Source organism: Pecten maximus, chromosome 12 (genome assembly GCF_902652985.1).
Source record: "Pecten maximus chromosome 12, xPecMax1.1, whole genome shotgun sequence".
NCBI classification, from domain to species: Eukaryota; Metazoa; Mollusca; class Bivalvia; order Pectinida; family Pectinidae; genus Pecten; species Pecten maximus.
The window spans coordinates 10,615,636-10,732,514 of record NC_047026.1 but is presented as its reverse complement, the minus strand read 5'-3'; the positions used below and the strand labels follow the sequence as shown (position 1 = coordinate 10,732,514).

The 116,879-nt window shown below is 36.3% G+C and overlaps 5 protein-coding genes and 1 long non-coding RNA gene across 6 annotated transcripts in view; 4 read left to right on the top strand and 2 right to left on the bottom strand.

The window, feature by feature from the left end:
- The first annotated feature begins 950 nt into the window (after positions 1–950).
- LOC117339101 (alpha-centractin) lies at positions 951–17,887 on the top strand. Its single transcript, XM_033900479.1, has 11 exons — positions 951–1,067; positions 2,775–2,839; positions 3,223–3,298; positions 4,468–4,593; positions 4,967–5,091; positions 5,593–5,809; positions 6,298–6,390; positions 8,393–8,567; positions 9,919–9,980; positions 11,032–11,072; positions 12,545–17,887. The coding sequence occupies exons 1-11, from the start codon at positions 1,017–1,019 to the stop codon at positions 12,645–12,647; spliced, it is 1,134 nt and encodes a 377-aa protein (XP_033756370.1). The 5' UTR covers positions 951–1,016; the 3' UTR covers positions 12,648–17,887.
- On the bottom strand, positions 17,134–23,596 carry LOC117339100 (mannosyl-oligosaccharide glucosidase-like). The gene is made up of 2 exons (XM_033900478.1): positions 22,929–23,596; positions 17,134–19,928 (listed from the first exon to the last, which is right to left on the bottom strand). The coding sequence occupies exons 1-2, from the start codon at positions 23,490–23,492 to the stop codon at positions 18,033–18,035; spliced, it is 2,460 nt and encodes an 819-aa protein (XP_033756369.1). The 5' UTR covers positions 23,493–23,596; the 3' UTR covers positions 17,134–18,032.
- A 6,415-nt stretch (positions 23,597–30,011) lies between these two features.
- On the top strand, positions 30,012–56,159 carry LOC117339098. The gene is made up of 22 exons (XM_033900477.1): positions 30,012–30,186; positions 31,586–31,683; positions 32,837–32,908; positions 35,069–35,120; positions 35,409–35,543; positions 36,411–36,445; positions 36,892–36,975; positions 37,350–37,400; positions 38,668–38,741; positions 39,087–39,114; positions 41,545–41,664; positions 42,586–42,631; positions 44,922–45,012; positions 46,151–46,201; positions 46,996–47,086; positions 47,602–47,706; positions 48,274–48,364; positions 49,115–49,220; positions 50,172–50,264; positions 51,762–51,864; positions 53,431–53,558; positions 54,982–56,159. The coding sequence occupies exons 1-22, from the start codon at positions 30,138–30,140 to the stop codon at positions 55,193–55,195; spliced, it is 1,917 nt and encodes a 638-aa protein (XP_033756368.1). The 5' UTR covers positions 30,012–30,137; the 3' UTR covers positions 55,196–56,159.
- A 2,410-nt stretch (positions 56,160–58,569) lies between these two features.
- LOC117339099 lies at positions 58,570–61,114 on the bottom strand. Its single transcript, XR_004535087.1, has 2 exons — positions 59,578–61,114; positions 58,570–59,540 (listed from the first exon to the last, which is right to left on the bottom strand). It is a non-coding gene; the product is annotated as an uncharacterized LOC117339099 (long non-coding RNA).
- A 4,026-nt stretch (positions 61,115–65,140) lies between these two features.
- LOC117339097 lies at positions 65,141–94,725 on the top strand. The gene is made up of 19 exons (XM_033900476.1): positions 65,141–65,324; positions 67,181–67,266; positions 68,632–68,748; positions 70,160–70,393; positions 70,870–70,990; positions 73,870–73,980; positions 74,758–74,884; positions 76,310–77,610; positions 79,354–79,589; positions 82,802–83,269; positions 84,182–84,362; positions 84,960–85,155; positions 85,669–85,802; positions 86,908–87,722; positions 89,300–89,496; positions 90,217–90,407; positions 91,395–91,517; positions 92,274–92,344; positions 92,544–94,725. The coding sequence occupies exons 1-19, from the start codon at positions 65,222–65,224 to the stop codon at positions 93,231–93,233; spliced, it is 5,502 nt and encodes a 1,833-aa protein (XP_033756367.1). The 5' UTR covers positions 65,141–65,221; the 3' UTR covers positions 93,234–94,725.
- A 14,815-nt stretch (positions 94,726–109,540) lies between these two features.
- The window catches only part of LOC117339096 (glucose-repressible alcohol dehydrogenase transcriptional effector-like), a gene marked incomplete in the record, with an annotated part of 10,489 nt that continues 3,150 nt past the window's right edge, over positions 109,541–116,879 (top strand). The window contains 4 exon segments of the mRNA XM_033900475.1: positions 109,541–109,802; positions 109,804–109,853; positions 111,152–111,290; positions 116,739–116,878. Of these exon segments, the coding sequence (XP_033756366.1) occupies positions 109,566–109,802; positions 109,804–109,853; positions 111,152–111,290; positions 116,739–116,878 (566 nt within the window).

Genomic DNA, 116,879 nt, shown 5'->3' with positions numbered 1-116,879 from the left:
AATGTGACTCTTGTTTCAATCCACCTCCATATTTGCTTAGGTAACGGATATGAAAATACCTGTATAAAACTTATTCGTTAGCATTGATTTTGATAAGAAGCTTTTGACCAATGACCTTAAGGACAGAGAAACAGTCGAGTTGTTAATTATATTTTCTTCTAAACATTACTCAACCTCCTTTTACTACACATAATTGATATAATAAAATAAAGTTTGTTTTTGTTTAACGTCCTATTAACAGCCAGGGTCATTTAAGGACGTGCCAGGGTTTTGGAGGTGGAGGAAAGCCGGAGTACCCGGAGTAAAACCATCGGCCTATGGTCATTACCTGGCATTACCTGGCAACTGCCCCAGAGGCTAGTCAGATAAAGTGTCGGGACACCTTAACCACTCGGCCACCGCGTCCCCTATAAAATATAGGCATCAAAGACTAAAAATGTACACAGAAGTCTTAATTTATGATAGAAAATGTGTTTATTACAGTATTTCGAATTTTCAGTTGTTTGGTATTAAAATGTGAAACAAATACATGTACTGTATATAAGAAAAATAACTAACACTTAATAGCTCATTAACTTATGAAGTAGTACAAGAGACAATTTTTGTCAAAATGAAGTGGGTTTTTCTTTTAATTTGTTCATTTATTGTTTTTAATGAAATTTTATTCCATCTTTTTTTTTATTTACAAAATTGGAATTTTCGCCATCAGAAATCATACTAATCAAGCACAAAAGATTTATTTTCTAATACTTCCCCTCGGCACCGTGGCATCAAGTCCTGGATCCGCCCCTGTATTTAAAATTAGTAAAAAATACTCTGAGAACAGAGACCTACTATAAAATGTATAACATATCTTATTTTATATCTGATTATTGATTTTTTTATTAAAAAAAAAAAAAAAAATACCGACCACGCAAGTTGAGTCCGGAAATTTCCATCCACCATTTTGTATCTTTATATTAGACACGCCTTAGACCAAGATCGATGGTTGTGTAGATGAATGACGGGGAGAATAAATGGAACCATATTCTGATGTGATAGCGAACCAGCCCGTTGTGATAGACAACGTAAGTTAGACTTGATTTTCTACAGTATTGTTTGCCTTCGAAATATCGCAATGGCTCACAGGCATCTGTCTGCTGATGCGGCTGAAAACGGAGGCCATTTTTTTTTATGTTGATAGCAAATGACTCATTTTATATGTGAATAACGATTATAATATTTCTCAGTTTTTGTATTTAAATAATAACCGATAACCCAATATTGAAGAGATGTACTCAATATGCATTTTGTCTTGTTTCCTTCGATGGGAAATCAAAATGTGTCTGTTAAACTGCTGCGATCGATCGTTACGGGGAGGTAACTCGTCTTATTCAGATCCCCTCCCAGTCCTGCTAGTTAGTTCTATAGAACATGAATTTATTCTTGAATATTACCAGGTCGGTTACCGCTAACAAATTTCTGTTAGTTTATGTTTTGCAATTTCACCAGAATCACATAAATCTGCAGTAGGTGTGGGTTGGTGTGGCATGTCCAGGTACGTAGGCCTAATTAACATGGCCAACTGATCATGATCATGAGTCCAGTACTCGGTACAGCATATAACGTTAGTGATAAAAACCGTTACTCAGTTGATCACGGAGCATGTATCGATGGCTCATCAGAAGGTAGAGCTATTCTTACAAGTTACAACCTTCAAATATCAAACAGTATCATTTGATCAGATTCAGAGTTTCAATCACATGAAGTACAAAAAAACAACTTGAAAAGGGTCAGGAGGATGGCCCCAGGAGGACACTGGCCATGGTAAGACCACTGATTTGAGAATATCTCCAGACCAATAAAAATCAATGTACATGGTTTTGCGTGAGCCCACCATTGGGAAACTTTTGGCCGACACAGACATGTTAAAAATAAAACCTTCACTACCACTGCACTTTAAGAGAATGTACAGGTTGGAACACCTTGCAATTATTGGGTGGGGGTCCTGAGCCGAGCCCCAGCTGAGGTCCCAAGCCCGAGCATTGGTTATTTTTCATTTTTCTCCTCTCTGGCTTAATTGATTACTACTGTCATTTTTTCTACCACAATTCTAGTTGTTGTTTTTCAACTAACCATGTCAGTAAAATTTTCTGAAAACATTAGAAATAAACGGTTTTCAGTTTTCATGGGGTGATTTTGTGTGGCCTGCACTCAAGCATGACTATTTACATTTTTTTGCTCATTATTCCAGATGCATGGTTTAATTTTGTAATATTTTACATTATACATTATACATACAACAAGTAAATTTAGCTGGTTACAAAAATATTAATTTAAGCATGAATTTCAGTTGATTCCATGTCAAATAGTGACTTAAGTAACCGCAGTGATGATGGCTGTAATTGCATTGATTACCTGAGGTTGGACTTGGCTCGGGATACACAAATTCACCCTCGTCCATACCTTTAGCCCGAGTTTTCTCTGGCCCTGTCACCATGTCTGGTGTAGGGCCCATGTACACCAGACTTGGTGACAGGGCCAAAGAAAACTTGGGCTACCATACCTTGAGCTATGCTTTGATGCACAATTTTGAATCAATGGTGATATAGCAATATATTGGTATTCAACCTCTTTGGTGAAAAGAAACGATTAAGTCATATTGAAATCAATTTTAGAATCTTTGCATTCTACTTATTAATTAATGTTCATGCCATATTCATACAAAATATCAAAAAATTCTTAAATGTTGCATTTTGGAAAATAACAGATAATGTTCTGTTGTTTTTCTACAGGGGTCTGGAGTAATTAAGGCAGGTTTTGCTGGAGACCAGGTGCCAAAATATCATTTTCCTAATTTGTAAGTATAACATACACAAGACCGATATAATTTAAGATATATATACGTCTGTAAAAGGAACGGGTTGGTGTGGCCTGTACAGGAGACCAGGTTCAATTCCTGTTTGGACACTCAGCAGGAATGTGTTTTTTCCCTGTTCTTTTACACATCTAATGATCAATTGTGTTAGATCTATCCATTGACGCAGAACAAAACCAGTAATTACTTGCTTTGAATATTTCAGCCATACCTCATTGCCAGCGAATGACTGGTCAGTGATTATGAGCTTGTAAATTGGTGATATGAAGATATGGATTCTAGTATGGGTTTATATTTGGTGAACACCTAATTTCTAACATAAATTTTTCTGGCAAAGCATTTGTATGAGCCTATTATTGTTGCAGTATTGGTCGCCCTAAACATGTACGTGTCATGGCAGGAGCTTTGGAAGGGGATGTCTTCCTGGGTCCTGATGCTGAGGTAATTTAATATGAAACATATAAATCTGACTTATTATGATAATAATTCTTTATTTGACAAGGGTAATAGGGTGTCTATAATATTATAGATTTATTGATCAGATAAGACTAGTGTCTTAAGGTTTATTAACTAATGAGACAAGTGTCTATAGGTTTATTGATAGATGTCTATAATAGGTTTATTTAGATATCTTCAATAGGTTTATTGACAGATGTCTTTAATAGGTTTTTGACAGATGTCTATAATAGGTTTATTGACAGATGAGACTAGTGTCTATAATAGGTTTATTGACAGATGTCTAGAATAGGTTTATTGACAGATTTCTATAATAGGTTTATTGACAGATGAGACTAGTGTCTATAATAGGTTTATTGACAGATTTCTATAATAGGTTTATTGACAGATGTCTATAATAGGTTTTTGACAGGTTTCTATAAAAGGTTTATTGACAGATGCCTATAATAGATTTATTGACAGATGTCTATAATAGGTTTTTGACAGGTTTCTATAAAAGGTTTATTGACAGATGCCTATAATAGATTTATTGACAGATGTCTATAATAGGTTTATTGACATGTCTTTAATAGGTTTGTTGACAGATTTCTATAAAAGGTTTATTGACAGATGTCTATAATAGGTTTATTGACAGATGTCTATAATAGGTTTATTGACATGTCTATAATAGGTTTTTGACAGATTTCTATAAAAGGTTTATTGACAGATGTCTTTAATAGGTTTTTGACCGATGCCTATAATAGGTTTGTTGACAGATTTCTATAATATGTTTGTTGACAGATGAGACTGGTGTCTATAGTAGATTTATTGACAGATGAGGCTGGTATCTATAGTATGTTTATTGACAGATGTCTATAATAGGTTTGTTGACAGATGATACTAGTGTCTATAATAGGTTTATTGACAGATGTCTTTAATAGATTTGTTGACAGATGTCTATAATAGGTTTGTTGACAGATGAGACTGGTGTATTTATAAGTTTATCGACAGATGAGGCTGGTATCTATAATATTATATGATATTAAGTTATTAACAAATGTCTGTAAGGAGCTGAACACAATGATTAATTCATTAAACATGAAGGTAATTCTTTAGCTTTGATAATAACGAACTAGTACATGCATGTTCACAAGATATATTATGTATGATGACAGGAACACCGTGGCTTGTTGACGATACGATATCCAATGGAGCATGGTAGTGTGAAAGATTGGAATGACATGGAAAGAATCTGGCAGTATATTTATTCTAAGGACCAACTACAGACATTTTCAGAAGAGGTAGGTCATCACAAATTTTTTTCTCAAATTTTTGCAAAGTGTAAATTGAATAGAGGAGAACAAAGGGCAAAACTAGGGACTAAGAGAAACCTATGAAGCCTATATGTGAAGTTTGAAAAATATCAGATGGTTGGCAATGTAAATCACCATATGTCTGTGCGCATGCTCCGTCCATAAACAAACATCGTTATTGGCTCACCTCCCGGAAGGTATATATATATATATTTTAACTTCTCTATGTTGCCATTATTGAATATGTAACTTGTATTTTGTCTTTAATTTGTAACATATTCTGAAATTATGCTAAGGATTTTGAGACAGACACATTGTATGATTATTCAGTATAACCTGGTTTTATTTGTGATTTTTACAGCATCCAGTGTTACTGACAGAAGCACCATTAAATCCAAGAAGAAATAGGGAAAAAGCAGCAGAAATTTTCTTTGAAACGTTTAATGTGCCAGCGTTGTTTATCTCCATGCAAGCTGTACTAAGTCTGTAAGTATACTTCTTAGGCCCGTCATTATAGAGGTTATTACCAACCATTGATCCAGTAGCTATCTAGAGTTTATATCTCATATTATATTTACAGTGGAACATTTGTTGCATATAAAAACAGTGACCTAACATCTGTCTTGGGTGTAAATATGACCTTTGACCTTACATCTGTCTTGATAGTAAATATGACATTTGACCTTTCATCTGTCTTGGTTGTAGATATGACCTTTGACCTTACATCTGTATTGGTTATAAATGTGTCATTTGACCTTATATCTGTCTTGGTTGAAGTAATAACCTTTGCCCTTACATGTAATTACTTGTAGACACAAACTTTGACTTTACATATGTCTTGGTTGTAGATATGAACTTTGACCTTACGGTATATCTTGGTTGTAGTTATAACCTTTGACCTTACATCTGACTTTGTTGTAGATGTGTCCTTTGACCTTACATCTGTCTTGGTTTAGGACATGAACTTTGACCTTACATATGTTGTAGGTATGCTACAGGTAGGACCACAGGTGTTGTATTGGATTCTGGTGATGGGGTCACTCATTCTGTACCCATCTATGAGGGTTTCGCAATGCCTCACAGTATTATGAGGTCAGACATTGCTGGCCGAGATGTGACACGTTACCTACGGCTTCTCTTGAGGAAGGAGGGTTACAACTTCCACACATCAGCTGAGCTAGAAATTGTTAAAACCATTAAAGAGGTGAGATTAATCTAACCCAATCTGATTAAAATCTGCTGTTACATAGCTACGTTTACTATTTACTACGCTTGAACATCTGAAGGTGCTCCGATCAGTCACATTCAGGTGAACTTTCGATTAGCCTATCACATTGCCACTGGCAAAATCTGTCAAGGGCTTCAATATTCCTCATGATGGTACACTCATTAATGATAAGATCCGAGAGTAATCGAACAGAGCTTAGCAATGCAAAACAATATGGCGGTGAAAACTATGCCCAAGAAATCGCAGTCAACCAGTTAAAAACAATTAACATATTTATTTGTACATATTTATAAATCATCTGTTTTGATATGTTTGAAAGTATTGAATTAAGAATGAGCTGTTTAGGTATTTTGCTTGTATTACATGATTGATTTACTGGTTCATTGTGTTCAAGAATGTATTCTGCAAATAAATATTGGACTATTTCAAGATGTTATTTTCATATGAATAATTTTCTGTTTCAGCGTGCTTGTTACTTATCTATTAATCCTTTAAAAGAAGAGTCAATGGAAGCAGAGAAGTCACAATATACATTACCAGATGGCAGTTCAATAGAGGTAGGTGGTTTCAAGGTGGTTTCACTCAGGTATTGTAATATATATAGGAATATGAATATATATCATATGTAAAGGAAAAATCATTGCTTAAACCACTCCAGACCTTTTTGTTAGCCCATCATCATCATCTTCAAATTGCCCTGTCTGTGGTCTGTCTGTCATCAGTCCTCGTTATAGCTATTTCTTGAAAAGGAGTGGAGGGGTATTTCTCAAACTTCTTGTGTAGGTTCCCTTCCCTTGGTCCTTAGGTGTGCCACGTCAATTTAGATTTTTTGTCAGAAAAATGAAATTGCTGACAGGCAGCCATCTTGCATTCATAGAATTAAAGTTTGTTATTGCAGTTTCAAGTACTGAATGGATTTTTCTCATACGTTGGGCGAATAGGTTCCCCAAGGTCCCTTGTTGTGTCAATTTGATTTAAGTTTTCAATCAGGAAGATAAAATGGCCAACAGGGGGGCCTTCTTGGATTTTAGAATTAAAGTTTATTATCGCTATTTCTCAATCCTAATTAAAATTAGTCTTGTAATTTCCATTCCTCTACCATACTCTACAATACAAGATCTAACAACACCCCAAGGAAGGTCATCTCAGCATGACCTTTGAACTTCAAATATAAGCCAATTAAAACTGATCATTAGTCAACCAATGACAAATAGTCTTATACAAGTCTTCGGTGGCATCTCCTTAGTATTTACGACTCAGTTCAGCGCTTGATTTGAAATGCGCAAAATTTCACACAAACATTATTTGTAGACTATCTTAATGGCCAAGGCAATAAAAATAAGTTGCTAATCCTCAGGACGGTACATTGAAAGAAAAACAGAAAACGATTATACATTGTCTTGTCGACATGAAGGATTGTGTTTCCAACTGGATTTCGAAAATCGTTACTGTACAGGTTATTCTCCCTTTTAAACTGATTTTTTTCACGACACTGTTGCCTTCACTGTCTATCTCTCCCATGATTAAGGAAAAAAACACAGGCAGATTTAACACATTTGTAAAACTATAGATTCGTTGAGGTATCAATAACTCTGGAGGGGACCATTTGCCCCATATTTTCCAAAATGGCCTACCAAAACTCACAAATTTCTTCAATTTTCTATGTTTTGGCTCATACGATTTCTGAAATCTTGTCAAAATAGCCCATGATTTTTGGGTCCAGGGTGAACCGTGAGGTATTCTCCGTGAGCCAGAGTGGGCGAGGCCATATTGTTTACCGTTGCTATCGACCATCGAAATACCTTGGAAATGTAACGTTATTATTTATACTTCCTAAGAATGAAATCACATTGATAATTTTATAGGCGACGGGCTGATTTGTTGGGCTCAAAGGTCATTCTGATTTGACCTCCTACGGGGTGTTGTTAGATCTTGTATTGTAGTGTATTGTAGAGGAGCGGAGATTACAAGTCTAATTTTAATAAGATTGCGCTATTTCTCGCAAAGTACTGGAGGTATATCAGATTATTAAAAGGAAAATAAGAAAGATTGAGAGAAGATCGGTCTGACATAGAACCAATAAAGATCTTTCAATGGTGGACGCCAAGATCTCTTTTGGATATCTTGCTAGGTCTCGGATCGCCTATTGCAATTGGCCAACATTGTCGGTGTCTTGGGCCTCTTGTTGAGTCCCGGTTTTGATGAGGCTTAGAGTACTAGAACTGTTAGTTATTGAGTTTTGTTTTGATTGAGTTTAGGGTACTGGGACTGTTATAATCCCCTACTGGTGAAACAGGAGGAACTAGGTTTCATTTCCGTCGGTCTTGCACATAACTCCAAAGATTGTCCGTGCTCTAGCGACTTCATTCCTTGAGGTTTGTCTATCAAACATCACACAATAATAAAAGACCATGATATCTTCGACATTTTTGAGTAACGGGTTTTTTGGTCAAGATCAAGGATCACTGTTAATATTTTTAGCGGGGATGTAAGGGACATGTATTGTGTTAGCAATAACCAGTATGCTTGTTGATAGTTTGATTGTGAATGTTTTAACAGGTAGGCCCAGCGCGGTTTAGGGCGCCTGAGCTTCTGTTTAGACCTGACCTGATTGGTGAAGAGTTTGAGGGAATACATGAAGTGCTGGAGTACTCTATACGCAAATCTGATATGGACCTAAGGCGCACACTTTTCTCCAACATAGTGTTGTCTGGAGGTTCAACACTGTTTAAAGGTACAGTATAACTTGTAACCAACCTACTGTTCAAATTATCACATGCATGTACAATGAAATGTTGAGGGAATAATTTAGGGCACAGTATTGTAAACAGATCCCCTAAGCAGAAATGAAGTTTCCACTTACTAAAAAACATTTGCGAGTTTTTCAACTGGTAACCTCTAATTAAACTTAGAAGTTCATGTTATCAACTAAAAGATAAAAGTAAAATGAGAACGATCTGATAATATCTGTCATCGTAAACAGATCAGAAGCAGTTACGAGTTACTTCCCCTAGGTCATAAGATTGCTTTACAATCACGAGTCCTCAATCAAGACGCATCTATAGGAATTTATGGCAGAAGACTTCATCGTCTAAGACAATGTGGAATCTCCCAATTTTAGCGACTCTGGCCCCCCTGGAGTCAGTGAGGCAGTGCCAAATAAGGGAAATTTGTATTAAATTTGCCAATAGTTTTCATGTTAAGCAATTGTTTTTAATGTGAGAAAGTAATTCCGCTTGGTCCCTAGTTATCCATGACAGATTTTGAGACATTGGATAACAAAACGGCCAATGGGTTGTCATTTTGACAGTAAACCTTTGTTATTGCCTTTTCTTGGAAAAATGATCCTGGATTGTTCTCATATCATTTGTAGCCTTCTCTTGTTTTCAGAAAGTTATTATTTAAAACTTTAAGCCCCCATCGTCAAATGGCAGGCTATTCAAATCACTCTTTAACTTTGGACGAGCCACCATAAACCATTCTTGTAATCACTATTTCTTGACAAGTACCAAAATTAAATTTTCTAAATATTCATATGTAGGTTTCCTTTTATCTCTAGTTGTGTCTTTTTGATTTTGAGTTTGATCCAAAGAACAAAATGGTCAACAGGCAGCCATGCATCTTTGATTATGACAAATGAAGGTTGTTATCGCTATTTCTTGAGAAATACCTAAGATTAATTCTAAAACTTCATATGTAGGTTCCCCTTGGTACCAAACTTTGACAGTTTGTAATTGCTTTTTGCCTTGGTCCCTTATTGTGCATACATAACTTTGAGAATGAGTGGAAATAAAACCAAATGGTTGATAGGTGGCCATATTGGATATTTTTGTCGGAAAGTTATCGATAGATCCTCATGAGATTCTGTGTAGGTTCCCATTGTTTTAAAATAATGATGAAGAGGAAAGATGAGAAAATGCGAGAAAAGATTAGACCAAATAAAGATCATTCCATAGCAGGTGCCAAGATTCCTCTAGGATTCTCAATTGCTTCAACAGATTAAAGTGTGTTTCATATTGGTGTGCATCTTTGAATGTCATTCGTCGTTCTCAGCCTTGTATTTGATATGTTGTTTTCTCTTCCAGGTTTCGGTGATCGGCTGCTTAGTGAGGTTAGGAAACTCTCTCCCAAGGATATAAAAATTAGGGTAAGTCAATCATCTGCAGTTAAAATTCTCTGGAATATTATTGTTGTAAATGTACATGATGAGCTGACTTCTCTAAGTGAAGGTGTTTATGTCACCTCGTCCAGGTGTTTATGTTCGGCCGTGCGTGACCACTATCGGCGTAGTCTACACCTGGTCAAGCTTGTACACAGACATATTTACGTACCTCACTCGCGTGATCGTAGACTACACCTGCCATGGTCGGCAATATAGATATTGAGTACCGGTATATATCATTGTATATTCGGTCATCTTGCACAACATTATCTTCAAAGCTGACTTGATATTGTGACAGCTGCTCACAAAGCAATATATGGTTTGTTGTCTGTTACTCTGATAACTTGAAGACTCCAGTTAACGAAAACCTTTTCTCATCTCACAGCTGAAAATCTTTTGACACAAACCTTTGTTAATATGGTAGACAATCACATGTATACATGGTAACTATCCGACATGATCCTTTGTGAATTCGGTAGATTATCACATGTAAACAATAAACATCTGACGTGAACCTTCCTTAATATTGTGATGGATATGATTATTAGAGGCAGTTTATTAGCTCACCGGTTACAAGCTAATGCTGTACCCCCGGCGTTCGCGTCGTAGTCTTACACCCTTCTAATTTGGTTTATGTATACATTCATTAGAAGTCTGGGAGTGATGTTATAGCAAAATCATGCAGGACAAATTGTGATTTTTTTTTTCGCATTTTACCATTTTGTGGACTTAATTTTATTGGCATCAAAAGCCGCTTAAAGATTTTAGGGGTTAGTTTTGGAAAGCTTATAAGTCCACACCTTTCTAATTTGGTTTTTCCATCCATTAGAGGTCTATGAGCGATGTTGTATGACGTACAATTTCAAAATGACATGCTTATACATACATAAAAAATGAATGCATAGTGTGATTGATGCCACCGGTGAGCTTTCGCAATCATTAATTGCACTTTTTTCATTTCTGATGGTTACAATAGTTAACATCACCCAATCACATGATTCTGATGGATGAAAAAAATGCTTTCTTTCTCTTTCAGATTTCTGCTCCCCAGGAAAGATTATATTCCACCTGGATAGGGTAAGTGTTTGTCTTGTCTGCCATGAATGTGAGGCTACAGTGTTTCTTTTCTAGCTGCAATGGTGGTAACATCATAAAACATTTCACATTAAAATTTTGTGTTTAGATCTGTGAATCAAAGTTTAAGTTCAAATTTAACTAAACTCGATATGTAGTAAGATCGCATAATGGACATCTCAACACCCTTGTGGAAGATTGTACAGATATGATTTTGATCATTAGGGATGCTAGGAAACTTGACTTCAAAGCTTATATGATTTATCAGTTTCTCAGAAACCTGGAATAAAGTTACATAGTAGTATGAACATCTGAACCCAACATACATATTGTGAATTTTATTGCTTTTTTATAACCTTTGGCCAAATGGCTGATGAGGTATTGTCTTCATCATAACATCTGTCTGTCCATAATTCTTTGTGAACACAACTTCTCCATTTCTTAATCGATTTTGGTGAAATTGGTAGAAAGAATACCGTTGGGGTAGATGTGTATCAAAATATTTTTTTGTTTTGATCATTTTTTTTTTTTATATATATTTTGAAATATTTACATCCAATAACACTAACCAGGGTGCAGTGTCTGTTATCTGGCATTCAAGGTCACATATTAGAAATCTTTAAATAACTTCTCAAATTTGAATTAAGTGGTAATCAGTTTAGCATCTGCATAAATGACCTAGATCAACTTCAAAGTTGGCAGCAGGTGAGCGATACAGGCCCATTGAGCCTCTTGTTTTATTAATTGTCAGATTTGCTATGTATATGTGATAACAGCTGTAAAATGTCACATGGTTTAAGTCATGAGTTTTCGTATACTATATTAAAACAAATGTTAAAAGTCCAGATATTTTATGTCGCCCCAGACAAAGTTTTAAGAAACTTATGTTAATTGCCTTTTGTCGCTTGTGCACTGCATGTCCATCAGTGATGTACATTTCAACCTTTTCCCCAAAATCCCTGAATCAATGTCAATTAATTAATGCAAATTTAGTTAGTATTATCAGTTTGGGGAGGCAATACGATGGTATGCACATATTGGCCCTTACTGACCCCAGGGGCTGATGGTGATGGCCCAAAATAGCCAGATATGTACTGAAATTTCTGCTATATCCTTGTTCATACTCAGAGTTGCTAGTTGCTACAGTCTGGAATTTGTATGCTAGATATTAGATAAGACCCTTTTATTGTTTTATGACACTTTGTATATGTATAATATTTGATTCGTGTTTAAAAACCAAAAATATTGTATTGTATTGACATCTCCGAACTCGGGGGACATTGAAGATTCAGGGGCCTCTTGGGTAATGTTATTGAAATTTGTTTCTAGTACTCTATAAGATATTCTTGCTTTGGAAGTTCAAATTGACATTATTCAATCTCTGATAGTCCTATGGATGTAGCATTAGGAATTTAAGCATGCATCTCTTTCTTTTGGAGCATGTTAATAAACCTGGACTTGTTTATACATTACAGTGGATCGATCCTAGCTTCCCTCGACACTTTCAAGAAGATGTGGGTGTCTAAACGCGAGTATAACGAAGAGGGAGTGAAGGCCATTCATAGAAAGACATTCTAGCCCAACCAAGCTACAGTGTTATTGTATGGCTTGTGACAAATTATGAACATGTACATACCAGGTGTATTTATATACAGAGCCAAGATCACATTGCTGGCTGGGAACATTGAGGAGCTTAAGTCTGGATGGATACCATAAGGGAAGGTCTAGAAGATTTTCAACATTTGAAATGAAAAATTATATATTAAACCTAATTTATGTTGGTTTATTTGTATTTCGCTGAAGAGGAATATGCTGATGAATTCTTAAATATCTACCAATTTCTGCAATTTATTTTCGCTTTTTATTTCGTAAAAAAAAAATCAGAATTCAAAAACAGCTTTTCCAAAAAATTCACAATCCTTGTTTCTTTTGTGAAAAAATTAATCATTGCAGTTTAAAGCTTGTAGTTTGTTGATAAATGTACCCGGTGCACCAGCATTATCTACACAGTTGGCTTTTAGTCGGAATGGTTCTGTTGATTGAGGGACTCATACAGCTGTGATAGGAGTTGGGAGACTGTACCTGGGGCCATTCTATGAAGAGTGTTTTTCCTGTGTTAACAAGACAATTCTGTCCCGGGGCACTGCGAACATCTCTACGGAAATCTCAAAACGTATATTTGGTTACGATGCTGCAATATCATTTCATGTATTACATGTTGTATCCAAAAAACTATTTCGATTAATCAACATGGATAACAAAATTTGAACACCTCAGTTACATGCATGAGGCGGCCAGACCTGTGAAGTAATACAAAGTGATTAAACAATAGATTCAAATAAGCTATTGTTCATGGGGAATTTACTGACCCATGTCCGAGAGAAGGAGTATAAAGTACACGATAAAAAATGTTGAGGTTACATTCAGTTCAGCATTTGCTGGGCATAAATCCTGTGTAGATACAAAAACAGGAAAATGTTCTAAGTTTAATTTCGCTACAAGCAACTGTGTTCCATCATTACCATCAACAAAACAATACTCCTTTCGCTTTTCATTTTGTTGATATGAAGTTGTTATGTGATGTCAGTGCTAATCATCTCAATGTGTGTACTACATCATTGTATAAATCAATTCTTACCTTCCATCCCTTATAAAAGGGTTTAGTTTGATCCAGATAAAAAATGGGTTATACCAACTCCATGTCTAGGGGTTGGTGCCCCGTTATATGGAAACTGAGATTCTGTTGAAGCATTAATTGATTTCGTTCCTTGACATCACTTGTTCATTTAAGATGTGTTCTCAGAGACAGTTGGTGTCAAATAGGTTTATTAACAATGATTGTATGTCAAGGTTGGGAAGAAAAACTTATTTAAGCGTGAGTCCAATTCTATTTAAATTAAATGATATATTTATTATGCATGAATGCTTTTGAAGATTTTATAACGTAGTAATCATGACACCATTGACCAAGGCTGGATTCGTACATTGTCAGAAATGTTTTTTTGTTCCTCATATTAAAACACTAAAACACTAGTAGTTTGTAGCATTCATATTTCGAGTAGAATAAGGTGGTTGTTTTTTTTTTTTTTTTTTTTTTATATTCTTAATTCTTGTCCAAGATCCGATACCAAAATATTAAAGGTCAAGGTCAAAGCCAAACGGATATGAAATGTAACAAACTACTCAACTTTCTAGTAGTCTATTAATCAGTTATTAATGATAAGGTGCTGTTCTCAGATTCATCTGCAGTTCAATTTTTTGGTCAAATGTAAAAGATGATTACAACTACATTTCACAAAAGGGCCAATATAAGAGGAAAAAAATCTGCTAGATTCAGATATTGTATCTACTAGTTTCCGTGGTTGGACATTTACTGTTGAAGTCATTCATAACACATGTTCATCCATTCTCTTTATCAAAACCAAATGTCCTATTAATATTGAAATAGTTTGATAATTTGCTTGGTCCATTCCCCATTAATGTTTTAATGATTTATATTATAGAATTGTTATGAAATCGAACAAACAAGGTAATGCGATTACCTCCTGTCACAAAATTGTTTCTCCGTGTACAGAGACATTTTTCGACTACCTTCCACCACTCACTCTCAGTGATTTCCACATACTAAAAATTAAATATACTTTCTCAAATCATGCAAATACAGTCTGCTGTAAAATTTACCAAGAAAAAACCCTAACTGCCTGTACATGTATTAGAATTTTTCCCATAGCTAATTGTCAGATCATAATTTTTCAATTTTATATATTAGCCTGTAAACTTTCAGTAACATTCGGGTAGTTTTCTCATTTAAGTAATTCAATTTTTTTAGCGCCATTACATGTAAAGGATGAGCACAATGTTTTATACTTTTAGTTTTTGACACGAGTTGCCTGCGTTTGTTCCGCTATAGAATCTGATAATTTTGTTAGTGTGCATGTTTTTTTAGGATATTTTTCTATTCTTAAAACTTTTCATTATATCATTGTATTCAACCTTACATGCTTACTCAAGTTTAAAACTGATTTTGGACAGTACAAGTTTCTGGATATGTTAGTTTTCTAGATATCTACTCTAAAAATATGTTTACCATTGAACTGTGTTTCCCATTTTTGAATTTAACAAAAAAGTTTTTATGAGTTTTGAGTACTTTTGAACTATCAGCAATCTAATTAAAATTAGACTTGTAATTTCCACTCCTCTACGGTACTCTACGATACACTGCAATGTAATTGTATTGAAGTGTATTGTAGAGCATTGTAGAGGAGCGGAAATTACAAGTCTACAAGAACTATCAGTATCCCTCATCAGATATTTGATTACTATTTGTGTTTTTTTTTTATGTTATGGAAAAACCTAGAGCAATTTCCTTAAACAGGCAGTGTGATAATGCATGTATGTAATGGATTTGAAATGTAAAATACTGTATTATAAAATCATGTATTCAAAATTTGATACAAAAAATTCAAGATTGGTGTATCGGCCCAATGTGCTGTCTATCCATTGTTCCGTGAATAACATATCCAGACATTGCCAGTAAACCTATCCTTGTGTTCAACTAGACTGAAAGTCTGTCATGTAGGGAATAGAAATCTATCTTCTGAAACTTTTAGATTATGATTACAGGCAAAGTTGGAACAGTGAATTATGTTATCAAGACTGTTTGTCAGAAATGATTGTTTGTGTTATAAGTGATGTGTGCAATATAAAATACCCTTGGTCAGCTAATGTGTGCTTTCAGTGCATTTTCCCCCCAATATCATCAGCCGAGTAAGCATTGCAAGCCAATATTATAGTATTTTAGGCATTGAAACACAACTTGAATGACCACCAAACTCTTAAGCAAAACTGTTTTTAGTTCACCATGCCCGAAAAGCTTATGCCATCGTGCAGGATGACGGTCTTCCAACTGTCCAGCATAAACTTTTCTCTTTTACCAACTTCTTTCTTATCACCAAGAGGTCCAGAGGCCTGATTTTAGGCTTGTTGTATGCTGGGCTCAAGACTATAAGGTTTGTTCAAATGAATGACCTGAGCTAGATTCAAGGTCAAGGGTCAAAAATGCTGGAGTATTGAAATTACTTCTTCTCGGTAACCGAGAAGCCCAGACACCTAATATTGGGCCTGTAGCATGCTGGGGTGAAGCACTTCCAGGTGTGAAGAACTGAATTAACTTGATCTACATTTAAGGTCATGGGCCTAATATTTCAAAATGAAGAGGCCCAGAGATCTGATGTTGGGCATGTATCTTGCTGGGGTGAAGGGCTACCAAGTTTGTTCAAATGAGGGTTCAGGATATGGACCTGGAAAATATGGGATGAAGCTGTTAAATTTTTAAAATGAATTTTCTAGGGATTCTCTCATTGAAATAAAGAGATAATCAGCTTAGCATCCACATCAATGGCATAAATCAACATTAAAGTTCCTTTAGTGGCATTCGAGTGATTCAGGCCTATTGGGCCTCTTGTTAAATATACATGTATCTAATAAAGTGTCCACAAAGTTGGTAAAGTCATGTATCAGTGTAGAGAGACTTGAATCACTACATTGCTGCTGCAGGCTTGTTTGTTTGCTGGATTTATAACCCTGTGAACAGCCAGGGTCATTTTAATGCGAGGTCTCCCTGTAGTACTTGGTGACTACCTCATTGAACAACATACAATAGGCCAGTTTAATATATGCCAATCGGAGCAAATAGAATAGGGTAGAGTTTCTTGCCCAAGGACACCACCACGAAAGCACAGACTCTACCATTTCTCAGCTTCCTGAGAAACACAAACCAACTCGGGAAGGGAGCGTCAAACCATGCACCTCAGCTTCACCTGAGGTCATGTTGCCAGCACTCTAAACAAATGGAATATCGCGGCCCCTGCTGCAGGTAGTTATAGACATAATTTGCAGTCCTTTTTGTCTGCAGATTGTCATTTCTGTGTACTGTGGAACCTTGTTAGTCTAGATCTGCAGACTGTCGTTTTGGTGGAATGCTAAACCTTGGTCAGTCTACAGACTTGTTACTGTGTACTATGGAACCTTGCTATCGGACAAATATAAACAAAAAACTGCAGAGTTAATTTGCACACTGTGCTGTAATTCGTTTACATCTTAACATAATAATATTAACTAGTATGACATGATTTTGATGCATCTTGGTCAACAATTCTACAAAGAATCAGTTCAAAATTGATATGTTGGCACTCACAAGGTAGGATTAATTTGATATGGACAAAGAGGCAATTCTGTGGCAATTACAAATTTAGCTTGCAGGGCATGGCACAGCATCCCTCCTTTGTCCTTTCTTTAATTTCCCCGAAAATTTCTACTAGTGCAGTGGACTTGACCAAATTGGGTGAAATATTGGAACCAATTTTATACAAAAGGTGGGACTGGTCCCCCAATGTAGAGTATTAAAAGTAGCTAGTCTAATCCATGACAGAAAAATATGGACGTTTCTGACCAGGCGAGCTAAAAACAAATCAACATCTATGATATTGGAAATGTGTGAGGATTGTCTTGTATACTAAGGTTCCACTGTGTATCTTTAGTTTCCTTCAATGTTTTTCTCTGACAATTTCCATTGTCATTAGATAATTTACATTATTGACATTTTTGCTTTCGTTTAGCTTCTGCTTATACTATTCTAAGTGCAGGAGATCTAGATAGGTGTTTAATGGTACGACTGGTGATGGGAAATTGTGTAGCTTACCCAACCCATTTCAGTGACATACAATGAGAGGCTTCAAAAATTTTTGTGTAAATGAAAATTACACTGATAAATATGTATGTTATGGTAACAAAAAAGGAAATAAAATATTTCAATTTGATGGAGACTTTCTTCAGTGTTTTTTATACAAAATGAAAAATATTTGACACAATGATTCATGGTTTAGAAAAAATGTTATACATGTATTCAATTAATTTTAACAATCACCTGAACATTATTGGCAACATGGATATGTATGGATTAGGTTAGTATTCCTCGGCCATGATGAGGACAACGAGAGCAGACCAGCCCGTAAACGGATGACTTCCTTTTCCAGAGCCAAACTTATCACTGTACTGTTCCCATACATAACCTGTTCGCCTGTATTCTTTAAAAATATTCTGTACAACATTTTGTCGTAAATTTTTGTATGTAGATTTTGCCAGTTCCTGGTATTTTCCAGGCGTAACAGAATAGTGGTGAAGAGCTCCCAGAGCTAAATAATTCATGTTTATCCAAATTGCACCTCTCCAATATGGTGGGTCATGTTCAGTGTTATATCGATTATATAAATATGCACTTTTAGACAATGACCTCAATCCATATTCAGTCCAGAGATATTCAGGTTTTTGTAATTTGGCCATAGTTTGAAACAACTTGACAGAATCTGTGTCAATTATTCTGAGTAGGAACGGAAAAAGACTAACGTAACCAAATGTATCAACGAATCTATACTCTGGTTCCTTTGACACAGCCCTGATCTTATCCAGTTGTGGTTTCGGTTGTCCAGGTTGTAAGTTTGCTGGGGGTTTAGGGCGCTGTAACTGGACTTTATCTGTGTGCAGACCATAGTCCGAGTATTGCTGCTTCTGGGAGGACCAGTGCAATTCATTCAGCAGTTTATTGTCGGTTAATAATTTGTGTGTTGCCTTATATTCCGCTGGATCCTCTCCAAGTGCCTCTGCAATGTCTGACATCAAACCAGATGCAAATGCCATCCAGCATCGCAGATCAACATGGCGTTCGTCTTCAGATGGATGAGATGCCCTGGGGTAGTCATCTAACCCAGAAGTCAGAGTTTTGGGATTCAGTTCCTTGTTTGTCTTTGAATCCCGTCCCCTCCATCGGTAGGTGAGAGGCAACTTTCCTGTCTGTGTTGAATTGTACCAGTTGTACCATTCTTTCAAACGCGGGTACACAAACTTCAAGAATGTTTGATCTTTGGGATTATTTGAAGATGATATCTGGTTGATTATTCTTTGAAGTGGCAAGAATAATGTTGGCGGGTTTGCATTTTCATTTCTCTGAACAACAAATTCCTGTGGCACCCTTGCTTGTGCTTCAACTCCCAGAATTTGCTCTCTTGGAATCCACCCCTCTGTGTTCATCAAATCTAGCCAATGGGAAATAATGTCCTTGGATATTTCAATGTCCCATCGGCTGATCAGTAGATTATGGAATCCTTCGTCCCACAGGAAACCACGTGGGAAGAATGATCTTGAAGGAACAGCACTGTACAAAGCTGCCGGCCAGTACTCTACAGGGTTCTCATTATAACGGGACTGGACGATGGAGGATCCATAGAAATAGCCAATACTACCAAGCATATTACTGAGAGCAGCTTTAGCAAAGTTACTTTCATCTTGGCTATAGCCTTTACCTTCCAGATTAAAAGTGGCAGAAAATTTGTCATCGAATGCTTGCGAGTACTTGGCCAATTCTTTTAAAAATATTTCATCAGATAATGTATCAGGTCTGTTAAGTACACTTCCCGATTCAAAGACAATTTCCATCTCAAAAGGCAGCTCAACTGTGACTTGTTGGACCATAAAATTAGGACCCCCGGGACTGTCACGTGGTACGAGACGTCCGCCGAGCACGAAGTAAGGCTGAGTACGTTGTTTGTCCCACGCATCTACCTTCATAGCGTTGGTTACCACATTTTTGAGCTGATCTAACCGTGATGTATATGTTATGAGATGGCTGTATTTAGTTTGTGTCTTTGTTTTGGTCTTTGGGAAATGTAATGTAAAGTCGCCAAGTTCCTCAGAATGACCCCTTATGCCACTGAGTCTGTTTCTCGACATCTGGGGTTCTAAACTGCCTTGACCATCCAGGGCCACATAGAACATGAGGGACAGGACCACTGGTTTCTTCTGTTCCTGTAACAAACAGAGACAATCTGGCATTTATCACAATTTCGAAATAGATCATAAATAATGAACATGGTAAAACTAAATGATTTTTAAGGTCTACGGTAAAGCCAGATACCAAAACGAAACAGATCAGACTGAAAAGAGTCAAACAGTGTATACAGTTATCTTTATGTGAAGTGAATTTAATACATTTGAATAATTTGTGCGATATAAACCGACCAAAATGTAATCAAAACAGAGTCCGAAAGAAATATATTAATAAATTAGAAGGAATTGAATACACTTTTAATATTTTGTGCAACTGAAACTATTGCAGTGTACATACTCAGTAGCAGTGTAGTTGTACTGATGCAACAGACTATGGTTAGTTGAATTAGAATCACTGCCTCCACTAGGGATCAAACCCAGGACCTCTCTAGATTTACGATCAAGCTAAAGAGAAGATATCTCTAGTCGAGCAGTATTTGCATGTGTTGCTAAGCTGAGGTTTGGAAAGGAATTTGGTTATTTATTATGACACCATTGAGTATTTATGACGTCATAGATACCATCTGATGACGTCATAGTTACTGATGACGTCATGGTAACTTTGACGTCATATTACAAGGCTAAATTTGATAGTTGTATAGTATTTTTTGCTTGATTACATGCACAGAGACTCAAAGTACCACATTCAACTCAAAACACAACTTTATTCAAGAGATATACAGAATTATGGGAGTTTTCATCTTTAAAATTACCTCCCCTTATAACTGGATTGGGAGAAAAAGTTGTCAAAATACACCTCTCAGGGAAATCAGCAATACTCGGTGACTATTAAAGATACACAGTAACCCGATATGTCATTTTGTTCGTCGGAACATATTCTAGACATTCATGGGGTTTTTAGTAAAATTAGAATTAACAAAAGTGATGTATAAGGTAGCACACCACAGTAAGACAGCCTGGCCATGGGCAATTTTTTTGTTAAGCAAATAACTCCTGTATTACGATATGTATAAAAAATGAAAAAATAAATGTACACTATAATTGGTATATCCAGTATGAAGTAGTACATACAGGCTTCACATTTATTAAAACAAAAATCAATAAATTGGTTCCGGATTTTAAATATCCGGATTTTCCGAACGTGTGTTTACACAGGAAATTTAGTTTTGCCTACAGCGCAAAATGGAAGCCCACAGAAAAGGTAAGATAGCGGAAAAACTTAATTTACAACATATGTCCAAACAAGATTAATTCTGTCTTTGGGATAGAGATATTTAATTTTAAATAGGTTTCAGAAAAAAAATTGTGTAGAGAATTGTGCCATTTTGGGTCAAATATCATAATATTTTGCAATTTTTGAGAATTTTTTAAGCTGTTACCATGGTATTCACAGCTCTAAAAATCACAGAAAATATCAGTTTACTTATCCTTCAGAGCTCTATTAAAATTGCAAATGTTGTACAGATTTCAAATATATATACTTTATTAGAGGTTATATGTAAGGTTAACTGGCAATGTTTACATATCTAAAGCATGTGCCATATTTTTCCGAATTTGGCATTTTTACTGTACACTGCTACCACAACCATTGGGATTGTAGGCCATGGTGGCCATTTTGGATTTCGTACAGAACATAAATCTGAGGTTTACATTACGAGTATCTCTATGAAATCTAGAAAATACAATATTTTAATTATCTGAATTTGTTAAACCTCCAGTCAGTTTAAATTGACAGATAATTCTAAAACACATTTTTTCTTTCAATAAAAACACTTGATATCTAGCTAGTGATAATTTACCTTTGAATCAGATTGTCGAAACATGTCGAATGACAAACATAAGATAAGATTTTTTTAACAAACTCCAATGAAAGCTTTGGATCACCCCAGAAACATATCCTGAGTGTGCAACTGATGAACCAATTAAGGGTTACGGTAATGGGTTATATGTGTGTGATCATTGCAGCACAACTGTGACACACAAACCATTTTTCTCACTCAGTGTTAAAATACACTGAGCAAGAGACAGCTAAATGTATCTTTAGGTCTTGACTATGTATTACATTTGATCAGTGCATGATGCTGATATTGCACTGTATGGAAAATTAATAATTCCTATATCGCCAGTGTCAGGTTGGGGAAAACCGCCAACTTGCGTAAAATACGCGAATTCACGTTTTATACTCCAGTTCTAGTATCAATTTGTTACTAAAAATATGCGAAATTGATTAAACAGTAACTTTTGAAACATGTTTCTTAATAGCGAATTCCATTTATGACAAGGTAAATAAAATTTCACTAGAATATGTTTACTGAGCATTGTCGAGTAACTAGAAACTTGATGTTACATTACCGGAAGTATTGCATCAATTTTTGGTACTTTCCAACGTGCAGATAATTTTTTTATTTTTGCATCTGTATGAGGTTTCCTGACTAAATAAATGTGATTTGGAGGGAAATTTTTCAAAAGTTAGCTTTAGAGTGATTTTGGCTATTTTTTGTTACAAAACTTAAATTTAGTTGGCATATAGTATGCAAGGTTGAGTATTATACACAAGTTGGTACTTTTCCCCAACCTGAGTGTGTTGTCAAAAAGACCATCTCATAATTATTGACAATCAATGAGTTACCTTTATTTGTTTAAACTTAATCCTTATACCAGAGGCAGCTCGCAAGGTGTGACGGTAAAGTAATTAGTTGAAAGGAACAGCCACCTGGTCATGGTGATAACCTTTATTAGGCGATATCTGGTATTGATTAACAATTTACTGTTTACCCGAGATCTTCGATGATGTTAACTCGGGGTAGTTCAAACTCACTCTTATTTTCTGAAGCATGCATATGTTTTTCCATAGTTTAAACAGTCGGTTCAACAATATTTCATTTACTTATGGTCAAACTGTCCGAAGTTTCATCGCATATACATGTACATATATAACTTAAATTAATTCTCTACTCAGCAGTAATTAGAAAACAATCTTTCATTTCTCAATTTCTCAAATTTAAATACACAACATACCAAATTTGTCGCAACAATCCTCGCAGTCCAATCTCCTCCATGTTGCCCACCAGCTCTTTTGACAAATTCTGTTCTCAAAACAAAACCATTATCTTCAATTTCTTGGATACCAAAGTTCCTGCCGTCGTGTTTAAGCCATCCATACTTTCTCAGCTGGTCGTCCTGATCACACCAATGTCGGATTGGAGGTGGCATCTTCTCCGTTAACTGCTGTAGCCACATAAGCCCAAATACCGGTGAACGGGGACTTCTTGATTTCATTCCAAAGTACAAGTTTGACCGGTACGTCCCCCAAAATCTTTCCGGATCGACTATTGGACTTGAACTGTTGTCTGCGTTAATTTTAGACACAGCTAAAGGTGTGTTAACAATGCCCTTGCAGTATTGCAAATAAGCGAAATATCCTACTCCGCATGTTACAGTAATTACCAACACAAGTCCAAAAACCATCCATGTTCCACCGGCTGCATCGGCTTTCTTTTTGTGATCTCCGTCGCCATTCTCTGCATCTTTGCCTTTATGTCTGTTGCCAGTACGTCTTCTGACGTCGTTGTTACCTGCCATCAGGAATCGTTGTAACTCATGGAGTCTCCGAATAATGCTTTGTTAGACTCCCTAACAGTCTTTCGCCGACGTGGTCAGCATGGACTCGGTGTCACTTTAAAGCAGCCGCTATGGTACACTTATGCATAGAAGTAAAACGCGTAAGTGATCATGACAACAAGTGTGTAATTTGATAGGCCTATATTTTGTTCGTTTACCTGTTTCCGGTTTCGAATTGGTACTTGTGGACAGGAGTGTGATTTCCCACTAAATATGAGAAGAAGAAGGGAAAAAAGGAGAAAAAAAAAGATTCATAGATTGTTTATTTATTGTTAAATTTTAATTCTAACAAAGGATTACTTATCTACGTCTTCTCTCAAATACATTTACACATTAACACAATAAAATATTTCTACAATAATAAATAAGTGTTAACATCATAATCTGTTGCTGATTTCAATAAATATTCTAAGCTGAATACAAAATAAGAAATGCTAAAATTTTGGATAAGGATATCCATGCAGTTTGTTTATAATATTAAGACGACAATATATATAAAGTAGTGAAAGACATTTTCACAAGGGTTATCATAATATTCTTACAAGGGTAACCACAAGTACATGCAGCACATAATGTACATGGTTTGTCCTAAAAATACATGGCGTCTAACACCTTATATAGAATATATTTTCATCTTACGATGACCGTCACCAAAATATAGGGGGGGGGGGGGGGGGGGGGGGGGGGGGGCTGTTGTAAATCTGACTTTGTCGAGGTTATGCCACACTGCATCTTTTAAGACATTAGATCCAACTGTGAAGAGTATAGAATTATTTCAGAGAAGCTTGAATAATTCTGTTGTTATTATTGTTTCGCAGAACATGGGGATTGTTTTCTCCAGTGACAGGCGGAAGTAGATGATTTAGAAAGACTGGATATAATTTGTAGTGCATCTTATACAGCAGTTGTGGTTTTCTATGTTTGCTACGGCAAACATGCAAGAGTTTCCAAGTCTCTTTCGTAATACAAATCACCAATACGGACATATATATGATCGATGGAAGGCCCGTAATAATACGCTTCTGTTTTCGCCTTCTCTTTCTTTTCCCATTCAAATTCGAGCACACCCACCCCACAATTCGCAACTGATAAATGATACATTTGTCTTATCAGCATTAAAAGTAACCAACCATGTTCTAGCCCATGGCTTTAATTTATCTTGATCACTATACTCAAAGCTTCATAAATTTCAAGACAAAAGGATGATGAATTTAAAAGTGATGTATCATCTACAAATAGACGAAAGGCAGATTCAAGGATAATTTAAAACAAAATTGGTCCAAGAATTGAGTCTTGAGGAACACCGGCCTCATTAGGCTAACAGTAGAATAAGAATTATTTAAGGGTTTAATGTGTCGGCCATCTTTGAAAAGTGCACTGATATCACGCAATATACCACAAAATAAATTTATACAATAATTTTATGTCGTAAATTCTCTTTAATTGTTGTTTTAGTATCATAAATAATATAATAGCCTCCTTCATTGTTAAACAAATTGAAAATCATTAAAAAAATAAATCTTTAATTCTACCTATAAATCGAGTCCATGACTGAGAGCTCCGGTGCAACTTTCCCAAAGTAAATAACACGATCATCAAGTGTTTATATCCAAGTATTAATTGTAACTGAGTGTTATAAAATCAGCAATGTCTTCATATTTCACATTTCAAGCTAAGAATACAATTCATCTGAAATACCACACGATTTTTATTCAACCAACAAACCCCTATTCCAAACTCTATCAAATGATTTGGAAATATCACCAAAAAAACCTACATACATGCATGTATCTATGTTTTTTCTCTTCGCGTGCAGAACATAATATTTATGATGATACATATCAATAACTTGATGAACTGTCAAATGACCATACATAGTTTTTGTAAAAAAAAAAAAAAAACCGAAAGAGAATTTTCTATGAGATAATCATAAAAGGGTTTACATATATATAACTCTTTCAAACGCTCACTTTGTCTAGTGAAATCACTTACATGAACAAGTCGATACAATTCGACCCCTTGTTGTGAATGGGCAAGTTAGGGGTTCCTTGCTGATTCCGTTCAGTTTTGACCCTGAATAAGTGGAAAACAAAATGGCCGCCAGGAGGTCATCTTGGATTTTGACAGCTGAAATTTGTTATCAGTATTTCTTAGAAATTCTTCTAAATTGTGGACGCCAAAATCCCTCTCTGATCTCTTGTCTTGATCAATCAGTCTATTGGGTATTGGTTTACCTTCAAAATAGAGCAAATTATTTTCTAAATTCTCCTAATTTTCTTCTGTTTATCTCTCCTACCATTCCCTTTTACAATACAGATTTGTTTATGCAATACAGATTTCTATATATATGGATATTTTTTTTTAAATATGTCTCAAGTACACGTTTTTGCTTTGTTTCAGTTAGGCTTACACGTCAGGTAAAAGTAGATTTCAATTCCGTGAGGAAAAGGGATATCTGAAAAGCTCTTTACACATGTCAGACAATAAATTAACCCATTCCGTTATAATAATTATACACAACGAAAACTTTTTTTTTCCAAATATGCATGTGCATTTTTCACGAGAAACAAATTGTATGAAACTTGTAGAAAAATAATCTGATGCTTTCTCAATTAAAATAAACGCCTTTATCATTTACTGTTAAACGTACAATCGTGAAAATTGGCGATAATACCTCATTTACATATTTAAATTGCTCATTTAAATATGATGTAAAATTTTGGCATGGTAACGTTTAATTTTTTTCTGGGGTTTGATCTAGCCCACCATCCTCCCTTTGATGCCATTCCTATAAAGGACTACTTACAACCGGAAACCAGGGTGAAGTCTGATTTACATATTTCTTACTGTTATCTTAAAATAAATTATAAAACATTACACAAAAGAATTGGATCGGAGTTGTATATGCGCACAATCTGATTAAAATACAGATCCTAATACTATCGTGTTGAGGCCTCAACACGATAGTATTAGGATCTACATTTTAATCAGATTGATATGCGCATAGAGTACAAAATTCACCATTGGAAATTTCCTAACTACTAGACATTTGGTAAAATGCATAAATGAATTAATATTTTCACGGAAATTATTTGCTTTCATACGTAAAATGAATGTTACTATACGTATGCTAAGGAATGTTATTGAATATAATGAAACATAGCTTTCTGAACGCAGATAGACACAGAAATTTAATTTTCAAATGTACAAATTGTGATATTACGTATATACCCGCTGTCTGATCTCCGATAGAATTAGTAAATTAACGTATTTTTAAATCATTAGGTTTGCACCACCAACGCTGTCACGAAACCTTTGCCTTATATATCAAGGCTGCTAAGCAGTGGTCAAATTAACGTCTCCAAGCGAGGCCAAATGTGATTTTCCTGGCTTGCTGGGTTGTAACATGAACACAGCTCCTTAGTATTTAAGCATTTGAACTCTGACCCCTATCTGAGTATGATGATAAACGTTATTATTCCAACTTTGAACACATGTCGTGCTATAATATAACCACGGGTATAGTTGAAAGCATCATTTATATCAAATTCAATTTTACTGAAACTTTTATAACTACAATTGTACTTGTATGCCTAAATATATAAATAAATTACCTACACATGCCGTCATGAGAACACCACTTAAATACAAGGTTGAGCTCAGGTTTTAGGCCTTAAATTTTTAACAGCCCTTCCCACAGGAAAGATACTGCTTTGTCCAATAGACCATGGTAATGGGGTGGGGATCCTGGACATTTTTTTTTTAATAAAGCACGGTTTAATGTACATTAACCTGTGAGATTACGATACGAATGCTGCCTGTAATTAACTGCAGCGTATGACGTCAGCTTGTTTATTCAAAATCGCTTCTTTTTTAACTTCAAGTCTTATTTTTCTGTATTTAACGCTATATGGACTTATCACAGACAGAAACTTTACCAGTGGCGCAACCTACCGCATTATATCCAGATTGAAAACAAAATTATGCGACTCTGCCAAACATGTGGGCGGATACATTTAAAAAATATTTATTCGTGAGTAAAACATGTTTGTTATTTAATGAATTACTAGCTGGTCTTTTAACCTATGTACGTTCGAAGTGTCAGGTTGATTGAAACGAGATAAATCTATAAGGGTTTGTCGAAAAATTGCCCTTTCTTTATAGTAGGCTGAATTAACAGTCTTAGTACAGTATCCCATTCTCTCCGCTAAACTCCACTCACCAATGTAAAAAAATACATAGATTATACGGCTATGATTTAAATGTTATTTTCGTCACATTTTGGATATTTACGGTGAAAATTGACAGACAAGCTCGTGTTGTCCTACAAGGTCTCTATATTTGACTTGATAAAGTGACGTTTATATAGACTTGTATTAACATAGGTTAGTATAGATAATACACTGTAAAACGATTTTGTTAGTTTAAGTATCAATAATAACAGAAAAGAATTGGTCTATGTGGCAATATCGACAATGAGATGTTGAAATTTTAATTTGTTTAGAGACCCCGTGGTTCATATGTTAAGTGACCCCATGTCAACATGAAAAGCAGATAATAAACATTCCTAATTCTGAAATTATACAGCCGCAACAAACACGACACATAATCTGCTATTTTTCATTTACAAAAGTCGACTTGTTCAACATAAGTTTGCCAGGGTAAATTGCTTTGTTATAGAGAAAAGGCGATTTGCAAAGTGAAATGTGCAAATTTGTTCCGACTGGCCAAACTGTAGTATTCAACCACATTCGTGGACGTAAAAGATCACTGAAATATCGCCGGGTCCGTGCGCTATATTAAAATAAATGAAGATAGCATATGGAGCACAAGAAACACCTTTCCTTAGCTGAGCCACTGTCTATCGCTTCAGAATAGAGACCTCCGTGTTCACAGTTTAGAGACCCCACCGGGCTCAATCGTACTGACCGGGCGCCGGTGAATTTTACACCCGGGCAACGATAATTTCTATAGAAAATAAACGCCGAAGACGGGATCAGAAGAACGGTTGAGGCATTTTTGCCTTTTTTAAATGTGATAATGCTTTCCTTCAAGGTAAATAACCAGACCACGGAACAATATGATAAATTGGCTATAACTTGCAAGGATAACGGACAGGAAAAACACTTATCATTTTTTTGCTAATTCGCCCACAGTGTAGGCGGGTATGACCAAATTATGCCCCAATCCACGAATTATGCAACATATACAGCAAAATCGTTGATCGAAATGACTGTAAATCTCACAGTTTATCGGAATTATATATTTTGACATTATCAAGTCCTATAATATAAGACTTCGAAGGTTCATATCGTGATGTTTACGTTTATTATCAGATATTTACATTTTTGTTATTTGTCGAACCTCGAGGACTAACTTCGAGGTTCGCCAAATAACAAAAATGTAAATATCTGATAATAAACGTAAAAAAATCACTTAATTATCATTAATCTGGATTTACATGTAAATTGTCCAGTGGTATCAACACGAACAACCACGGAACAACTGATACTCCGCCCCCGCTAGGACTCGAACTAGCGACTCTCTTGCTTTCCGAGCGGACATTCAGCTACTAAGCTAAAACGAAATCCTGCCTATTAAACCCTGAGCTAGTCATGTGACTTATATTATTCTCCTTCACACTAAGTATGCACATACCTTTTATATTCCCAACCAATTACAGGGAATGAGAAGTAAATACAAACACTTTCAAGAACAACTGAAATAATTCAGTTTAATTTTTTAATTCACGGTTGCTGTACAAACACAAGAGGTGGACAACACGATCCGTGTATTGTTTGCACGCAGGAAGGGCGTAAGAATTTTGCCTGCTGTCCCCATTGCATGATTGCAAGAGGCTGCTAAATTTGGGATATGATTTTTCCTCTTCTTTCTAAACAACTTTTTTTTTCTACCTATAATGTCCCCTTGATACTGCCAGACTTTTGGTTGAGTACGTGTTCAACCCAGTTATGAAGGCTTTGGGTTCTGTCACCTGGCCGAGTCTATATTGCTATAATCCTGCTAACTCTCAGCCTTATGCGAGAGAGCTAGGAGACTGGTTCGGCCATTGTCATGGTAATGTGTCCTGCTGGGTATGTGTCTTAGGTAGTGTGCTTCAGTGAGGTTGCACTATAAAGTCGGCATCAGTTCCGTCTATCACAGGGAGACAAAAACAAGTATCCCGCAGTCCCCCGGGATACGCGTGCAAACCATGCGAAGTCATCGTTTCAGGTTAAAATTAATACTAGATCTACAGTACTTTCAGTACTTTGATTTAAGGTATGCCTCACAAACACAAATAACAACGGATCTGCATACAATATTATTCCTTCTAAAGGACTTAAACTTCTTTTTTAGAACCCATCTGCAAGTAAAAAGGGATTGCTAGATCCTTATTTCATAAACGGAAAACTGTGTTTCAGTCGATGTTTTGATCTCGCATGATATCGAACAATAACGCTGTATATCACGTGATCCTTCACATGCTTGCAAGAAAAAATGGCGGCTAGTAGATATATATAGGACATAGTCAAGACTGTTCGTAAAGTCGTCAATCAAATCTTCATGATTTCGATAGATATACTATCGTGATTATATTCCAGTATGGCTTTATCAAGAGAAGAAGCGTATGATATATTAGAATTACCAGTTGGTAGGTGATTAAGATGAATATTATATATTTGACTTCAGTTTTGACGTGGAAATATGTGTCCGAGCACCCGGCGAAGTGTCATGAAGTTAAAATGTGGTCGATATTTCATTGCGGATTTTAAACATATATTTCGGTTCTCATCATTGGTATCTATCTACATGTGACTGAACAGTCGAACGAAAATATAATTGCCATATATGATCATTTGACGTTTGAAGTACAGCGGGTATCTGCAGTAGGCTAGTCTGTACTGAGGGGGGAAAGGGACACCAATACCCCCAAGTATAGCTCTCGGCCTGTGAGATGAATATTGATTTCGGACATTAAAACCAAGTAATCAATTGTTTATCAAAATACTAAATAGTGTGATTTTATTTGAATATGCGTTTTATGGATGATGTTTTATATTTTGTTACAACTTGACAACTGCAACTATGTAGGGAAACTTTCACCAAAATTATATATTTTACATTAACTAGTCTACAGTATAATATGTTACCTATGACAGTTAGAAGGTGGGTTTTTACTATCACCCATTGCTTTTGATATGGTGTAATTTTCAGTGATGCTCGAGCTCTCCAATGGTTAAACTTTGTTCAAGCTAACAATGCAGTATACATCATGTGCAACTACATCAACCAAATGTAGAGTACCGTGGATTCACCACAGAAGAAGCATGCAGGTTTTAACTTCATGCAGTCAATTCAATTAAAATTTTAAGATTTATTAATAGAGTAATATTAGATGTGAACATGTAACACACAAAGCCATGATTATGCACCTATTAAGATAAGTTACAGGTATTTCTTATTAATAATTATTTGGTCCTTTCTTTTGAAGTGTGTTTCCTTTTGGTGAAAATTTATAGCACATCATTTTTTCCAAATGCACTCTAATACTGTAGGTAGGCAGAGGGACTTGTAATTATAAGATGTTTACCCATTCCGCGCCCTATTGGATGTTGGGCGAAATGTTGTGCTACAAATTTGACAGCTGACTTTACTAACTTGGCTTATTTTGGGTAGCGAGCTGATTTCAGTGGTCAGAACACTGACACTCGGCTATTGTACTCTTTGCTTGACAAAGGAAACAGACATTTTCGAAGGCTGGCTAATCAAATTTCTGTTTGTGAACAAAAAAACTTGCTATATTAAGATTGTATGATAACTACAGTGTCATAGCTATAGGCAGGCTATTTCATGGTTCTTGAATTGATCTGAGTTCTATTTTGTTTTCATTTATCTCTAATTAATTTTTTAGGTACAACATTTGTATGCAGAATATTTACTGCTTTCTGAATTGTCAAGTTTTTCTTTTCATTCTTTGATGAAAAAAATTGAACTCCTCTGATGATGATCATGAATTTGACATCACATTATATGGTATTATTTCAACACAGGTGCAGATCAAGACTCTGTGAGAACCAGTTATAAGAGGTTGGCTTTAAAGTGGCATCCAGATAAACACAGCGGGAGCAGCTCCACTGAAGCCGTCAAAGTAGGTCATGTGACTTAGTAAAAAGACGACAAATTAATCAACAATGTACAGATGATGTCTGCATTATTTACGAACCATGTGTGGATGATGTCAGGATAATGATTATTGTTGTGTTGTGTGATCCCACTACTATACAAGGTTCAGAATTTATAAAAAAAGAAAACAGTAGTTGCGTCATTTTCAAGAAAATATAAAAAAAATCTGCTTTACATTAAGGCAGACAGAATAGAATATATCAAAACTAGAGCGGAGTACTTTCAGAAATTTTGTTATACTGTCTGTATGATAGCTATATATGGGTGCCGCTATGCTGTCTGTATGATAGCTATATGGGTACAACAATTCAAGTATCTTTCCTTACAATTTGGGTAATTTTGATTTTATTATTTACCAGAATGGAATTCACAGAGGTATTTATTAGAAGACCACTTTTAAAATAAAAAAACTTTTGTACATTAACTCATGAACCCCTGGAAAAATTTAGTGCATATTCACACCATAGGGATAGGACTGCAATGTTACATGATACGATATATATTGTGATATACTAGTCTTGTATAGCTTTGCCACAATCACTGAACAATTCAGGTGAGTGATGCAGGCCTCATGGGCCTCTTGTTTGGTCTTTCATGAACACTTCTCAAAATATTGAGAACATTCTAAATGCTTCATATAGCTAGGTCACAAAGACAATGCATAGTTGTTAGCAGTTTTATAGCTTTGCCACAATCACTGAACAATTCAGGTGAGTGATGCAGGCCTCATGGGCCTCTTGTTTGGTCTTTCATGAACACTTCTCAAAATATTGAGAACATTCTAAATGCTTCATATAGCTAGGTCACAAAGACAATGCATAGTTGTTAGCAGTTTTAAAGATTACAGAAAATTGTATGTGTCAAACAGAAGTTAATTAGTATAATTAATGAATTATGATATGAGACAGTTAGGGGTATATAATGAAAAATAGCCTGCTAGCACTGGGGCATGCACTAAACACCTCACTCTCTTAGCAGACAAGACCGACATACATCCACTAACCTAAAATGAAAACCCTATTAGCCTGATCAAGTAAAGTGACCTATATATACTCACTACTTTGACAAATGGAAATAAGCATGAAATGGTTCTAATAGCTAAATAATTATCTTTTCAGAATTTCAGAAGTATAAGTATAGCATACAAACGTTTATCAGCAGAGGATGAGGACCACATTCCCACTTCAATGGTAGGTAGCTGTATAGCTATAGACAAGATATTCTGTTGGCTTTTAGCATGTCTACAAATGTGGTGAGAAAAAAAAGCATTATGTTTCAACTAACAAAACGAAAATCTCTGTATTATTAGGTCATTTGATTTTGTCCTGTAGGGACATAATGACCTTGACCTTTATAGCCATCATTCTTTGTCAGTTGTTGTTCGCTGTGCACTATACGCTGTCCATCGGGTGAAAAGTTTTTACTTGTCATACATCTTCTGGGTCTTTCGTTTAAAGCATTCAAATGACTTCTAATTCCGTCCTCATAGTGGCTGTAAGAGGATGTTAAACCCCAGAAAAACAAACTTCTTCTCGCAAAACAAGAAATTAATCCTGTAATCATGATATTTGGTTGTTAGGTATTTGGTTGGTAGGTTTCTAAGATAAGCCTCAGAAAGTTTGAGAAAAGAAATGACCATGACCCATATTCAAGGTCACTGGGTCAAATTGGTTATATCATTCAAATAACTTCTTCTGAATAACTGAAAGGCCTAGAATCCAGTTATTTTGATTAGCTGAACAGCAGAGAATTATGAGAGAAGTTAATACTAGGTGAGTGATGCAGGCCCATTAGGCCTCTTGTTGAAACAGTGGATTTGGATCTCCATGGGTTGGAAGAGTGGTGCCCAAAATTGACTAATTGGAGATAAATCCTTTCAATTATATTTCTCCTGGTTAATGTTGGGACAGATTTTGATAAAAAAAAATCTGCGGATTATTGGATGAAGGAGACACAATGTTGTGTAAGTAGCTATAGTATAGAGGGTCCATCTCTCCTAAGTAGCTATATTATAGAGGGTCCATCTCTCATAAGTAGCTATAGTATAGAGGGTCCATCTCTCCAGGAGGTGGACAATGTTGTGTAAGTAGCTATAGTATAGAGGGTCCATCTCTCCTAAGTAGCTATAGTATAGAGGGTCCATCTCTCCAGGAGGTGGACAGTGTTGTGTAAGTAGCTATAGTATAGAGGGTCCATCTCTCCTAAGTAGCTATAGTATAGAGGGTCCATCTCTCCAGGAGGTGGACAATGTTGTGTAAGTAGCTATAGTATAGAGGGTCCATCTCTCCAGGAGGTGGACAATGTTGTGTAGGTAGCTATAGTATAGAGGGTCCATCTCTCCAGGAGGTGGACAATGTTGTGTAAGTAGCTATAGTATAGAGGGTCCATCTCTCCAGGAGGTGGACAATGTTGTGTAAGTAGCTATAGTATAGAGGGTCCATCTCTCCTTAGTAGCTATAGTGTAGAGGGTCCATCTCTCCTAAGTAGCTATAGTATAGAGGGTCCATCTCTCCTAAGTAGCTATAGTATAGAGGGTCCATCTCTCCTAAGTAGCTATAGTATAGAGGGTCCATCTCTCCTAAGTAGCTATAGTATAGAGGGTCCATCTCTCCTAAGTAGCTATAGTATAGAGGGTCCATCTCTCCAGGAGGTGGACAATGTTGTGTAAGTAGCTATAGTATAGAGGGTCCATCTCTCAAGGAGGTGGACAATGTTGTGTAAGTAGCTAGAGTATAGAGGGTCCATCTCTCCAGGAGGTGGAAATGCAAGTCTCAAAAGCAGAAAAGATGAATTTATTTTTGAGGTTTAATACACCTGTATGTTCCTCTAGTTTTATAATGTATAATTCAGAAGAAAGGAAAAGTAGCTAATTATTTGATTGTAGGGCACCAGGCTTAAGATCCCTGTGGACATCTGATGTAATCTTATAGATGATGTTATATTGTGTTCTCAAAGCATTAAGTGTAAATGAAAAAAGCAAATGAAGTTGACCATCAAAGTAGGATGTGGAGCAGGTTTTATCAAGCATAACCTGTGTTAAGTTGGATGTGATTGGAGTATGCTCTGCAGCACTAGCCATGGCCAGTCAGCTGTTATGTGTAATGATTCATTATCATACAATTAACACCAAGCTTTTGAAATCAAAACAAACTGTAATGAACTGTTATTAACCTGTACTTGAATAACTTGTTAAATTCACTGTCAGTGACACAACAAAGTCTTCAACAGGGTAAGATTAATCCAGCTATGAATTATTTAGTTCTTATTTCATCCATATGATATCAATAGAAATGAAATACTCAAACATATTGTCAATAACTGTGTGTTAATGTACTGTCTTTTTCTTTTAGGACCAGATGCTCTCTCTGTTTAAAGAAGTATTTTTCCCAAGATCTGTTGGTAGTAAGTAAAATTTATGATACCCCTGCAACAAGGGTGAGGGGGTTTAAATATATATACCAGAATCAGGTGTGTCCTCACTCAGATATACTTGTGGTCACAAATGTGGTGTGAGTTTACGATTCATTCCGTGCAGATATCTTCGTCGCCAATTTAATGTAAATTATTGCCCTTTGGTGTTATCTTGTTTGTTGACTTGTATCATATATATCGTGATATAGTTATGACTTGTCTTTTCTCGTATAATCCAGTGTGTATCTATAGTAAAAGTGTGTATTTTTTCTCCTACAGATTCCTATCATAATGGGTCTGGGTACGACACCTCAGACAGTGAAGATGATGAAGAGTATGATGATGACATACAATATTCAAATTTATTCCCAGATAAATTTAAGTTGAAACAAGAAATGAAAAAAGCCAAAACAGGTAGGATGCTTTACTTTGATATTGTCATCCCTTACAAAATGCTCTTATTGGGTATGTTAATTTAAAGCGTCATTTGAAATTTGAATCAAGCTAATATTCTGATTAGACGGGTCTTTTCCTCTTGGAGACTTCATTGATGATCCAATTTTTCTGATGTTTCATACACTGATAACTATCTTCTCTTGTCAGGGGCTTTTTCTTGGATTTTTTTGGGGGCTGTTAATGGGCCCTATTCCCAATTTGAATTATTTTATATTGAAGCCAAATTCCCCAAATTTGCGGTTTACTCCTGAAAAGCTCTTTCCAAATTCACCAATTTTCTTCTCAAAATAAGACCAAAAGGCCTCATTCCAAACTATGAGAAAAAGCCCTGCTTGTACAAGTTTGCATTTCATTCACCTGTGGTCAAAAATGTCATTGTTACTATAAATACATTTTTGACATCCTCACTCTACTGACTTCATTAATGATCCAATTATCCTAAAACTTCATATACTTACTGACAACCTTCATCTTCGTTTCAACCAATGGAGAAAAGTCAGTTATAGTTATAGTGGCATGGTTACTTTAGTGTAGGTTCTGAAAAGGTTAAAAATGTTATATTTTGTTAAAAGTTTAAAAATGTTATATATTGTTAAAAAGGTTAAAAATGTTATATTTTGTTAAAAAAGGTTAAAAATGTTATATTCTGTTAAAAAAGGTTAAGAATGTTATATATTGTTAAAAAGGTTAAAAATGTTATATTCTGTTAAAAAAAAAGGTTAAAAATGTTATATTCTGTTAAAAAAGGTTAAGAATGTTATATTTTGTATAAAAAAGGTTAAAAATGTTATATTCTGTTAAAAATGTTATATTTTGTTTTTGTAGCATATGAATGCAGTGACAAGCATCTAACAGTAGAGGTGAGTTTCATGATAAAGGGTGGAATCACAAACATCAAGTTGTTTAGGTGGTGTTATATAGGATGTCATTGTATAGTAAAATTAGGATAGTTACAAAACGGTCGTTATACACAGGGGATCATTATATACAGGTGGTCATTATATACAGGTGGTCATTATATATTTTGTCATTGAAAAGTAAAAATGCTTTTGACGGTAACAAACTCGTTATACACAGATGATCATTATATACATGTGGTCATTATATACAGGTGGTCATTATATATGTTGTCAACTTGTCATTGAAAAGTAAAAATGCTTGTGACAGTAAAAAATTGGTCGTTTTGCTATGAGAGATTGAAGTTACCTTACAAATTCAAATTTTCAGATATTAATGAAACTTATTAATAATGATAAAGTAGGCAGTAGGATTGATCACTTTATGACTGAATGTATTCTAATTTCAGGAAATTAATAAAAATGCAGAAGAATTAATTACTGAAGAAGAGAAAGAAAAGAAAAAAGCAGAAAAAAGAAAAGCAAAGAAGAAGGTATAGACTATTTGTTATTCAAAATGTCCAAAAGGATAAATTTGATTCTATGTAGGTGTTAAGAGATGTTCATATTGGTGCTTACTGAGATTAGGATATATGTAGGTGGTAAATACATTGAGTCTTGATTATTCATTTGTACGTCAATGTGCCATAGTAACTAGTTATGTGGCATCATTTGATGAACTAAATCGACTCATTACAATGGAAATTCAAAACAATTTTTTTTAAGAATGATATTAATTTTGGAAGTCAGCAAATGATGAGACATTACCCAACCTTCCTCTACTGTGTTCATCTACCAGTGAAAGTTTAACAAGTTGCTTGGTTACCATAGCTGATTCCTTATCATTTTTTTCTTTTTCGCTTTTCAGAGAAGAAGGGAGCGGAAACGTCAAGAGAAGGGAGATAATCTTGAGATAGAGGTATTGATATGTGTTATCTTAATCACTTGTCCAATGGGCAAGTGAGCTTATGCTGTGGTACAGCATCTCTCGTCGGTCTACTCCGATGTTTGAATAAGGTGGTTATCAGCTTAGTATCTGCATAAATGACTATCATATTCAAGATCACAGGGGTCAAATGTGTTGTTTAAATGATGATTTCTCAATAAACAGGAGACCGAGAGACCTGATTTTGGGCGTGTAGTATGCTGGAATGAAGAGCTACAAAATTGATTTAAACCTAGCATATTCTGAAAGGTCCTAGCATACTCTGAAAAGTGGTAAACAGCTTACTTAGTATCTACATTAACGACTTGCATCAACTTAAAAAAATGCATTAGAAGCTGGTGAGCATTTGAACAATACAGACCCATTAGGCCTCTTGTTGTATGTAAACAAAATAGGCAAGGATATAGTTTGGTCAGAAGCATTCTTGGAGTAAGGGGAAGAAATTGTCAATAATTTGATGGTCCCCTTGGAGGATAAGGTTGTGGTCAAATTTGCGAAGTATAAAGAAAGTTAAAATTTAAGACTGCCGAAATAAAGTGCATGGAGGTATCCAGAATGGAAGGGTCACTGGATCTTAGATTTTATGTGAAGTATTAGAGAAAATAAACAAGTGTGTGTGAAGTTCACTTACTGTTTCTGCTGTGATTGCAAATTCATTGCAACTTTAGGCTCATTTTTTGTCAATGTCAAAATGTAGACAAATATTTTGCACTGTTTGGCTAATAAAACGCAAACCTGTTATATATGACACAGTCAAGGTCGCAGAAATGTTTAACCGTATTTCATTCAAACTTCCTACAGTGGTCAAATATGAGAATACCTTGAATGAGTCTCTGTTACTATTTATGTAATAAATATATTTTATCTTTTTAACAGCTCTAGTGACATCATTTTTTAAACAGGTTATGATCACACTTCATATAATGGTCAAGCATGACAATGAAATAAAAAGAGTTCGCATCAAGGAGGAGGTGGGGATGGGGAAGTACGGGGAGATAAGAAAATCAAGGTCATTCAATGATGGGATGTCTTGTTATCACTATTTCTGGAGAAGTACAGGAAAACTATTTCTTTAACTAGATGTGTAGCTGTCCCTTGTTCCTTATTTGTTCCAGTTCCTTTTTCAAAGATGACATTTTGATATCATGATATGCAGTACTCACTAATTTGGCCAGTGTTCAGTGGCTTCTGATTGGTCAAGGTGAAGATTGTATCAGACATGCTTTTTTTTTTACTTCAGGAGGACAGGAAAATTAAACCGAGGACAAAAGATTCAGAAAATTCTGAGAAGAATAAGGGAAACAAAATGACAAGGTATGCGTTTAAATCATGTTAGAAGGTTAGTGAGTATGTACATATTAACCCTGACTGATCCTCAGGGGCTGGTCGCTGGAGTCCTTTGATAGTAGTTTGATAGTATGCACACATTGGACCGGAATGACTTCCTGCCACTGGGTTTATGAACAGGGCCAAAATACGTAAAATATACTTAATATGAACTCTGGGGTTGGGTAGAGGCTTTCAGAGTGTCACTGAAATATATTCAGGTGAGGGATACAGGCCTCTTGAGTCTCTTGTTATCAATGCAAGAAATGTATGAATAAATATGTATAAATTTGAAAGTTTAAGATATCAATTTCGTTTACTTCTTTCTTTCAGAGATTCATCGTCGTCTTCAGATGAAGCGGTGAGTCACCATTATTTTATGGTCTTGTTTTTCCTGTATTATTAACATTATTTATAGATGTACAACCTTCAAAACGTATCAGTTTAAAAGTACCACTGCTTTGAAAAATATAACAGTATTCAAGTTTTACGTCCCAAAAAAGAACATTTTTAGATACCTGTTTTTACAGCGCTGCGCGCTGAAGTGTGTACGGTCAAAGTGTAACACAAGTACGACAGGTATTGGTACTACATTACTGTGTATCGACAGTACTCCAACAAAGTCGATCGCGCTGAGTAAGCGTTGATTTGATTGGTCGAACTGAATGCACACACCTTTCTCAGCACTCGTGTGCACATGAGTAAACTTGCGAGAATGACGGGTTATGAAAATGTTCTTCAAGTGAAATATTCAGTGACAAGTTTATAAATGAAGGTCCATATATGAATTTATCCTGCAACTGCCACCGCATTGTCGGAATACACCCACTGTATATATATTTTTGCTGTATATACGGCAGTGACGGAAAACAGCTGTATTTTGGAATCTTAGCACATGCGTCAGTTCGACTGACCTACTTCAAAGTGAAACTACGTTTAAAAGACGAACATATTTCTGTGGTATTTGACACCGTTTCACATAAAAATGATTATTTTTGATGATTATTTTCATGACTGTTGGAGGATAAATAGAATACATAGTCAGTGTTTTAAAATATAAGCTGTATTGCTGGCTCGGGACAGAAAGACAAAAGTGGCGATTTCTTTACCCTCGCCAAAATACAGCTTATATTTTAAGACACTGACCATGTATTCTTTATGTATATACTATACATACATATATGGAACGTCATCACCATCGTGCCAAGCCCCTGTGCTCCGGAACCCAGTTTTGTCTGATGTTTGACCCTTCCAAATTACATGTAAACTGAATCGCTATCGTGACCCAGATAGTTTAGCTTGTACACGAGGTGTGAAAGGAAGTGCAAATGCTATCTACCCTATACAATGGACTTTCCCACTCTCAAATCAGTGTATTGGGAAAATATATCACCGAACTGAAGGGTCGACCTGGTCAGCTGGTGACAAAGTTCGAAGGGCTGGTTAGCTTGACGATCATCAATCAATACATGCGTAATTTTCAAAATACACTGACTGTGTTGGTTGTCGAAAGAACATCTGCATAATAAACATTTAAATGTATAAATATTAGATATATTGTAAATTTAGCTGGTTAAACCTTGCAAGTTGCAGTTATACACATGTAGTTGTGAGCTTATACATGTAAATCACCTTGGTTACATGTCTGACAAAAATCACCTTGGTTACATGTCTGACAAAAAAACAGGGAAACTATAGGTCTAGACGGTGTACACGACAGTACGCATATAACGTACTACTTAAAACATGTAAAATTCCAAGGGCCGTGTTTACACCAGAGGGAAAAGTGAAGATAAAAAAACGAGAAAAAACTGTTTATAATCTACATTCAGAAGGACTCTCATATTCAGCCATCAGTGATAAGACCGGTTTGTCTAATCAGGATGTTGCAAAATTATGAAGATTTTTTATGCGACTAAGTCTTTAGCGCCCATCGTCAAATGGAAACCACTGAAAAGTAAAAAGGTGACTCAAGATGTTATGGAATTCATCGAATTCAAAAAGAAATGTAAGCCAAGTATTTAAGATGCTCTGGATTTCCCTGCTTCGTTCATGTCTGGATTTTTCCGACAGTGTGGATATGTATAATCACGGAAGGTATCATATAAGTTGTTCATAACAACATGGCATATATATGTGTGTAACAACTAACAACCCATGTGTTCAACGAGTACCAGATCTTTATTAAATGCTTAAAACTTAACGTAAAAGTTGTCGTTGTTTTGCATAGTCATGTAATTATATATAATCGCACACGTGTGTATACACAGCCACGGTCCTGGTACAGTACATACTCCGTGTTCGCCCCGCCCCTTTCGGCACAGAACCAATCAGGAAGGTCGATACATTGTTTCAAGCTTATCGGTTGGCGATTCAATACAATCAACAATTGCTGTACTACTATTGAAAAAGTACCGTACACACTTCAGCGCGCAGCGCTGTAACTCCTTCATACCTTAATATCTATTTGAAGCTGATCTCTGCTGGACTAATTGTGTTTTCAGGTCATCTTACTGGAAGGTTATGATGTAAAATAAAAAACAAAAGAAAGCATATAAAAAAATTAGGATGTAAAACATTCAAACACATTCCAGATTGCTCACATTTTTTGCAAAATTTCATAGTTTTAGACGATATTTTGTTGAAATTTACTTTGTCCAGGTATGTTGACCACGACAATATTTCATCCAATTAGTTATCTTTCCTTGTAGCTGCATTATTCTCTTAGTGATGTGTTATTCTTGTCTGTGATTAATTTATAGTTAAGGTAAATAATTCACTTTATTTGTAGGGTTTTGATCCTCATTCAGCATTTTTTACCAAAGTTGTCAATAAGAAAAAGAAAACGGGGACAACACAAAGTTCTGAACACTCGTCGAAGAAAGACAAAAAGGGAGGAAGTGAAGATGATGTAAGAGCATACTGCATATATACCTTCTATTCTCTTGGGAGTCCTGTTTATCACATCTGATATGTCATGTGATAAATAAAATGGTGTACTATTGTTTTCAGCTCACTTGCCGAAGGGCATGTGATCTTACATGTGTGGCGTAGGTCTGGTATCAACTTTTCTCTGTAAAGAACTTCCCAATAACCAAGTGGCCAAGAGACCTGATATTGGCCTTTAGCATGCTTGAGTGAAGGGTTATCATGTTGGTTCAAAAGAATCACCTCGACCTGCATTCAAGGTGACAGGGGTGAAATAGGCTAAAATCTTTAAAGATGCAACAGCACAGATAAATACTGTAGTGATTTTTATCGATTTGATTGGTTTGCATTTTTCTACAATAACAAAAATGAAAAATGAATGGTAGCATCCATAGGTGGTGGGAATTCAAAATTGTACAAAAGGTGGGGCTGACCCCCAGGGGATAGAGTGGAGAGCTGAAAGCAGGCAATTTGGCTAAATTGTTATAAACAACCTGGAATTTAGTTTATTTTAACTCGAAGCGTCCCCTAATTCTTCAAATTACATTGGAATAGTTTTTTCTCCCTACCTCATATGTAGGTTCCCTGTGGTCCCTAGTTGTGCCCATTTGATTTTGAATCTATCCAGAAAACAAAATTGCTGCAAGGTAGCCATCTTTGATTTTTTAGCTCTCATGGGACGAAGTACCACCGAGCTTATGATACGGTGCAGTAGTGGGCATCTCTCATCCGTCAACTTTTAACTTCTTCTAGAAAATTTAGAGCAACTGAGAACCGATATTTGGTCAGGAGGTACATGAGGAAGAATACATTAAAGTTTTATCATGTTAACAACCTTCTTTATTTAGAGTTACAAAAACACTGGATTTCACAACCTAACAACTGTAATGTGTTAATGTTTCAGGCTGAGGATTTAGATCCTGTGGTGCTACGCAGTCGACAGTTAGCAAGTAAGTACCCTACATTAATGTGTTCACAGTTGGCAGTAAAAATACAGTAAAACCTGCTCTAACGACCCCCTGTATATAGCGATCGCCTGTCTATGACGACCGATTTTAAGATTCCCGTAACAATACAGTATAAGTGGAAATATTTGTGGCGTGAAAATTTTTCGCTTATTTCGCGATCATTAAATTGCCGCGAAAACATCCACGATGCAAACAGTATGGAAGCTGACTTAGCAAAAAATTTCAACTCACGAATATACCCACTTTTGCAATATATGTAACCATCAATAATCATGCTTTTTGTTCTGCCTGGTTTGCGTATAATTAAATGTTTACTAAAGTATGCAGGTAATACTAATAATGTACATGCTGTACTGACTTTAATTTTAGCTCACCATCATTAGATATTGGGCAGTTCGTCCATGGTCTATTCCTCCATCATCCTTCATCTGTCCATCTATTGGTCCCTAAACAATCCTTGTTATCGCTATTTCTTGAGAAGTAATGAAAGAATATTGGTTCCCCGTTATCTTTAGTCAAATCAATTTTGAATATGATCAGGTAAACAAAATAGCTGCTATGAAGCCATCTTGGATTTTAACAGATAAAGTTTGGTATCACTTTCCTGAAAAGTTCTTGGAAGGATATATCTCGAGCTTGATGTGTCCTTTCCCCTTCATCCCTAGTTTTGTCCATTCAATTTTAAGTCTGGCCTGAAAAACAAAATGGCCGACAGGTGGCCATCTTACATTTTGACGCTTGATGTTTGTTATCATTATTTCTTGATTACTATTGGAAAAGAACTTGGTCTGTAGTTGTGCCAATTTAAATTTTAGTCTTATTGGGAAAGCAAAATGGCTGATTAGCGACCATCTTAGATTTTGACTGTCAAGTTTGTTTATCGCTATTTCTTAAGAAGAAATGAAAGAATATTGCTTCTCCTTGTTCTTTAGTTGTGCTAATTCAATAGACAGTGCTCTCTATTAAAAATCAGACCATCAAAAGTATCTTCGTGTTAGACTCCTTGTTTTATGTTGTTGTTTTTTTCTGAAAGAATCTTTGTGTTGGGCTCTTTGTTTTATGCATACATTACCTGGATTTTTGCTGAGACCTCTTGTATACACTTGTATCCACGACAGGTTTTTCTGGATATCTATGTTACCTTCTGAGACGTCATGTCTCACCCCTCCTTAGGCCAAGGAAAAAAAATGTTGTGTTTCCCCTTTCGTCTCTCAAAAAATTAGGGTAGGTAGGTAGGGATTTTTTTTTTTTTTTATCTTTTTTTTTTAAATAAATAATCAAATGTTCATATTTGAATATTTATATATGCTGTATATATCATTTCAATATCATTATATTTCAGTGTTTGATCATTCTTCTACCTAACTTCATTTTGAAATGCAATGTATTGGGAGATGAAAATGATATTAAAAGTATATCAAACTTTATTTGCAGTGTTTGTTATCTCTTTTCAGATAATCTCAAATAGGAGCATCATATTAATAGTCAGAACAGTAAAACCATGTCATTATAAACGCAGTTTATTGAGAGTTTCCACTCTTCGATTTTTTTCCGTATGGACGATAACATGGAGGCTGTTCATGTTCGAGACATTCTAGACACACGGGCAGAACAGTTTTATATTGTTTCTTTAATTCTTGATCAACCTCCCTCCCCAATATAACACAATCACCTTTTACAATTTTTTCGTGATATCTATAAAATATATCTCCACATAGCGTTGTATGCGGCAGTGATGTCATAATTCGCTTTTCGTCCATGTGTTTACATTTTTTTATCGTCAGTGCCAAAACAGACGACGGCGTGCAAAAAGCCGCCATGTTTTTTGAACATCGAGGTCATCAATACGCTTTAAAACCAGTGCCCGTCATATACAAGCGTTTATAAGACTTGGGTGTGTATAATAATAAAACGGAAAACGGGCTAAATTTACGAAAATTTCCGGATTTTCAGTATTTCAAACAAAAAAAAATTAGGGTCGGTGGCCTAAAATTAGGGTCGGTCGGGAAAGGGGAAACACAACATTTTTTTTTCTAGGCCTTATTGATTTTCTGGAAAGTTAGATACCTTGTTAAAACTTGGAATGCATAAATATATATAAATAAATCATAAACATTAGCTCTGTTAGAAAACAGAGTTAGGTGTTTTTGTTCACAAAATCAAATCTCCAGGTAATATTGTGTACTGATAGTTGCCTGGTTGACATAGGGATATTATTAATATGTAACTATTAATATTGATATTGTTTACTGATGTTTAATGATGTTCATAGTTAAAGGTAATGAGATGGCCCAGCTAAGCCACTACAATGCAGCAATAGAACTCTTCTCCGAAGCCATCAAGTTAGACCCCAACGATTTCAGGTTTGTATACTGTCTTGAATTGACTTGAAAAATGTCTATGTTCAAAAATAAGTTTCAAACAATAGCAAACCCCTTTTCAGCTCCCCTGCCTGAAAAATAAGTAAGGTTATGCCATGGTGTGGCGTCTGTTGTCTGTCCGTCCAGTTGTCCTGAATCTATGTATACATTTACACACAGCCATCGTTAAATGTGAGTTTGTGTTTCATCTGTGAGGGTCAGAATTGAGGTCACTGTTACTATTGTATTTATCCTTAAACAAGCCTCCTCCTCGGTGTATAAACACTTGGAATTCTAATTCATGAGCAGTTTCTGAAGGAATTCTAATTCATGAGCAGTTTCTGAAGGATCTTTCTCAAGGTTCCCATTGGTCCCTAGTTGTGAACGATTAATTTTGAAAGTGACTGGAAAACAAAATGGCTGAGAGGCAGCCATTCTGAATTTTGACATTTGATGTTATTGCTACCAAGGTATTTCATGGAAAGTTTTTCGTGAACTTTTCTCAACTTTTGTATGTTGGTCCCTCTTGGTCTCTAGTTGTGCATATTGAATTTTGAACTGATCAAAAAAAAACAAAATGGGCAATTTGAGGATTTTGAGTTTTGAATTACGCCAGTTGAATTTGTTATCGCCTTTTTTTAGAAAGTTTCTCATGGAACTTTCCCCTAATTTTGTATGTTCTAAGCTCCCCTTGGTCTCTACTTGTGCATATTGAATTTTGAGCTGAACAGAATACTTGTACAAAAAATTTTATTGTCAGATTTTTATTCATATTTAAATGATGAAAATTGCAATATAAAATTTGATAATCAATGTTAGTTTATTTTGTAATGGTTGTCACTTCGGGAATTTTGTAATGGTTGTCACTTTCGGAATTATAAACAAATCATGACTAGGTCCAAATGTTTAGACGACTTAAAATAATGACTAGGTCCAAATATTTAGATGACTTAAAGTCATGACTAGGTCCAAATGTTTAGATGATTTAAAGTCATGACTTGGTCCAAATGTTTAGATGAATTAAAGTCATGACTTGGTCCAAATGTTTAGATGGTGTCATGGATGGATGTGTTTATTGCATTAATCTCAACTTAATGGTGAAGCAGGAACTAACCCTAGGCATATTTCTTTTTGTTAACAGATTTTTTGGAAACAGATCTTACTGTTATGACAGAATACAACAATATGATAGGTAAGTCTTGTTAGCTCATCTGGCCAAGCGACTGCTGTGGTGAAAAAATGACCATGACCGATATTTAAGGTCACTGTCAGAAGGTGTGAATCATGGCTTATTTGGATTGGCTTATTTAATTTATAGTCCACTATCATCAGATGGTGGCTCCTTCCTTCCTTCCTTCCTTCCTTCCTTCCTTCCTTCCTTCCTTCCTTCCTTCCTTCCTTCGGAATATATACCTTTGCCTAGATTTAACCTTCAGTTAAACTAAGGCAACGTGCATTGTACTTAATTCAAGGCCCACAACCCCATACCCATACTTAAGAGTTATTGCCATTAGTTAAAATTTCATTTATGAAGCATAACTTTTTTGAATCGATACCAATAAAACTTAAAGCTGGAATTGTCACATTTTGCCAAAAAAAAAAAAAAAAAATAAGTTTGACAATAAAAATCTGACATTGTTTGTTTTGTTGAGCAAAAAATGTATCCAAATCGAACAAATTGTTCATATCTTACTCTAATACAGGTAAATTTTGACCTAATCAGCTTACCCAGGTAAATTATACTCTTGTTTTACCTGCTTCTCCAAAACAGTGATTAGGAAGTACTGTAATAAAACAATATTGTGGGTGCAACCATCTATATCAAAATTCAAACCAGGCCAGCTGGTAGTTTACCATTCATCCAATACCTGATTTATAAGTCACACCTAGGAAATAACACACACATTTCTATAGTTTACCAGTGGGGCATTTGTGTGACACATTAAGTTTAATTTCTAAATGTTATCAATTACATATTTCTTCCAGAGCATTAAAGGATGCTGAAAAAGCAATATATCTATCCAAAGAGTGGCCAAAAGGTTATTTCAGAAAAGGAAGAGCTTTAGCTGGTCTCAGAGTAAGTATAAAGAGCCAAGCTAACTTACTGTCAGCCGACCTTCTGTATAGTCTTATCAGTTCTTCTGTCCATCCATCCTGGTCAGCTTTTAGCCCATCGTCATCGTACCTGGCATGTATTTCATCATCTGTCCGTCTGTAAACAAATCCTAGTTATCGCTTTCATTTAGGAATTACTGAAAGGATCATTCTTGCATTTCATATGTAGGTTCCCTTTAGTATCTCAAGTGGTACATGTCAACGGTCAAGACAAAGTCACTGTGGCTATAAATAGAAAATCAGATTATGGACAATATTTCGAGTTCAGTTGAGCTGATTGCTCTCTGACTTTATCCAGTGCTTTCTCAATAAAAGTTTGTTTCTGATAGCTTAATTTTCAGACTTGGATGCCAGGTCTGGTTTGGATAATAGATATATTTACTCTATTCATTTCTTAGAGATTGATGAAGACATACCAGACATTTCTGATCAGTTTGAGTGTTTGTGGGGCTGATGTTTTTATTGATTTATTTGTAGATGTTTTCTGAGGCAGAAGATGCTTTTACGCAGGTTTTGAAATTAGATAAAAATTGTGAAGATGCTGTGACGGAACTGCTGAGAGTACGGACACATCAAATAACTGTAAGTTTGAAGATGTTATTAACTGTTCTGTACCACTACACTGGAAGTTAAAATCTTAAAACAACAACTTCTCAATAACCCAGAGACCAGTTATTGGGTTAGTAATATGATTGAATGAGGAGCTACAAAATTGATTTAAATGAAAAACCTTGCCTACTCTTATATTTGAATGAAGTGGTAATCAGCTTAGCATCTGCATAAATGACCTAGATCAACTTCAAAGTTGCATTAGATGCAGGCGATGAGACAGGCCAATTTGGCCTCTTGTTTTTGCTATAGTAAAGAAAAATAGCGTAGAAAAATATGCCATCTCTTTTCATTTGGGATCAAGAGTTGATCAGTTTTGAGAATGATCAGTTTTAGTTATGGAAAATGATTTTACTTTAAATAGACCAATATTGATTTCTATTTATAAGACAACTAATTCATGTGACCTTTTACATTGATCACATAACTGTAGAAAGGTTAAAAAAGAATCAAGAATTCCAGAGTGTGCTATAGCCAATTTCATTTCAACCCAAAAAGTGTTAGTATCAAATGAAATAAAAACATGCCACTTTATATTAGGACATGGGTTTTTCTCGACAACAAGCAGAGGCTGCCATCAAACTACATGGGACTGTACAGTCAGCACTAGACAGCCTACTTGCTGGAGTTGGTGAGTAATTTGTGTCATCGTTTACCTGCAAAGTGAATTTGGTATATTGACCTGTACCTCCAAAAACTTTATTAAACAATATAATTTGTCTTCAGATAACAGGCTGTTAGAATTGTCATTCATCCATATGTCCTGAAACAATTCTTGTTTAATACTGATATTTGTTGAGACATAGAGAAAAAGGAAAATCTTTTCCAAATTTCATCTGAAGTTCCCCCTTGGCCCTAAGTGTACATGTTCAGATTTTAGACTGATTTGATTTAAAATAAAAATGGCTAACAGGCAGCCAGCCACAGTGTAAGGTTGTCATTGGTATTTCTTGAGAAGTAATAGAAGAAATTTCGCATCAATAGTAATTGGTGCCCCTTAGGGACTGGAGGGTCGGGAGTCCAATAAGGAAATGGAGGTTGGTCCTTTTAAATTAGGTAAATCCTTTAAATCGCTGCTAGCCATAAATGACTGAATTGATTTTAACCAAATTTGGTGTGAAGCATCCTTCAGTAATTTGATATACCACTGCCTCTTGACATATCATCAGATTCTTGAACTTATTTGATACATTCCACATCACATATCCACTCATGTAAGCTTCTTTAGGTTGTATATATGATATATGTTCAGTATGAATGTATTTTACTGTACGTTGCTAGATAGGAGGTATATTACTTCAAGAATAGTTGAGATTAATTTTAAACCTTCTTATTGTGCAGATATGTTGACTGAACTTGCCAATTTTTCTAACTTTTTCAGCGGAAAACGTTTTAGGAGTTGAAGTTTATGTATCGGATGATGATGAAGGTTTCACAATAACAAACAGTAGAACATCACAACCAAAAAAATCAGATGCCAAGATGGAGTAAGTGTTGACACAAAAACTCTTTATATGAAAACCAGCATCCATTATATACATCTCATTCTTAGCTCACCTGCTCCGAAGGACTGGTGAGTTTATATTCTGGGATGTTGTCTGTTTGTCTGTCCGTCTGTCATTGTCAACCCTTCTTTTAAATTGCTATCTGTCAAAGGAGGGAAACAAATTTTGCAGAAATGGTGACTTGCCTCCCTGGGGATAAAGGGGTGGGGCCTAATTCGGGAAATAGTCTTTTATTGTAAGTCTTTTATATTGCTACTTACCATGAACGAGAGACTAGATGTTTACATAACTTGGTCAGAACCATGAACGAGAGACTAGATGTTTACATAACTTGGTCAGAACCATGAACGAGGGACTAGATGTCTACATAACTTGGTCAGAAACATTCCTTGGGGAAGAGGGGACAAATTTTGCATAAATGATGACTTTTACCCACCTGGGACTGGAGGGATGGGTTCCAATAGGGGAAATAGAGGTAATTCCTTTAAATGGCTACTAGTCATGAAAGACTCAACAGATATAGACTGAATTAAGTTAGAAGCATCCTTCTGGGAAACAAATGATGACTATTGCCCCCCTCTACGGCAGGGAAGGGCCCAATTGGGTAATTAAAGTAAGTCCATTTAAATTGTTACTTGTCATAAAGGACCTAATGGATTTTGACTTAGTTTGGTCAAAAGTATCGTTGCTGAAGAGGAACCAATTTCGTATAAACTGGATCTAGCTACCCCGTCCCAATAAGGGAAATATTATAGCAAATTCTTTAAAATACTTCATTTGTTAGAACAATAAAGGATTTGGTCTGAAGCAAATATTGGAACTATGAAGGGGTAATGCGCTCCCTAACATGGAGCCAGTAACAATGATTTATCTTTGTTTGTACTAGCGATTTACTGTAAGAAATTTGTGACACATTACTTTCTTATGTTCCAGCCACAATAATCCTGATGGGCTTACAGCTCTCTGGGTTGGAAATGTCCTTCCTGACAAAGTTGATGACAAAAAACTTTTTAGAATTTTTTCAAGGTGAGTGGATGTCAGTGAATGTCAGTGACATGGACTTTAAAATTGCATTACTTAGTAGCAGGGGAGAAATACAGGTCAATTGTGCCTCTTGTTGGTTGTATTTGTTCTCTTTGGAGTTTCTATTGTGTGAAACAAGGTTAGCACGGGCCTTGAGAAAGTCTTGAATTTCACCTTGGGCCTTGTAAAGCTTTGAATTTCACCTTGGGCCTTGAAAAGCCTTAAAAATTGGTTTACAACCTTGAAAAAGCCTCGAATATTAAGGATTCATTAGGATAAGTGAAACCCTGGCCACTGATCATTTGGATTCAACTTTGTCCATGTCGCCTCCCAGGCCTACAGATGTTAATAATTACCATGTCAAGTTGTGTTTTGATCAAGTGGATAGTTATAAGTTGCCTTTTTGTTCTCTTGTTCCCTCTCAAGATGACTTAGATGACGGGTAAAATGGGCCATGAATATGTAAAGGCCTTGAATTTGGTTTGACAAAATTCGTATGAAAATCAAAATTTTTTTTTTACTATAGGTGGAAGTCATCTGATATATAGATTTTAAACAAATACTTCATGGTATTCTCTGTCCATCAAGAGATTACAGATGTCCGATACAGAATAAAAGATCATATTCCTTTGAGACATGCTCATTTTAATGACCAGTGATATTAAACATCAAATTTATAAGCCATGAGTATGTACAAGTGAGTGTGCTGTGGTTTTGTGCAACTTCTTCTCAATAACCAAAGTGCCCAAAGGCCTGACACTGGGGCGTTAGCATCCTCAGCTGAAGGCCTATCAAGTCAGTTCAAATTGATGATCATGACCTATATTCATTATTCAAGGTCACTTTTGTCAAATAGGCTTAAATCTTTCAACTACTTCTTAATAACCAAGATGCCTAAAGACCTAACATTTAGTCAGCAGTATGCTAGGGTGAATGGCTACCAAGTTTGTTGAAATGAAAGACGCTGACTCACTTTCAAGATCCCTGGGGTCAAATAGGCTATAATCTTTAAACAACTTCCCAATAACTTTATTGAAATATGTGGTAATCAGCTTGTCATCTGCATAAATCACCTAAAACATCTTCAAATTTGCATTTGAAGCAGGTGATTGATACAGGCCCATTGAGCCTCTTGTTTACATATTTTTTTTAAAACTTAGTAGGCACAAACATGCTATATATAGTGGCATTTTGATTCGAAAGTTATTGTCCTTACATGTTTATTTCTGTAGATCCTCAGTTTTCAGTCAATTTCTTTAAATCTTTGTATGCTTTGCTATGACATGAAAATGTACTTTCTCAGTGACATTTTGATCAGACAATTATTCTGACATTTCTGTATTAGTATTCACTTGATGCAATAACGCATTACTATTTGGCTTAGGATTGACATACATTGTATATTGTTCTCGACCTGCTGTACCAGTGTAGTGGCTGGACAGTTAAGTATTATATGGAGGTACATGTTATAGAGATTTAATGACTCTCTTTATGTTGAAGGTATGGAGCTGTGACTAGTGTGCGGTGTCTTCCAGAAAAATATTGTGCTTTCATAAATTATAAAACCAAGGAGGCAGCTGGCAAAGCCATGCAACATTTACAGGTAAATTTTCATGTCATTTGTACAGCATTTTCAGGTAAATTCCCAAGTCATTTATACAGCATTTACAGGTAAATTCCCAAGTCATACAATTTACAGGCGAATTAGTCAAATACACAAGCTATGACTATGACTGTACTTGTAAATGTTGTATCCATGACTATTTTACCTGTAAATTTATAGGTAAATTTATCATAGATACAACATTCAAATGTCAACAAGTAGTCATAGATAAGACATTTTTAGGTGAAGTTATAGTCATAGATACAACATTTATAGGTGAATTATAGTCATAGATACAACATTTATAGTCAAAGATACAACATTTATAGGTGAATTATAGTCATAGATACAACATTTATAGGTGAATTATAGTCATAGATACAACATTTAGAGTCAAAGATACAATATTTATAGGTGAAGTTATAGTCAAAGATACAACATTTATAGGTGAAGTTATAGTCAAAGATACAACATTTATAGGTGAAATTATAGTCATAGATACAACATTTATAGGTGAATTATAGTCATAGATACAATATTTAGAGTCAAAGATACAACATTTATAGGTGAAGTTATAGTCATAGATACAACATTTATAGTCAAAGATACAATATTTATAGGTGAAGTTATAGTCAAAGATACAACATTTATAGGTGAAGTTATAGTCAAAGATACAACATTTATAGGTGAATTATAGTCATAGATACAACATTTAGAGTCATAGATACAACATTTACAAGTAAAGCATACATAGTTGTCATAGGTAGGAAGTATCCGTAAATGAACCAATTTTGTATTAACACCGAGGACTAGGGCCTGATAGAGCAATTTTGTCTATTAAAAAAAGCAATCCTTACGTAGGGTTAAAAAAGCAATCCTTACGTAGGGTTAAAGTTTAATCAGTTTTATATTAATGTAAAAGGAATTTTGTCTAAAGCAATCCTTACGTAGGGTTAAAGTTTAATTAGTTTTGTATTAATGTAAAAGGGGTAGGGCCCAGTGAGTAGGAATTTGGTTTAAAGCATCTTTTTGGTAAAGCAATATCGGTTTTGTATAAAGGGCAGGTTTGACCAGAACTGAATCAGACTTGTACAGCCCTTGGTGCTCCTTAGAAAGGGTTATTTACAACATAAAGACATGTTACTACCATCTGTAAAATCTTAACTGTAGTCAGTCACTTGTGATGAAGTTATGAGGTTTTGCCAGAAGTGAAATTCACACTATCGTCTCACTTCATGTCTCAGAAACTTGGTGGTTGATAGTAGGCGCATGGTCCTAACTGATGCCATGTGGCTGACAGACGGGGCCGAAAAAGGATATATGGGCTGAAAATATTTCAGAACTAAGGTGGCTGTTCATGCCCATGGGCCACTTGTTTATAATACAGAAGGATCAAATATGTACATCACCTTAACATTCATATGAAGAGGTGATCAGTTTTGGAATGTTACACCGTACCATTACGGTATTCACATATAGGGTAGATAGGTAGAATAATGAAGTCATATGATCAGTGAAGTCCTGGGGCCTTTTGTCATTGTAATGTGCTTTTTTTTTCTGTTGCAGGGTGCAGAATGTGGAGGTCAGAATCTCCTTATCAAGTTTCCAGACAATCCTATTGTTAATGGAAGTGGAAACATCACACTTAGAAAAAACCACCAGAAGACGTCTGGACCTGCAACCATTACAATAGGGTAAGATTTCCAGTACTATCGTCTTATCAATTATATTGAATGGGACAATAAGAGAGTGGTGACTAGATTATTGGGACAATCTGATACGTGATGACTAGATTAATGGGACAATATGAGTAGTGCTGGCTAGATTATTGGGACAACCAGAGTGATGGCTAGACTAGTGGGACAACCTGATATAGTGAATGCTAGTTAAGTGGGACTTGTATGTCCATCACTAATGTTATGTTGTATGTCCATCACTAATGTTATGTTGTATGTCCATCACTAATGTTATGTTGTATGTTCATCACTAATACTATGTTGTATGTCCATCACTAATACTATGTTGTATGTCCATCACTAATGTTATGTTGTATGTCCATCACTAATGCTATGTTGTTTGTCCATCACTAATACTATGTTGTATGTCCATCACTAATGTTATGTTGTATGTCCATCACTAATACTATGTTGTATGTCCATTACTAATACTATGTTGTATGTCCATCACTAATACTATGTTGTATATGTTCATCACTAATGCTATGTTGTATGTCCATCACTAATGTTATGTTGTATGTCCATCACTAATACTATGTTGTATGTCCATCACTAATGTTATGTTGTATGTCCATCACTAATGTTATGTTGTATGTCCATCACTAATGCTATGTTGTATGTCCATCACTAATACTATGTTGTATGTCCATCACTAATACTATGTTGTATGTCCATCACTAATGCTATGTTGTATGTCCATCACTAATGTTATGTTGTATGTCCATCACTAATACTATGTTGTATGTCCATCACTAATGTTATGTTGTATGTCCATCACTAATGTTATGTTGTATGTCCATCACTAATGTTATGTTTATGTTCATCACTAATACTATGTTGTATATGTCCATCACCAATACTATGTTGTATGTCCATCACCAATGCTATGTTGTATGTCCATCACTAATGCTATGTTGTATGTCCATCACTAATGTTATATTGTATGTCCATCACTAATACTATGTTGTATGTCCATCACTAATGCTATGTTGTATGTCCATCACTAATGTTATGTTGTATGTCCATCACTAATGCTATGTTGTATGTCCATCACTAATGCTATGTTGTATGTCCATCACTAATGTTATGTTGTATGTCCATCACTAATACTATGTTGTATGTCCATCACTAATACTATGTTGTATGTCCATCACTAATTCTATGTTGTATGTCCATCACTAATGTTATGTTGTATGTCCATCACTAATACTATGTTGTATGTCCATCACTAATACTATGTTGTATGTCCATCACTAATTCTATGTTGTATGTCCATCACTAATTCTATGTTGTATGTCCATCACTAATTCTATGTTGTATGTCCATCACTAATTCTATGTTGTATGTCCATCACTAATTCTACGTTTTTTTTTTATTACAGGTCTTCCACACCATTGTCATCGTCTTCAAATAAAGTACAAGTGAGTGCCACTGTTGCCAAAGTTGCGGATAATTTACCAAAGCAGTCTGGACCAGTGAATGGTGACGAGTGTTATTTCTGGCGTACAACTGGTTGTGTTTATGGGGACAAATGTCGGAATAAACATGTAGCAGATCATCGTGGCTTGGACAAAAAACCGTGGCAAAAATCTTAACGCTATTCCTTCAGTAGATGTGTTTACATGCGCACAGACTGCTCTGTCAAAAATCTTACTGTGGACATTTGTATGCATATGCAAGGGTGTGGTTGTGTGTTTGATGAGGGAGTAACGACAGTTTTAATTTTCTGCAGTGTTAGCAGTGTCATAATGATACACTGAAAGTTCTGTTACACTCGTTTACACAAATTCTACGTATTACACACTTCTGCTCAGCATTTTTGATGAACTACAAATTTACTGTACTAAGATGAAATGTGATTTCCAGATGTTAATAGAAACTACGATTTGAGTTTGAGGTTTATTCCCCGAGTTAAAAGAAGAGATTCCGGTTCTGCTGGTCAGGGCCAAATTACGATTGCTTCTACTACGATTCAGGCATATCTTACTCTGATGTTTTACATTTGCTTTATTCATGTTTAGAAATGTTAGTGTGAATTCTGTTTCTTAACCAGTTCCATAATTAAAACCAAAATGAACGAAAGCCATTTTCAGGTCGCCTGAGCCGAAGACTCGTGGTGACCTAATGCCATTGCCTTTTGTCTGTCTTCGTCTGTAGTGTTAACTTTTTCTTGTGAACATGATAACATGAGTAAATATGAATGGTTTTCGATGAAACCTTATATCTACAATATCCCAAACAAATTCAACAATGGGACCGATTGGATCATAACTTATAGAGTTATGGAACTTTGCATTATCATTTAACCTTGTGAGCATCAATTGAGTAAATATGAATGGATTTTGATCTAAAAGAAGATCTTGGAACGTACATATCAGATCATAAGAGTTATGGCCCTTTGCAGTTCAGGTCTCTGGTCATGATATTGGGCCAGTAGCATGCTGGGATGGAGGACTACTGGTAACAAGTTAATTCAATCAAATGAATGACCTTCACTTACTTTCAAGGTCATATGGGTCAAATATGTAAAAAAAAAAAAAAAAATGAAGTTTAAAAGCAGAAAATCATCTATCAGTATACATATCAGAACTGTAAGATTCATAGGCATCTTGTTAAAGTATTTTAAACACTGGAAAATTGAGAAAGTTTCCTTTGTTGTTCACAGCTAATATAATACAACTTACCATCACATCATACAATTGTCTTCTAGTGCTAAACGGTTTAAAAGATCATCTTTAGTTAGTGATTTCATTTCCTGTCGTGAAGGAAAGTGATTTCTGATGATCAATGCTAAGATGCAGGTATTTTTAACTGTGTTTTCGGTGCATTTTGTGATATTATGTTGATGTTGCCAGAAAAAAATCAAAATTAACTGATTTTTTTAAGACTGTCATAAAACATTTTTTCAGAGTTTCATGATGCATTGGCTGATTTTTCATTGGCTATATCAAAAATTTTATGTTGGTCAAAGGTCACAATTGCCCACTTTTAAAATAAATATGTATATCTACCCCTATTTTATATATTGATGAGGTTTTTTAGGATATCTATATGAGCACCTGGCTCACTGATTTTATTGACTAAAACTTATGAAATCAAATACAGTCAAACCTGTCTATAGCGACCGCCCAAGGGGAGGCAGAAAAACGGTCACTATAGACAGGTTGCCTTTACAGACAGGTCAAAATTATTGCACCAACCAATTTACTTAAACCTGACATAAATAAATTGTCATTGAACAGGGCATTCAGAAGACCAGTCAGAAGTTAAATAAATGCATAAACTTTATAAATCTGAAGGGTTTAATATTTAATGATTTGTGGACCCAAACACAAAATATAACTCAAAATGGTCTTATGGATAATTTTTTTTTAAATATTTTGTTCTGAAATAATGCTATATGTATCTATCAAATTATCTGTATGACGATTCAAAGATGAATTTGGTGAAAAATGGACAGATCAGTGTTAAAATCACATGAAAAATGAACAACATCAGCCATCAGTCAATCAAAAAATATTTCTACATCAAAACATTGCTGCATCCAGGTTTGTTTCTACACAATTTCATTTCTACATAACAAATCCAGGGTTACCAAGTCGCATGTCTTTGGTGGTAGACATGTCTACTCATGCCAAGGGAGATAGAATTCTAAACTGTTATCTCCCTATCTAGTGAAGCAGCCCCTGGTTATGTGACACCCTAGGGATTGAGTTTTCATGTGAGCAGTTGGGGGGGGGGCATCTAAACCTCCTGGTAATAGCTTCAGCAGTGATAAGGATTGGCAAAAATGACTTAAAAATAAATGCTTCCAACAAAGGTTGGCGTTGGATTTAAAATTGGGTTCAATCAAACTATCCGATGGTGTTTCTGGTGCTTATGTCAAAAACCTTTCACAATAACAACACATCAATCCACTAGTGTTGTAGTGCATTCTGCTATGGAAGAGTTTCCAATTCAGATATTTGGCTTATTATCATGGAAACAAAGAGAAAATCCCTGTTTTAGCGTTTCCAGAGGATATCTCAAAGACCCTTTCAAATAATTCCTCAAAACTTCCCACACACATCTGTCAAGTGGTCTAGTATAGCTTTGTGTACATGTGCTATAGAAAGATTTCCAGAACATATTTTTAAAACCATTGACAATAGCTTCCGATCATTTAACTTTATTCACACACCAATTAAGTGGATTGTGCATTTTGCCTTCAATGTGTTGATTAGACTTGAATCACCAATGAAGTTCCATTCTGATGTTCTTCAGTATTACCTCGGACTAAACATCCAATTTAGTAATCTCATCGAGTTATGCCTGTGACTGAAATGATCAGCAGTTGTGCTTATTGCCGTCTTTAATTAGACTTAGAAATAAAATTAGACAGAGATTTCCATATTTAAAAAAAAAAAAAAATAGTAATACATTTGTACATGTTGTACATGTATTTTATTATGCAACAGTTGGAAGTTATCCGCCATTGTTACCGAATACACTTCTCTCACAAAAATGTATCAAATGTACTCACTGTTATATCTTCGTTTAAACCAACAAAGGAAAAAATATTTTTAAAAATGATCGCTTATAAGATCGCTGATTTTTTTTTACCATATGTAGTGGTGGAGTACTGCGGTATACAATAGATAGTATTTATTCCCTTAAATTTAAAAGATGAAATGCAAAGCTGTAGTTTTTGGAGGGTGGTAATAGCATGCGCTTGTATAATATTTGGGATTGATATAGTATAAACATATAAAACAGTGCATCCTTATATATAAAATGGATCCTTATTACTCTTTGTCAGAGATGAAGCTCCTGTAATTCATTTAGATTTTGAGAAGTTGAGCAGCTTTAACATTTTTTCCTTTTTTAATTTCAAAGTGCCAACGGTATACACCGAGAAGCTAAATGATGATTTAGGAAAAATGAAATATTATACTTAGCAAAATTCAAGCTTCATATTTTTTTGGCTGTTAAATCACCATCCATAACTGGTCTGTTGTCCATCTGTAAACAATACCTTGTTATCACTATTTCTTGAGAAGTAGCAGGAATCTATGCCTCAAATTTCATGTCGTTTTCCCTTGGTCCCGAATCATGCATGTTAAATTTTCAGACTGAGCAGAAAACAGGATGGTTTAAAGGTAGACATTTTGAATTTTGTCTGTTGAAGATGCTAATCGCTATTCTGAGAAAGTTTTTCACAGATCTTTGTTATCATTTCATATGTAAGTTTCCCCTTGTTCTTGTTTATTTTTGACACTGATCTGGAAACAAAATGGCCTTCAGGCAGCCATTTTGTCAAATGTGTTAAATAATTTCAGTCTCAAGTGACTTATTCTAATCACATTTTGTCTGTCGTCATCCTTCTGTAAGCAATATACATTTTTGACTTCTCAATAACCAAGAGCTGAGGGTCATGATATTGGACAAGAAGCATGCTAGAATGAAGGACTACCAAGTTTGTTTAAATGAATGACTTTGACCTACTTTCAAGGTCACAGGGGTCAAATGTGTTGAAATCTTCAACCATGTTTTAATTGCTGTTATAGTAGTCATTCTTGGCAAAGACTGAATTATTTGAATTCCTCGGGGGGAATCCACTGTTATGTATTTCAACAACAATCCTGCTAGCTGGTTCAGGAGGGGACAGAATCTTTTCTTTACAAAAGAACAAACAATATCTCCTTCCATGAAGGGATTCAATATACATGCGTATTTGTTTTTAATTTTAAATGAATCATGATTTTATTTGATTGAAGACATCTGTTTTAGATCAATAGATTATTGAAATATCATTTGAATTATAGACAATGACCTGCTTTATTACAGTGTAATAAGAACTATATTTCCTACACATTAATATGCCGGCTTGTCCTAAATCATGACACATCAACCACTCGGAACACCTCGACCGATTATCTACGGTCATCTAACTCGGAACACCTCGGCCTATTCTCTACGGTCATCTAACTCGGAACACCTCGGCCTATTCTCTACGGTTAGATGGAAGGTATGGAATCGGCTGAGTAGTTACGAATGCACATCAACAAGATTGATAAGGGTAGGTAACTCCTACCTAGGTCAGTTGATGAATTTTTCGTTGTGACATTTGAAAGTCACCAATTCGAGCTAAATCACATGTCGATAGAAATAGCCCTTGTCCATTTTATACTGTTTTTGGACTTGTATTTTTAGCCCACATCATCAGGTGGTGAGACACTTAATTCACCCTCAATATGTTTGTGGTCCATCATCTGTCAATAAACAACCCTTGTGATTGCTGTTCCTTGCAAAGTACTGGATTAATATTTCTCAAACGTCATCTTCAGGTGTCGCCCTAGTCTTTGGTTGTGCCCTTTTCATATTTAGTGTGATTGGAACAAAATGGCTGACAGGCAGTTGGATTTCATTAGTTGATGTTTGTTATCTCAGTTTCTTTAGAAGTGCAGTAATAGAACAATGAAGTTCTTAATTACAAAAACTCTCCTTGGTCTCTAGTACGTTGTGGCCATTTACTTTTTTATCAGACTTCACATGTAGGCTCCCCTTGGCTTTCAGTTGTATCCAAGCAATTTTGAGTGATCAGAAAAAACAAAATGGCTGATTGGGGGCCATCTTTGATTTTGAAAGTTGAAGTTTTTTATTGCTATTTCTTCAGAAGTTTGTAAAGGATATTTCTCAAACTTGATAGATTGGTCCCTCAGTCCCTAGTTATTACTTCAAATTTTTTTACAGTGATTGGAGAAACATACTGACAAGCAATCATCTTGGATTTTGATACTACCTGGTAGTTCTGGAAATTTGCCATTGCTATTTTTAAAGAAAAAGTGGAATCATTTTTCTCAAATTTCAAATGTCCATTCCCCTCAAGTTGAAGTTTTTCATCATCATATACAAATTGTATCTCAAAAAAGTTTTTGACAGATCTTTCTCACTTTTTCGTAAGATGTAGGTTTCCTTTTGTCTTGTCTTTTTATTTTGAAACCGAGACAATGGCTAATATGAAGTCATCTTGGATTTTAACAATTGAAATTTATTATCGCTATTTCTCAAAACATTCTTCTGATATTTTTCATAGATTTCATATGTCAGTTTCCTATAAGATCGGATCATAAAGGGGGAACAAATGAAAAGTAGAGATAAAGATCAGTCTTGTCTAGAACCAATGAAGAAAATTCAATGATGGTGCCAAGATTCCTAGCGGATCTCGTATTATAAAGTTTTATAAGATTTTAATTTTAAAATATTTGTTTGCCAAAAATAATGACTATGGAAACTATATATATATATATATATACGTGGCTAATAGTCTTTCCATGAACATAAAAGTACTGTCAAATTGATAATGGATTATTTGATGATCTGATGACTCGATTCTCTTCTCAAACTTTATATGTTTTATCATTTGAAAGATATGGTTGTAGTGTGTATGGATGTGCTAGTGCCTTGGTAGAGAATGATAGTGGAGGTGGATACTGACAGCCAGCAAAATCACTTAAAACATTAAAAGTTATGATAAATAAGTGGTTATTATGTTATTTTTTAGCTCCCCTACCCATAGGGCAGGTGTGATAGCTTATATTGTGATGTGGTGTCTGTCGCAGGGCCAGCCTTGCCTGGTGTCAACGTTTCCCTTTAAACATCTTATCAATAACCAGGAGGCCAAGAGATCTGACATTTGGGTTGTAGCATGATGGGATGAATGGCTACAAAATTTGTTTAAATGAATGACCTTGTCCTACTTTCAAAAGTCACAATGTCAAATGTGCTGCAGCTTCTCGAGAACGAAGAAGCCTAGGTCCATGATATTTGCCAGTAGGAAGTTTTTAATGAAGAGGGTTAAAGTTTATTCAATGTCACAATTGATTTAACGGTCAAATGTGTTTAATACCTAAAAACAACTTTTCAATAACCATGAAAGCCAATAATGAATGATTTTCAAGGTCACAGGGATCAAATGTGTTAAAAATTTTAAAAATGTCTTCTCATTGATCAAACTGTTTAGATATCTGGGCCCAGTTGTTCAAAAGGTGATTAGGCTAATCACATGTTTCAAATCCTGATATAACAATTTCTAGTAGAACTAGCTTGACAAAACTTTATGAAATTCTGTAATTCTTAATTCTCATTCAACTGGCATAATTTAAAGACTATGTACTCGCAGGTTTTGCAACAAACGAGAAATGAAATTTTCACTTATCAAGTGATTAAGCTAATCACCTTTTGAACAAATTGGCCAGCAGCATACCGAAGAAACGTCTGCCTCTTTGTTCAAATAGACCTTTACCTACTTAAATTTCACAGGGGACAAATATACAAAATCTTTAAATTGGCTTCATCTTGATAAACAACATACCCAGAGACCTGATATTGGGCCTGTACCATGCTCAAATGAAGGGCTTTGGTGTTATAAGCTCACCTGTCCATTAAGCTTTTTAAGTGAGCTTATGACATAATTCAGTATCCATCCATCTGTCCCTCGTCAACTTGACCATTAAACAATTTATTCTCAGTGATAAGAGTTACAGAGACTGGATATTGTGCCTGCAGCATGCTGGGATGAATGACCTTTACTTACGTTGAACGCTACAGGCATATTGGTCCTAGACTGGACCCCTGTCTCTAGAATATTAGAATTGTAAGTAGAATTGAGCTTCATGATTTTGGTCCCAAGGAAATGTCTGATCAAATAGGGGCAGATAATATAGTATCAGAATTTAGTTTGGCAATTCTCAATATAAAAAACTTAGGGTCTGGTGGCCAGTCTATATTGGTCCAGTAGTATGCTAGGATGGAAAAATACACAATTAATTTCAATGAATAAACTTAACTTACTCTTTATGTTTAAATAACGTGGATATCAGCTTAGCATCTGTACTAATGATTGATATCAACTTCAAAGTTGCATTAGAAGCAGGTTGAGTAATACAGGCCCATTGGTCCTCTTGTTAGCTCATGCTGTGGAGTGGTGTTCGTTCTTGCTTCGTGTGGTATCATTTTTAGTTCGTCTGCTAGAAGAGCAATTGAGCTTATGCAATAGTGTGTCATCAGTTGTTTAGCAACTGTTCTCTTTTAACGACTTCTTGTTAAAACCAGGAGCATTGTCAGGCACCCGTTAGGTTGTTCGAACGGTCTTTTCAAAATGATCACAGAGGAAAGTGCATATAATTTATAAGAACAATCTGACTCGGACAAACACAAAGCCCAATTAAAAAATAGTTAAAATTCATATTACAGCATTTATCGGATGCTGTTCTTCATAAACAACCGCGAAGCTTTCGTAAAGTTGGGCATCAAAACATTGCATAGAAGAGTAGGCCTATCTCAAAGCGTTAAAAGGTATGAAAGTCTTACACTACTTATAAAATGTCGCAGTAATAAGGACAACATACTTATTGATCTACTTAACACTATTTGGCAAGCAAGTGTATGTCCTAAATCGTGGAACAAAGCTCTCATGAATAATTCCAATAATACAACTAGACAGGGATAAGGTCACCAAGAACCCGTCAGAAATTAAGCACGCCCTAAATAAAACCAATACACAATAGATGTGTTTCTAAATCTAGACTTTAGGTAATCATATGACCTAGTTTGGCACGCAAGCCTTATGTCATTAAAGAAGTATGAATTACAGGGTAATGTTTTTAAAACTTCATAAGCCATTTTCTAAAAGAATGAAAAATCCAGGTCAGAATGAATAACGAGCAGTCGGATAGAGAATTGAGTTCCACTAGGTAGTGTATTCTTACTCGACCGCTTTGGTGTCCTTATCAACAAGTTAAACATCACGATTATAAATAAAGAAAATGCAAAAGTAGGGCAATTTATAGACGACACAAGTATCAAAAATTGTAATAAGATTATTTTCAATGATAGAATATTCAGGAATGGACAAAAAGATTTAGGAAACCCGAATTATCTAGGTAGACATAAATTAGAGTAAGTAAAATCAAACCCGTTACTTAGAAATGGTTTTCGACCAAAAACTATCGTGGATTCCCAACATAAGTAAAGATTATTTTCCGATAAATGTTCAATTAAGATCCTCTTCACCGGACGCAATATCATGACAGTGAAAATATTTGAAAATATAGATAATTATGACGTTACTTAAATTATATAGGAGTTCCTGGTTCTCCCAGTGATTATCCAGTCTATTTTAAAAGGTGTTTGCATCCGGAGCTGATGCCACATTTTCCGGAAGATTGTTCCACATTTTATACAACGCACAAGGAAAAGAAATCTAGCAATTATCTATTCTATATTGTTGTGGAAATTCTTCCAATGTATATATTGACATCATACATCTTCAGAACGGTGAACTTCCAACGGAATATGTCGCGATATTGAGCACCCAAAGATGAATCGCCACAGAACTGGCCTTCAGCGACATTATCTCAATATTTAACCATGCGCACGAGATCAATTTGTAAGTGATAAGTAATTTAATGATGCTAAAATCATAATATCAAAAAACTAAAATAGCTGTGTATGACATTTTAAAGAAAGGCAGAAAACTAAATTTCTCAATTAAATGTGTTTATGAACTCTTCGATAAAATAGTAAAACCTATCCTCCTTTATGGATGTGAAGTGTGGGGTTACACAAATATTAATATTATTGAATATTTTCATTTGAAATTTGTAAATTATTGCTGGGGTTAAAAAAAAGTACACCAAATTGTATGATTTATGGCGAACTTGTTATAATTGAAATAAAAAATGATAGGTTATTGGTCAAGAATGTTACAATCGAAAAGAAGTAAATTGAATTATGTCATATATACTATGTTATATCATATTTTTGTTGTTGAAAACAAAACAATTCCTTACTTGAGATCGATACAAGCGGTTTTAAATAATTGCGGATTGACTACGTATGGAATTTCCAATTTTCTGGAATAGGTAACACGCAATTGGTAAAAATATCGGTAAAACAAATATTGCATGACCAGTTTTTACAAGAATTTACCAGTAAAGTTTTTAATTCCTCTAAATCTGTTTGCCATAGAACATATAAAAATAATTGTGACATTGAAAATTATTAAATGACATTGAGCGAACGTTATCTTGTAAATTTAGAACTTGTAATAATAAATATAAAGTGGAAACTGGAAGATGGAAAAATAATGAGTATCAAAATAGAATTTGACGAAATTGGTGATGAATTCCACTGTCTATTAAAATGTCCTGTTTTTTAATACCGTAAGAAAACTATATTTGGATAAGTACATTGTATGTATATATGAATTGCCAAATGTTATTAAATTCTCAGAAAAAAAAAAATAACAAACAAAAAAAAAGTCAAAAAGTCAAAAAGTTAAGAAATTTATCAAAATTATGTTTCAAAAAGTCTCATAATTTGTCCTCCATATGCATCAAATTTGCTTTGTTTGTAAATTGTTTCAACAAGTTTCAAATTATTAAGTGTCAGCGATATTACCGATTCAGCGATATTATATTTTTACCTGGTTTGTATTTCGCGCCACGCGTGGTTATTGAAGCGTGGTGTTGTTGATAAACACTAGTAGTCATGGACGCTCGCGCAGAAAATGTCCGTGTCGGCGGCTCGGCAAAATGAAACTACATGTGATGTAAGGGTCAACGGACATACGTTGTAAAATGGCGAGTAGACAAAACACAATCTATGAAGGATGTTTACAGGACGATCTTCCGTCCTTGGAATCGTCCATCATCCGTGTTTTCTCGAGCTCTACCTTCACAGGTAAGTAAATAGGACGAGGTAAATATAGCCTTACGTGTATGTAAACAGATGCGTACCTGTATAAGTGAAAGTCAAGTACAGTACAGGTAAACAGTCGCGGTGTCCTGAGGTAGGACATGTGTTTACAAGCTTAGCCAATCCTTAGGGGGTGGGGTGGAAGGGGAGGAGGTCTAGTATGCCGCGAGATTTTTTGGCCATTCATCACTATATATATGTCAGACTGTTTGTTTAATTCCTAGCCATGTATGGATTTTTAAACAGTCACTTTAACGTGTTACATTGCACGTGTATTGCTAGCTAATTAAATGCGTTAGATGGTTAATACTCTGTGGAGTGGATGAGTTGGATGCATACACAAATACAACCCCAAAACAATATTTAAAATCATTAATTAGTCTCAATCCATACTTTTATATAGTTATATTTTTCCCATGAAACTCATTTACATGCCTTGGTGAAAAATATTACATCTCAATTTGTAAATTCTCTCTGATTTCCATATTATATAGCAGTACATATTCATTAAAATTCCAATTTCATAACTTAATTAGTATACTATATTTGATCAAATCATATCAGTATCTATAGCTATTTAACATAATGATTAATTAACTTTGTAACTTGCATAAAAAATCTTAGAGAGCTTTAAGCATTCTTATAATATAAATAAAATATCCATATATGCTATACAGTACAGCACTATATTAATATTTTTTGAAATTTTTGTGATAACATATTAAATTTTATATGATAATATTAATAAAATTGTTCGTAATAATACCACATTAGCTAATAACAGACCAGGGGGGTTATAGACTCTAAGGTTACAGTGAAAGAGTACAATTAAAAAAAAAAATAAAAAAAAAATAGATAAATAAAGAAGTGAGAAAGCTCACTCGCAATCTTCTAAAACAGTAAACACAATCTGGCAATGAAAATGAAATCAAATCCATTACGACTTTACATAGAGATTAGTTTCAAGTCAAAAGGCAGACCTGCGAGAGCTCATGGTATAGGCTGGTATTGGCTGGTATAGGCTGGTATAGGCTGGACTATTGGCGACCTGTATGGTTTATCAGAAAATAAGTACATGTATTACCCTTAGGTTTCATAGGATTAAGGAAAGGCACATGCCAGTGTGATTTTTTAGCTCACTTGCCCAAAAGTCAAGTACAGGGGGCTTATGCTGAGATAGGGTCAATCATCAGCTGTCAATCAAGTGTCAATTATGCCTTTTAAACAACTTTTTCTCAATAACGAAGAGACCATGTAGGGTCATATGATATTGGGTCTGTAGCATGCTGGCATGAAGGCCGGGTTATAAAGTTTGTTCAAATGAATGACCTTGACCTACTTTCAAGGTCACAGGAGTCAAATATGTTAAAATCTTTGAATGACATCTTCTCATTAATCAAGAGTCCTGATGCATGGTCAGTTGGGTGCTGGGAGGAAGCTAGGTTACCATATTTGTTGTACAAAACATACATATTGTCGACTCAAAGAAATAACTTATGGGATGAAGGTCATGAAGAAGTTCTTATTTAAAATATGAATAAACGACATATTAATAATTGGTCTAGATGTTGCATATATATATGAAGCGGAACTGGACCAGGTCGATCATCGGCGACCAGGTAGCTCAATCGGTAGAGCATCCGGCTAGTGTTCGGAGGTCCCGGGTTCGAACCCCAGTCTGGCCGTGCATTTTTCCACTCCTACTACATATATATGAGACATTTATTTGTAGACATAAGGCATTGGTTGGAATGTTGGACATATATATATATGTGACATTTAGTTGTAGATATGAATGCTATTGGTTGGAATGTTGTAGTTATTTAAATAATCTTTTGTAGATATGACAGAGGAAAGGAATTATCTGTTGAAGAAGTCTTTTCCCAAGATTCGGGATTACTGTTTCACGATGGGTCTCACATTCCAGGTAAGTACAGGTGTTGAATTGTATTTTCGTTTCAGAGTGATTGTTAGTCCTATCAAACGATCCTTGTCATAGGATCTGACTATTGATATAGATGCAGCAATGAGCGAGTTGGTATCATTGGTCACTCATAGCTATAACAACTCCATCAGGCCTGCCTAGATATTAAATATAAGTACCTGACCAATAATACATGGAAATGCAAGTGCCATGTAGTAATCACAGTGTCCATGCATCAATGTGTCTATATATCTGTGTGTTTGTTTGTCCCTATCAGCACTTTCATTTCCAGAGATTTTCCGAAATTTCAAATGGTTTGACACTGTGATGTTCAGATGTGCAATAGGGGTATAAAAAGTTTCTTAAAAGGTCAAAGTCACACTGTTGTTTATAATACATATATGTACATGCTAATTTTATCAAATTTCATTGGTCATCGCATATACAGGTTTAAAGAGTCAAAAGTCATTTGACCACTTTTGAAATAAAAGGTTACCTCATTGTCCCCTAAAGTGATTTATTTCACCATAGTTTTGTAATATTAAAAAAGAAATATTTTTTTTTTTGTGTTTTTGGATACTGTAAATGTGATTATTTTCGTGGATGGTTAATTTCAAGATTTTGATAGGTAAACTAATTATATGTGTGGGGCTAATTTTTTGCGATCTATCCATCCATTTGTAGTTCAATATTACACAAATTAATATCCAAAGGATACGAGTGAGGGAAATTTTGGCAAACAAAAGGACTCTGCATAATTAGCATAAATTTCCCCTTCGCGTAAATTTCCATGTTTACGGTACATAATATCATTGTAACCATCACTCGTTAGAAGTTCAGGTTTAGGGGCAGAAACTGTTGGGCCCTCTCTGACATATCAGTGAGTGATTTTCTTACCCTTATGTTACATTAAGGCCCTGAAAATTTTGAATTGGGAAATACATTGGCATTTTTGCTAATTGAGGAAATATTATCAGCAAATCTTTTTTTATGTGTAATTTAACTTCGATAAATAGAAACTAGGAGCTGAAGTCTGCTTATGAAATATTACTTGAAATCTATTCTGATTTACATTTTTTCATACCAATTGATGTGCAGGGATACTCTTAACAATTTATGACTCGATTGGGAAAATATGAACATGAAATCGAAAAATGCAACTAAATCTCACTTGGGGGAAGGGGCCTATTTCGGCCCTAAATGTACCCAAAAAGAGTCAGTGTCAGTAATTTAGCTTAATTAGTATAATTAGAACAATAGGATTCAAGGAATTTAGGTCCATTATAATATTAAAACATAGTGACAATTCATTGGAAATTCTGTTTTATATATGGTATATATTTATACATTATCTGTCTCTATTCTCAGATTGTGGACATGCGATGGGGAGTGCGTGATGAGGCTTCGATCGACCATACAACCAATGAAGTGGTTCTGGGTGAGGTGGAAAAGTCAAAAAGGATTTCACGTGGCCCCTACATGCTTGTAAGTCAATAGGGACAGATCCTGGGAGAGGTGGATAAGAGGGCCAAGTCTAACACATACAGTAGGTTACTTTTAGGCTGTAGGACACATTCTGGTTCACCAACCACTTGAATTTCCCTAACACCTGGCCTTAAAAACAAGCTCCTTTGTGAGCCAGCATATGAATTAACTGTGAAAATTGCCATTAAATACCTTTTTATTAATTGATTATATTGTTGATTGGAAATTTTAGACCAATTAAGATAAGCCAGTCATCAGGATGCATGAACGAAGATTGCTACAGTATTCTTAACCTGCTTCAGTAAATCTGATAATTACAATTACATATAGTCTGTCATCTCAGTGGAGTGTAGTATTAATTGTAATTCTACCATGTTTGCTATGCAACGCCAGTTTTGATTGGTTTAAAACCATGTATTATTTTCCAATAATACATGCTCGTGCCAATAATACACGCTCATGAGTCACGGCTGTTACAATTTTATATATCTAAAATTCACCCATTTCATAAAAGGTTACTATAGCCGAGTGGGCTAATGGGTTGAGTCTTTCAATAAATTTTTATCACGACGCGAGTTCGAATCCTACGGAGGTCCCCCTTTTTTTCTTTTTCTTTTTTTTTTTTTAATTTTCAAAATCAATGCCATATGATAGATGCTTTTGATCGTAGTACTGTATTGCCTGTATATTTCATCAACAAATAATGCAATACTCAAGAAATAAATTACAAGGTTTTCTCAGGGTTTCTTTTCTGTTTTTCTATTAGAAAGAGGTAGATCTCAGAACTAAACAGTACATGGTAGAATAGAAATAATCAACTTTGACTCGTGTATTGTTGCAGGATATACAACTCGGACTTGGATATTTTGCAATTTTAATTAATAACTCAGGCGCAGGCCTGAGTTATTAATTTAATTGCAAAATATCCTCGTCCTCGTTGTATATCCTGCAACAATACACGAATCATCGTTAATTATTTCTTAAATATAGGGTTTGAATACTGTATGTAGTTACCCCATCTCCATCAACTGTAAAGTTAATATCATTCAAAAAAAGAAGAAAAAAAGCACAGCCATGAGCCAATAATATTGTAAACATTCAGTCCCCTACCGGTCAGCTGAATTAAATTTGGTCTGGAGTCCTTATTGGGCAAAGGAGATCCAATTAGCTTGTAAACGGAAAGTAAGGCACCCTAGGGGCCGGAGGGGCAGGGCCCATAGAAAAAATATATACAGGTACATTTCATATTGACTATATATTGTATATATATGAGTGTATAAGTAAGACAAGTGGTAGACGTCCTATGACATGTCAAGTGGAAGAAGCTCTTGGTAATACTGTAAGTCCTAAAGGGACAGGCCGGTGTTTTTGGCAATAAGAATCGTGATTTGTTGAAATATTTTGTTGCTAGGCATTTCTTGGTGACAAGTATGGGAGTCGTCCGATGCCGAGTAAAATAGAGGCTGTAGAATACAAGTTGTTGAGGAAGACTGCGATGAAGCTAGGGTATGACGTCAGTCTCATGGACGAGTGGTTTAAACGGGATGACAACGCTGAACCAGCAATCTATTATCTCATTCCCATCACCAAGATTCTACCAAACTATGACAAGGACCTTGAAGGGTTTGAAAAGCAACGCCAAAGTGTATGTGTTAATAATATCTTTGTATCAAATCAACCTTACTTATCTAATACTTAGCAGTAGTAAGTGTGTAATATGAATTGTTCTTGAAAGAAAATGATTGAATTTCACATTTTAGTTGCCAAGCTGCCATGCAGGTGTAATTGTTAGGACATTCAATTTTATCAGCTGTAAAACATCTCGAAAAAAAATATTCTTGAAATTTCTCTAACAGAAACAAGTTTTGGTCCATTGGAGAAACCACAGATCACTTGTGTTGTGTTACTGCTTAGTCCATTGAGTAACTGAACAGTCCATTTAGATTGTACTCAAAGTGTACATATATAGTTACACAGGTTTTTGAGTATAATTTAAAGTCTATATTGTATAGTCACAGCAAATTGTTTAAATGTTGTCCTCCACATGTCAGCTATATAGTGAAATGTTTTGTGTATGGAGACATATGGTGTCAAACTATCAGAGGTTGATCTGTATGACAGGACAGAGAAAAGTGGGCTAGTGTGGATGGCAGACTCACCAAAATGTTACGAGCTGCAGCTAGTCAGGCCCACGAGGAAGGTCTCATCACCAAGGAAACGCGCCACAAATACTTTTATTCGGGTATGTTCTTTATAGTTAAATTATATAAGGATTTTGTTATACAAACAATGAATGTTTATACATGATGTTTCGATGTCTATAGAACAGTATGTCACCTTCATCAGACAAATGACCAGGGTAGTATGTGTACACAAAGATGTAAAACGTGTACGAGATGTCTTCAAATTTCGAAGAACAATTTCATTTTCGGATGTGTTGTTGTGTTGCAATACCTGAAGAAAATGATTAGATTGGTTTATTTTGTTTAACGTCCTATTAACAGCCAGGGTCATTTAAGGACGTGCCAGGCTTTGGGGGTGGAGGAAAGCCAGAGTACCCTGAGAAAAACCACCGGCCTACGGTCAGTACCAGGCAATTGCCCCATGTAGGCATTACACTTGTGACCTAGAGGTGGAGGGCTAGTGATAATTAAAGTGTCGGGAGACCTTAACCACTTGGCCACCTGACCACTGTCCCCAATAATGATTAGAAAAATTACTGTATATACACAGGACTGAACTTCCCTAAACTATATACACTTCTAAAAACCAATCACGTCAGTGACCTTGCTCCCGACCAACTTCTGACATGGCAATGAATGTGACATTCCACTCCAGAGGCCTGTCCCAACATAGCTGCACAGATTCTCTTGAGTCTCAGGAGTCAACTGACCAAAGGTCATGGTCACATGATCAAAGGTCACGGTCATAATTTGTATCTTTTAAGTGATAAAGATTTTGGGATTATGACATTATGGAGTAAAGTTAAAGCAGAATTTAACAAGTAATGAGCTGGCCAAAGGTCAGTGATCATTGGGTCAAAAGCCAAGGTCATATTTTTTTTAACATTTTTACATATTTTGTTATGACGTTATAAAGCAAAGTTAATAAGTATTTAACAAGTAGTAAACTGATCAATGGGTCAAAAGCCAAGGCCTAACTTTGTATCTTTTCACTGATGAACTTGTTATGACATTATGATGTAAAGTTACTCAGAATCAAAGAGTCAAGTTAAAAAAGGCAAGGTCACATGGTTAAAGGTCAGGGTCACCTTTTGTACATTTTTTGCTGATGAACATTTTGTTATGACATGTAATAAAGCAAATTTTGTCTGAATTAAATAAAGCGTAAGCGTATCATAGGTCAAGGTGCTTGTGTCAAATGTCAAGGTCAATTTGGTTTACACTCACTTTTGAACATTTTGTTCTGACTTTATGAAGCGAAGTTGGTCAGAATTAAACATGTAGTCAACCGACGTAAGATCAAGTCACTTGGTCAAAGGTCAAGTTGATTTGGGTCCAAAATTCAAGTCTCTTACAATAACTCTGGCTGTTATTTGGTTGAGGTTTTTAAGGTTCATGAGATAAAACAAGAATATTAAACTGTGATAATGATGAGTATTCATCAAAAATGAAATATGATACTTTTGTGATAGATCTGGTTGATCAATGTGTTAGGATGATGATGAAAATGCTGTTGATGATGATGATAACGATTGTATAAAGAGTGTTAAATGATGATACTATGATATATGAAGCGTTATCATACCGGTATGATAATGATCATCTCATGTAAGGTAATATGTTGTTGGTGAGTTGACTGAAAGATGATGATGATGATGATGATGGTGATGCTGATGATGATAAGGCATCAGTAAAATTGGAAAAATAAAAGAAAACAAAAAAGAATATTAAACTGCTAATACAGAAATACATAAATACTTAGCAACACAACAAGGCGCCGTTTAACCTGTCAGTTTTCTACTTCAAATGAATGATCCTTGATTAAGTTTCAAGGTCACAGGGGTAAGAAGTATAAAATATTAGTTTAAAAGTAATACATCATGTTTCGGTTTATATATTTCAGAACTCAGCTGACTGATAAGACCCATATGCCTCTTGTTTTAAGATACATGACTACTTGGAGTTAACAAATTTGACTGTATTTGTCTGAAACGAACTTGACCCATATTCCAAGTTACTGGTCAAAATTAGCTTAAACACTTAAATGAATTCTTCTGATTTACCGAACAGTCAAGAATCTAGATATTTGGTTAGGGAAGTTCCTTGGATGACACATGACAAAGTTTGTGAGGAGAAATGACCTTGACCTGTTTTTAAGGTCACATCCGTAAAATTTGCTGTTGTAGACTGAGATGACTATATGACTAAAGTTGTATAATTTAGCTAGTAGGTTACTTGTATGAAGTAAAACAAATTTTGGTTCTTCTTTTTTACCAAAAGGCCTTGTATCATGAGCTTTAACTGATTATACTTCCTGAATTTGACCAATATTGTATGAGTCAACTTTTAGATGATGGGTTATTCAAGCCCTATGTACACGGTATATCATGCAACCTCCCTCTGTCTGTCCGTTGTCCATTTGTCCGTTGTCCGTCTGTCCGTTGTCTGTATGTCCAATGTCTGAGAATGCTGAGGTGTAGATATACTTCCTGAATTTGACCCATATTGCAGGAGTCAACTTTTCGTTGTCCGTCTGACCGTTGTCTGTATGTCCAATGTCTGTCCATCTGTCCGTCTGTCCGTTGTCTGTATGTCCAATGTCTGTCTGTCCGTTTGTCTGTCTGTCCGTTGTCTGTCCATTGTCTGTCTGTAAACTATTCTTATTATCAGTATTACTTGCGAATTACTGGAGAATATTTCCCAAACTTCACATGTAGCGTCCCCTTGGTTTGTAGTTGTGGTCATTCAACTTTTAGTCCAGTTGGGAAAACAAAAATGGCCGAAAGACAGCCATCTTGGATTTTGACAGTTGAAATCAAAACATCCTAACTTGCAGTGTCAGTTATTGTGATGGTGTGTTCCTTTACCTATTTGTTTTTATTTGCAGTGTCAGTTATTGTGATGGTGTGTTCCTTTAGCTGTTTGTTTTTATTTGCAGTGACGGAGGTAGAGATAACATCAGGTATACTAAAACCCGAGTCAGTGAAGGACAAAGTCATCTGTTACTTCCGGTCATTTCTCGACATCAATATAAAGGACAAACTAGCATGTAAGTCCTGTGTTACTGTAGATGTATTAGGTATCAAGGCACCAGTAATATCAACCTGAATCTCCAATGATCTATTGCAATTTTTTTCCATTGTTGTTTGTCTTCCGTGTGTCAAGAAATAATTCACATTTTCACCTTCTTCTCAATAACCTAGAGGCCCAGGGTAATGTTGTAAGGCCACTAGTATGCAGGGGTGAAGTGCTACCAACATTGTTCAAATAAATGACCTTGACTTACTCTCAAGGTCACAGTAGCCAGATGTGTTAAAATCTATGAACAACTTCTTCTCCTTAACAGAAAGTCCCAGGGTCATGATATTGAGCCAGTTGTATGCTAGGGTGAAAGGCTACCAGATTTGTTCAAATGAATGAAATTTCTTTCTCTCAAGGTCACATAAGTCAAAGATGTTTACATCTGTGAATAGTTTCTAATAATTAAGATGTCCAGGGTGATACTATTATGCCAGTCAGCATGCTGGTGTCAAGGACTGCTATTTGATTCAAATGAATATAACTTTAACCTATTTTCAAGATGACAGGGGTTAACCATTACACCCCTACTGATCATATTGCACTTCAGATGATGAATGCATGGCAGAGTCCATTTAGATTTCTTAAGGTTGAAAGGGTTAAGATGTGTTCAAATTTTAATCTAAAAACAAAATGTCACCTATCAGTGTATATCTCAGAACTCAAGTGACGGTTAATTAAAGCCCATGGGCCTCAATTGTCCTCTATAATAGAAAGATCAACTACCTCTACAATATAATATTAACAGGGAGATTTACTGACCTCGTGGATGGCGCTGTAGATGATGAGGCCATGGAGTTGAGAGAGAGGCTCAAGTTCACTCAGGTTATTCCAAAGTTAAGTCCAGAAGAAATGAAGAAGTACAGCTTATATTGGTAAGATTTTAATCTAAACAAGGTGATGGAAAGAAGAAAGGTATGGGGCAGAAGACAATTGAGTTGTATGTGGGAAGGGAGACAACTGAGGTGTAGATATATAATGTATATGGGAAGGGAGACAACTGAGGTGTAGATATATAATGTATATGGGAAGGGAGACAACTGAGGTGTAGATATATAATGTTGTATGTGGGAAGGGAGACAACTGAGGTGTAGATATATAATGTTGTATATGGGAAGGGAGACAACTGAGGTGTAGATATATAATGTTGTATGTGGGAAGGGAGACAACTGAGGTGTAGATATATAATGTTGTATGTGGGAAGGGAGACAACTGAGGTGTAGATATATAATGTTGTATGTGGGAAGGGAGACAACTGAGGTGGTAGATATATAATGTTGTATGTGGGGAAGGGAGACAACTGAGGTGTAGATATATAATGTTGTATGTGGGAAGGGAGACAACTGAGGTGTAGATATATGAATGTTGTATGTGGGAAGGGAGACAACTGAGGTGTAGATATATAATGTTGTATGTGGGAAGGGAGACAACTGAGGTGTAGATATATAATGTTGTATGTGGGAAGGGAGACAACTGAGGTGTAGATATATAATGTTGTATGTGGGAAGGGAGACAACTGAGGTGTAGATATATAATGTTGTATGTGGGAAGGGAGACAACTGAGGTGTAGATATATAATGTTGTATGTGGGAAGGGAGACAACTGAGGTGTAGATATATAATGTTGTATGTGGGAAGGGAGACAACTGAGGTGTAGATATATAATGTTGTATGTGGGAAGGGAGACAACTGAGGTGTAGATATATAATGTTGTATCTGGGAAGGGAAGACAACTGAGGTGTAGATATATGATGTTGTATGTGGGAAGGGAGACAACTGAGGTGTAGATATATAATGTTGTATGTGGGAAGGGAGACAACTGAGGTGTAGATATATAATGTTGTATGTGGGAAGGGAGACAACTGAGGTGTTTATATAGAATGTTGTATGTGGGAAGGGAGACAACTGAGGTGTAGATATATAATGTTGTATGTGGGAAGGGAGACAACTGAGGTGTAGATATATAATGTATATGGGAAGGGAGACAACTGAGGTGTAGATATATGATGTTGTATGTGGGAAGGGAGACAACTGAGGTGTAGATATATAATGTTGTATGTGGGAAGGGAGACAACTGAGGTGTTTATATAGAATATTGTATATGGGAAGGGAGACAACTGAGGTGTAGATATATAATATTGTATGTGGGAAGGAAGACAACTGAGTTGTAGATATATAATGTTGTATGTGGGAAGGGAGACAACTGAGGTGTACATGTAGGAGGTGTGTATGTATGCATATTTTTTGCATGATAATTGAGATGACTTTTAGTGTCAATACATGCTTGTTTTTTGCATGCAGGACTCCATCAGGAGTAGACACAAACAACGCAGATCACATGAGCTATCTCAATAGCATGTGTGAAGATTTTGAAAAAAAGATGATGACCATGATACAAAAATCATTGAAAGTGAAAGAAAGACGTCATTTTGGCGTCAATAAGAAAATGTACCTGGAGGTTCTTCAGCATTTACACTTTGCCAAGCATAAGAGTAAAGTATTTTGTGGAAGAACTAGTTTGCTGGAAACAATCAGACAAAAAATGCTGTTGACCCATACAGTTCGAGATGTTGAAGGTCAAACTGAAGATGATGAGGACAAGCATAATGCCGGTAATGATGCAGACACATCGTCTACAGCATCCTTATATCAGTCAGTGGATGGACAGATCTCCCAGAAAGAATTGGACGAACTTGCACAAATCCAAACAGAACATGAGAAGATTAAAGTTGGTTTAAAACAACTAGGTATTGTGTATAACCATGCTGACATTGACCTCGATCATGAAAATGACCCTTCTCGGAATCCCAAAGCAGAATTGATCCGCCTTCCTTTGATCAAGACATACAGTCGGCCAATTGTTGTCTATGGCAATTCTGGGTCAGGAAAAACTTCAGTGATGGCAAAGATAGCTGAACTAAGTAAAGTCTGGTTTCCGAATTCTGTTCAAATTGTTCGCTTTTTGGGAACCTCGGCAAATTCTTCTTCCATCCGTGACGTACTTTTAGGCATCTGCTTCCAGGTTTGGATATTATATAATGTGAAGCTTCCTCAGAACCTTGATCTAGATACTGATTTCATCTTCCTCACTCAGTACTTGACAGCTCTGCTTTGGCGAATTCAGACGAAGGACAGACCATTGCTCATCCTTTTAGACTCAGTTGACCAGCTCCAGGTAACAGACCATGCCAGTGCAATGCATTGGCTACCCCTCAAGGTGCCCCCTGACGTTCATATCATAGTATCTACCATATCTCATCAAAGCGATTGTCTGGGAAACCTCCGCTCTGTGCTACCTCCACACGACTGCATGGTTCACGTTTCATCTGTGTCGCAAGAAACTGCCGAAACCATGATAAAAAATGCTCTCAAAGAAAAAAGCCGTAGACTAACAAAGCTTCAGTGGCGCCACCTGCTGGAAAAGACATCAAAGGAGGGCCAGCCATTGTATGTGAAGCTATTGTCTGACCAGGCTGTAACATGGAAGTCCTCTACAGCGATATCTAAAATCACCGTGGGAAACAACATCAAGGAGGCCATTACTTGCTTGTTTCTAGCCACAGAGAAAGAACATGGAGAAGTCATTGTAGCTCATTTATATGGTAAGTGTTGATAGGACTGACACTATTATATCATAGACGATAGTCCAAACAGTCGAAACATTTAGTAGGTCCAAATCTAGTTTGTCAAATTTAATTTGCTATACCGGGTAATTTAGTTGTAATAAAAACAATGCCAAAATTCTTTTGGTGAGTGATCGCTGGCCAAGACCATTTTGACACTTTGTCAAGAGGTAGGCTCAAGGATAGCAATTTAGGTGGATCATTTCTTGAACCAAGAAAAATGACACACATATGCTTCTTCTATTGAAGTTTATGTCCTAACAAATTAAGATATAGTGATATGGTGGATAACTCTCAATAGTTATTATGTCACCCCTTCAAATGAATTGCATGCATCATCAGTCCAATGTCAACTTTTCCATTTAAACAACTTCTTCTCAATAACCAAGAAGCCAAGGGTCATAGTATTGGGCCAGTAGCATGTTGCTAGGTTACCTGTCCACTGTATGTGATGGTTTGTGTATTGATGTTGCTAGGTTACCTGTCCACTGTATGTGATGGTTTGTGTATTTATGTTGCTAGGTTACCTGTCCACTGTATGTGATGGTTTGTGTATTTATGTTGCTAGGTTACCTGTCTGTTGTATGTGATGGTTTGTGTATTTATGTTGCTAGGTTACCTGTCTGTTGTATGTGATGGTTTGTGTATTTATGTTGCTAGGTTACCTGTCTGTTGTATGTGATGGTTTGTGTATTTATGTTGCTAGGTTACCTGTCCACTGTATGTGATGGTTTGTGTATTCATGTTGCTAGGTTACCTGTATGTGATGGTTTGTGTATTTATGTTGCTAGGTTACCTGTCTGTTGTATGTGATGGTTTGTGTATTCATGTTGCTAGGTTACCTGTCTGTGGTATGTGATGGTTTGTGTATTTATGTTGCTAGGTTACCTGTCTGTTGTATGTGATGGTTTGTGTATTTATGTTGCTAGGTTACCTGTCTGTTGTATGTGATGGTTTGTGTATTTATGTTGCTAGGTTACCTGTCCACTGTATGTGATGGTTTGTGTATTTATGTTGCTAGGTTACCTGTCCACTGTATGTGATGGTTTGTGTATTTATGTTGCTAGGTTACCTGTATGTGATGGTTTGTGTATTTATGTTGCTAGGTTACCTGTCTGTTGTATGTGATGGTTTGTGTATTTATGTTGCTAGGTTACCTGTCCACTGTATGTGATGGTTTGTGTATTTATGTTGCTAGGTTACCTGTCCACTGTATGTGATGGTTTGTGTATTTATGTTGCTAGGTTTTTGTGTATTTATGTTGCTAGGTTACCTGTCTGTGGTATGTGATAGTTTGTATATTTATGTTGCTAGGTTACCTGTCTGTGGTATGTGATAGTTTGTATATTTATGTTGCTAGGTTACCTGTCTGTTGTATGTGATGGTTTGTGTATTTATGTTGCTAGGTTACCTGTCCACTGTATGTGATGGTTTGTGTATTATGTTGCTAGGTTACCTGTCCACTGTATGTGATGGTTTGTGTATTTATGTTGCTAGGTTACCTGTCTGTGGTATGTGATGGTTTTTGTATTTATGTTGCTATTAGACTAAGGTTACCTGTCCACTGTATGTGATGGTTTGTGTATTTATGTTGCTAGGTTACCTGTCCACTGTATGAGATGGTTTGTGTATTTATGTTGCTAGGTTACCTGTATGTGATGGTTTGTGTATTTATGTTGCTAGGTTACCTGTATGTGATGGTCTGTTTATTTATGTTGCTAGGTTACCTGTCCGCAGCCCGAGATGGTTTGTCACTGTCAGAGCTTGAAGACATTCTCTCTCTTGATGATGAAGTTCTACAAGACACATTTTTATATCACCTACCTCCAGACCCAGAAAATATCCGCTTCCCGTCTGGAGTTCTGACACGAGCTCTCGCAAATGTTTTGGACTACCTTGTTGAACGCAGGTCTGGTATGACAAACGTTCTATCTTGGTACCATCGCCAGTTTACTGAGGTAATTTTTAACTTCATCCATGTGTCCATATATAGCTTTTTATACACTGGTCAAATCCATGTTTTTCAACGGATCACTTTTTTTATACCCCCGCAACAAAGTTAGGGGGGTATACTGGAATCAGGTTGTCCATCCATCCGTCCGTCCGTCCGTCTGTCTGTAGACACGCTTTGTCCGGACAACTCCTCCTAAACTGATGGGCTGATTCCAATGAAACTTCTCACAAATATTAATGATCATGTGTAGATGTGCATGCCAATTTCTTTTTCTCAAAATTATGGTTGCTATGGCAACTGGTCACTATAAACAGGTTTTCCGATAAGAACCATAACTTTAAGTTCGTCCGGACAACTCCTACTAAACTGAAGGGCCGATTTCAATGAAACTTCACACAAATATAGAGGACCATGTGTAGATGTGCATGCTACTTTCTTTTTCTCAAAATTATGGTTGCTATGGCAACTGGTCACTATAAACAGGTTTTCCGATAAGAACCATAACTTTAAGTTCGTCCGGACAACTCCTACTAAACTGAAGGGCCGATTTCAATGAAACTTCACACAAATATAGAGGACCATGTGTAGATGTGCATGCTACTTTCTTTTTCTCAAAATTATGGTTGCTATGGCAACTGGTCACTATAAACAGGTTTTCCGATAAGAACCATAACTTTAAGATTGTCCGGACAACTTCTCCTAAACCGAAGGGCCGATTTCAATGAAACTTCACACAAATATAGAGGACCATGTGTAGATGTGCATGCCACTTTCTTTTTCTCAAAATTATGGTTGCTATGGCAACTGGTCACTATAAACAGGTTTTCCGATAAGAACCATAACTTTAAGTTTGTCCGGACAACTCCTCCTAAACTGAAGGGCCGATTTCAATGAAACTTCACACAAATATAGAGGACCAATGGTAGATGTGCATGCCACTTTCTTTTTCTCAAAATTATGGTTGCTATGGCAACTGGTCACTATAAACAGGTTTTCCGATAAGAACCATAACTTTAAGTTTGTCCAGACAACTTCTCCTAAACCGAAGGGCCGATTTCAATGAAACTTCACACAAATATAGAGGACCATGTGTAGATATGCATGACACTTTCTTTTTCTCAAAATTATGGTTGCTATGACAACTGGTCACTATATTACTGGGTTATCTTAGTTAGCCTCTAATTAAGAGTTCCAATTCACCATTGACTCCTGCAGATTGCGGGGGTATTAGTCAGCCATTCTGGCGACAGTTCTAGTTTTATCTTAATTTTTTTTTTTTAAATGTACAGTGAATTAAACCTGTTCTAACGGCCACTTTGAATAAGGGACCTCCTCCGTTAAGCGGCCAGTCTGTGTATTGAACCTATATAATGTATAACTATATAATGAACCTTAAATAAGCGATCACCTGTCTAACAAACAAAAATCTGCCCCATGTCGTTGTATCGTCCTGTATTGAGTGGTCATTTTGTCCGGAAGTAGACATCCACGATGATCACATGACCAGGTATTTTTATCAAATTCATCAAAACTTTGATCTTTGTTGGTTTTCATTTCAAAACACACTGTACATGGTATATTGTTATCAATATCAACAAGTGCATTATTTAAGCATTGAACGGCTTTCAGTTGGCATTCATATTGACTATGAATGCCAACTGAAAGCCGTTCAATGCTTATATTTACCGTCTGCGATTTTTTATTTGTCGTGTGTGTTTTTTTTTGAAATTTTCAAATTCAAATTTCAGTTGGCAGTTCATAAGCTGGTGAACTCGCAACTGAATTGGTAGGGTTATATAGTGGCAGTGCCATACAATGGTAAATATAATATGATAAATTCAATAAACTGTGGAAAAAAGAATTGGGCAACAGGCTGTTTCTTGCCAACTTGGTTTAAGCAGCCATCTGTCTTAGCAGCCAATATCTGTCGGTCCCTTGGGTGGCCGCTTAATACAGGTTTGACTGTGCTACATTTACAATCAGAAGACATTGTACACATCACATAAAAACCACACACACCACCCTCACACATACACAAACACACACAAGATATATACATATGTTTAAAAAATTAAAGTCAATAATTAAGATCCACACATTGTTAAAAAGGGGAGAGGTAATTCCAGTGATATTTTTTTGCATAAGAATAATTATAGCTATAGACCTGTAAATGACACAGATAGTTACATACACCCGCGGAACCAGGGATGATAATATGAAGATTCAGTGGTCATCAAATTGAGATAATATTAATACAAAGAAATCATGCAAACAAAATCAACTGATTTCTTTAAAATTTGTGTCTTTTATAATCATGATGACCTAGCTATTGCAACCGCCTTGTGTCTGTCGTCGTAGGTCCTCTGTTGTACGTTGTCCATAAGTTAGATATATCTCAAATTTTATATTGGGTTCGCCTTGATCGCTTGTTGTGCATGTTTAACTTTGAGAGTGGTCAGGAAACAGTTACAAAGATAAAAAAAAATATTTAAAAATATATATTTGTAAGTCAAATTTTACAAAGATACAAAAAAAAAAAAAAAATAGAATCTACAGTTATGATATTTTAAGATTAAATGGTGATATTTTGAACTGTTGAGAATAGCAGGAAAGAGTATAAAATGTAAATGAAAGAATGAGTGAGGAAAAAGAAAATTCATACCAGTTGTGATTGTCTTCCTTTCCTCTTGAAAGTATACTGTAATGGTCATTACATTGATTAATCTGTATAGGAGGATAATCCCCAACCATTTTCACATAAATACATTATGCATCAGCTTTTACTACAAATGAAAAGAAGATTAAATGAATTTGAGAATGTATCTTTTAAATGGGAGCCATTGATATATGTACATGAGGATTTCACTGCTTGCTGATTGATGCTGCAATACCTTTTTGTCAAAAACATTTTCTAGGAAAAAAAAAAGCGAAACAAGTTATATCAACTTATATTAATCACGCTTGTCGGCTCGAATGGAAGTGCAAGGAATCTTACTGTGGGAGGAAACAGGAGTACCCGGCGAAAACCATGTAGTCTGGCAGGTGACACCATACCTTTTAACGTCCGATCGGGGAATCAAACCCTGGCTGCCTAGGTAAAAGGCAAGCGTGTTACCACTGTGCCACTTGACTAAGACTGTTCACTACAACAAAAATTTCACACGATGTATATTAAGGGTGCATACATCACTTGACTTTAATATTTTACTTCTGTAGGTGGCGGCAGAGAGGTATCTCTCCAGGGAGCGGGCTCTCAAGAGACATGCCTTATTGGCAGACTTTTTTCAGGGAGTGTGGTATAAGAAGAGAAAAGCTCTTAAGCTGTACAAAAAGAAGACGGCCTCATACCCTAACTCAATCCGCTCAGTACCAGAACAGCCTATTCTGTATTGCCACAACATGTACAACACACGTAAACTCATAGAGCTGCCGTACCACCTTGTCAAATGTCAACGCTACCAGGTGTTCCGTGACATCATTGCTTGTGATTTTAATTTCCTGTATTCCAAATGCAAAACAGCTGGTATCACCGACCTTGTGGAGGATCTTCATCTGTGTTTGGTTGCCATGGATACGGAGGGTTACCTTGACGAGGAGGTTTACCATGACATCCTTTATGTCCATGAGATTTTGTTGATGGGCGCCAACATGATCCGGAAGGACGCTAACAATCTCCCAATTCAGGTATGATTTGAAATTAATTTAGCCAGTAAATGTAGGAATTTAGGGCAACTATCTCACTCATACGGTCAGGAAGAAATGATGGCATCATATATATACAGTTTCAACCATGGTGCAATATCAATAAAGTTCTTCCTTATAATGTTAATCCTAAACACCTGAGCAGATTTCAACCAAACATTGTGAACACTCTGGGCGAGCAATGATTTCTTCAATGAATGCACGTGGTTGGTTGGACATCTATTGGCGGGGGGGTCAGTCCGGGAAACAATATTTTATTCTACAGTTTCTTCATGTTTAGACACAGAGTTGATAGAATCAAATCCTCTTCATTCTGTCTTATGCTATGTTGTATACCATTTGTTACAACTATTTTTGTAACAAATCGTGATGCACTTGACTGATTATTGTGTGAGTCGCACTTGACAGGATATTAACTTTTATTTGAAATATCATGTAAATCAAGTTTGTTGACAACTTTATATAGGTTTTTAGAACTCATATCCTAGCATAGATTTGGTTCAAAAGTTTTGTCTTGTCAGAAATGTTTTGCACATTTTAGGGGAAAATTTGATTTCGAGATTGTATCTTTATAGTAAAAAGCTGTTTGTAGAAATTGGATTAAATTGATGCATCTTAATACATGTAGAAATTTGGTTCAAATTAGTTGTATCTTGTCAGAAATTTGTTCCAAAAGTTCTATTAGAGCAAGAATTTGGTTAAGATATCCAATCCTTAAAGAAATTAGGCTTATAACCCAGTTTTAGCTCTAACGTTCAATTCTTTCAGAAATTTAATGAATGGAATCTCATCAAATTAATATTGTGTTCTGTTCAGTAATAATATTTTATATTTCCCACTATTTTGTGGGAACCGATTAAAAAGTTTAAAACAAAATGACTATTTGATGTCCAGCTGATGTCCAGACTTGGCCTTGCAACAGCAACAACAAAATGGTTGAAAAGTCTAGTAAAGGGTGCATATGAGTGGTGTAAAACAACCTCTATTCCAATACTGTCACCGCGGTCCTTCTGTATGCCACAACCAGGGGGGATTCTTCAAGTGACCATTGACATCGAGATCTCCTTAACAGAAAGTAAGTCTAGTCACTTCCCATCCTATACCACAGTATTGTTTCCCTCTACTGTCAAACTTTTATGATCCGCCATTTTTGTGGGTGTATCATACTTTCCATGTCCTTTATACCTGGTTGCTTCCAGTTCCACCCTGTTTGAAATCAATGACATTGGCAACTACGAATGGGATTGAATTATTTTATTACACAGTCTTATTAAAAAATAAAGGAAGCATTAAATTTTTAGTCACCAACATGTTTAAAAATTTTACAACAGCGCTAAAATAAGATTTGTAGGTTGGACAATTAAAAGTGCTAAAATTAAACCCTTGAATTATGAAGCAACCAATATGTTCATTTATCATGAGAATGGTCCTGTTGTCAGACATTGGGGACAGCTAGATTATAGCTTGTTGTGCAACACAATAATACTTCCAGTGATCAGACTCAGAGTTGTGCCCACCTTTGATTGGCAGTCCCAGGATATATATCAATCATATACATGTGTTAGTGTTACTGAATGTAAGCTGTAAAAAGGATAGGTAAGACATTGATCAACCTCATAAAAAATAGTATTGTTGCAATAAGGTATGTGTATTTTTAATACTTGATTGACAGGTTTGAGGGAACGGGACCTGGCTCATGTGATGTACCATCATGAAGATGGCAATCAGCTGACTGTTCTGACCCCGCCCACATCAAGATTTGACCATGCCTTCGTCCATATGTTTGACCTAGCAGACAATGGAAGCCGTATATATGTGACCAAATTGACCAGAGATTTCATGGCTGTCAATTTCTTTGCTGGAAAAAAGTATGTGCTTGTTTATTAGAATCTGAGAAACAATTTTCTTTTTTCAGAGATATGTACAAAAGACAGAATAAAGAATAAAGAACCTTCTCCCCGGGGATGACTTGTGAAGTATTTGACAGCTTAAGAATCTTACCACAAGATGTTATTCCCTTTTCTCACTCCCAAGTGGGTGAATGATTATTTTTTCTCTTAACCTGTTTACCAGCATATGTATCTAATATTGACAATACATTAATGCAAGACAATTTTGATACCCTTGACCTGATTTCAAGGTCACATGTGTCAAACATGTTAAAATCTTTATTCAAAATATAAGAACTCAGATGATGATGAAGACCCTTGGGTCTTTTGTTTGCTTTTGTAACAGCTAATTGTGAATGTTTGATATTTCGATTTTCCTCATAATTGGTTTTTGCAGAAAGAAACATGAACCTTTATATACATATATGTCTTTCAGCAGTTGATCATCATCTGTTCAAAAAGTGGAATGTAAGAGATCTGTTCTATTTATAGATACATGCACCTGAAGGACAAAGGTGGTCACGACCAGTTGTTCCTGACAAAAAAAGCTGCGCCTTTGGAGTTTCCACGTGAAGCCAACTGTATCACTGTCTCCAGCTCTGGAAAATATCTCGTCTATTCCAGTCGTAAGAAAATTTACATCTTATAACTATACATGTACTGACCACCAAACGTACTGTTCCAAAGGTACCATTCAGCTCATACTCGCCTGAAATGATCTTTAGATTGGGGTCTGTCCAAAATCCAAGTAGATGACCACTGTTTCCGCCTTCTTGAAAAACACATTTTTAACTTCTTCTAGAGTTTAACTGGTTCTTGTGAGCAGAATATTGGTAAGGATGTTATGGGAAGGAGGATGACAAAGCATTAGTGTTTTTCGGCCTCATAAAACTTTGACATGGCAGCCATTGTAGCCATTTTATGATTACACAATCATGGCTTCCCTGAACAACACCTATGTTAGACTTCTTCTCCAGTTCCACCATTGGCATTCTTTTCAAACTTGCCTGAAATAATCCTGAGATAGTCCTAACCATGTGTTGTTATCCAAGTGGTTAAGGTGTCCCGACACTTTATCACTAGCCCTCTACCTCCGGGTTGCAAGTTCGATACCTATGCGGGGCAGTTGCCTGGTACTGACCGCAAGCCGGTGGTTTTCCTGCGGGTACTCTGGCTTTCTTCCACCTCCAAAACCTGGCACATCCTTAAATTACACTGGCTGTTAATAGGACGTTAAACAAAATAAACCATACCAAACCAAACCTGTCCAAAATCCAAGATGGCCACCATCTTGAACAAAACATTTCAAAATTCTTCTCAAGTTCCACTTGCCTGAAATAATCCTGAAATGGTCCTAACCAAGTATTGTTATATGGTCAGTTCCTAAATCCAAGATGGCCACCATCTTGAAAGGACATTTCAAAATTCTTCTCAAGTTCAGACCGCCACCAAAGGGATTTCAGCTCAAACTTGCTTAGAATGATCCTGAAATGGTTCTTCAAGTGTTGTTTTCTGGGTTGGTCAGGAACCTAAGATGACCACCATTTACCACTATCCATGGATTTGAGTATGTATAATGCAATAATGTTACTGGTAGGACCTTTAAAGTCAGATGACCGTTAAGGCCCCATGGACCTCTTGTTCTTACTTTCAACTGAACCATATTTTCTGTACGCATTAATTCCTGCTGCAGTGATTCTTGTTAACGACTCTAGTGTGTTTTGATTTCAGTCTCCAGAGTATACATATGTCTCAGCGATACTCATGGTGGTGTCAACAAAATCAAGCATGTTTTGGAAACAGATCCAGAGGACAAGGTTGTCAGTAACCCTGATGAAGATCAGAGACATCCGGAAAATAAAGTCAGCATCAAGAAGAAACCGTGTGCGGTGATAAATATGGTCATTTCACCTGATGAGAAGTATCTGGCTGTGTTTACGACTGGGTGTGGTCATTACAAAGTGTGGAATCTTGAGAATGGCCAATTTCTGTTTGATGCAAAAGAACCAGTAGATGCAAAAGAAAAGCCCTTTTTTAATTTTTCATTCTCAGAATATAATGACATTGGAAATTCATCTCTCATTACCAACAATAACATCCTTATCTATCGTAAAGATGGCTACCGTTTCGAAGGTCAGCTGTGTGTGTTTGATCTTGACAATAGACAGTACTTGCACAGCCTGGACAGTGGATCGTCCTACAAACTAACAATCCTGTCACTTCACCCAACACAGCGCTACCTGTCCGCTGCTACTTCAGCAACTATCTGCAGTAGTAATGAGAATGGTAAAGAATGGAAAATCTGGGATGTGTGTAGTGGTGACATAGTTACCAAGGCTACCGTACCCCAACTGTATAATGACTCTTGGGGCATGAACTGTCTGAAACTGTTTGGTTCAGATAAGATCTTTGCTGTGTCATCACACCATGGGACAGTTGGAGCAATACACATTTCATACTGTGGTGGAGTGGACAGCCCTTCACACTCAGCCATCCCCTTCTGTAGTCTGAATGAACACACTATGGATTTGGTACAGGTCATAGTGGTAAGCTCTTTACACATACATTACAGTAATTATTATTGTGGTAAGCCCCTACTTGTACATTAAATATCATTGTGGTAAGCCCCTACTTGTTCATTAAATATTGTGGTAAGCTCCTTACTTGTACATAAAATAGTGTAGTAAGCTCCTTACTTGCACACTGTACATTAAATATCATAATGGTAAGCTCCTTCTTGTACGTTAAATATCATAATGGTAAGCTCCTTCTTGTACATAAAATATCATCGTGGTAAGCTCCTTCTTGTACATTAAATATCATAATGGTAAGCTCTTTCTTGTACATTAAATATCATAGTGGTAAGCTCCTTCTTGTACATTAAATATCATAGTGGTAAGTTCCTTACTTGTACATAAAATATCATAATGGTAAGCTCCTTCTTGTACATTAAATATCATAATGGTAAGCTCCTTCTTGTACATTAAATATCATAATGGTAAGCTCCTTACTTGTACATTTAAATATCATAGTGGTAAGCTCCTTACTTGTACATTTAAATATCATAGTGGTAAGCTCCTTACTTGTACATTAAATATCATAGTGGTAAGCTCCTTACTTGTACATTTAAATATCATAGTGGTAAGCTCCTTACACATACAATATTGTAGTGGTAAGTTCCTTACTTGTACATTAAATATCATAGTGGTAAGCTCCTTACTCGCAAATGAAATATCATCGTGGTAAGCTCCTTACTTGTACATTAAATATCATTGGGGTAGGCTCCTTACTAACACGTATCCTCACTCATACATAAAATATCATGGCAAGCTCTTTAATCATACATAATCAGTTTCGAAAAACCGTCTAGACAAATTTTGGAGTAATGTCACAACATAACACCAATATCTTTGTTTGAATATTATATGGACTACGATCTGATTAAAGGGGCAATACTAAGTTATACTAATGGGTGTGTAAAAACGGTGAGTCCAAAACAGAGATTAATTTAATGGTCCAATTTATTGGAGAACGTTGTTGACATGTTTCGGCTATAGGGTGATGATGATGACGGCTGCTCTATAACCAAAACATGTCAACGACGCTCTCAAATAAATAGGACCATTGAATGAATATCCGTGTTGGGATCACCGTTTTTACACACTCCTTTGTATTAAATTATAGTAAGTTATAAAATATCATAGTGGTAACTTCTTACTCAAATTCAAAATATAAATATAAACGTGGTAATCCAGTAGGTCTCGTATATTGCACATATACCTAGGACGGTGTTTTGCGACCCCCCACAATTAGCGGAGAACAAAGCAATATGTTGGTTTTGTAAGAGGGCAAACCAATTATAATCATTTTTTTCTGACCTAAGATTTTTCCTGTGTGACCTAATACAGGTACATAAAGGTAAATTAATTTGAAACATATTATACATATGTAGTAAAAAGGCATATACCGTACTTCCGAAACATGATGAATAAAAGCAAAGAGGGCTCTCAGATATACCACCTTTCATCAGTAGAATGTATTTATATAACATAGTCACATATAACGAACCAAGAAAATTCAATACATAGTAAAAAGACATGATGAAAATATGTTTCGTTGCTAGAGCTCGGACATGAAGCAGCTGATCTCTGCTGCCATGGACAACTCGGTGAAAACCTGGGATCTCAACAAAGTCCTGACCAAGTTTACCACGATAACGGAAGGTTGCCATGACGATGAGGAAATTGCCTCAAAACTAACACCGATGTTTGAGGAGGAGCTCAGGCAGGTTGTCAACACTAATGCACTTGGAGTTAACAGGTTTGTTACGTTTAAATTCACTTTCCTACTGTAAACATGGAAATTAACGCGAGGGGGAAATTTATGCTAATTACACGAAGTCCTTTTGATCTTGAAAATTTCCCCCATGCGTATTATTTTGATATCTATTTGCATAATCTCGAACTACAAACGAAGGTGGATCGATCGCGAAAAATACCATAATGCGTATAGTTTACATATAACCACGTTTACAGTATCCAGACGGGACAAAGATTGTAATTTTTTCCTCCTCCAACCAACAAATATCTATATACATGTATATATGTTTTCTGTCTGTCTTGACACCCTGTCCTTCACATAACATCCATATACACATGTATCTTGACAATATTTAGTTTACATCAGTTATTAGTATGTTCATAATGCAGATAATCTTAGATAAGTTTGAATACAGGCGTGAGTGTTTAAGTCACAGGTATTTGAATTCGATTTTATAGTATTTTGTTTGGTCCTAAATGACAATAGCTGTCGATGGGCTGTAAAACCTAAACAAACAAACAAGTTGAAATAGAGTTTCACTTTTGATTCAGCAGGGACTACAAACAACCATTTTCTACTGTCCTGTTGATTGACAATGTATTTTGTTGTTTCATCTTTTTGTCATTGAGGAACATCAGATAAGGTAATTTCTTGTCTTTAGATTCACAACTACTCTTTATAAGAATAATAATGATTTTGTTCTAAATGGTATTGTTATAGTGATGCGCATGAAATTTACATGGCTTTATCAAATGGAGAAATGGTGATTGAAGATCTCAAGTCAAATGAAGTGAAGAGCAAAGTGCCCTTGACATCAGAACCGCTGTCACTGTTGTTGGTAGGGTCAGCGGGGGACCACGTGGTAGCGGCTTCCAACAATGGAACCATTGTTGTTTGGGAGATAGCATCAAGTGAGTTCTCTCAAATTATTAATACTGTTGACTAAAATGTTAAATCTTTTGTTCATTGTAATGTTGAATTTGTTGACTATAATGTCGAATACTGCTGACTATAATGTTGAATTTTGTTGACTAATGATAACAGACAGCTAACAAATGTTTTATTTAATGTTGTTGACTGTTATAATGAATGTTATTGACAATGATACTGAATACTTTTGACTAATATTTAATATGGACTGCAATGTTGGCTACAATGTTGGCTGCAATGTTGACTGCAATGTTGACATGACTGCAATGTTGACATGACTGCAATGTTGACATGACTGCAATGTTGACTGCAATGTTGGCTGCAATGTTGACATGACCGTAATGTTGGCTCAGTAAGGGTGGGGGATTACTTATTGGATGAAGGAGATATGATATAAACAGAGTGTGAGGCTCCTTAAATGGTGCTTGGTGCGGGGCCCAAAAAGAGAAACTTCATTGAAATCTTGAAAAATGTATGGATAAGGAATTTTGATCAAATTTGGTATGCAGCATTCTTGGGCAATACATATTAAATATGATTTAACTTAAATGTATATTCCTCCTAGGGTCAGAGGGTTGGGGCCCAATAACGGAAGAAGAAATCGGGTATTAATATTAACCGCTTTTCAACTATTTGCTTTGAATTGTCTATGGAACCAGAAAGCTAAATAATGAATATAGTCATATGGAAGTGTTGACTACATTGTGTACATATGGTATTGAAAAACAGATAAAAAAATGGGAAAAGTATTTGTAATATAGTCGAATATCTAATCAATGCATAAGAACTGGAGCATTTTTTGGGGGATTTTTTTTATCAAACTTCACACAATGATAAAGGGCCCTTAATATTTCAGGACAATTTTGAGTTTCAGGGATTTTAGGTCAAGGTCACTAACTATTTTCAGTGTGGGCCGGTAGGGACATGTATCGCTTTAGTAATACCCAGTATGGTTGTTATACTTACAGAGGTCATCCATAAGACTGTCAAGTGTAAACATAAAGTGTCCTGTATGGCCGAGGCCAGTGACATCCTTGTGGCCGGTCAAGCTGGAATGGAGGCTAAGGGTAGTATCTGGAATATAAAGACAGGTAAGCTACAAAATCATCTCCTCGTTATAAACTTCTGATATTTAGCCCACCTTCATCATTAATGTCCATGATTTGTAAGTCAGCGAGCAGTTCTTCGTACTGTTACAGTTTCACAGGAGCTAACGAGCAGGTGTGCAGGTATTTTTGTTGAAAAGTGATATACCTATCTTGTTTGACAGCTGTGCTAAGGCACAATTTGGCAGGTGTGCAGGTATATTTGTTGAAAAGTGATATACCTATCTTGTTTGACAGCTGTGCAGGTATATTTGTTGAAAAGTGATATACCTTTCTTGTTTTGACAGGTGTGCAGGTATATTTGTTGGAAAGTGATATACCTATTTTGTTTGACAGCTGTGCAGGTATATTTGTTGAAAAGTGATATACCTTTCTTGTTTGACAGGTGTGCAGGTATATTTGTTGGAAAGTGATATACCTATTTTGTTTGACAGGTGTGCAGGTATATTTGTAGAAAAGTGATATACCTATATTGTTTGACATGTGTGCAGGTATATTTGTTGAAAAGTGATATACCTATCTTGTTTGACAGGTGTGTATATTTGTTGAAAATTGATATAGTTGAAAAGTGATATACCTATCTTGTTTGACAGGTGTGTAGGTATATTTGTTGAAAAGTGATATACCTATCTTGTTTCAAAGGTGTGGAGATGTATTTGTTGAAAAATGATATTACCTATATTGTTTGACAGGTGTTTAGGTATATTTGTTGAAAAGTGATATACCTATCTTGTTTGACAGGTGACCTACTGAGAGAATTGTCCCTACTTTACTCCTTCTACACAGTGGCCATCAACGCCAGTGGTACCAAAGTAAGCTTTTCCTTTTCATCGACATCATTGATCATACAGGTTGCAAGCGAAAAATTCAATCATTTTTTAAAAAGAAATGATCCTCATTGATTTTCAGTTCAGCCATAATAATGTTCTCTATCCATCTTCATTGTTTCATGTTTGCAATGTTCAACTTCCTGGCCAGTTTGAATTGTGATGTTGTTTCTTTGTGTTGCAGTTCGTGTCAAGCATGTTTGATTTCCCAGTAGTGGTCAGTGTAAAAGAGGAAACAGAATCTCAAATGATGGACATGAACAAAGTGGACACAGAGATGTCAGCAGCTAAATGCACAGCGGTCAGTCCGGACGAGGCTCTTGCTTTGTGTGGCTCAATTGATGGAAGTATCCGGGTCATTGAGATGACCGGTGCATACAAGTTCCGGTTGGGACAGAAGTCGACAGTGGTGATGGCTATTTTCTCTCCGGACAGTCGCTATATTGTCTCAGGTGGCTACAAATCAATCTATATTTGGAACATGCAAGATGGCTCTCTAAAGTTCAAGGTCAGGAAACATGATAATTTCATTCTTAACATCAAATTTGACCAGAAAGGAACCCACTTCCTGACGTCTGGCCGAGATAAAAGGATTGTGGTTTGGGATTTTCGGCGTGGAATCTCTTTGACTACATTTTATGCTGATAGCCAAGTAGATCAGGTGGAATTCACAAAGCGAGGCTATGTTGTCTTTGTTCCAGTGGGCGTTTCTGGTGCTGCTACACTCAAGCCAAATCCAGTCCTTAAACAGATGCTCAAGGGCAAATACAACCTGAAAATAAATTCTACCATAACTGACGCCCAGGGCATGGCACTCGGCTTCTCCTCTCAGAAAATACAAGGCAACGAAAGTGGAGCTTGTGATATTCTATAACATAGTAACAACGAAGCTGTATGTACAATATTTTACCATGGTAACATTGAAAACAGCCTTCCTTCCTAAGTGTAGCCATGGTAACAATGAAGGTGGCAATGTTAACCGGTTGTGTTTTCTCTGTACTGCTTGTACACTTCATTCTCAGGAGCGAGTTGTTTTCACTTCATGTTGATAAATGTTTGTGCATTTAGCAATCAGAATATTTCAAATCCACTTCATTATTGATATGACGTTTTCAAAGTATGATGATGGTAATAGGATAATTATAAGTTTGGATCAGTGAGGATATGCAGACATACGCTGGCGTCCAACTCCTACATATTGTGAGCAGCGTTGAGGTTTCTGAGTGTTCATTTCTCCACATCGTATGAAGTGTGTAGTGACTATTTAGAATTTGAAGTTGTAATTGTTATAGATTCATCTGGATGCTACAATTCTCCACCTACCACGACTGCTGTGTCTCTTCCTGCCCGTTTTGATTATTTTTCACAAAGCTTAATCATAGATCTTTCAAATTCCATATGTAAGTTCCCTTTGCTCCCTAGTAAGAAATGGCCTACGGATGGCCCTTTGGAATTTTTACCGCTGAAGATTTTTATCACAATATCTCAAAAAATAAGGCTGCGTGGATATTCTTAATAAAAATTTGCACACTATTATGATATGGTAGGGAATGCAAATAGTTCTTCATCCGTGGGCCATCATTCATCAACCACCCGTCCATAAACACTATGCTTGTTATCACTTTTTCGTATAAAGTACTGGAAGATTTTTCTCAAAATTCCAAGTTTGTCCTTGGTCACAATAGTTGTGACCTTTCGATTTCGACTCGGATCTAGAAAACGAAATGGCCGACAGACATTTATCTCTGATTTAGACACTTGTAGCTTTGTTATTGCTACCTTCAGACTTAAAGGTACGGGAAGGACTCTTCTCAGACACCACATGTAGGTTCCCCTTGGTCGCTAATTGTGCCCATTTAATTTCTCAGAATTGCCGATTGACAGTTATCTTTGATTTTGGCAGTTTAAATTTGATATTGTTATTTCTTAAGAGGTATTTGGGCGATATTTCTGAACTTCCATATGTACTACTATATGCTCCCCTCCATACTTGTGCACATTTGATTTTGAGTCTGACCAGGAAAATGACTGACAAGTGCCAATCTTGATATGTTTTAACATGATGTCCTTGTTAGTTGCAATTGTGCATGGTAAACCTTAAGACTGATCTGAAAAACAACATGACCGCTATGCATCCACGATGGATATTACAATGTAGTTGATGTTGGGTATTGCTGTTTCCCAGAGAGTGATCTTCTCTCTTAAACAGGACCAACATGTATTAAAATGTTTTAGAGGAGGAGAGCAAAGATGAAAAAAGTAAAAACAGATCTATGTTCTGTTAGGGCCAAATTTCCAATATTGCTATCGACCTAAACGCGAGAAGGATCGAAAACACGATGGCGAAGGAGCGAAAACGTATTTTCGCTCCTTCGCTCCTTCGCCATCGTGTTTTCCCTCCTTCGCGTTTAGAGCGAAGGAGCGATATTGGAAATTTGGCCCTAACAGAACACCATACAGATCAGTATTTCATAGATGCAATAAGAGAATTAGATTATAGGTGTCATAATTCCATAGGATCTCATGATTTAAAAATATTTTCTCTAGTCATGGTATGAAAGGAAAAGATTCAGCAGTGATGCTTCATTAAATGGCGTTATTTCCTTGTAATAAACCTTTCTATTGTTTGGCATTGCTGTATTTTATGGCATTAGCCACTTTGATATCTGATCAAGTATACCGACTTTCATTTGCGTAAATGCAGGCTTTTTAGTCTTGCGCGAATATGAATTAATCTTTATTTTGCTCAAAGTTTTAATGTGATATATGTCTATGTATACATACTCTTTTGATGTTGAAATGCAAATTGTTATGAATGAAATCTTATTTTGCACATTGAAAATTAAATTTTGAACATTATTTGCACAGTTGTTAGATTTTCTTTTGGATATTGTGGTATCTACTGTCTATAAACCACCTGATATCTCTCTTTCTTTCTTTAGAAATACTTATTATTTATCAAAGTCTATTCGACCGGGCTTTAAAGGTACGTGTAGACTAATCCCAACGTAAATAGTATTATAGGGCTGTGATTTTGGCCATCATATTGATTTAAAGCGGATTTCATTGGGAAGTCTTTCTGACAATGAAGATTACTATCATATAATGCAGCTTTTGATCATTCAGTATGAGCAAAACACAAAAATCTCAGCGAATCATGCCTCGATGCTGATTTTAACAGCTCGCCCAACTTTGCGAAGGACACACAGTTTATGAATTAACATCATCTGATAAATGCTGTAAGAGATTTGAGAGTTGAACTTTTGTTTGTCTCAGTCAGATTTTTCGTATACATAAGTGGTTGTGTAGAACTACTACCTTCTGTGATGACCACTCCCTATTGGGTACATGATAGTGATCATGAAGGCTTTTCAACTTGTACTGTCAGTAGTCGTCTGTTCTTAAAGAAACACAGCGGTTCAATTGGGTATTCGTTTCCGGACAAGCTTTTGAATACTTGAAATAAGACGCATGATTGACCAATAATAACACTTTAACTGTCCTCAATAAAACAATACCGTGTAGCTGTGACAAAGGAATTTAAAGGCAACACATGAAGGAGTTGCGTATTGTCCTTTCAGCATTGTGAAAAACTGGAAAGACTGGTAATCATTCCCGAATATCATCGGGAGACATTCATACGGCAATTATCACAACCGATGTGATGTCAATTATCAAATATGAGATGAGTATGATAATTGCGCTGTTATGAAGGGAACCGCAATACACCCTGGGAGAGATTGCTGATACAGCTGTTTGAGACATTTTTAACATAAAGGGATATTATAAATAACATCCATATGTATCAAAAATAAACAAACATTCTTAGTAGACTACACTAATGTTTATTCCCAGGGTTGGGCCAGTCCCTGCCACTGAAGTCTGCATAATAATCCTAGATATAAAACTTTCCATTAACATAATAAATTAATTCAAAGAAATAATTGCCATGCATCTCCTATATTTTCAGAAATTGTCCACATGTTAGCAGTTCCATTAGAATTTTTGGTTTCACATATACGTTGTAATATACCTGTATTTCAGGCAATAATTAAGCTTATGTTTGTTGTTTCAACTGATCATGAATATAACAATATGTTTCCAATGATTGATTGATCAATTTGTGTTATGAGATACATAATCCTGATATTTGTCCACCTTTTTTATCATAACAAAAGTCAATAACAACAACACATATAAATGGGTGAAAACATTGTGAAATGTAATTTAATATATATATCTTTCAAATTTCATTCCTAACAAAAGTTTTAGCACTAACTGGAACTGCTGGTAATTATAACAGCACCATTCACGTGATCTTTTGATGGATGACTTTGTTCTGTTATGTAGAAATAACATCAAATTGAACTTAGAAAATTGCCTCTCATGGTCTGTCGGTAAATTCTATTAATCCAAGAACTTTAAAAGACAAGTATTTTCCAAAAACTGAAAGATTTAGTTTCATTTTACATGTTCTACTTTCATGTACACCTAAAATCGATTACTTGATTTAATAAAATTTTGAACATATTGAAAAATATAGCCGTTTTGTTCATCAGATATATAATAAAAAAAGGATACACGTTTTCACATTTCTTTACTCCGAGCGTGCATCAAATAGAACGTTGATGAAGTTATGGTCGTTCAAAAACGCTTTTAAAAATCTATTTTTAGATCTCACCTTGACCTTTAAAATCATGATCACCAAAATGTTAGTGAAATTAACAGTGTTTTTTTTATCTGCTTTCGTTTTTGATTGAAAGTGTTATCAAGATCTGTGGAAATAAGAAAAAGAATAATGATAATGAGAAAAACAACGAAAATGAGTACTTCTGTGACATTTGGGTTTTCAAATATTAAGTTTTTGGTGCAAGTGTTGAAAGGCATAGTAATTTATGGTAATATGGTCCCTGTGGGAGTTAAACTATTCCCTGCCGGAGTTAAACTAAAAGATTTTTTGGAAAAAAAACCAGTTTTTTGAAAATTTGATTAAAAACATTTTTGCGTTAAGTTTTTGGTGCCAAGAGTTAAAAGTTAAAATACATCACTTTATAATAGTACTAGGGTGCTGATAATTGGCAATAGTGTCCCTCTGGAGTTAAACTAAAATATTTTTTGAGAAAAAATCATATTTTTCAAATGTCTGGACCTAGAATATATTTTGGTTGACCAATATGTTGCATTGACGAAAAAAGGAATAAGATTCACATAGAGAAGGCGATGAACTGTAAAAAATAATATGCAGATTCGTTAAGAGTATGAGGACTTGAAAAAAATTAGATTCATATCTACCTGAAAGCTGGAAAACAGGACGAAATACGTCCCAGGTGTTTCAAAAGAGGGCATAAAAAGGTCAGCGGTCCGAAAAAAGTCATTAAATGGTTTGCTGCTGACCTACTATTGAACCATAGATGGTCAGTTAAATCCCTGAGGCGCGAGACCGACGCCCCTATACATTTTTACTTGGTTCTGTAGTTGGTCAGTAGTCAATTTACCATATAAGGTAATAATGTCTGCCTGGTGTCGATGAATCTATCTACGTCAGACCAATAAAACAGGGTTGGTAAAGGTCTAATTCTGACTATTGACCACCAGCTATATGGAGGTCAGCTGTCAGCCAAGTCCAGTTCAAAGAATAGGTAAAAACATTCTCCTTTTGTCATTTTTTCTCGTGTCATTATTTGTCATCATTTGTCCTCGTTTTGTTCTCATTTGTCCTTCATCATTTGTCATCCTTTCTCATAATTTATCCTCTTTTGTCCTCCTTAGTCCAGCGAAGGGAAAATATACTAAAAATATTATGTGTAACACGAGTGAATCAGATGTGGGTCTATTTCCTGTTTTAGCAAGCTTTTTACTTTCTTTTTTTTATGTCTGTAAACTATATGCATGTATTCTTGTTTATTAATTTGTAAATGTGTTATTATATGGTTGGATTGATAAAAAGATTTAAAAAAAACAACAACAGAAGTTTCTGTAGGTGGAGACCCTGTTTCTTCATATGTTATTAAACCTTGCAAGTCTGTATAACTTCTCATTTTTACAATTCGTATCAAATATGTAATTTGTAAATTTATTTAGATGAAAGATGATCATTATTTGATAATTACAGATATTTGTATTTTGAATACATTAAGCTATATATCTATTTATTAGCACAATGTATCATATACACTATGTGTTGGTGATCCGAAGATATAGATTTGGATTTCCTGTCGTAGTTGTACCGAGATAAATATATATAATATATATGTACAATTCGTATCTATGTATGTAAATACAATGCGATCTAGGTAGTCATATCATCTTATAGACGACTTCCACAATGATCATGTCAGGGTATCGGGCCGACCATCACTGCGCCATCGAAACGTTCTATTTTTATAAGCTGCGGGTATTTCTGGCTAGGCGATTGGGTGCCGTAGATCGTGAGTTCGAGGCCCGGTCAGGGCACGAGTCAAAAAGTTGTCTTCCTTCGTCATTTGTGTTTCTAAGCTATATATATGTGAATACAGATATCCTCAATTCAAATAGAGTTATCTTCAATTTAAGTACAATACAGATGTCTCTATTTAATAGAAAATTAAAAGATCTCGACACCGATGTATGCATTTTTTTCCAACAAAAAGAAATATCTCTTATTATAACCATAAGGCTTTTTAATTCATGTATATTTATTTAGATACACATTCCTATTTATTTAATAATTAGAAATATAAGCATTTTGGTTTAATGATATGTATTGTAGGAGGGGATGGTAGGAGGGACACAGGATAGCGAGTCTTGTGAGTTAAGAGATAATGGTATACGTATGGATAATTTAAGCCCGTGATTTGACGATGTCAGGGTGCTTAAGTTGTCCTGTTTCAAACGATCAGTCTTTTACAAAAAATTGAAATATTTTGCATGCTTGATGTTAATGTGTGCTCAAAAAACATACGTCCTCTGTGGAATAAGGGGCGATATTTTCATTACGGCATGTCGAGATGATTTATAAGGCTATATAAATATTCAACCAACGAATCACATTTTAATCGCAAAATTGTTAATAAAGTTGAATTGAATTGGATATAATGAGATTTCACTGGACTCTCATTCAGCGGACGTGGCAATAACGTTCACAATAATCGCGCCTTTTGGGGTCGTAATCTCCGTACTGGATGGACACATTTTGGCACCGTTTTCGATTTATTTCTTTTGGAAAAAATGAAATAAATCTAAATGATATTTTCGTTCCGGATACAGTACAACTCTTCCCATAGTACACCAGCATAAATTTTGATACTGCTGTAACACAAAAAATATTCAGTATAATCAGAGACGTATATACCTGATATACAAGTCTCTGGCATAATCAAATATAACAACGCGAATTAACGGAATGCTAAAAGAGTACAACATATAATAGGCTACTTATATTCACGCCATTTGTTGATGTTATTGGCAAAAAACGTTTGCATGGAAATTTGAGAAAAAATATTGCAAAGTTGACTAGCCGACAAACGTTTGGTCTGGATGGCAACGTTATAGTCCGGGGCCTTAGGGACATCCGTGTGCATTTTTTGAAGAAAGAAAGAGACTATGTGCAATCTAATATATATGTGATGGCATTGAAGAAAAAGTATGCCTTGCCTCCTAAACCCGCGACTGGGTTTTTTTTATGACGTCATCAACATTTGGTGGTTAAGTTTCATACATAATTTTTCGTTAACTCGTATAAATCGATCGATTCAGAAGATTTTTTTTTATAATTTTATCTTTTATTATACAATATATGCTTTAGGGAAACATGAGATTAACATGATGAAATCACTTAAAAAAGGGAAAATATGTCATATTTTTTTGCTGAATTGGTTTCGTTTATGTGAAAAAACCTTAAGACAAAAATAATTATATATTTCTTGCCTACATTTTGTTATTTTTATATACAGCAATTATAAAGAAGGACATTTAATACATAAATTGCGAGTAAATATCATCTTAACTTCATAAATATTGAAAAAGATTTGCCCTACTCCCAAAATAATCCAATTTTGAATATTGAACAAAAATACATATTTTTTGTCCATCAGCAGGGATGTTAACATTTTATCCTATATGATCTAAGAGTTGTCCAGTGGGTAAACTATAGCGGTAATTGTCTCCATAAAATCATAAACTAACATGAGCTAGCGGACCGTGTGATATTTCACAGACTCTATACAAGAGGGTCATCAACGTAGTCATCGATGATATAATTATCTGGAATGAAGTTGGCGCAATCTTGCTCCTCGGCTCCACACTCACATAGTTCCGTGCATACCAGGTTGTTTTCCTTACACTTGCACCGGTTAGAGCAGCACCTTGTTCGCAAACACGAACACTTCACAAGCTCAATTAAAGCAATGGGTGCTGGCAGCAAAGTCGTCTTGACTGGCTTGTAACGTCCGTCGACAAGACTCCAACCATACCGTGCAGGGTCTGGCAGTGTTGCGTTGGCTTGGTTGTTGGAGCACCATACGACGACCTGGTAATGGGCTCTTTTAAATGCCTCAGTCAATGCTGCGCGTGTTGGTGGGAGTTTTTTCGATTCGCTTTGCTTTGTTCGAAACAAGTGCCATCGGATGCTTGACACTGAAGTCATCTTGGTACTTGGACAATACACTTTACACACAAATGCTTCTAGTAATAGAAGTTGTTCCTCAGATAGAGTTGAACATGTGCCCATGTCTCCAAGCACTTTCAGTGTATTTTGATCTGCCCGCTGATATGCTTTCCAGAATGACAACTTCCCTTTCCCAACAAAAGCGCCAGTGTTGTCCGCACCAGAGATAGCATGAAGAGCCGGTAAAGCCGACGCCTTAGGTTCTCCAAGGCTTTTATGTATTTCGTTCACAGATATATCACGCCGGTGTTCCTTCACTCCAGTACAGAAGTAGGTGTAGTTCGAAAGTTCGGGAGTTCTATGAACTGCAAGAACAAGCACATCTGTATCCTGTGAAAATATGCAAGTGCGGACATCGTTTATACGGTGCTGGGCATCAACCGAATGTAATATCAGTTTCGTGTCTGCCTCTTCTTGCGAACTTGCCAGATGGGTAAAATCTCCAAATGAACTCGAACACTTATCACGCCATGCAACCACTATCCGCAAATTCATCTGCTTACCAAACTCTATAAGCTTGGTCGACAGGTATGCTGTTAATTCATCTTTGGTGTCATTTGCCGATAAAAGCTGTTTCATCGTTATGATTCCTATCTGGGTATTGTCTGCTATATGATTGATATCTCGGTTCCTTTTCCAAGTCGTTTTGTTCGAGTGGCTTGCTTGAGAGATGAATCGATATCATACCGATCAAAGACAACATGCGTTTCGTCAAATGCATAGAAGTACTTTCTTGACAATGAATTAAGAAAGTTGTCGGCAAGGTCCTCGCAGGATTTCACGGATGGAGGCTTGAACAGGCTTTGAACTTCTACCATACCATCAACGACAGCAATCCCCCTGTGTGCCGATTCTTTGATGTGCTCGCCAGTTTTGATAAGACCTTCTAGCAACTTCATTAACTGGCTTTTGCAGGAGATGTGTAGCATTGAGCCATCCATTGAAAACAGTGACCGCGGTACAACTGACAGTTCGTATGTGCCTAGTGTTTCTTGCAGTGGTATTTCGGGTCGAGAACGAGCAACAATGAGCATCCTTGCAAATAAGTTTCTGTCCTCCCGTAGTTCAACTACTCTATCGCCGCTTAAGATCGAGGCTTTTTTTGCGCTGTGCTTCCATGTCAATAACTTAAGCTTTTTAATGGGACCCCATACACTGATTCCATTCTCTGTTTTAAGCCTCTCTTCCACAAATCCCACATAAGCTTTTTGGCCAATTTCGTTGACATTTGCGAGATCGTTTGTAACATCGATTGGCATGACAGCCCTTGTCATGATGTTTACCGCTGCCTTCTCTTCCGTTTTGAATGGATCACTGTATGATTGAATGGTCGCCTTCAGAGCCTGCACATCCCTTTCCTGTCTGTGCATTCGGGGTAAGTTCAGGTCGTGATGAGATGTAGATTTATCTGCTTTCGTTCCTGACATTTCAGATGTTTCCTTTGCTAAAGCAGACAGGTCTGGCGAAACAAGGAAGAAGCGAGAGCGAGCATTTTCATTGAGGGTTATTCCGATGAGACCACCCGATACCTTCATTATTTTGTTGATATGCTCTAGAGCATGGTCCGGCCCGATTGCACAAAACGGCACTTGATTCTTATTCACAACCCAGTTGCCACTTTCAAATTCCTTCCATAGATTATCATCTTGTTCCTTTAGTTCTTTCATTTCTGCAAGATACAAGGGAACGTGTCTGGCGTAAACAAGTTTGTCCATCGCGAAGAAGTACTTTGTGAATGTGTCTAGTGATGAAAGATGACGCTGCCAATCGCCTGTATGAAATGCGCGAATAAACTGAAGCAATAGTAACACCATTTTCATGTAGTGTTTTATCACCTTGAACATCGGTCTTTCTGCGCACATTTCTCCATCAAAGTCGTGAAATTTTCCATCGATTCTCTCTTGTTCCATTGCACGTATGAATGCATCATGGGCTATCTGAACCTCCTCGTAATGCTCACGGTTTAATGACAGCTTCTGAAGGTTGAGAGACATGCTAAGCAAATCGAGCTCGGGTCCATTTCTGTCCAGAAATTGTGAAAAATATAGGTCAAACAGAACCAAAAGGGTGGTTGTATGTGCATCTAGTGACCTACGGATATGTTTTGCGTCTAACACATGCTTACATGTGATAGGTCCGTACATGCCACTCTCTACCCACGCAGCGTCGATGCCACTATTTTCGATATAGGTTCCTATTGTACGACACATAGCCATCACCGTGTGTAATTCTCCTGGTCTTAGAACGAATTGGTTACGGCAGTCATCATGGGTAAGAAGCAGCTTCATTGCCGGCTGGTAGAGTCCCATGTCCAGTGTGATAACTGTCTTTCGTTGTTCACCAACTACAGCTGTGTTGATACCTTGTGCCTGTTTTAGAACGGTCAACAGTGTTTGCCATTCATGAGCGGGGGCCGCGAGTAAAGGAGGAGTTGCTACGCGTGTAACTGGTAGAGCCTTCGTAAGGAGACTGTTGTATGCAGCCCATGTAGGAAGAGTGGCAATTGGTTTTTGGTTAGTCAGTTGCTCTTCAAGTTGACCACTTTCTGATAAAGCATCCGATACAGACCGTCGTAAAGCGGCACCAGCTAGCAGCCAAGCCATATCGTCGTTCTGTGTAAGCTCATCAGGACATGCCTGTGGTTGAAATCCTAGCAATTTCGTTCTTGGCTTGAAAGATTTCGAAATGTTGCACGGGAGTAGTTCTGTAAGAAATCCCGGAAGTGGCAACATAGCTTTCCCGTCGTCAGATTCATCTACCTGAAGAGGCCGATGTTCGTCTGTTGGCTTTACCTGCTGGTATATTGCCATCGCGGTACCATGTAGGGTGCGCTTTCCGTCCGCGGTGTCGTCGGCAAAGTCGCAATTGTCTATAGCAAAGAAGACATGGCGTCCGTGTATGAAATCATGAGGCATATATATCCCATTGTTCTCGATCATACGTTTGATAACAGTATTCGCTATTTGGTTTTCAATTCTGAGCACACGCTTGTAGTCAACAGAAAGGGCAAATCCGTGTAGCATGTCGATGAGCTTTTTGCTGCGAAAAGCTTGATGGATCGCAATTCCTAATCCCAAAGGTTGTGGAAATTCCCGTGATTTTCTCACTGTCGCATTTAGCGATTCAGTTTTAGTGTTAACTTGCTTGCTTGATAAACAAGCATACATTATATTTTGTGAAAGAGAAAGTGCTTTCTGTTCTACGTAGGCCTGTCTTGATGGTGATTGAACATTATCGGTGGTGCCGGTGATCACACATCTGAAGAACTTTAATAGCTCATCTGGAATGTTTCCGACGTGGTACTCCCCTCGAGTGTACCAGTAAATACCCACTGTCGTCCTGTGCATTAGACACGGCTAAACATGTGGTTGTTTTGGACACAAGTCTTTCAGATTCATTGGACTTCAACGATGGAATAAAATCGGCGTCACATAATTTCTGAGTCAATAGTGATTGTATTGTTCTTCGGTCTGTAATTAGTTGTTGAACATTGTAAGTGTTCTGTATGTCGACATAACTCTTCACTAAATCTGACAATAACAGCACGTTCCCAGTATCCAACGAATGTTTAGTTTGTTTTAGAAAGTCAGCTTCTGCTATCGCACTACTGCTTACTTCTTCTTCCGTTTTCTTGATGTTCTCTTCCTTTCTGTTTAAGTTTGTTACATGTTCGCACCAACATTTTTTATGATAAACAACGTCAATTGATAACGCGTCGGAAGGGTCAATAGCTTCACAGAGTCTTACTTTCAGCTCATAATTTTTCCCATTTTCGATAGCATGTCTTAGATTCCGCCCAGCATTTTCAGTTGATACACTGTGTAATGGATACTTTCTGGTGGATGGTTTACAGCAAAAAAAGCACGTTGTTTTATTGTACGGTGTTTTCAATGATCGCGTGAAACTCTTGTTTAGCTCGTTGCTTTCTGAAGATTCTCTGAATGAGTTTTTTTCGTATGCTTGTTTTAATGCATGTATATTTTTTGTATTTACTGTTATATTATAACAACACCTGTGCCAGGTGACCTGATCCTGTGTTTTGACATTATCTCGCACTATCCTATGGTATAGTTCTGAGTATTTTCCATCGCCATATATACTTCTGTCTTCAATTGCAGTAAGTAATTTTTCTCTGCTTTTTGGATTGATCGTTAGTTTTTCTTCGGTTATAGTTTGACATACAATGCATTTTTCAAAGTTTGTTATGATTTGCTGTCGCTTGTAAGATGACTTAGATGTGTGTTCCGCATTAGTGCTCTTTCTTTTGAGTGAAACCGATTCAGAACCATTTCCTATAACATAACAAACACACTGCTTTAAATTGACAACCAAATTTTACTATCGGATATAATACGCTTTATTAGTCCGATGATAATTAGAACTGTCGCCAGGATGGCTGACTAATACCCCCGCAATCTGCACGAGTCAATGGTGAATTGGAACTGTTAATTAGAGGCTAACTAAGATAACCCAGCAATATAGTGACCAGTTGCCATAGCAACCATAATTTTGAGAATAAGAAAGTGAGATGCACATCTACACATGGTTCTCTATATTTGTGTAAAGTTTCATTGAAATCAGCCCTTTGGTTTAGGAGTTGTCAGGACAAACTTAAAGTTATGGTTCTTATCGGAAAACCTGTTTATAGTGACCAGTTGCCATAGCAACCATAATTTTGAGAAAAAGAAAGTGGTATGCACATCTACACATGATCATTAATATATGTGTGAAGTTTCATTGGAATCGGCCCATCAGGAGGAGTTGTCCGGACAAAATGTGTCTACAGACAGACGGACGGACGGATTCCAGTATACCCCCCTAACTTCGTTGCAGGGGCATACTTACAGTGTGGGTATGTATTATGTACGATAACTTAGGATGCAAATGTAGTTAATAACATTATACCAATTAAATTTTATCAAATAAATTTGTTATATGATCTAAGATGTCCGTATGCTTATGTCCGGTTCTCATGAAAACGACCCGATTCGATAAAATAAATACCAATCATTCATTTGATTCAGTATTGTTTGAGGAAGTGAAGATTTTCTGATTTTCTGTAAAAACACCCGATAATCTGCTCCAACACATTCGCATCTTAACTTGTAAATAAAAACTTTTTTTTTTTCATTTCTTATTAGTTTTGGTTGCGTATTCCGAATATCTATATCTCGAGAAATATTAAAGTAATTTGTAGGCTGTTTCATTATACATTTTGTAGTTATATCAATAAAGATGGACGACTCTTTGTGAGGAAACATCGTAGATCCGGTGTTCTTTATGTTCGTATAAAATTTCATAAATTATGTCTTTGTCACAACTCACATTTTCATGGGACTAGATGTAACACTATCAGCTTATTTGCACATTCTTATCATTTATTCATAGTTACTATTATGAAAAAACAAATTTAGAAATAACCTTTGTATCTGATATAAAAAATATCAATCGTATTCCATTGTTTTCTTCATTAAATGAATCTATAACAACCTATCATTGTTTTCCCTATGTGCTTGTTACAGAAAATAACGGTAAAAATAGCTCTTATTTTTGTTTATTAATTATTTTGATAGTAAAAATAGCAAATATATACATGTATTTATTCTATTAATTAACTATTCCATTTTTACAGAGTTATTGTTCGAAATAAATGCTCAAATAAACAATGTTTGTCTAAAATGGTCCACACACAGGGGCACGTCGTAAGTCTAGTAGGACTAACTCTTATTATGGTATTGTATACACTTTGATTTATGGCCAATAACAAGTCATTTGATAAACCGACAACTCAATTCATCTGATATTAATTATAGTTTTATAGTTAAAGTGTATCCAATGTGATAGCCAGACGATCGTTAGGCCTATAACGTTAGAGACGTACCCCTGTTGTCCGACTCTGCCCTTACCAACACCGGCAGTAGGCATTCCGGCAATAATACATAGCTTGTTTCGAGCTTATGGCTGTTTCATTGCATTTTTATATTGCAGTTACATTTAGATCTAGTATAAATTACCTGAAATGCTCATATTGGTCTTAAAACCAACATATTTCTTTCAATAAAGGCCGCCAATAACTTGACCGGAAGTCTAGGATTACACGAAAATAACTAAAAGGAACCGACCGTCGGATCCGGAAACAAAAAAATCTCGAAAAGACCGATCTAAAAAAAAATCATTTAAAAATCGATTGTATACGAAATACTGATATATTTGATTTGATGGTGTTTGGTTAATATCAATTGTGTATCTAACACCTTAATGACATCATAAAGATGGTAAGTTTTTGGATATAGCGAAACTAGATATGTACCCTAACCCTAATTTCAGCTATGAACCTGACACTAATATTCCAGATATTATATCATTGTCGGGATATATTTTAACACATTAAATTCTGCAAAATTGATCATATACGTGCTTATGATATTCAACAAGTTTAAACTTTTTAAATGGTAAAAATAACAACATAGTGTGGTTTATTTTTGGTCTTTTGTGTAACTGGTATAAGCGTCATCGGCCATCTTTGTGACGTCATACTGACCACTGGTCGCGGCTTCAAGAGACAAGGCATTGTTTTTCTGACGCTAACAAGTGTCCTTAACAAAATGGTATATGCCTTGATATTTCTTCACGAAATGCACACGGGAGCATTTTTCACGACCTAAGGCCCCGGACTATTATCATATTTGATGATATTGAATATTTTTCAGATACATCAGTATCAAAATTTATATATGCTTTAATGGGGACAGAATATCTGATGGGGAGGACAAGAAGTGCCATGCTCCACCTTAACCAATGTGTACTTCTACTGACCATAGTGGAGTTATTCCCCTTCCCACACTTCAAAATGCAGATAGCTGTACTGTATACATTTAGACTACATGTTGTATACAGTATAGGGGTACATTGGATAGTCAGGAATAGTATTGTGGTGATTGAGCGGTAATTCGTCTTGCCTTTCTGAGTTTTTCCCCCAAGCTACTTCAGTTACTAGAGTACCGGTGTCGACGGAAACATTAGCATGCATAATTCGAGTCCGTGATCCGCTAAGGCGTTTAGACACATATCTCCGATTTCCTCTGAATGTCACCCGACGGTACCACAGAACGATAAAATACTAGGTAGCCTAGGCCACAGACACTGATATTGATTGTTATATTTTCCAGTAGGCCTACTGAAGAGTCGTAGACGGATCGAGCTACCGGACTACCGGATCTTATAATCGTCTATCGATCTGGTTTATTGTCGTAACTTGACGTAAGTATAATACAAAACTTGTATAAACGCTTCATTTTTAGGTTATTAGCCGATCTATTAGTTCAAACTTGCATAACACTATGGGATATTGGTTGCACTGACAGAAGAGTGCATACATGTACATGTGCTGTCACAGTGTGCGAGTGCAGTCAGGCGTGACATTCAGACTGCTCATGATCTCCACTAGAACATATAATCATGAGTTCGAGTCGCACTGGCGGCAGGGGATGACGCCTCTGATAGCACACTGGTCTCCCTCTTTGCGTTTTATTTTTATTTAGAGTAAGTGCTGTCGTCACATTTGATATGTAGCAGAACTGGACTGGGATGCATGCCTACAAATTATGCATTAGGTTGTGCAAATGCATAAAATATGTGGAAAAAGTGTGTAAAAAATAAAAACCAGACATTTTGCAGGTGTGCAAAGACAGCATCCGGCTAGTGTTAGGAGGTTCCCGGTTTGATGAACCCTGGTCTGGCCGTGCATTTTTTGGTAGGAGGTTCCCGGTTTGACGAACCCTGGTCTGGCCGTGCATTTTTCCTCTCCTATTACATATGGCGCTCAACTAAATACCCATGAGGGTGGTATAGGGTCTCTTGTGTGTCATCGGGGTCGAAGAGTTTAAAGAAATATGTCTCTGATCAAATGTATATTTCGGAGAAAAAGAAAAATGTAACCACAAGAAATTCAACTTGTAGTTGTACAGTTTAGCAGGTAACTATAGACATACCACTTTGTACCAGCATCTATTTATAGACATGATCACCTAATACAGGCTAGCTTCCATTGGTGATGAAACAATACACAGCCAGGTGTAATTAGTTACCATGACACTTGTACAGGTACACATGGTACACCTATATGTCAACTAACTAAGTTGATTAAAATGAGTGACATTGTCCTACTTTCAATGTCACAGGGGTCAAGTATGTTAAATCTGAATTTAAAAGCAAAAATCATCTACCAGTATGATAAAAATTATATAGATAGAACTCTGGTAGCTGATATGGCCATGCAGTTTAGGCCCTATACTCAAGTTGGATTTAGGACTTGAAGGTTGTTAGTGTGCTATCACTCGTCTTCTTATTAGTCGGCCATCTTGGCGATGGTTCTAACTGGCTTTGTGTCAAAGATATCTGATTAGAATTGATCGATTATTGTAAGTGGCTCCCTGAGACTCCAGTGTTATGGATAAATTAATTGAGAATAGAAATCATGATAAGAATTTCAAAAAAAATTCCAACTTTTACATCACAATATAATAGATTATCAGTGATCGCTCTGTAGTTTCAGGTTTCAAGATGTCTGTTCCAAAAAGTTTCCAATATCGAGAGACTGTCAAAAATGCAGACAACCCGGTTACTGATGGTGGTGAGGAGTTCTCATTGTTAACCTACAACTTGCTTGCTACCTGCCATGTTCCACGCTGGGATTACAGCTATACAAAGGCGGACCCTAAAACACTCGAGCTGTCTTATCGTCATGCAGTACTAATGAAGGAGGTCGAATATCTGGACAATGACATTATTTGCTTTCAAGGAGGTTGGACCGACATACTGGAAGGAAACTCTGGAGGCAGATATGAACAGGTATAATGTCAGAAACATATGGAGGGCCTTAAGTTAATTTGTTTCTATAAATGACCTTAGTTGTTGATAGGATGTTAATCAATACTTAACCAAACCAATCTCTTCCTTGTCTCCAATATCATTAATTTTTGATTTTATGACAATATATGACAAAATTGATTGTATTAAGCTTTTTTGTGCAATGAATGAATGAAATATGTTTGATCCAGGTATGTAAGGTATTCGAATGTGGTAAAAATAGTAAAAACCTAGAGAAAAATCTACATTTAATATATAAACCCATACCACTTTCTGAGCATATAATCACAAGTTCAAAAGTTGCTCTTTAATTCTTATAAATTAACACAATATCTGACATTTTCTGCCACCAGCAGCTGTCATGCATATCGCTGTACAGACAAGTATCTCTTTATAGATCTAACCTCTGGTTAGAGTTAGTTGATCTTAACACCATAACATCTCACCATCAATTTCTACTTTGTATAAAAGGTGAAATTGGCCACACACTCGGGCCGGAGGGGCGGGTTCCAATAAGGGAAATAAAGGAAAATATCTGAAATCTAATAAAGCAAAATATTTGAAATCTCTACTAGTCATGAATAACTCAATGAATTTCGACCATTTGATCAGAAGTATCCTTTATGCATGATGGAAGGGGAATAGATTTTGCATACATGTGCAATTATGGTGACTGATCCGTTGGGGCAGGAAGGATGGGGCCCTATAGGGAAAATTTTTCTGATAGTCACTAAAAAATCCAGGTGAGCGATGCAGGGCTATTAGTGTTTTTAATTTTTTTATACACATAATTTGGCCTTATGTCCTAATCTCTGATTTTGTATCCTTCAGTAATATGTTTCTGGTTGGTCGGGTTACACAGAGGTCACACTTAATTGCCTTTCATGTAGGCGGCCCTGGGTTCAATTCTCCGATGGGGTGTGAAAATTATGGGGTCACCTGCCCGACCATATGTATGTGGGATTTCCTCACATATTCCAGTTTCCTCCCAAAGTAAGACCCCTCTTAAAATGCTTCCATGCGGGCCAACAAATGTGATTATTGATTAATATAAGTTGATGTAACTTGCTTCACAATTGTTGTAAAATAAATTATATTTAAGTTTACATTTTTAAAAGTTTCTGTAATTTAAGTGTAAGCATTTTGTAGTGGCTGCAACAGCTGTTAATTGAGCATTGCTGTCATTGAATTCATTTGTCTATGTATATATATACATGTACCTTTTTACCAATAACCATTGGTACATGTTTGTAGCTGTGTAGTCCTATTTGTTTACACAGGCTGGGGTATGTAGGTGTGTTTGTCAGGAAGAAGGAGGACAATGATTACTATGATGAAGGGTGTGCCACACTTTGGAAGAAATCAAAATTTACTTTAGAAGAAAAGACGTTGCTCTATCTAGGGGATGAAGCAGGCAAAGTAAATATAATATACTGTAATCAGAGTGTTGCACTGTACATTAGTTGGCAAATTTTCTGTTTAGATTTTATGTACTGTGTAGCAAATATAAATCGTGTTTCACAGTATCAATTAAGTAAGTACTGTATGACAAGATCACAAATAGCAAAATATGATGGGAGTATGAGCTATTATCATCATATGAATAGGGATGAAGCCCCACCCAGGTTGTGAAAAGAAATAACCTTGACCTATATTCAAGGTCACAGGGAATTAAGTTGTTGGAACCTTTAAATAACTTCTTCTGGTTAGCAGAGATTCCTGTCTCACCTGTCCCAGTAGTGTAGATGTTCTGTCCCTGTCTCACCTGTCCCAGTAATGTAGATGTTCTGTCCCTGTCTCACCTGTCCCAGTAATGTAGATGTTCTGTCCCTGTCTCACCTGTCCCAGTAATGTAGATGTTCTGTCCCTGTCTCACCTGTCCCAGTAATGTAGATGTTCTGTCCTTGTCTCACCTGTCCCAGTAATGTAGATGTTCTGTCCCTGTCTCACCTGTCCCAGTAATGTAGGTGTCCCTGTCTCACCTGTCCCAGTAGTGTAGATGTTCCCTGTCTCACCTGTCCCAGTAATGGAGATGTTCTGTCCCTGTCTCACCTGTCCCAGTAATGTAGATGTTCTGTCCCTGTCTCACCTGTCCCAGTAATGTAGATGTTCTGTCCCTGTCTCACCTGTCCCAGTAATGTAGATGTTCTGTCCCTGTCTCACCCGTCCCAGTAATGTAGATGTTCTGTTCCTGTCTCACCTGTCCCAGTAATGTAGATGTTCTGTCCCTGTCTCACCTGTCCCAGTAGTGTAGATGTTCTGTCCCTGTCTCACCTGTCCCAGTAGTGTAGATGTTCTGTCCCTGTCTCACCTGTCCCAGTAATGTAGATGTTCTGTCCCTGTCTCACCTGTCCCAGTAATGTAGATGTTCTGTCCCTGTCTCACCTGTCCCAGTAATGTAGATGTTCTGTCCCTGTCTCACCTGTCCCAGTAATGTAGATGTTCTGTCCCTGTCTCACCTGTCCCAGTAATGTAGATGTTCTGTCCCTGTCTCACCTGTCCCAGTAATGTAGATGTTCTGTCCCTGTCTCACCTGTCCCAGTAATGTAGATGTTCTGTCCCTGTCTCACCTGTCCCAGTAATGTAGATGTTCTGTCCCTGTCTCACCTGTCCCAGTAGTGTAGATGTTCTGTCCCTGTCTCACCTGTCCCAGTAATGTAGATGTTCTGTCCCTGTCTCACCTGTCCCAGTAATGTAGATGTTCTGTCCCTGTCTCACCTGTCCCAGTAATGTAGATGTTCTGTCCCTGTCTCACCCGTCCCAGTAATGTAGATGTTCTGTTCCTGTCTCACCTGTCCCAGTAATGTAGATGTTCTGTCCCTGTCTCACCTGTCCCAGTAATGTAGATGTTCTGTCCCTGTCTCACCTGTCCCAGTAGTGTAGATGTTCTGTCCCTGTCTCACCTGTCCCAGTAATGTAGATGTTCTGTCCCTGTCTCACCTGTCCCAGTAGTGTAGATGTTCTGTCCCTGTCTCACCTGTCCCAGTAATGTAGATGTTCTGTCCCTGTCTCACCTGTCCCAGTAATGTAGATGTTCTGTCCCTGTCTCACCTGTCCCAGTAATGTAGATGTTCTGTCCCTGTCTCACCTGTCCCAGTAGTGTAGATGTTCTGTCCCTGTCTCACCTGTCCCAGTAGTGTAGATGTTCTGTCCCTGTCTCACCTGTCCCAGTAGTGTAGGTGTCCCTGTCTCACCTGTCCCAGTAATGTAGATGTTCTGTCCCTGTCTCACCTGTCCCAGTAGTGTAGATGTTCTGTCCCTGTCTCACCTGTCCCAGTAGTGTAGATGTTCTGTCCCTGTCTCACCTGTCCCAGTAATGAAATAAAATAAACTTACTCAAAAAATGATATACAGTACGGAGTAGATACTTTTATTGCACCAACAGATGCCGCTTATATATATTCAACATGATTTATACATTGTATAGAGAACACAAACATGGGCCTGACAGCTGGTTGTATTACTGTATCCTAAACATAGAGAACACAAACATGGACCTTACTGCTGGTTGTGTTACTGTATCCTAAACATAGAGAACACAAACATGGACCTTACTACTGGTTGTGTTACTGTATCCTAAACATAGAGAACACAAACATGGGCCTGACAGCTGGTTGTATTACTGTATCCTAAACATAGAGAACACAAACATGGACCTTACTGCTGGTTGTGTTACTGTATCCTAAACATAGAGAACACAAACATGGACCTTACTGCTGGTTGTGTTACTGTATCCTAAACATAGAGAACACAAACATGGGCCTGACAGCTGGTTGTGTTACTGTATCCTAAACATACAGAACACAAACATGGGCCTTACTGCTGGTTGTGTTACTGTATCCTAAACATAGAGAACACAAACATGGACCTTACTGCTGGTTGTGTTACTGTATCCTAAACATACAGAACACAAACATGGGCCTTACTGCTGGTTGTGTTACTGTATCCTAAACATAGAGAACACAAACATGGGCCTAAATGCTGGTTGTGTTACTGTATCCTAAACATAGAGAACACAAACATGGACCTTACTGCTGGTTGAGTTACTGTATCCTAAACATAGAGAACACAAACATGGACCTTACTGCTGGTTGTGTAACTGTATCCTAAACATAGAGAACACAAACATGGACCTTACTGCTGGTTGTGTTACTGTATCCTTAACATAGAGAACACAAACATGGGTCTTACTGCTGGTTGTGTTACTGTATCCTAAACATAGAGAACACAAACATGGACCTTACTGCTGGTTGTGTTACAGTATCCTAAACAAAGAGAACACAAACATGGGCCTTACTGCTGGTTGTGTTACTGTATCCTAAACATAGAGAACACACACATGGACCTTACTGCTGGTTGTGTTACTGTATCCTAAACATAGAGAACACAAACATGGGCCTGACAGCTGGTTGTGTTACTGTATCCTAAACATAGAGAACACAAACATGGGCCTGACAGCTGGTTGTGTTACTGTATCCTAAAGATAGAAAACACAAACATGGACCTTACTGCTGGTTGTATTACTGTATCCTAAACATAGAGAACACAAACATGGACCTTACTGCTGGTTGTGTTACTGTATCCTAAACATAGAGAACGCAAACATGGGCCTTACTGCTGGTTGTATTACTGTATCCTAAACATAGAGAACACAAACATGGACCTTACTGCTGGTTGTGTTACTGTATCCTAAACATAGAGAACACACACATGGGCCATACTGCTGGTTGTGTTACTGTATCCTAAACATAGAGAACACAAGCATGGACCTTACTGCTGATTGTGTTACTGTATCCTAAACATAGAGAACACAAACATGGACCTTACTGCTGGTTGTATTACTGTATCCTAAACATAGAGAACACAAACATGGACCTTACTGCTGGTTGTGTTACTGTATCCTAAACATAGAGAACACAAACATGGACTTTACTGCTGGTTGTATTACTGTATCCTAAACATAGAGAACACAAACATGGGCCATACTGCTGGTTGTGTTACTGTATCCTAAACATAGAGAACACACACATGGGCCATACTGCTGGTTGTGTTACTGTATCCTAAACATAGAGAACACAAACATGGGCCTTACTGCTGATTGTGTTACTGTATCCTAAACATAGAGAACACAAACATGGGCCTTACTGCTGGTTGTGTTACTGTATCCTAAACATAGAGAACACAAACATGGACCTTACTGCTGGTTGTATTACTGTATCCTAAACATAGAGAACACAAACATGGGCCTTACTGCTGGTTGTGTTACTGTATCCTAAACATAGAGAACACAAACGTGGACCTTACTGCTGGTTGTGTTACTGTATCCTAAACATACAGAACACAAACATTGGCCTTACTGCTGGTTGTGTTACTGTATCCTAAACATAGAGAACACAAACATGGACCTTACTGCTGGTTGTGTTACTGTATCCTAAACATAGAGAACACAAACATGGACCTTACTGCTGGTTGTGTTACTGTATCCTAAACATAGAGAACACAAACATGGGCCTTACTGCTGGTTGTGTTACTGTATCCTAAACATAGAGAACACAAACATGGACCTTACTGCTGGTTGGGTTACTGTATCCTAAACATAGAGAACACAAACATGGACCTTACTGCTGGTTGTATTACTGTATCCTAAACATAGAGAACACAAACATGGACCTTACTGCTGGTTGTGTTACTGTATCCTAAACATAGAGAACACAAACATGGGCCTTACTGCTGGTTGTGTTACTGTATCCTAAACATAGAGAACACAAACATGGACCTTACTGCTGGTTGTGTTACTGTATCCTAAACACTGCATAATAAGACCTATAGCCCCCAAACTCTACAGACAGGAAGATAAAGATAGAAATAGAGAGGTTGAGAGAAAAGTGAGCCTACCAGCAGGTCATTGCTATCATAGACTGCAGAAACATGCTAAATCTCAAACATTCATCCCCAAATTACAATAGAAACTTACTGGTGATCCATTAAGCCAAAGGGTCTTGTTGTGTTTATGGGAGACTGCTAGGGGATATAATTGTACACAAGGTAGAACAATCATTTTGTACCACCTCATTTTATTGGACAAATTCTGGGTCAAAATCAGTTGCAATGCAAACAAGTCTCACCCCTTGCAGTTTACAAGATCTTATACTTTCCATATGTATACATTGTTTATCTTTTCAAAGCTGTCAACTGACATTCAGTGGAGGTGGAAATGTGTACTTTTTTGTATGCCATCCCTATACCCGGTTCTGTTTCACATATATATTTAACCAGATTGTTCTTTTCATTGTCATCTTTTCATTGTCGTCTTTTCATTGTTGTCTTTTCATTGTTTCATTGTCGTCTTTTCATTGTCATCTTTTCATTGTAGTGTTTTTCTAGAATTTGATGCTGATTTATCTTTATGCAACATTACTGGTTCAGGATCGATGGTCTCATTTGTCCTGAGGTAATGTCCATATCTGCAGACATTGTCATTAGAGTTCTGTTGAAATGTTTGCTATATACATTGTATGCCAGCAGAAAATGTCCCCTTTGTCCATGGACAGTGTCCGCTATTTCCCATAGAAAATATTTTCTGAGAATTCGTAATAAATCCTTCTCAGAATTTATGTATAAGTTTCTACTGTTTTCAAATGGTCAAGGGTAAGAAGAGAAAAGACAAGTAAAGATTAGTCTTACATAGAATCAATAAAGTTCGTTGAACCATGGCGAGTGCCAAGACAAAAAAATCAGCTATTTGCATTAAAATATCAGAATTCAGTTACCGTAAAGGCCAATGGGCCTCTTGTTCATATCATTGATATAAGAATTCAACATGCATATGGTTAAAAAGTACAGAATGATATTGGTAATTTTTTGTAGATTGTGGAGGGCTTGAATATTGGTGGTGACCTAGAAATATATTCCATGTTGAAAACTCGCTATATTGACCGTCCTGAAGTACTGTTGGTGACGAAGCTGCAGTCAGTGGTTTCGAAGGAGGTTGTGGTGATAGCAAATACT

What these genes read in the sequence shown, in the direction of transcription:
- LOC117339101 (XM_033900479.1), top strand. Translation starts at nt 1,017, where the DNA reads ATGGAACCATATTCTGATGTGATAGCGAACCAGCCCGTTGTGATAGAC. An exon ending in AGCCCGTTGTGATAGACAAC is followed by an intron (nt 1,068 to 2,774) that starts GTAAGTTAGACT and finishes GTTTTTCTACAG; the next exon opens with GGGTCTGGAGTAATTAAGGC. An exon ending in ATGCAAGCTGTACTAAGTCT is followed by an intron (nt 5,092 to 5,592) that starts GTAAGTATACTT and finishes CATATGTTGTAG; the next exon opens with GTATGCTACAGGTAGGACCA.
- LOC117339100 (XM_033900478.1), bottom strand. Translation starts at nt 23,492, where the DNA reads ATGGCAGGTAACAACGACGTCAGAAGACGTACTGGCAACAGACATAAA. An exon ending in GGATTGTTGCGACAAATTTG is followed by an intron (nt 19,929 to 22,928) that starts GTATGTTGTGTA and finishes TGTTTGTTACAG; the next exon opens with GAACAGAAGAAACCAGTGGT.
- LOC117339098 (XM_033900477.1), top strand. Translation starts at nt 30,138, where the DNA reads ATGGCTTTATCAAGAGAAGAAGCGTATGATATATTAGAATTACCAGTT. An exon ending in ACGCAGTCGACAGTTAGCAA is followed by an intron (nt 42,632 to 44,921) that starts GTAAGTACCCTA and finishes TGATGTTCATAG; the next exon opens with TTAAAGGTAATGAGATGGCC. An exon ending in CTTTTTAGAATTTTTTCAAG is followed by an intron (nt 50,265 to 51,761) that starts GTGAGTGGATGT and finishes TTTATGTTGAAG; the next exon opens with GTATGGAGCTGTGACTAGTG.
- LOC117339097 (XM_033900476.1), top strand. Translation starts at nt 65,222, where the DNA reads ATGGCGAGTAGACAAAACACAATCTATGAAGGATGTTTACAGGACGAT. An exon ending in CCACAAATACTTTTATTCGG is followed by an intron (nt 70,991 to 73,869) that starts GTATGTTCTTTA and finishes TTTTATTTGCAG; the next exon opens with TGACGGAGGTAGAGATAACA. An exon ending in TATAAAGGACAAACTAGCAT is followed by an intron (nt 73,981 to 74,757) that starts GTAAGTCCTGTG and finishes TAATATTAACAG; the next exon opens with GGAGATTTACTGACCTCGTG.